Source organism: Hemicordylus capensis, chromosome 2 (genome assembly GCF_027244095.1).
Source record: "Hemicordylus capensis ecotype Gifberg chromosome 2, rHemCap1.1.pri, whole genome shotgun sequence".
NCBI lineage: Eukaryota > Metazoa > Chordata > Lepidosauria > Squamata > Cordylidae > Hemicordylus > Hemicordylus capensis.
In genome coordinates this window covers 408,489,823-408,634,001 of record NC_069658.1, presented here as the reverse complement: position 1 = coordinate 408,634,001, position 144,179 = coordinate 408,489,823, and the positions used below count along the sequence as shown (strand labels likewise).

General features: G+C 44.4%; 2 long non-coding RNA genes across 5 annotated transcripts; both read left to right on the top strand.

Moving 5' to 3' along the window:
* Nucleotides 1-16,639: 16,639 nt before the first annotated feature.
* Nucleotides 16,640-31,994, top strand: LOC128341770 (uncharacterized). Its single transcript, XR_008314560.1, has 2 exons — nucleotides 16,640-16,871; nucleotides 31,689-31,994. It is a non-coding gene; the product is annotated as an uncharacterized LOC128341770 (long non-coding RNA).
* Nucleotides 31,995-43,642: 11,648 nt separating this feature from the next.
* On the top strand, nucleotides 43,643-97,583 carry LOC128341769 (uncharacterized). 4 transcript variants are annotated; one of them, XR_008314556.1, is made up of 6 exons: nucleotides 43,643-43,893; nucleotides 44,687-44,938; nucleotides 51,034-51,086; nucleotides 80,742-80,835; nucleotides 91,632-91,791; nucleotides 94,802-95,812. It is a non-coding gene; the product is annotated as an uncharacterized LOC128341769 (long non-coding RNA). The 4 variants fall into 4 exon arrangements; XR_008314557.1 differs by lacking the exons at nucleotides 43,643-43,893; nucleotides 44,687-44,938; nucleotides 51,034-51,086 and adding exons at nucleotides 75,130-75,326; nucleotides 97,421-97,583 and having other exon boundaries at nucleotides 94,802-96,054; XR_008314558.1 differs by lacking the exons at nucleotides 43,643-43,893; nucleotides 44,687-44,938; nucleotides 51,034-51,086 and adding an exon at nucleotides 76,107-76,378.
* Nucleotides 97,584-144,179: the final 46,596 nt, after the last annotated feature.

Sequence of the window (144,179 nt, the reverse complement as noted above, 5' to 3'; positions counted from 1 at the left end):
AATATTAAATGAAACAATTAGGCATTGTGCTTTTCTGAATTATTTTATTTATTTGAAAATTATGTGCAAACTGTTATGTATGAACAAGTTTATAGGCCAATATCGTCATAGTATCTGTTGCTACTTTTCCTTTCCCTCATCCCAAAGTGTGTGGAGGAGGGCTGTTGGAGATCAGAATAAGGGAGGCTGGCTGGCCTTCCCTGGGCTACAGGTGTGCCTCTTCCACTATAGGTCCAGCATGCTGTTCACAGAGTACCTCTGCCTTCGTGCATATTTTGCAAGGAGCTGGGACCCATTATATGATACTGCAAGGCTGCATGCTCCTCAGGATGACCTTGGACTGGAGGATGCTGCTAACGCCTACAGTACACTTGACACTTCCCTCCTTGTGTGTACACATCCCTGTACTTTGGCCCCACACATGCACAATGGGGTGACTGGATGGTGATGAGGAAGAAGAAGAAGGAGAAGGAGAACTCTGAAATCTGTATTCTCCATTAGATCTCAATTCAAATTATGTAGCCCCTTCCCCTGCTCCTTATTATTTTGAGAATCACCATGCCTCATTTGGGATGTCAGGGGATGAGAGCTGGATTGCCTATTGTACTGGTATCCCTAGCCCACACTTCTCAGATTCAGCAGCAACCCTCTTACAAACTGAGAACTGATCCTATACTGTGATAGTACCAATATGTGAGCTTTGATTGGTGTTTGGGGCTGTTAGGCCAATCTAACTGGTAAAAATCCTTTTGAATTGTGAAGCAAACTTAACGTGTGAGAGAACTTTGTATCCAGAATTTAAGCTTTCAGGTTTGATATTCCCCCCTTTCAGATTTCCAGTGTATTTTTGTTTAGTTCCTGAAATGATTCATAACAACAATCCATTTTAGCTTGCAGAGACAGAGGAAGCATATGGAAACAAAGCACCAAAGCAACATGCTTGTGAGAGCAATTGCTCCCTTCTGTTCTTCTACCTTGTCACTTTTTCTTGCCATCCACAGGGGAATGAGCTCTGTGTTCCTTTGTTTGTTTACTGTGGGAAAGGCCTAGCCATGAATCAATGCAGTTTTTTGATCTCCTGGAAAGCACAGGATGCCTTTGTCTCTAAGTGCAATCAAGGGCTATATGTGTAATGCAGTCCTTTCTACCTGTGAAACACCATAATTACTGAAAGTTGTATCACATTCAAATGTTCCATTGTTTATGAATTCCCCCCAAAGGGAGGGGGGATAGAACTCTTTCTGCAGACATAATTTTGGACCACACCTCAGCTGAATTAACGAACAAAGCACACAGAAAGCACAAGAGGCCATACAGTGTGCCAGGTCCATATGGCAAGCTGTGGTTGTTTCCATGAAACTGAAATGTTGATCCATTGGTACTGTAGCAGAGTGGCTAAAAGGCTGATCTGTGAACAAGCAAGCCCCCGGTTTGAATATTTACTACTATCATGAACACTATAGACAGTTGTAGACGAGCCATGGCTCTCAGCCTCAGGGCCTCTGCAATATGGGGATAAATCCTGGCCTACTGACCTTACCAGGTTGCTACAAAGATGACTGAGATAATGGGTCCATTCACATGACTGGGCAAGCGGGGGAGCGGGTGGGTGGGGGAAAGGCTGCACAAAGTTTACCTTCCCTCTGGATGAGCCATGAAAGGTTGCTGGGTGTGTGAACCACACTCCCAGATGATCCACTGCTCCACCAGGCAGCACGGGGCTCTGGAGGCTGGGGTGATGTGTCCTGGCCTCCGGGTATCCCACAATGCACATCAAGCATGGTGCATTGAGGAATTCCCCCAGGAGATGGGCGCTCTAGGTGCCCAGCTCTGTGTCTTCTCAGGCTAAATGTAGCCCAAGGAGACACACGATCCTGGAGCCTGGGTTAACAGCATGCTGGGGCTGTTAATACCGACTAACAGCCAAGCTGAAAAGTCAGGCTAGGCAGCACTGCCTCACTGGGATCAGGCCCGATCCTGGAGTTTCTCATGCACAGCCTCACTGTATGTCAAACACTGTGGAGTACTTTGCAGATGGCAAGTATGATTATTAAGTATGTAATTCACTGAAACAGAACTTGGCAAGCACAACACAGTTTGCAAGACTGCTGTAAATACATATAAATGAGAATGCAGTTGCTGGATCATGGTCCAAACTTGTCTGCCAGTGAGACTACACAGCTTGCATCAGTTTTCATGTTGTTAAGTGACACAGTCCTAATAAGTAAGGCAACTAATCTGGTGATTAGAGTGGCTGCCTTCGGACTTAATGGTAAACCGCAGATCCAATACCATGGGTCTGCCTCCATTCCCCTAGTGCACTCCCAGACAATCATCCTTTGCAGTCTGGGAGACTGCAAAGGGGGAGTAACTGACTGTCTGGACTTCCTCCAACACAAGAAGGACAGCTGTGGCAGCCAATTGTGCTTCAGAGAGGGAAGAGCTTCCTCCCTTTAACTCTGGTTTGTGCAAGCAGCACAAACCAGACATCACACTGGAGGCACACTGGACCCCCAGTTTGGTGAGTGGAACTTAATTCCAACCACGAGTTCATTTCCAGGTTTGGGTGAGAATTGGAACTGTGGCTGGGTCTGGGAACTGTGGTTCCCATCATTTGGATGTCATGGGGGTGGTGGTGGCAGGTGAACCTGAGGTGAGTTTTCCTCAGGTTTCCCATGACGTCCAAAGGCAACCATTGTCATACCAGTGTTTGAGAAACCTGGGTTTGAATCCTTGTTTGGGTATGAAGCTCACTAACCTTGTGCAGCACCATCATATGTGATCTAGAGTCCTGCAAATGGCACAGGTTGTTCTGTATCACCCATGTTACACTGCAGGACATCAGACAATATATTAAAAATGCAAGAGCAAGCGAGTACAAAACACATTTGTTTAGCTGCTGAGGGCTAAGTTTACCTGTGCAAACTCCATTGACATGAATTGGAGTTGTGCAAAATAATAGCAGCTGCCCTGGCAGCAGATTTCCTTCTGCCCCCCACCCCCATTCTCCCAAGTTTAGGCTTTTATTTTATTTATTATTTATCATATTCATTGTATACAATTTTCATTGTATACAATTTATCATATTCAATTAAACTATCATACTCTGGACACATTATCCAAAAACCCAGCTCCCTTGAGAAGTCCCTAATGCTGTGAAAAGTTGAAGGCAAGAGAAGAAGAGGACGACCAGCAGCAAGGTGGATGGACTCGATTACGACAGCAATGAATGCACCACTGAGAGACCTTAAAGGCCAAGTTGAAGACAGATCATCCTGGAGAGAATCTATGTGGTCACTAAGAGTTGACACCAAATTGACGGCACTTAATCAATCAATCAATCAATCAATCTATAATTTATATACCACTTTTTATAACAAATTATCTCAAGGTAACAAGAACCAAAAACAAACCATAATGCATGAGATACCTGACATTTCGGTGCAGTTCTGCATCCAGCACTCCACAAGGAAAAGGTTTGCAGTGCCAAGTAGTACTACAGCATTATACTTGGCCACATGAAAGTGAGTGGCAGGAGGTTCAGGTGGACAGACAAAAGGAAGAACGTCTTCACACAACACATCTTTGACTTGTGGAACTCACTGCTATAAGGTGTGGTGAAAGCTCCAATGGTATTTAGAAGAAATCAAGTGAATTCGTGGAGGATAGATCTGACAACAGCTGTTAGGCATCACAGCTGGATGAATTGATATAGCTAAAAGTACAATGGAAATATCTCTGAAGACACTGGAGACAGAGGATAGTGCATCCTTATGAAGTTCTCACAAGCATCTGGTTGGCTCTTGTTTTTAAGTAGCAACAGTGTTTTTTGCATTGTTCAACCTGATCTTAGCCATATTGATTATGTGTGATGAACAAAGCATAAGTTTTAGATTGCTTCTTCCTGCTGTGAAATATTTCTCCATGGTATTTACTGCTATTTTATGCCTAAACAATATGGAATATTTAATGACTCATTCAGTCTTCTCCAGCGGAATAGATGGATGGATGGGTAGAGAATTGGAATGTTTTGTTTTTGTGAGAGAATGTACTTATTTAGAAGCAGATCATATTACAAATCTACCTATTTACAAACACATCCTACATAAATTGCTATGTATTTCTCAAAGCTCTTCATGAAACCTGGTGTATTCAAGTCAGCAGCTAACCGCTTTGTGGGAAAGCTCAAATTTGCAGTCAGAATATCTTTACAGAGCAGTGATCTATATATCTGTCTCTATCTTTATCTGTGGGCGAAGCATACTGCTTTACTTTTATAAAGAGCAGGTGCAAGCATCACTATTGCAACGAGAAAGTCCGCATGATTTGTGCAGTTTGTGATTAAGCTTTAATTCCAGTGAAATGGGTTATATAAGGCTGTGCAATATTTGCTAAGCTACCCAGACACTGACCTTCTCACATACTATTTTAGAAAGTCACGCTCCACTCTTCTCTCAGTTCCACTGTCATCAGCAAAAATCTTAATGCAACAAGCTTTGGTAACCACTGGCAAATCTGTTCTATTCTGATGCCTCAGCTGAGAACCACTGGGACCAGGAAAAAGTTTTATCCCCAGAACAGCATCTGGGATTTTTCAGCCATCCTTTGCCTAGATGGGAAGCCCACCCCCCTCGCCATTGGTGGACCCCCTCTCCCCCGCTCTTGGTGATTTTTTACATACTTGTGGCTCACTTACTGCCCACTGCCTTACTGTTCCAAGCACAGGGTGTATGCAAAGCTTTTATGACACTAAACAGCCCGTCTTCACTGCTTGTCCCATGCCTCCTGAGGAGTGAATCACCGCTGCTGTGCCACTACTTCCATTGGGAATATGTAAACCCTTTTTTCTTTGAGAAATTTCACTGGCCTTATAGAAACTTTCTGAGCTTCTCTTAAAATTCTTCATATACTTTGCCTGAGGAAAAACTCAAAATCTGCTTCAGATTTCTTTTTAGGTGATATCTTTTGATGACGCAGGGAGGTGAGGTCTCAGAGCTCCCTGAAAAATGTTGTTAGCCTCATGAAAAGGCTAACAACGTTTCCACTTCACTCAGAAATCCTCAGATTTTTTCACCTAAGAAGGTAATCCAAAATTTGCCAAAATTTGCATTAAATTGTTTTAGGAGAACATTTGTATCAAATGTATCAATGTATCAATTGATACAAAGTTTTGAAAATGGACATATAATTTAAGTAGCTGATTAACGAATTTATTTGAAGTGTTTATTTTATGGCAAAGACAAATATATAGTCAAGGACATGGCTTGCTACTGTCATGTCAGACCTCATCAGTGTATATGTGAAGCTGATAATTCTTGCCCCAGTGTGCATATTTTATACACTGGTGTATACAGAAGGATATTTGCCTTGAAATGCATCCTCCCTCCTTTTTTTTTCTTTTTGCCCATTCTCCCTGCATTAAAGAGAGAGAGATCCTTTTGGAGCTCATCACAATCCATTTTGGTTTTCACCATCCTGAATATTCTCGTGCCTTCTGCCAATTTCCCCAATTCATTGCTCAACCCTAACTGCAGATCATTTATGAATAAGTTTAAAAGCACTGGCTTACATTCTGCACAGTAAACCACTGATCCAAGGGAGAAGTACACTTGTTGCTTCTGTGGCACTTTAAACCCCACTGGCACTGCTTCTGAAGTTGGGGAGGCTCTGTGGCGGTGAAGGAATGCATCCTCACACTTCCAGCGGCATTCCCATTTGGAATGAACAGGAACAACAGCTATCAGATAATATCATGAAAAGAATATTTTCTTAAGAAATATTTAATTAAGTGGTAATGAAAATAATTACTGATTAATTTTTCAGTACTCAAAAACAATTATCATTATCAGTAGATCAGCTTTTCCATAGGAACATTCTGATTGTTGTATCTATTTCAAGGTAGCAATGTATCATTTTCTATAAACCATTAACATGGAAATTGACATGGAAAAAAGTAGAAGAGGGGTGAATTTAGGTGAGCACAGATTATCTGGATCCTTCTCAATCTGGCTTTTGCCCGGGATATGGGACTTAAACTGCCTTGGTCACTCTAATGGATGACCTACGCTGGGAACTAGACAGGGGATGTGCGTCCCTGTTGGTTCTGTGGGACCTCTCAGCAGCGTTCGATACCATTGACCATGGTATCCTTCTGGACCACCTCTTGAGTACGGGAATTGGAGGTACTGCGTTGGAACGGCTCCGGTCCTTTCTTGGGGGGAGGGTCTAGAAGATGGTGCTGGGGGACTATTGCTTGGCTCCGTGGCCATTGGCCTGTGGGGTCTTGCAGGGTTCAGTTTTGTTCCCCATGCTATTTAACATCTACACGAAACCAATGGGAGAGGTCATCCGGGGACTTGGACTGAGTTGTCAGCAATATGCAGATGACACTCAGCTCTATCTCTCCTTGTCACCTGATCCTAGGGAGGCAGTGGATGTTCTGAATTGGGGGCTAGAGGCCGTGATGGGTTGGATGTGGGCTAATAAACTGAGACTGAATTCAGGCAAGATGGAGGTAATGTTGGTCAGTAGGAGAGCCAATCGGGATGAGGAGATTTTACTGGTTCTGGATGGGGTTGCACTCCCCTTGAAGGAGCAAGTACACAGCTTGGGGGTATTACTGGACCTGGCTCTGATTTTGGAAGCTCTGGTGGAGGCGGTGGCCAGGGGTGCCTTTGCATGGCTTCAGCTAGTGTGCCAGCTAGTGCACGGCTTCAGCTAGTGCTGCCTTTCTTGAGAAGGCAGATCTGGCCACAGTTACCCATGCCTTAGTCACATCACGGCTGGATTACTGTAACGTGCTCTACGTGGGGCTGCCCTTGAAGAATATCCAGAAACTGCAGCTCGTGCAAAATGCAGCAGCTAGGATTTTATCTGGAGCTGTCCATTGGGATCACATCACGACCATTTTGAAAGAGCTGCACTGGCTACCAGTTTGTTTCCAGGTCCAATTCAAGGTGCTGGTTTTGACCTTTAAAGCCCTTAATGGTTTGAGCCTGGGATACCTGAGGGACCGCCTGCTCCCAAGGGTTGCTGCCTGCTTGATGAGGTCATCTGAGGAGGCTCTGCTCCGAGTGCCGACAATGAGGGAGGCTCATTTGCCATGCACGCGGGACAGGGTCTTCTCTGTTGCTGCTCCCAGACTCCGGAATGCTCTCCCAGTAGCTATTTGCTCCTCAGTCTCCATCACAGTTTTTAGAAAGCATGTTAAATCTTGGCTTTTTACCCAGGCTTTTATATGATTGTCTCTACTGCTGCTTCTTTGCATTTTGTACAGTTTTTATGCTTGTATTTTAAATCTATTTAGTCAGATTTATTTTATATTTTAGCTTAACATTTTAATTGTGTAATTTTTATAGTCTTGTTTTTAATTTTTGTGTAAACTGCCTTGGGATGGTTTTGATGAATGGCGGTATATAAATTTAACAATAAATAAAATAAATAAATACCCATTTATATGTATAGTTATTTTTGAGTACTCAAGAATTAATCATGTATTTACCTTAAGAATATATTTATATTTGTGACATGATATAATAGCTGTTGTTCCTGCTGACTTTCTTTTTATTGGTCATTGATATGAGCAATGACAAATCATATGAATACAGCAGAAGCTATTCACATGTGCAAAGAAGCTATTCACACATAGAAATACAAAGAAGCTATTCACATGTGCAAATAAAACCGGGCTAAGTAAGCCAAGCCGGTTTTGCATGCACACCGCTGGGATAGGGCCCAGTCCCAGTGGTGCTGCAGCAACAAACCAGCCTATGGAACCACCCTCCAAAAGGGCTCTCCTAACCCCATTTTACTGACCCTCTGCCAGCCGTGGCTGCTTGCAGTCAGGGCTGGCTGACTGAGGGGCTCCCAGTTAGCTCCAGGGAGGGGAGGAGGGATCCCTATAATGTGATGCATTATGGGAGCTCTGGGCGCAGAGCAATGCGGGATGATGTGTCCAGCACCCCAACCCTTGGAGCTACATCTGGGCAGGCGATCTGCCTGCCCAAAGGAAAGATCTGTGGAGCGGTAAGCTCTTTAAGGCTTCCTCCTCGCTAGCCCTCTTGCCCTTTCTCACTGCTCATGAGAAAGGGCTCAAACTGTACCTATGAAATTTAAAATGTGACTATAACGTTTTATATTTATATTTAGAATTAAACTTTAAGTTCTCTCATTCTGTGTGAGAATGAGAGAGCCCCATGGGAGACTTGCCTGATAACTTAGGTGCAGTATCCAGTTGTCATGGGTGACCCTGAAAGTGGCTAAGTGCAGGCTTGTCAAATTCCAATGCCAATGTTGCTTCCATCCAATGTTACGTTTATATTTTGGACTAACTCCTGCTTCAGCCCTGAATAATTTGTGCAGTCACTACAAGTTACATCTTCGCCTTTCAGCTTCTTGTGGCATTCATGAAAAAAGGCATTCCTTTTGCTTGTGTATTCATTGTTCTTGAACCTAACAGTGCCATATGCGAGGTGGGATTGAGCATGAGTCAAAAGGATATGGAATTAGAGGCAGCATGTGATGCAAAGCATGCTGCACATGCCTTGCAATGTAACAGGTTCGGGGGGAAATAACAGATGGAGGCCTCAAGAGTGGGTACTGACAGTGCCGAAATGTGATTAAGAAGCTATTTTTAGCTACTTGAATGAGTGTGCCTACAAAAAAAGAAAAGAAAGGAAGAAAGGTTCACATCCAAGTTTATGTCATGTCTTCATGGTTGGGTTTTCCTTCTTCCATTTGTACAGTAATGGTAATGCTGTTACAGCACATCTGCCTTGTAACATCAGCCTGGGTAGGGCTGCTCATGTGCAGTCCTGGGATCGAGGCCAATCCTGGCACTGCCTCCCCTGCAAGCCCCCCCCCTTTTACCTTTGTTAGGGTGCAAGTGTGGGACCATGTGTGTGTGGGCTGCATACAGCCCGAGGATACATAGAGTCAGGAGCATAGACTGACACGAGAATCCCCCATTGCACTGTGCTGCTCAATTGGTGCATTTTGTGATTCCTGGAGGCTGGGATTCACTTTCCTGACCTCCAGTGATCTGCACTGCCAAGAGCAGTGTGGATCATTTGGGTGCGTATTGGCGCACTGAAGAGGATGCAACTGATCATTGGAGGGAAGGTAGGTTCAACCCTGCCTTCCCTTCGCCCGCCTTCCCAGCCACAATAGAAGGTTGTGTGCATGGCCTTTTAAACTGCTGCACCACATGTCAACGCCCCAGTGTTTTAGTCCACAGGCATTATGGAGATCAGGTGTAATTACAGATGGATCTGATCAACAGCCAAAGCCTCTCCTCCTCCTTTCCATCATCCCCAGATCCCAACTATTCAAACAAACTGCAACAAGAACAATGGCTGACATCCAGCACAGCATTAGGAGGGCAGAGCAGGAGCTGCACCCTCGCACTAATGGCTGCTCTGAGCTCAGCTGAAGGCTTCTCAAATACAAGCATGTGCACACAGTGGGAGGTGGGGGAGTTCTTTTTGCTGATTCTCATCCTCCAGGAATGCTCTTTGGCTTCCAGGAATATGTCCCTGAGGGACATTACAGTTTTGGAGGTAAAGTGGACAGTTTTGGAGGTAAAGTGGGCAGGAAACCCTTCCCCCTGTGTGTGCGCACTCTGCTTCCTGACATGCTGTCAGAAGAGCTCAGAGCAGCCCTCACTACTGCACCTTCCTAATGCTGCACCAGTAATAATAATTTACAAGCTGACCTGGCGCAGAGCATCTGCACCCTTAGTTTTTCCTTGGCCCACCCGGCAGTGGCCGCTTTTCCTCGGCCCACCAGTGGCTGCTAACTTGGCAAAGAGGCATCTTTTAATGTGGTGATTCTCTTTATTTAGCAAGGGGAGAGTAACTAGCCCTATCCACCCCGAGCACAGTACCTCCAGTAACTGTTGCTGGTGCCTATCTTATGTTTCTTTTTAGATTGTGAGCCCTTTGGGGACAGGGAGCCATCTTATTTGTTTGTTGTTTCTCTATGTAAACCGCCCTGAGCCATTTTTGGAAGGGTGGTATAGAAATCGAATAAATAAATAAATAATAATAATAAATAATGCAAATCACTGCAAGGGAGACAAGAAGAGGATGAGGAGGGTTGCAGAGGCAGAGATAAACTGGGGAAGGAAATGCAAAAGGTGGGTTTTGAGGAGATTGCGTGGAAGTAACTTGTAACAAAATTCACCTTTTTAGAATTCTGTCCAGTTCTAGCCGCAAGAGAAGTGAGCAACCTGAATTGGAGTTCTGTCTTGACTGATAAATAAGTTTGCTTCTCTGTCTCTCAGCCTCAGTTCTCTGGAATTCTTTCTTCTGAACAGAGGTTATCGTTTTCAGAGGGTTATTCTGAATGCATGGGATAAGAATTCCAAGGCTCTTTACATGCTTTGGGAATCTTTAATCTAATGATAACTGAATTGTAATTCTCAAATGCCTCAGCATGTCTGGAGGAGTCCTTTTACATTATATTATCTTAAGATTACAACATCAAAATGTTGCCTGAATAATAACTCTCTCCAGCCTGAATTAGGTGACTGACTGGAGAAGGATGGCAAACAGTCGGGCAAAGTAAGAAAGGAGCCTAAGGCAAGTGCACATGAATGCGCCAGTTCCAGGTGTGATACTGGCTGTGATCTGTTTCTCCTATCCTTATACCGTATACTGTTAGTATTATCAACTAGGTGGTTCAACATATGGGGTCTGTAAAGAAGTTATGGTTTAAATTGTTGTTGTATTTTGTTGGGAAAGCAAGGACTTGGAAATTTAGGGCTGGGTCGACTGATGGGACAAAACCCACCAAGTTACTCCTTTAACTTGCTTTCAAGATGGTCAAAACTTAGGAATTTTTGTTGAGATCACAGTTAAGAAGGAAGGAAGTGCCCAGGAGCCTGGGCTGCTTAGGAAGGGTAAGATGGATGGGCTGTTCAGCAAGTTTGCATTCTCTCGTTAAAAAGGAAAGTCAAGACTTTTTCTCTCCAAAATGTTTCACCCTGCTCTACCAGGTGTTCTCTGCATGTGCATGTATGAGATGGAAAGGGCCACACCAGTGTTCAGAAGCCCAGCGGCTCAGGATTTAAGTGAAAATTACCTTCTCTTGAAACAGAATGTAGGTAAGGCAGACAACAATGATCTGAACAACAGCAATCTGTCAAGTGAGCTAGGGTTACCAGTTTTTGTCTCCCAAAGGATGCCCTCATAGGATTCCTCACTAATCATAGATATTCAGAACATCTGTTTTGCATGTGACATGCAGGAGTTTGGAACTTGCGGTGGAGAGCTCCAGAGCATCATTCTGGCAAAATAGGTCCAGACTCAAAGGGAAGAGTGCCCCCTGCTGAATTAGCCAGCATCCTGTTTTTGCTGTGGCTAGATCAGGCTGCCTTGGAAGTGAATGCAGTCCTGCTAAGTAACTTGAAAGGGAGATGCATTTGAAGGGGTTAAACAACGATGTAGAGATTAAGCACATTTCAAAAGGCTATTCAAAATAAGCTCCCTTCTCAGCAGATCAGCTTCCACTACCAGTTCCTGTGTTGCCAACTGTTCTAACCTTATTGAAGACGAAAGAAAGAAAGAAAGAAAGAAAGAAAGAAAGAAAGAAAGAAAGAAAGAAAGAAAGGAAGGAAGGAAGGAAGGAAGGAAGGAAGGAAAGGCAGGCAGGCAGGCAGGGAGGTCCAAATCAGTATATATTTAATCCTAAAACTCTCTGAAAATTTTTGAATTTCTTCATAATCAAAGGGATCTTAATGTAATGGCTCAAGTTTCTAGCCCTCTGTGGTTGTAAAGTTTGAAACATGTGCAACTTGCGTATGGGCTCATTTGCTCCCCTATTAAACAAGGCAGAGCAGAGTGAAGATGCAAGGCGCTGATAACCACAGGCACTATATTGGCAGGCACATGAATCTAACCAACCACAGCATTCAATGCAGGCAGGCATGCTGATACAAATACTGAGGATCAGAATGTATTCTGTGAGTAGTTTGCTGCTGATTCAGTCCCCACAATTCAGAACTGAGCATTAGTAGAGATGGGAGTTTCTCCACCTTTCTATTTGTGATTGGTTACCAGCTCATTTTGAAGCTCAGTCTAAAGTTCCATTTTATTTATTTATTATTTCTCTGTGTAAACCGCCCTGAGCCATTTTTGGAAGGGCAGTGTAGAACTCGAATAAATAATAAAAATAATAATGTATCAACTACTGTTTAAGACTGAGTTAGCATCAAATGTCTACTAGGTGCTGTGAACAGCATACTACGTGTGACATGGTCCCTGTAGAAAAGATTTGTAATTTATGTTAAATGGACAAGACAAGCAGAGGTGCAAGAAACCAGTTAGTCTGCATTAATAGTGGAATTGCCTCCTGGCGAGTTCCCACCTGGGCTGACACATTTTAATGCTTTGCCCTGTTTGCAAATTTCTGTCAGGAAACTAGCTACTGTTGGAGACAGACTGCTGGACTACATGGACCTTATCCAGCATGGCAAGTCTTATGGCTGGTCCAAAGAACAGTAAATGGTAGAGGTGTGGAAATCGATTCGAGTTACAATTGATTCAAGCTCAAATCGGGTCATTTCAAGTTATTTGAACTCAAATCAAACCACCCTTAAAATGAAGGGCATTTCATTTCGAATTGAATCAAATTCTAATTGAATCAATTTGAGTGATTCAAGCACCATTTTGAGTCCTGTTTTGTTTTATAACAAAATTATATATTTATATATTTAGCTGATTGTTTTTCTGGCACTGGCTTCTGATTGGCTTGAGATCTCCTTGCTTATGGATTGGCTTGTTATCATTCAAATCAACTGTTTTCATGGGCAATTGTGCCCCCATTAGATGGGAGGAGGGAGTAGAGCGGGTAAGACCAAAGAAGGGATGTTCAAAATATATCTAAGGGACTGCTTGGAGGCAGAGAGCCATTTTGTGCCTCAGGAGGTGAGGAGGAAAAGAATCAGACTGAGAGACTGCAGCAGCAGCATTGAGGATGGCCTGTGGCTTATCTGTTTTTTTCTTTCCTTACCAACCCAACTGCTTATTTTATTTCTTAAAAAAAAAAAAAAGTACCAGCAGCCCCAGTGGCTTTAACTGGTGCTGCTGTATTGTGGAGTCCACCCTCCTTCTGTTGATTTTTTGCAGTCAGTGCCTTTAACTGGGTGCTGCTTTGAATTTTTCTTCTTCTCCCCATACCAGTAGCAATAGCACTTAGCAATAGCACTTACATTTATATACTGCTCTATAGCCGGAGCTCTCTAAGCGGTTTACAATGATTTAGCATATTGCCCCCAACATTCTGGGTACTCAGTTGCAGCCTCAGTTGCTTTAACTAGGTGCAGCTTTGGACTTCAGTTGCTTTAACTAGGTGCAGCTTTGGACTTCTTCTTCTTGCTTGTAGTCAGCCCCCAGTAGCTTTAATAAGTGGAGTGCACTGCAGATTTTTTTCCTTCCACCTTTTTGGTGGATTCCACTTTATTTTTTATGTCTCTGTAGGCTGGTGTGTTGACTTCTGTTTTGTGTCCAGCTTGCCAGGCCCTCCCTTTCCCCCAGGTTTTTTGTTTTTGTTTTTTTTAGGTGGGTTGGTGCCTGACTGGTACCCACCTGCCCTTCCCCCAGATGTTGAGTCCCGGTGTCTGCTTGGCACAATAGTGTCCCTGAGAGCAACACCTGGCAGACTCCAGCCAAAGATGCCAGAAGGTTACACATACACCCCGCCCCCCTGCTTGGTCAGGTTATAGAACTTAGAGTTATTTAAATAGGGCTTAGTTTGGGAAAGGGAGGAATTGGGTATTAGGAGCGTAGGACAGCAGGGGTGGGTTTGGATTAAAGAGGCCACAGTAATCCCCTGCGCTTTCCCTTCCATTCACCTTACCCAATTGCTGCTCACTCCTCTCCATCCCAGCCCTCCAATAAAGCCTGCTTCTTTATTAGGGGGGATTTTATTTTTCTAGTTTCTGTGTGTATACTACAGTACTAAAGATAGTGCTATAGATAGATAGCATTGTGTGTGGTACATACAGCATAAATAGATCACACCTGACCACACCAACCAGGTGTGGATTAACATAGAGGCGGCTCCCTGGAGCATTTTTTAAAGGGCGGCAAAAGCCTTTTCACCTATGGGCAGCAAAAAGGTTAATCCACCCATGCACACAACCATTTTAAAAATACCCACCTTAAAGTTGGTTCTCTCCCCTCCCTATCAGAGTTGGAGCTTTAATTAAAAAAAAACACCCAAGATTTGTTAAAATTTTAAAACAAATTTTAATGGCTCCTATGGGGGTTTAGGGGAAAGGTTAAAAAAAAATTTGTCCATTTGCCCATTTCTTTTGTGGGTTGGGTGGTAGGTAACGCCCATCATGCCCTATTCCCAACCCACTTTGGTGTCCCTAGGAACTACCCATGGGGAACAATGGGATGCTTCAAGTTCCCCATTGTTCCCTTCAGCTGAATTTCTCAAATCACTTGAATCATTTTGAGTTGATTTGTCAAAAGAGTTGGCAAATGGCCGCTGTTTTAATGAATCAATTTGAGTACTAGCAATTCTATTCAAACTCAAATCTTTGGAATATGCTCCCTGCTGAAGTAAGAGCATCTCCTTCTCTGTTTGTTTTCAGAAAGACTCCCAAGACTCTCCTGTTCTTGCAAGCTTTTAATTAGAATGAATTTTAATAATTTTAATTTGTTTTAATAAGTTTTTATACTATTGTTTTAATTGCATTTCATGTATTGTAATTTGTGTTGATTTTTTAATATCTTAAATTTTGTACACTGCCTAGCAATGTACATATCAGGCAATATAAAAACGTGACAGACAAACAAACAAACAAATAGAGTTGAACAGCAATTTCCGATTCACGCACATCTCTAGTAAATGGAAGGAGAAAATAAAACAGTAGCATTCCTTGAACCTTGGCACAGTTACTAATGGATGACTTCCTTTAGGATTTTCAGAGTACAGAGCCCCAATATGTCTCTCAGGAGTTGCATTACAATAAGAGAAGCATGGCAAAGATGCAGGCTAACCCTGTAAACAGTAGATCATAAAAGAGTTTTGAAAAGAGCTTTTGCAAAGTCTTGTGCAAACTATCATGCAAATCCCCTGGATTCTGTGTGACTTTTCTCATGCAACACACTTCTACTAAGCTGGAAAAAACCTTACCTGTCTAGCAGAAAGTCTATGGGATTGAAGTCTATGGCCTGGTTCAGAAAATCATTCAAATTGAAGTTTAATGTGGCTTACCAATATTAGCATGACTGTGTGAAGTGAACCCATTCCAAAATGGGAATCTCATATTCACCTCAAGCCATAAACCACCTTGGCATGGGTTCACACAATCACATTAATGTTGGTAACCCATAATAAACGTAGAATGATTGGGTGAACCAGGCCTATGTGATTTTTACCTCTAGCTTCGATTCATGGTTCACTAAGGGCAGTTCAAAATTTGCATGTGTTTAATAGGATAGTCACTGGAAAATGAACAATAATCAGCCCCCCCACACACACACAACTGAAAAGAAAGAAGATAAGTATAACAGTTAGAGAGCAATAAATCATTCAATGACTCTTCAGCATTTTAATTTCAAGGCTAAATGGGAGGTGAAGAGTTCTCTTGGCATAATGCAAACATAATTCATTTTTCTCTTAGGCAACCAGTGATGTCATTTCTTGGTTGCTGTGATTACCAGCTATAAAATCTGTTGGGGCTTCATTAAAAATGGCAGCTTAATATTCTGTCAATCCTTTTAATTAGGAAACACAGTCAAAAGTGCATGTGTTCATTGTGGTTGCTAATGAAAGCAATAAATTCTGCATACAGATGAAGCAGTCTAAAATGCTGTATGAGAAGCAGATAATATTGATTTATTTTAAGTATGACAGGGTGTGTGGGGGGGAAGGAACATACTAAGAATAATAGTGTGAAGATCCTTCCAATGCTTAGCAGAACATCTCCCAAAGCATAGTATAGTATAGTATAGTATAGTATAGTATAGTATAGTATAGTATAGTATAGTAATAATAAAATATAAATATGAGCATTAATAACTGTTATTTTAATACTTTTATATTTAATATAATACTATTTATATTTATACATATAATAATATTATTTAATATAATAATAATATATTACTTTGTGAGGTTTGCCTTGAAAAGTGATATATAAATATCTTCAATGCATAGTTGCATCCAACGCTTAATTTCATGCCAGTGTGACATAACATATACTAACAGCCAAATAAAATAAATCCCCCTTATAATTAAATACACATCTGTTCATCTAAGCAAGAGGTTAGGGCTAGTTAACTCAGACAGACATCCCTTAACTCCCTCTGGGTACACACTGCTGTGAGTATACCCAGATCAACACTTGATCAACACCTACCAGCCTGAACCAAGTACTACACCCTGGGTGGGGTGGGGGCTGTTACAGTAGGAAGCTGTTATGATCAGCCAAAACTGGGCTAAGAAAGCCAAGCCTGCTCTTGGCTGAGCGTAAGAACCCCTGGGAACCATGCACACGGGCATAATTGGGGGGGGGCAGCCAGGGCATGTGCCCCAGGTGCCACTGAGGGGGGGCACCATGCCAGTGCCTGCCCCCACCCCACCCCATTTCCCACCTGCCCAGCACCAGGGTCCCTCAGGCACTTGCCGTCCTGCTTGCCTTGCCCTCCGGCCTAGGATCGGCCTGCAAACTGCAGAGCTCTTCTCTCCCTGCCTCTCAGCAGATCGGCGGGTGGGTGGGGCTTACAGAGAGGCCTCTGTGCAGGCCTCCCTGAAGCCTGAACTCGGCAGGCCCCAAGCAAGCAAGGAGGCAGGCAGGCAGAGTTCTCTGCAGCAGAAGACCTTCTGCCCAGACCATTCAGCACAGCTTTTGTCAGGTAGAATGGGAATTTCTTTTTGTGGTTACCCCCCACCATGTATAGGGATCTGCTTGCCATAGGGATTTGATATGGGGTGTGTGGGGGAGACTGAGAAGCTTCTGAATATTTGATTTAAAACAGATTGGAAAATTTGCTGGCTTTAAAAACAAAAACTGTCTAAAAAGGCCTATAAGTGGCTTGTTTCATGGCAGAAAATTACAAAAACTTCTGGAACAATATTGTATTTATTTATGTATTTATTTATTTATTCAGTCATTCATTTATAAATGCACTTATGTTCAAGTTGTTTTGCAACCCAGAAAGTCTGAGTGAGAACTGTGAAGCACGTGTTGTGCTTTTATTTTATTTTATTTTTCTTGGGTGTGAACCCCTCCCCAATAACTCACAGGGACTTCAGGGTACATCTGGCCAACATGTGAATGCAGCACCTCCATTCCAGAGGAGATGTGTGTTCAAGGGCTTTAAAAGCCTTGTGTGAAAAACCTCCTGGAATCAAACTTTACTGAATTTGTTTAGAATTCTGAGAAAACATACATAGGCGCACACTCCATGGTCGAAAGTCTCCTTTGCTAATCTGCAACGAGGGGGCCATTTTAATAATTAGTGTTTCTACTAGGCATTAAAAGTAGCACAAATATATAGTACTCAATGTATATCACTATATATTGTGAAGTGTGTGTGTATTCAGTGAAATGTATTTCCAGGCAGCATACTTTTTTTGAAATATCAGACTTAAATCCTTGGGGGCCTGGGGTGTGTGGAGGCCCTGGACTTTGAGGGGCTGGGGGCCCATTTTAAAATGTCATGTTGGCCCATTCCAACCTTGCTATGCCCCTGGCAGAATAGATACATATGTATTGATCACTACACATGGGTTTCTGCACAACACCTGCACAGAAGAAACTTCCATGCAGAAAATGTGTCTCTTGTAAATCGACCCTGAATTTTCCATCCATGACTGAGATATCTGAGAGTTAGAGTCAATAATAAAAGAACAGCACACTGCTTGTGACAGGAAGGGGCAAATTACAATGATTTCTTAGTCTGGCAGGGGCTGGTTTTAGCCCTGGCAGAACTTGGCTGTCTGCTCCTGTTACAAATGCCTCTGTCTAGTGTGGCAAACTAATGTATCCTCCTCCCTCCTGGTGTCAAAGTAAGCACTAGAATGGTGAATGCACATATACCCCATCATGAGCCAACAGTCATTACAAGACAAAGGCTGGCAGGAATAATTCACTGGTTTATAGACTCCCTCCGCCCTGCCACCTTCTTCTTCTTCCCCTATTTTGCTAGTGGCTATTTGGGCAGGTGATCCTCTAGGACAAAGTCATGTTTTTTAAAAAGCATGAGATGAGACAGAGAAAATGACACTTGGAATCCTCACGTAACTCCTGACTGTTGTTCTAAGTCTTTAACAGAGATGCTTCATGTTTTCAGGGTTTGATCAACAACCATGTCTAGATGGTACAGTGTTTCTTTTAACAGGGATTTCCAGATATTGTTGACTACAAGTCCCATCATCCCTGTTTGGATAGGGGCGCAATTTCAGTGCTTGCCCTAGGCGCTATTTTCCCTAGATACGCCTCTGGCCATGCAGCACTTGGCAGCAGTGTGGTGGCAAACCCACCAAAGAGGTCAGCCTCTTAAATGGGGTCAAGGAAGCAATCGCTCCCTTAGCCCTATTTTTTTTAATCATCTGCCAGCACTGGCTGCTTGCAGCTGGTCCTGGGAGACTGCAGGGCTCCCACCTGTCTCCAGGGATCCCACAATGCACCACACATTTACACAGTGCACTGTGGGGGTTCCAGAGACCCAGATGATGTGTCCTGGCCCCCAACCATCCATGCTGCCAGAGGAGGCAGCTGCACATCTGGGCACGCAACAACAATCATCTGCGGGGAGGTAAGCTTTTCAAATCATCCTCCCTGTGTGCCCTCTAGCTCTTTCTCACTGATAATGAGAAAGTGCTCTCGGACTCACCAAGATTCAGGATATGGAATCTGTATTCCAGGACTCAAATCAGGAAGATGTCAATCTGTTCTTCCTGAATAACTTCACTGAAAGGGGCAGGAGATGTATCATTTCAAAGCTGAGAGGGATGGTAAAGTAACAGCCTAGGTTTGGAATGTCTGTGATCTTTCATGTTTCCGTGAGCTTTCATGTGGTAGAAAACCACTAGGAACAATAGTAAGGAAAGGCTTTCTTAAGGCAAGGGTGAATTATCATCTGGCAGTAGACCAGTCTTCTCCCTCAGCCCTACTCCTATCTATATGCTAATATTCTGAGCTCACGCTGGTAATCTGGTCCATGCTGCACAATTAATTAAGACATTCCCACAATTTCTTGGGCAATTTGTTACTCATAATGCTACAAAATGTGCCTCAGCAAACATGCCAAGTGATTTCTTTCACCACTGATGAATAAGAAGAACCTCCATAAGTAAGGAAAGGGGGCAACATCCTGACTAATGCTGGACTTGTACAATGAACAAAATTGTGCTAGAAGATTGCATAACTGCCCTATACCACGGGGATGTTCAGAATTGCTCTGTTGTGCAAAATGAACAAATATTGTGCATAATGAACGCAATGAACAGAACACTACAAAGCATTTGAGGCATGCCACCCATCGTTAAATGCCTTGTAGTGAAAGCACAAGCATATTTGCTTTTGTGCAACACTAATCTGGAAAGCAAGCTTCAGACTTAGCACAACTTTCTAGTGCAACAGACTCACACTAGAGCAAGTATATGTACAAGCATAATGTTAGTCAATGAGGCGATTTTCACAATCATCAAAAAGTGGGCTAAGGGAGCCTAGCCCACTTTTTGGCGAGCGTGAGAAACACCGGGCTCACAGGTGAGCCTGGTGTCCTCAAAGCGGGTAATCTGCTTATGGAGCCCTCCCCTTAGATGAGGTTAGCGGAGCGAGCACTCTACTAACCCCGTCTATTTGATCGTGTGTTGCTGTGGCACAGCTCTGCACCATGACAACACATGAGGAGACCCCTGCCGGGAGGCTGAAATAAGCCTCCCGTCCCTGGGGTCTCTCCAGGATGCCCCACACGCTCATGTGGGGAATTCTGGAACTTCTGGGGGTCATGCGGCCCCCAATCCCCACAGCCCTCACCGGCTCTGTGACGGAGCTGGCAGTAGTGTGTGGACGGCCGATTCGGCCGCCTAGGGCTCCCTGCCTGATCGTCTCCGGGGAGAGCGGGCTAAGCCTGCTCTCCCCGCTAACCCGCTCTCAGCGAGTCTCACCGATCGTGAGCCTCACCTCATTATGTCAGTCACATTGGGTGCTAAATCTGAATTCTGGCATATTTTGTAAAGCTGCTGGTTGTATCTCAAAAAACACATGCAACCTTTGCTGTGAAAAGTTTTTGAAATTATGAGAACAGTTCTTACCTCCCATGTATCATGTGATATTAGTGTTTACAAAGTGTGGCGAACTGCTTGAAGAGAAGGTAAGATATGTAGTAAGATTGCCATAAACTGCACATGGTCATTATCATACAGAAAGCAAATCAGAGTTGAGCAGTGATTGTCTAGGTTAGTGGTAGGGAAGTCTAATTATTTCAGTGTATGTTTGAAGCCCTGAGGTTTTCATGAACAAAGATGCAAAAAAATGTGCATGTTTTTCAATCACATGGAGAATTTCAGGAATGGGAAGAAGCTATTTTTGAAAAGGCATAAATCTTTCTTGCCATTTCTCAGAATCTGATGAATTGAGGATTGAATATTATTGTTTTTATTATCAGCCTCTGGCATTAAGAAACAAGAATTTACCTGGTATTTATTCCCCATCAGCCTACTAGTATCCTTCAAAGTTATGTTTGAGGCCCAAGCATGGAAAGATGGAAAGGGGACCCTTTAACCTTGCCCAGAGGGCCATGTGGACCCAACCTGGTCTGTAAAGCCATTATTACAAGAACAAAATGGAGGCTAAATTGTTGATCATGCTTGAGGATGTTTATGCAAACCTATATGGATCAGTGTCCTGATAAGGCGGTACATATGAAAACAAAAGAAGCCCAGAACTTTGCTTCTGAACTGCAAGTGCTCATACATGGCCGGGGGGGGGGCAGTATTGACTAATCCCTGCTAGGGGTATGCACAGAACCAGCTGGTCCAGTTCGGTTCGAGTCTAGACCGGACCTGAACCGGACAAGGCCAGTTCAGTCTAGTACCCCTCAAGCCCACCCCTGGTTCAGTTTGGTCTGGGGGGGAGGTGTTCATGAACATTTTTTTAAAGTCAGCAAACCCCCTGAACAGGGGGTGTTCGGTCCGGGGTCAGACCGAACAGGGGAAGGTTTGGTTCTACCCCGAACAGTCAAACCTGTTTGCACATCCCTAATCCCCACTTCCTGCAGAAGCTGTGTGCCACCTGAAATTCTTGTTGAAATGTAGTTTCTATAGGGATCTCAGAGAAGAGTTAATTACCCCTGTATTAAGTCAGTTTGGGTCTGCTTCAGAGCAAGTGAAAGTATATTTTTTATTGTTGGATTTGAACGATTCTATTTCCTTGAGAGTTGCAAAGTTCTGCTTTATAGCAGGCAAACTATGGCAGAGGAGGGTCGAAAGGAGTGATGAAGGGTTTGAGTAGCAGAAATTTGGTGAAGGTTTACTATATTAGTCTTTGCTTTCTTTTTGTTTTATTGTATTATTATCTGCTTTTACTCCGTAACCTGATTGTAACCTGATTGTATTATTCTGTAGTTGTTTTATTTTATTTGGCTGTTGGCCATAATAAAGTGGATGATGATGGTGAAATTATTTCCCGGAGGACTGCACTATCCTCTGGGAAATAATTTTGAATGGTTCAAAGCAGTTCAGAAGCAGGGCTATAGCTGGAGCATGCATGCTGCTTTTGTTTGCACATGTGATGCTTCAGTCAGGATTTTGGCAATGAAGTGCCCAGATATCTTGCAAGATTTGTTAGAGCCAGTTAAGCAAACTGTTAGCCAACAACATTTTGAATAGGGAGCTGCAGGCCAAGGCCCTCTAGGAGAGCAAGACACTCTGGGACATGTAGTTTAAAAGACCAAGCTAAGTGTGCCAATCTGTGTAATATGCTCTCTCCAAAACTACATGTCTCTGAGTTCCTTAGTTCCTTCTAGAATTTCCTGCACTCAGACAAAAGAACAAACCAAAACAAAACCTGGCAGCAAGTAACAAAAGGGACCATGCTAACCAAGGAGATTGGTATGCTAGAAAAAGTGGGTTTCATTTCCATAGCCAGTAAAGTCGTTTTCATGACCAAATCAGCTGGGGCTGGGGAGGACTGGGGGCGGGGGGAGGCAGGAGCCTACCTGCCTTCGCCCTCATGATTCAAGCCTGAAGAGGGCTCACGTGCCCAGATGAGCAGCATGGTTGTGACTGATGCAGCAAGCAGGAGGTCCCCACCTCCTGCTTGCTGCATCAATCACCACCATGCTGCTCATCTGGGCATGTGAGCCCTCTTCAGGCTTGAATCATGAGTGTTCATCTGGGCATGACAGTTGAGCCACCACATATCCCACAATGCATCACACAAGCAACGTGGTGCATTGGGATATCTCCCTGCTGCTGGGCCACTCCTACCCCCAGCCTCTTTGGCCAAGATGGCTGCTGGTAGCCCACGAGGAGCTGCTGGCAGCCAAAACACCCACATGACCTGGCAGTGAGGTAGAAGGCGTGCACACATTCTCCTACCTCATTATTAGCCCAGGTTTAAACCAGGGCTACCTGGGGGCAGAGCATCAGGATTGGAAGTGATCCTGGCATTGCACACAATCAGCCCTACCTGGGGTAGTCCTGTTCTATCTGTGTCGGGCTGGTCATATGAATGACCTCAGTGTCTAAAGGGCATTATCACTTGTGTGTATACACACATGCCCTACTGCCAGATGCATCCAATAAGCTGAGATTTATGAGATGGGGCCTGGTGATGTCAAAAGACTTCCAAGTCGCTTAATGTCACAAGACTTGATGTCACAAGACTTCCAAGCTTGGAAAAACTTTGGGGATGCAAATCTGATACTAATGTAGAGTCTCCTGGTAAAGGGGCTGTGCCCAGCAGTGCCCCACAAATGGCCTGAGATTCACCTTCTCAAGTGCCACCTGGGGATGGGGGGAGGAAAAAGAAGTTGAAAAAACAGGATAATTTTTGGCAAACTGGCAACCATAATGCCATGCCTGACCATAAATACAAATCAGGCAACCAGTTTAAAAAAAGAAGCTAAAGAGCACCAATCAATCATCCATTTTTTTCTGTTCAAAAAGAACAGGGAGCCTGTTCACACAACCGAAAATTTGGTAGGACAAGTGTACTACCCAGGTTTGGGAGCAGTGCATGCTCCCAGCTTTTGGTTGTGTGAACAGTCTCATTATGTAACACTATTTTGTAACTCAGTCTGTGTTAAGTAAATTAATAGAGAGTCATCTGCCAAATGGGCAGGATGTACTAGTTGTGCTGTAGCAAACTGCTTAATTTGAAATAACATTTAATAAAACTAGCATGGCTATTTCCATAGTTTCCTAAATGAATGTTAAATGCAAAAAAATATACTTCATATTGCAATATCTTAAAGCTGAATGGCAGATGCATATTTTCCCCTCAGCCTATTTCTATAGTTTTTTGAACATAGAAAATGGTTTGTAGTATTTACTGTATGTTAGTAAATAAAATAAATATTGAAGCTCTACACACAATCAATGTGTAGAGCCTGCAGGGCTTCTGCGGGGAGAGCGGGTGCTCTCCCCCACAGATGAGCATCTAGCCATCGATGGGTGGCCAGATCAGCCGCCCACACAACTACAGGCTCCGTCATGGAGCCAGTAGGGGCGGTGAGGATTGGGTGCCGGCTGGCCCCCAGAAGTCCCAGAATGCCCCATGCAAGTGTGTGGGGCATTCTGGGAAGACCCCCAAGGCTGGGAGGTTTGTTGTAGCATCCCAGTGGGGGTCTTCTCGTGAGTCGCCATGGTTTGGAGCTGTGGTGTGGCAACTCATGATCACCAGAATAGGGTTAGTGGAGCGCTCGCTCCAATAACCTCGTCTTAAAGGGGGGGAACTTAAGTGGGTTAACCGGCAGGAGCCATGTGGCTCCCAGTGGTTCTCACGACCACTCAAAAGCAGTCTGGGCTCCCTTAGCCCACTTTCGCGCAGTCGTGTGAACAGCCTCATTATTATGGTGGTGGGGAGAGAGAGTTCATACATTACAATACTCCCATAGAAGGTGCCTTGGTGTTGGAGGTTGGGGACTTGTCTGGTGCCAAGTGCAGAACTTTTATTTTACCCAGAGAAGTAAATGACAGTTATTCATTTATTCTTTTAAACAAACATATATACCCCATCTTTCAGACCCATGGTGTCACAAGAGCTGGTCCTGTGGTAGCAAGCATGACTTGTCCCCCTAGCTAAGCAGGGTCCACCCTGAATGCATATGAATGGGAAACCACATGTGAGCACTGTAAGACATTCCCCTCAGGGGGTGGAGCCACTCAGGGAAGAGCAGAAGGTTTCATGTTCCCTCCCTGGCTTCTCCAAGACAGGGCTGAGAGAGACTTCTGCCTGTAACTTTGGAGAAGCCGCTGCCAGTCTGTGTAGACAATACTGAGCTAGATGGACCAATGGTCTGACTCAGTATATGGCAGCTTCCTATGTACAAAGAGGAAAGTAAAGCCGTGGACTCAAGGATAGTATTGGGATGAGGACTAATCCTGTTCCCTAAACATGATTATCCCAGTTTCCAAAGGGCAAATGTTGCCCTTCTCCTAACAATCTTTTCAACTCTAGTTTATTTGCATTGTGCCATAGACCTCAATGGAAGCCACTGATAAATAAGCCACTGATAAATAACCCCATATTTATTTTATTTACATTTACATTTCTAAACCACTTTTAGTCATAGATCAGGGATTCTCAACACTGAGTCCCCAGACGTTATTGGACTTCAACTCCCATAATTCCCAACCAACTGTGGCTGGGGATTATGGGAGTTGAAGTCCAATAACATCTGGGGACCCAAGGTTGAGAATCCCTGTCATAGATAGTGCTGCTGTATGGAAAAGAGGGCAGGTCTCTAGTACCTTTCAGAGATGCACAGAGGAGAGACTTTCAACAATTGCAGCTTGTCCTGCAGAGGGGAGAAAAGCTTCACCTCCTGAAATTCCCTCTTCTGTGCATCTATTAAAGGGTACAGGAGACCTGTCCTCTTTTCCATATGGCAGTCCTAGTTATAGACCCCAAGGTGGTTTACAATCTGTTAAAGAAAAACATAAAATCAACAACTCTAAAATAAGTTATAAACACACAAGTGTGATAGAAACAACAATATAAAGCAGCTAAAAGTCAGCAGTAAAGCCACAAAGGCCACAAATGGCTACAAAGCAGGTCCTCCTTTCATTTCCCAAACACCGGAATAAACAGGACATTCTTTCACCAGCCGCAGAAGGCTAGGAAAGGGGTGGGGAGCAAACTTTTCTGTGGAGGGAATTCACAGTTGGGCAGAATCACTTGGAAACAGGCAGTCCTTAAGATATTTAGGGCCCAGGCCATTTAGGTAATGATCAGCATCTTGAATTGGACCTGGAAAGAAAGTGCCAGTCAATGCTGCACTTTCAAAGCTGGAGTAATTATGGGCCATCTGCCTTCTAACATTGCATTTGCCTAAGTTGTGCAAATTGTGTTACACAAGAGAAATCCCCCTGGAAATAATGGCATATGCAAATCCAGTGTTACTAGGCTGATATACTGTTGTGCAGTATCTCAGCCACAATCACTTCGAGCAGCCCCAGATAGTTGGCTAGTCACTACATTCTGCATTAGCTGATGTTTCTGTATATTTTTTACAAGACAGCCCCAAATAAGGCATGTTGCAGCAATCCAGCTGTGCCATGACCAAGGCATGGGTTAGTCTTCAAGCTAGGCTCGACATCAAGCCAGCCTCTTTTGACCAATCAGACCCTTAGTTCAAAGAACTGGCTCGCGTGCCAGCTTGGGGGGGGGTATACTTGTAAAGGGAAACAGTAAATTGTGGGCAGGGGGAGGGAAAAGGTAATCTTTACCTTTAAAATTCAGGAGCCAGGAGAGTTGCAGGAGCCGGGGTTCAGGCCTCTGCTTCCACGTGGAGGCCATTTCCACGACTTCTGTGCATGCGCACAGGCCATTTGCATCACCACGCAATTTGCACACCCCTAGCATGGGTGATAATGGCTGACATGATGCACAGCATTATGGCTCTGTAATAATGCTTTACCAATGTGGCTGCTGCGGACTCAAAATGCAGCCTCGACACTGTCAAAAATGGACAGTTGTTCTAGTAGTTCTTCATTGACATGACAATTCTCTTCATTGTCGTGAATGGGGGAAACTGCGGAAACACTGCTAGTGCAACTGCCTGTTCTTAACAACATCAGGATGCCTTCCGAGTCTGCAGCAGCTCTGGAGGCCAGTGTTATAGAGCAATAATCTGCACATCATGTCAGGCAGTGGCCAGACCTCTCTCAAGGAAGGCTTATGAAGCCTTGGCTTGGGCAGCTGGTGAACAATCCAAGGCTGTGTAAAGGTGCTGCTGGTCACAGCTGCCACCTGACTATCCAGGACCAATGCTGGATGCAGGAGTACCCCAGAGTGCAACTTCGTCTAGAATGGGCTGAACAACTTCACCCAATTAGCTCTCTTACTGACGACCAACACCTCCAACTTATCTGGATTAAGTCTCAGTTTGTTCACCAACAGCCAGCCCACTACTGTCTCTGGCCCCTGGTTTAGCATATCCACCAACTCCTACTGATCAGATGAAATATTTGGAGCTGGGTGCTATCCACAGTCTTCACTATTATCTTTTCATTGTCAGGCAAAGTCTATTCTGTTCTCACAGGTATTTTATACCGCTAATTTAATTCTATTCCCTCCGTTTAAGTGTTTATTGGTGCTGGAATTTAGCACTTTGCTGTGTTTTTAGCAGCTGTGTTTTGTTTTGTTTCCTTTGCATTTTTCACACGTATTGTGTTTATTGACATTTTGCTAGCTGCCTTGATGCTAAGTGGGTAAGGTGGGATATCAGTCCCTAAAACATTCAGCCACTGATTCTGTAATACCGTATGTAAAGTAGCAGGGAGGCAGTTTATGCAACACTGATATTTACTGCTCAGAGCAGTAGTGCTGACACATCTGGACATACCTAAGAAGTACAGAAGCTGTTCACAGGAGCAGCCCTATCCAGGCTTGGGCAGCCCTACCTGAGTGTGGCTGCACATGTGAAGTGTCAGGATTAGGGATGTGCCCCAAACCATTCCGGAGGTGGCGGGGATGTTCTCTTAAGGGTGGAGGAGGGTGCACTTACCCCTCCCACCGCATTTTCCCCGCTGGTGCTCCATTGTATCAAAGCCCCTTGGGGTGGCAGCGTACCTCCCTGCCACCCTGTTGCCCTCCTTGGCCAGAAGTACCAGGCATGCATGCATGTGCCCATCTGCCCATCTGCCATGCATGCACGCACACGTGACAGGTGCATGTGTGCCCAGTACTTCCAGCCACTTCCAGCCAAGGAGGGCAACAGGGCGGCAGGGAAGTACGCTACCGCTCCAAGGGGCTTTGATACAACGGAGGGCCAGAGGGGGAAATGCAGAGGGAGGGGTAAGTGCCCCGCCCTTATGGGAACACCCCTGCCACCTCCAAAAGCTAAAACGGCCCCAGTGGTTGAAACGTTTCAACGGCTTCTATAATGGCTCTGAAAATGTTTTGGGCCCAACCTTCATCAGGATGAGGCTGATCCTGGTGCTGCCTCCCCAGGTAGCCAAGAAATTTAACCCCAAGGTTTTTCCCAGGTTAAAGGGCACAAGCACGCCCTTTTACCCAGGTCCCTGGTCATGTGAATATTTCATTCATTCATTCATTCATTCATTCATTTCTATACCACCCAAAACTTGCATCTCAGGGCGTTTTACAATAAAAATCATTTAAACACTAAAATCAATTAAACAGTTAAAATCATTTAAACAAACATTAAAATCAGAACTCAACATTAAAAGTATTAAAACTATAAATCTAATTAAAAGCCTGCGTGAATAAATTTGTCTTCAGTGCCTTTTAAAAAGTTGCCAGAGATGGGGAGGCTCTTATTTCAACAGGACACAGCTGCCACCTGACTATCCAGGACCAATGCTGGATGCAGGAGTACCTCCAGAGTGCATGTAAAGTATGTACACTAGATCCCCTAGATTAGATCAGCAACAGGGTTCCTTGCATGTGTGCCTCTCTGCCTTCTTTAATTGGAACCTGTCACAATGTTTCCAATAGCAATTCTAAGTGGAGGTGCTGCGTGCCAGGCACTCCACCATGGGGTGCATTGCAGGTTGCTCACCCAATCCAAAACTCAATCCTTTTGGGTGTTATTTCATTCATTCAATTTCTATACAGCCCTTCCAAAAATGGCTCTGGGAAATTTACACAGAGAAATAATAAGATGGATCCCTCTCCCCCAAAGGGCTCACAAACTAAAAAGAAACTTAAGATAGACACCAGCAACAGTCACTGGAGGTACTGTGCTGGGGGTGGATAGTGCCAGTTATTCTCCCCCTGCTAAATAAAAGAGAACCACCATGTTAAAAGGTGCCTCTTTGCCAAGTTAGCAGGGGTTAAGCACACTACAACCCAACCACCCTCTTCTTCAGAGCAAGTCAACACCTTTGGGCACTGGCACGTTGGCACAATGGCACATTGGTGAAGTCTCTTGAACCCAAAAGTCCTACAGTGTGTAACACAAGCACTGTGGAATACAGGTGAGACGTGTGTATAGATGGAAACCTCCTGCATTAAAATAAAGCCATGCGGAAGCCCTCATTCTTCTGATGGAAGGATAGGGGAACTGAGGGTGACTGAGATGTGAGCCGTGGTTGGGTGACAAAAATTGCAGCTTCACACATTCAGACGATCACTAACTCAAACTTCTGGCATGTTTACCTCTGGTTTGGTGTTATGTCTGAATGTGGCCTGATTCTGCTGCCTCCTCAAACAGATACACCTGAAGCTGGCTTGGATAGCACCTGTACTGTACCTGTCATCACAATGGTCAATTTGCAGCCTTTTAAAAATGAAAGTATGTACATTATTTCCAGAAAGTGCTGTAGGACTAAGTTATTATCTATAGCAGTAGTTCTGCAGCAATAGAAGCAACAGAGGAGGACTGGCAAATATCAAAAAATATCTGCAAAATGTCAGGAGGTCTGGGCAAAATCCAGAATTATGACCGTTGAGCTGCCTGCTGCACTGACAAAAAAAATAATGGATTAGACCCTCCCTGCCACCAGAGATGATTTCACCAGGGCCGCAGGTGGAGTAGATTATTCCTCATTGTTTCAGCTTGGGCAGCATTGAGAGGTTTGTCTGCTGGGCACCTGGAGCATGCTGAGCAGACCTAGTATAGCTTGTAGAAACTTGGGAGATCTGCCAGAATCCTCTAGGATCCCCACAGATTCTGACACTGCCTTCAGATTTCACGGAAGTATCAGCATCAGTGTCAGCCAAAATCCATCACTTAATCCCTTTTCAGATACTGGCTGACTTCCAGAGGAACAAACCAAGGATGCAGCAAAAGCAAAAGCTGCATCCTCACTGGCAGAGGTTGCTCTTAATGAAGCCAGAGACTTCCTGAGTAGCAGACCACATGGATGTGGGAAGTGAGGAGAGATTTTCATTGACCTCCTTTCCTGGCCTCCAGAAGTGCTCTGGAATTATGCCCCTCAGGGCTATGCAACCCTCAGGGGCATATTTATGGAAGGCACAGCGCACTCCTGGAGACTGGGAAGATCAGAAAATATTGTTCCCTGCTCCCCACACCCGTGCACATTCCACCACTCAGGAAGCCTCTGGCAATGAGGACACAGCCTGGTGCAGCATTTTCAGTATGTTGCTTGAGATGTCAACCATTATTCTGAAGAGAAAGGAACGTGTGAGGTGGAAGCTGTCATCATGCCAGCAGAATTCCCTGTGATGAGTCTATACATGTTCATTTCAGACAGTGAAATGAGCTCAAGAATGTTGGAGTCATCTATCTCCCACCAATGGGTGTTCATTGCTCCACAGCAGGGGTGTACGTTGCCTTGGGCAAGGGAAGACAAATGTCTCTAGGTCCACAGGGCCTGGAGAGCCCCCCAAGGCCCCGTAGCCAGTCCTCCTACCTTTCCTGCTGGCCCCCTCTCCTGCTAGCCCTCCTGCTCTGGCCAGGTGAGCTAAGCAGCCTGCAAGCTGCTGCAACCCCTTCAGTCTCCACCTCTCAGCTGTTCGGTAGGTGGGTGGGGCTTCCAGAGAGGCCTCCGTGCAGGCCTCCCTGAAGCCTGAATTTGAGTGTCAGCAGGCAGACAGCAAGGCAAGAAGGAAGGAGGGAGGGAGGCTGGGTGGCCAGCGCTGGCTGCCTTTGCCCACCACAGCTCTGCCCAGCCTTTGACTCCTCAGGCTTAGTAATGGAGGAAGGATGTAATTTCCTTTTTGTGATTATCCCCTCCCCCCTCCGTATATTTAGGTACTGCTTGCCATAGAGCTTTAATATAAGGTGGGAGGATGTAGGGCAGAGACTCTGGATATTTAATTCAGAGACTGAGGAATTTGCTGGTTTAAATTTTTTTTAAAATTTTTTTTAAAAAACTATTTTTAAAAGAGTAGTTCCACCCCGATATGGAAGGAATTGCCCTTTGCCTTCAGTAAAGAAACAACCCGATTTCAGCCCCAGCCTTTAGATCACCTGGAATGACTGGGCATAGGGCTTTGGTTTTGAGTAGAGAGATGTGGGAGAAATCGGTATATTTAAACTGAAGTGGATTGGACAAATGGTTGGTTTTTAATATTTTTTAAATTTAAAAAAAATCAAAAAAAGTCCTATAAGTGGCTTGTTTTGTGACAAAGAATTACCAAGTCCTTTAGGTTTCAGTGAAATGTACTTCCAGCTAAATGTGGTTAGATTTGCTGCCTGAGGCTGCAATTCTCTACACACTTACCTGGAAGCAAATTGTACTGAATTTGATAGGATTTATGAGAAAACATACATAAGATCGCATTGCATGGTTGAAAGTCTCCTTTGTTAATCAGCAGTGAGGGGCTCATTTTAAAATCTCGTCTCCAGGCCCACTCCAACCTTGCTATGCCCTGCTCCACAGAATGATGTCTGGAAAGGACACCTGTTCCATTTCTCACATAATTCAGGAGCAGTGTAACCCCTTAAATCTGCACCATCTTTTAATTACCATGAAATTACCTGTAGCAGTGATGAAGCTGCAGAAGTGGCAGCTCCTGAAACAAATCTGACAGAACGTCAGCATTTTGGTCAATTAGATATGCAGTCTGTTAAGAATTTCTATTTGGAGCCTAAGAAATATACTGAATTCATGTCTACTGAGCCCAGGCTTTAAGCTTTTTCATCCAGGCTATTCTTCAAATGCCTGTTTCATTTCTTTTCTTTCTCCTTTCAGTTTAGAGAAATGCCTTATTGTAGCCAAGATTTTTTTTTAAAAAGCTTTGAAAAAAATCATCAGCTGATACGGCCTCAAAATCCACCAGCATACAGGACCATGAAAGGGATGAAAATATAAGAGGCGGATACAGATTGCCCAGCGATTTGTGGATGGTTTAATGGGTGAACAGAGCCTGCTGAGCAATGGGTGGCCAGCAACCCCCGCACTCAAAGCTTGTTCCTGCCATTTATCTAGGTTGTTCATAACTAGGGATGCTGATAGGTCACATGTAATATAGAGTTCTTCTTATTAACTAGAGGTAGGAAATGCTGGGAGATTAACAGTGATAATGATGATTAATGAACTGACTCGTTTTTACTTCATTACAGATCCTATTATTGGCTCAGCTGGTAGTTAAGCAAACACTGTCAAGCAACAGCTCTTGCCACCCACCTGATTGCAGCATGAAAATTATTTGCTAAGGAATTATGCATCCACTGAGTGTGCTAAGCAGAAGGCAGATATGACACTGAGAAGGAGCCAATTCCTTTATAAATCTTCTCAGGAGGAAGATGAGGGACTTAAGCATGGTTACTGAATAGAATGGCTTGCTTCTTGCACCTGTGCAATTTAAGTGCTTCACTTCATTCTTGGAGCCTGGGCTGGAACTGCAGAATAAAATGGAAATAGATACACTTTGGAAATAAGTTTTTATCCTCACAACAACCCTGTGAAGTTGGTTAGGCTGAGAGATACATGACTGGCCCAGAGTCATCCTCTGAGTTTGCATGACTGATGCTCATATTTATTATGTATGTATGTATGTATGTATTTATTTATTTATCATATTTCTTTACTGCCTGATATATGCTTCTCTAGGCACTGCACAAAGTTCAAAAACACAGCAGATGTAAAACAATATAAATACAGTAAAAATTCACACACACACACAAACAATACCAGAAGAAAAAAATACATTAAATCGTTTTAAATTTTCAGTTATAAGTCTGAGAAAACAGGTACATCTTGAGGGTCTTCCTAAAAGCATTCATTGATGGAGATGCTCTTATCAGGGAGCATATTCCAGCGCCCCAGGGCAGCCACAGAGAAGGCCTGGTCCTGGGCTGGCATCAAACAAGCCGGCAGCAACCATAACTGGACTTATCCAGAGGATCTTAATAGGTGACAGGGTTCATGGCAAAAAAGGTGCTCCCTTAAGTACCCTGGGCCCAAGCCTTTGAGGGCTTTATAAGTAATAACCAGCACTTTGTATTTTGTTCAGAAACATATTGGCAGACAGTGCAATTCTTTCAAAATCGGTGTTATATGGTCTCTTCAGGTTGACCCAGAGACCAATCTGGCTGCTGCATTCTATATCAGTTGTAGTTTCTAGACTACATACAAAGGCAGCACCTCCTACATATGTTTCTAGACTACATACAAAGGCAGCATTACAGTAGTCAAACCTAGAGGTTACCAGCATATTCACCACTGTTTTAAGGTCATTTACCAGCAGAAATTGATGTAACTGACGTATCAGTCGAAGCTAATAAAAAGCGATCCTGGCCACTGCCTCAACCTGAGAAACCAGAGAGAGTTTTGGATCCAGGAACACTCCCAGGCTGTGTACCTGATTTTTCAGGTAGAGTGTAACCCCATCCAGAACAGGCAGATCTAAATCATCTCTTGGGTCCCAACTCCACAAAGTCAGTACTTCTGTCTTATTTGGATTCAACTTCAATTTGTTCTCCCTCATCCAGCCCATTACCACTTCCAGGCAGGCATTTAAGGAGATTATGCAATTTCCTGATGAAGCTGGTATGGAGAGATCTGGACCAAACCTCCTGATGATCTCTCCCAGCAGTTTCATGTAGATGTTAGTAAGCACTGGAGACATTATGGAGCATTGCAAACTCTACACTTTAGTTACCGCTTTGCAGAGCAACACTTTCTAAGTGACACCATCTGGAATCTACCAGAGAGCTAGGAATGTAACCACTGTAAAACCACCCTATCCAACCTCCCTCAAGTGACCTAGAAAGACACCATGGTCGATAGTACTGAAGGCCATTGAGAGATCCAAAAGGATCAACAAAGTCACGCTCCCTCTGTTGATAGCCAGTTGGAGATCATCCATCAGGCCTACCAAGGGAGTCTCAACTTCATAGCCCACTCAAAATCCAGCTTGAAATGGATCTAGATAATCTGTGTCATCCAAAACTGCCTGGAGCTGAGAGGCCACCACCTGCTCAATCACTTTGCCCAACCATGGAAGATTAGAAACAGGTCTATAATTAGCCAACTCTGAGGGAATTAGCCAATGCAGGTTTCTTCAGATAAGGTCTAATAATAGCTTCCTTAAGAGGAGGAGGCATCCTGCCCTCCCTCAGAGAAGCATTTATAATATTTACCAGACCCTCTCTGATAATAGGATTTCCTAGAGGAGATAAGCCAAGTTGGGCAAGGGTCAAGAGAACAGGTTGTAGGATCCACGTTCCGAAGCAGTTTGTCCACATCTTCAGAAGTCACAAACTGAATGTGATCCAATCTAATCCTATAAGAGGAGTTGCTGGACACCTCTACAATGGACTCTGCAATTACTGTGGAATCCAGTTTGGCCCAAATCTGAGATATTTTATCCACAAAAATGTCATTAAAGACATTACAGTGAGTGACTGATGGTTCCAAGTTCAAATCCATGGGAGAGAGATGCCCCCTCATAACCCTAGACAACTCAGCTGGACGTGAATTTGCGGAAGCAATGCTAGCAGAAAAGAACTGCTTCTTTGCTGTCCACACCACCAGAGCATAGATCTTTAAATGTCCTCTGTGTTGTGATCTGTCAGATTTGTGCAGTCTTCCTCCACTTGTGCTCTAGTCATCTACCTTGCTGCTTCAGCTCTCGTAGTTCTTCTGAATGCCATGGAGCTAACTTTGAAGCAGGTCGGAGAGGACGCTTAGGAGCTATTGTGTCTACCGCTCTAGTGAGTTCATTATTCCATATTTGCATCAGAGCATTGACAGAATCACTAGCAGAGCCAACTCCAAACCCTTCTTGGAATTCTATTGGGTCCAATAACCTTCTCTGGTGCACCAATCTAATGGATCTTTCGTCCCTGCAGAGGTGGGTTGTGGTTGCAAGTCCTATTTTGACCAGATAGTGATCCATGAATGACAATGGGGAGTTGACAGGAGCCCCCACCCATGGAACACCACCGTGATCAGAGCAAAAGACCAAATAGAGTGTGTGACCAACATCAAGTGTTGGTCCTGAAACAAATTGGGATAGGCCCATAATTGTCATGGCCTCTATGAACAACTGAGCTGCTCCTGACTGACAACCCAGTCCCGAAATGAACATTGAAGTCCCCCACCACCAGCAACCTGGGCCACTACAATGCAAGCGCCGCAACCAGGTCCATCGCCTCAGTTAGGGACTCCGTTGAGCAGTGGGGTGATCGGTACACCAACAGAAATCCTGATCTATCCTTGGTCTCTAGTCTTAGGTGCACACATTCAATATAGGCCAATTCCCTGACAGCGATCGTGGAAAGGGAGGTGTTATCCTTATACACCATAGCCACCCCACCTCCCTGCCCATATCCACAACAGAGTAACCCTCCAGGAGAAGCTGTGACCAAACTGGACAACTAGCCTCTCCCAACCAGATCTCCAGATTTGGTTTAATGCCACAATATCTCCTTGAACTTGTGCTGCTTGGACATCCCAGAGAGGGCTTGTCCTGATCTCAAATAATCCAATGCCCTTTCTGCTTTGGTTTTCTACTTCACGATGATAAGCATTTTAGTTTCATATGTAACTTTTAGAGGCTGACATGATGAGGAAAATTACTCAAAGTAGTCTCATTGAAATTAAAAAGGACAAATTAAGCATTGCCTAACTTTTTCTTTTAATTTCAATGGACTACCTTAGTAATTTTTCTTATCACACCAGCCTTTGAATATTAGTACGTGTGTGTGTGTGTGTGTGTGTGTGTGTGTGTGTGTGTGTGTGTAAAATATGAATTGTGTATATGTATCATTAGTCGATTGCATAAAGATGTTTAGTATTGGCTAGTCTGGCTCCTTGTACCATCTCATGCTACTTAATTGACACAAGCTGTATACGAAACAGGTTGTGGATTCTGGGACACATCCTCAGTTTATACAAAGAGCATCCTGGAAACAATGCAGTCACACACATTTCTTCTAGCACAGTGTGCTGTAATGGCATGGCATCACGCCATGCCATAGCGGATTGCTTGTATGATTATATTAATACCCTGAATGATCACTCTTCAACCATATGCTGTCGTAGTCTTTGCAATTATTTCAGCAAATATTTCAAATCAAAATGCATTGACTTCAGCACATTCAAATCAAAATGCATCTCATCTTTCCCACAGCACAGTCAGCTTACACTCAGAAATTGCTTTGGGTTTGGCCAGCCACCTCTAGGCTTGCCTTGTTTTGCAATTAGTGGAACTTTATTTGATTGCCTGACTTGAATTTGCCCAAGACATATGTTTGTATGAATCTGCCAAGAGGTGTAGCAGAACATGTTTCACTGGGGGAGCAGAGACAACTATTGGTGGAACAGGAGGCTTGGGGGATAGGTCACCATAAAGAAGGATTCTGGCAATAAATAAATAAATCATATGGTGTGGGCTGAATTATTATTTGAGGGCACTGTTCTATTTCCCCCCTTACTATATTTCAGAATCTATCCTCAATCATTTGCCATGAGGAGAAGCTGTCAGTATGCCTGTGATGGCCTGGCCTTCCAGGGTTTTAAAACTGTTTAAATGTTTTAATTGTTAATGGTTTTAAACTGTTTTGCATTGATTGTTTTTAAAATGACCAATGCACAGGTTTTGTTTTTGTTACTGTGCACCGCCCAAAGCCATTTGGATGGGGCGGTATATAAATGTAATATACCGATTACCTCGAACGAGTTCACACATCCCTAATGAGTAGCGCTACCAGGCCACCAGGAACGTGGCCTCCAGAAATCCCTCAATGCACTGCACAAGGAGTGCAGGGGATTTCCCCACTGCTGGGCACTCGGATCTGTGGCCCGAGCAGGTACACAACCGGGATCTGAGATAGAAGGGCATGCTTGTACCCATCTACCTTGGTAACAGCCCAGGGAAAAGCCTTGTGGAGCAGAGCCAGGATTGGACCCTGCAGTCTGGGATAGGGCTGCCTGTGTGAACAGCCTCACTGTATCCCTTAGTAAACAAAACCTGTGTAAGGACCTGCACTGTAAAGGTCAACATTGACCAAATCAATCATAAAAATAGACACAAGCAGCTGGAACATCCTCATATCTATTATATCTGTAGCAGTCCATGAAAAGTAGAGTCTACAGACTCTGGGTTAAAGGCTGGAAAGTCACCATGGTGGAGTGGTTAAAATATTGGACTTAGACCAGGAAGAGCAAGGTCTCTCCAAGACACCCTGGAAACCAATCTAGCCGCTGCATTTTGAACCAACTGAAGTTTTCAAACTACATATAAATGCAGCCACAAATAGAGTGCACTGCTGTAGTCAAGCCTAGAGGTTACCAGAGAGTGCACCATAGTTCTGAGATCACTTATCTTCAAAGAATGGACGCAGCTGTCATATCAACCGAAGTTGATAGAAAACACTCCTGGCCATAGCCTCCACCTGAGAAAAAAGAGTGGGGCATGGATCCAGAAGCATTCCCAAGCTACGTACCTATTCCTTTAGGGGGAATGAAACCCCTTTTAGAACAGGAAGATCTATAGCGTCCCTCGTAGTATGACCTCTTACCATGAGTACCTCCGTCTTGCTTCGATCCAGCTTCAATTTATTATCCCTTATCCAGTTATTATTGCCTGTAGGCAGGCATTTAGGGGAGTTATGCCATTTCCTGGTGATGATGGCATGGAGAAATAGATTTGGGTGTCATCAGCATATTGATAACACCTTTCTCCTGATGATCTCGCCCAGCGGTTTCATGTAGATGATAAAAAGCATTGAAGATAGGATGAGCCCTGAGGAACACAGTACATTAGCTCTCATTTCAGAGAGTGACTGTCTCCGAACGACACCATCTGGAATATACCGGAGATAGGAACAGAACTACTGCAAAGCAGTGCCACCTATTCCCAAATCCCCCAGACAATCCAGAAGGATACCATGGTCAATAGTATCAAAAGTCGCAGAAAGGTCCAAAAGAACCAACTGAGTTCACACTCTGTTGATTCCCTGGTAGAGAGCATCCATCATGCCAACCAAGGCTGTCTCCATCCCATAGACTGCTCTAAAGCCAGTTTGTAATTGATCTAGAGAATCAGTACCTCCCAAAAAGTGGATCAGCCACCACCTTCTCGATTATCTTGCCCACCCAAGGGAGGTTGGAGACTGGCTTATAATTATCAATTACTGAGGGCTCTAGAGCAGGTTTCTTAAGCAAAGGTTCACAATTGCTTCCTTCAAACATGGAGTAATCCTGTCCTCCCTCAGCAAGGCATTTATGATGTCAACCAGGCGATCTCTAACAGCCACCCTGCTAGATGTTATATGCCATGTTGGACATGGGGCCAAAGGACAAGTGGTAGGCCAAACATTTCCAAGGAGCTTGTCCACATCTTCAGGAGTCACAAATTGAAACTGGTCCACTTGAATTGAACTAGAGGAGTTACTGGACACCTCGACAATTGACCAGTAACTCCCCTAGTGGAGTCCAAGTTGTCTCGAATGCGAGAAATTTTATCTACATAAAGGTTGTTAAAAGCATCACAGTGGGAGAATAAGAAATCTGGATCTAAGTTCAGAGAGGAGGAAACCTGAGTCAATCCCCTCACAACTCTGAACAACTCAGCTGGATGTAAATTTACAGATGCAGTATGTGCAGAATGGAATTGTTTCTTTGCTGCATGCATTGCCACAGAATAAGCCTTCATATGGGCTTTGTGCTGTGTCTTATTAGATTCAAGTCAAGTCTTCCTCCACTTATGCTCTAGTCTTCTCCCTTGCCACTTCACCTCCTGTAGCTGTTGAGTATAGCATGGAGCCAGTTTTGAAGCAGAACAGAGAAGGGCTTAGGGGCGATAGTGTCTACTGCCCTGGTAAACTCCCTATTCCAAGTCTTCAACAGAATCACCGCAGAACCAACTCTAAAACCCTCCAGGGCCACTTGGAATCCTATAGGATCCAACAGCCTTCTTGGGCGGACAATCATAATATGCCCTGCACCCCTGAAGAGGTGGGTTGTGGCCACAAAACCAACCTTAACCAGATGGTAGTCCACCCATGACAATGGAGACACTCTAGGAGTCTCCACCAATGGAACACCCTCCTGATCTGAATAAAAGACCAAATTGATAGCGTTACCAGCAGTATTTGTTGGCCGCATGACCAATTGCGATAGGCCCATAGTTCTCATGGACGCTATTAACTCCTGAGCTGCACCAGACAAGCCAGCCCTGAAGCGAACGTTGAAATCACTGATGATCTCAGTTTTGTTTTGAACTGACTTGGCATTGCAAAAGAGCAAGGTCAGGTTCTGAGGGTGGATGGAACTACACACCGAGGCCTGAGAGCTGATAGGAGAGCCGGAAATGAAACAACTATTAAATTTCTGGTCTCCCTTCCCCTGTAATGGCGTGCTGACCTGCCAATGCCAAATCTCCTATTCCCCACCACTACTGTGATAGCCACTCCAGAATCCCCAGAAAGGCTCAATATTCCCACACCTGTACCAGAGCCCAGACACATAGCTGTAAGTAGCCAGGCAATAAGAGGAAGCCTAGCACTATAGGGAAGGAGTCCAAAACAGTAAATTGGCCTCAGCCCTCAGTCCCACCCCCAAAGGCTGCCACCAAAGGCTGGTTTCGGTGGCCGCCTGCAGGCAGCCTGCACCAGTGACTGCGCTCGCAGGTGCTGCCCACCTTAATATGGGCCAGGAGGTCAGAAGCTCACACCCCCACTAATCAGGCAGCCCGGCCCAGGTGAAATATATCAAAACACAATTAGCCTGAGCTCAGACTCAGATAACAAGCAGATTGAGAAAAGGAGGCTTCCAGGAAGCCTCAGCCTGTCCCCTGCCCAGAAGGGAAGTGGGGAGTAGAAGCAGATGAAACAAACACCTTACCCCACAGTGTGACTTCCAGTTACCTGTTAGGTTGCTCATAAATAGAAGGCAATAATCTCAGAATTCTTAAAAATTAAAAACAAGTATTTCTGTATTAAAGACACACATTTCAGACAGGATAAGTTTGAAATTGTCCAATTAGTATTTTCAGTTAAAATAATTGATTGATTAATTAAGTGCTGTCAAGTCGGTGTCGACTCTTAGCGACCACATAGATAGATTCTCTCCAGGATGATCTGTCTTCAACTCGGTCTTCAAGGTCTCTCAGTGGTGCATTAATTGCTGTCATAATCAAGTGAATCCATCCACCTTGCTGCTGGCCCTCTTCTTCTCTTTCCTTCAACTTCCCCCAGCATTATGGACTTTTCAAGGGAGCTGGGTCTTTGAATAATGTGTCCGAAGTATGATAGTTTGAGCCTGGTCATTTGTGCCTCAAGTGAAAATTCTGGATTGATTTGTTCTATGATTCATTTGTTTGTTTTCCTGGCTGTCCTTGGTATCCTCAAAAGCCTTCTCCAGCATCAAAGTTCAAAAGGATCAACGCTTTTTCTATCTTGCTTCTTCAAAGTCCAGCTTTCACATACATAGAGTGTCATGGGGAAAACCAAGTACGAACAGTTCTAATCGTTGTAGGTATAGACACGTCATGGCATCTAAATATCCTTTGAAGGCCTTCATTGCAACCCTACCAAGTGCTAGTCTGCGGCGTATTTCTTGACTGCTGGATCCTTTACTGTTGATGGTCAATCCTAAGGCAGAAGCTGTCTACTACTTCAATGTCTTCATTACCGTATTTTATGGACTATAAGACTCACTTTTTTCCTCGAAAAATATCCCCCAAAATTCAGGAGCGTCTTATATGTTTTAACAGTTTAATATGTTAAAACTCTGAAAAACTGGATTAAAATTAAGGTGCGTCTTATAGTCCGTAGCGTCTTATAGTCCGTAAAATACGGTATCTATTCTGAGGCTGGTTGCTGTACCCATTCTCATTAGTTTAATCTTCTTTACATTTTGTCGTAGTCCCATTTTTTCACTATGCTCCTTCACTTTCATTACTAGAGCTTGCAGATATCCGCATTCTCAGCTATCAGAGTGGTGTCATCAACATAGCGCAGGTTATTGATGTTTCTTCCTCCAACTTTAAAACCACACTCATCTTCTTCCAGTCCAACTTCTCTCATTATATGTTGAGCATATAAACTGAATAAATAAGGAGAAAGTATACAGCTTTGCCTTACTTTTTTGCCGATCTGGAACCAGTCTGTTTCACCATGTTCTGTCTGGACTGTGACTTCCTGTCCTGTGTATAGGTTTCTCATGAGAATTAGATGTTCTGGAATTCCCATTTTCCTAACGATATTCCATAACTTGATATGGTTGATGCAATCAAAGGCTTTTCTGTAGTCAATAAAGCACATATTGACTTCTTCCTGGTATTCTTTGGCTTTCACAATTATCCAGCTTGCATCAGCAATGATGTCTCTTGTTCCTCGGCCTTTTCTGAAACCAGCTTAAACATCTGGCATTTCCCTTTCCACATAGGGCTCTAATCTGCATTGGATGATCCTGAGCATTATTTTGCTAGCATGTGAAATTAAGGATATTGTGTGACGATTTGCACAATCTGTTCAATCTCCTTTCTTTGGTATGGGTATGTAGACTGACCTCTTTCAATCTGTTGGCCACTGTGTTGTTCTCCAAATTTGCTGGCATAGTTTGGTTAGAGCCTTGACTGATTCTTCTTCTATTGCCTGCCATATTTCTGTAGCTATTCCATCAATTCCTGTAGCCTTCCAACTTGGTAATGAATGTAGTGCTGATCTCTAACTTCATCTTCCCATACTAGAGTTCTTTGCAAGTAGGGAATATCTTCTAGAGTATCTTGGATGTTGATGTCCCCGCTGTACAGATTTTTTCAGTATACTCCTTCCATCTCTGTTTGATCTCTAAATCTGTTACTAACTGTCCTTTGGCATCCCTTAACAAACCAATTCTAGGTTTGAACCTCCCTCTGAGTTCAGAGATCTTTAGGAAAAAATCCCTTGTTTTTCCATGTCTATTTCCATCCTCAAGGTCTTTACAGATGTCTTTGTAGTATTGCTCCTTGTCTCTTCTAACAGCTTTCTGAAATTCTCTATTAAGTTCCTTCCTGAGGTCTTTATCTTTCTTCACTTTGGCTTCTCTCCTTTTCTGGGCAATTTCCACCATCTGTTCTGACACCCATTTTGCTTTCTTCTGTTTCTTGGTCTTTGGTAGTCTCTTTTCACATTAGTCCTTAACAACTTCTTTGATTTCATTCCACAGTTCCTCTGGTTCCCTATCAATGATGTTCAGAACTTCAAAACAGTCCCTGATGTTTTCCTTGAAAATGGTGGGTACATTCTCAAGATCATATTGTGGAGCTAGATAGCTTTTGCACTTTAGCTTGACTGGAACTTGCACATGAGCAGTTCGTGATCAACCACTGTTGGCTCCTGGCAATGTCTTTGCTCTTATAACTGAGCTCTTCCACCTCATTGCACCAATAATGTAATCAATTTGATTTCTGTGTACTCCAACTGGTGATGTCCATGTGTATAGGTGCTGCTTTGATTGTTTGAAGAATGTGTTAGTAATGAAGTTAGTAATGGCTTGGCAGAAACTAATAGGTCGTTCTCCTGCTTCGTTTCTGTTTCCTCGGCCATATAGGCCAACTGTGTTTTCCTCCTTACCTTTTCCAACTTCGGCATTCTAGTCTCCAGTCCCCAGCATCACATCTTGATTGCATGTTCTGTCAATTTCAGACTGAACTTGAGCATAAAACTCATCAACTTCCTCTTCTTCTGCATCAGTCGTTGGGGCATAGACTTGAAGAACTGTCATGTTAAAGGGTTGTCCACAAAACCTAATTGATATTAGTTGGTCACTGACTGCATTGTACCCAAGTACTGTCATTGCTATATCCTCCCTGACTATGAAAGCAACATTGCTTCTCCTTTGTTTTTCGTGTCCTGAGTAGTAAACGGTATGATTTTCTGACTGAAAGTCTCCCATTTCGGTCCATTTTAATTCACTGATGCCCAAGATGTCAATCTGTCGTCGATTCATTTCATCTTTCACTGTGTCAAGCTTTCGCATTTTCATGCTTCTTATGTTCCACGTTCCCATTGTAATACTTTCTTTGCAGCTTCAGATTTTCTTTTCCCGCACGGCAACATCAGTTGCTAGACATCCAAAAAGCTTTAGTCTAACTGCATCATAAACACCATCGGTACTCTAAGAGATTCTCAGCTCTTCCTCAGTAGCATGTTGAGTACCATCTGACCTGAGGGGCCCATCATCTGGCACTACATCGACAATCATTCCATTTTGTCTATCCATGTGGTTTTCTTGGTAAAATACAGGACTGTTTTACCATTGCCTTCTCCCGCACAGTATGAAATGATGCCGATGTCATTGTCACTGAAGTGATTGTCCGCCTCCAGCACCTTCCTATACCACTGCTGCCCAATATAGGTGCCTGTTTGCTTTAGCTGGGCAGCTGGGGTGGCCTTCGTGCTTTGGGTGACCCCACTGGGAGTATACCTCCCGGCGTACTTTGCTCATCCCTCCCAGGAACACCACCACCACCACGATGAGGCAGCATAGCAGGACTGGGGGGGGGGGGGTTCAGTTAAAATACCATGTTTTATTTAGAAGCTAAAAAACCTCTCCCTCCCTCCTTCCCAAGAAGTGAAAGTAAGAGAAAGATGAGGGCACTAGCAACAGGCTTTCCTTAAAATCCCAGAACAAGCGGAAGAAAGGAGGTGGCTGTTTGTTTGTTATGAAAAGAACTTCCCAGAGGAAGTGTCAGCCCACCATATTCCATCCTTTTTTCCACCCCATTTTCTAGATCTCTGAATGCTACTAAGATTTGGTAGAGAAAATTTCAAACAGAAAAAAGGAAAAGAGAAAAGCTCCCAGCAAATGCTGGAGAAATCCAATGCTTTTTGAGGACTTGGTTAGGCTCCTACCTTTTCTGAACTCCATTTTCTTGCAGACGGAGTGCCCCCATTTTGTAAAAACTACAACTACATTTCACAAACATGGAACACCAACACAGTGTGCTCTCTCTAATAAAAAATGGGGTTTCCTGCTTCCTTCCAGCCCCATTCAAAAACTGTGCCTGCCTCCAGATGCTTCTGATTAGTGGTCAGGTAAGTCAATCATAGCTGAGCATTTCCTTATTGGCTGAGGCTCCTGGAAGGCCTGGAAGTGGCTCCTGGAGGATTAGCCCACCTTGTGACAACAAACAAAAAGCTGATTATTGTCTAGGAGCCTTTTTAATATTAAAATTGGGGAGGGTTCTTAATTCTAATGTTGGCCATCAAAGGCACAAAGCCTGAAGCCCACTCTAGCCACACAAACTGCAGGTCTTGGAGCAGTGGAGTCCTGAGAGATAGAGAAGATGTATATGTTACTGAATTCAAACTGATGTGTGCAACTTATTAGGTGAGTAACATGGCAGCTGCAGAGGGAGGTCATTAGTGGGGCTGTGCCCATTTTGCCCCTATACAGGAGCCACCATTGCCCCCTGGGGAGATTCCATTTGCTGATTGTAGGCTCTTTCCCAATGTTTGGGTATGAGTTTGTACCACAGTTCCTGCTGAGGGGACTCTTGATAACTGCCCATTCAAATCCAGAGAGCCCACACTAATTCCATCAAGCCCCCCTGCTCCTTAAACTAGGGTGCATTGAATCTAGATCAGGGCTGCTCAATTTCGGCCCTCCTGCAGATGTTGGCCTACAATTCCCATAATCCCAGGCTATTGGCCACTGTGGCTGGGGATTATGGGAGTTGTAGTTCAAAAACAGCTGGGGGGCCTAAGTTGAGCAGGCCTGATCTAGATGAATCCTCCTGACTGAAAGTGGTACTTACCTGGCTTTGCCAGGTACCTCCTTCCCGGCTAGGTAACAGGTCCCAGAACCACCCACTACAGGTACTGTGCATGAGATCTGCCTTAGATGCTGGTAGCAGCTGTTTAGCTATGCTGCGAAATAAACTCTGCTGAACCATCTCTTCTCTCACCTATTGCTCCCGCCTTCCCATTTCTCAGTGAGTCTGAGGTGTTTCTCCCCAGAGTGTCTCCCCCTGCCCCAATCCCCTTCCCATCTGGAAGAGCCCCTTGCCATCCTGGGGTATCACTAATTGTGCATATGCATATCTGTGTAAGTTAGGATCTCTGGGAGAATAGCTGCTCTAAGAAGTGGCAGGAAAGAGTTAATTTATCTTTTCCCTGTCAAGGTTGTGTGATCGATGCAAAGAAGACATGATTGCACAGAGCAGAGCCCCAATCACATCATGGCCAGTAGTTGCTGGGTGACTGGCACGCTGATGCAATGCCCACAACCTGGCAACGTGAGCGGAATGAAGATTGCTGGAATGGAGCCTGTGGATGAGGAAGAGGGAGGGGTTATTCTGGCCAGTAGCCGGTAACGAAACTGGAGTTGCTCAGTCATCTGCAGTATAATTCTTGGGTTCAGAAATTAACCACAGGTTTGTTTAACTGAGCTTTGGTATTATGTCTGAATGGGGCCACAGTGTTCTTTCAGCCTTTGCAGGGATGGCTAACTAAGCAGATGGTGTTTGAATCAGAATTGTAATAAAGAATAAAGAGCTGGCAGGAAATGCACAGCACCCATGATGCACAACCCTCAGCTGTTTTGGTACCTTGCACTTGTATGGGTGCAGTATCCTACATGTGGCGTAACAAGTTAAAATGATATATAGGCACTGTATAATTTTCATTTGCAAATAACATATGTCATATTGCCTCACGTAAGAATGAGTAATGTTCTCCCTGGTTCTGAGTGACAGTCTGTGTATGAGAGAGAGAGAGAGAGAGAGAGAGAGAGAGAGAGAATATTTTAAAAGGTTCAGTTGATTTTGCTGTTCTGTTGTGAAAATGTTTTATTGATTAATGACCTACTCTTTTAAAATTGGGTTTCCTGGAAGTAGATGGTAAAGGGATTTCAATATTGTTGGCATGACAAATAATATTGTACTTATATTAACTACAGCACATATGGAGCAAAAGAAACACTGATGCAGTGGCTAACAGGATTTCCCAACTAAGTGCATCAGTGGAGAGTCAATTTTTGACAACCTTCCCTTCAGTGTTCTCTCTAATTTTTTTCATCTGTGTGCGGAATGAGTTTTGTTCTGGGCGGCAGTATCAAGGCAGTATATGTGCATGTGCATTCAGAGAGGGGCCTTCCTGATTCAGCCTGAGTAGGATCTAAAATTTACTGAGTGGACATCAAAAATTGTGTGAGTGCACACACACGGGCACGCCTTAGAGAGAACACTGCTCCCCTTCCCCAGGAAGCCCTCGGTGCTACCCCGAAATATGTCCCTGAGAGCTCAGATGTGATTTGCAGCATGTGCTCCACCCTAGATGAATTTGTCTAATGTTTTTGCAGATATTTGTAGCCATCTGTACTAGTGGCCATCATAACATTATGTCCATTAGGGAGATTGAGCCTATGTGGACATACTGTACTATCAGTCCATATATCGGCATTGTGACACTTGCTGTAATGTCGCTCTAATTGAAATTAATTGAATTTGTACCTCCCCACCCCCACCCCATCTTAACACTATTTGAACTGATGTTTTCAATGAGATTTCTATTATGGTTACAAGATCTCTTTTCAGGGTGTTGCTCATATTTTAAAACTATATCGTATGGAAAGAGACAGTGGGAGACAGATTATAGAAAAGAACTTTGCATACCATTGTGGCTGGTAAAGGAGATTAATAGACCTTTCAAAAGTCTCACCTCTGCAGTACTATTTTAATCTTCCTGGGGTTTATTTTAGTATCTGAGTGTGTGATATTTGAGGGGAGTTTGGGGAGCAGAAAAAGATGCTGTTGCTGTGGTGTCTAAAATCAGTGTGGTAATAATAGCTCCGTACTCAAAATATAAGTTGCATCTCTTATAAAAGCTCTTGAGCAAATGAAACAGATGTCAATGGAAAGCACACCCAGTCACTTCCTCCAGCAGGCCTGCAGCTGCTTCTGTGTCCCTGTCCCCCTCCTCCTCCTCCCCTCTGCTAATAAAATTTTTAGAGTTCACCTGTTGGACACACAAGCTTCAGGACACGCACGTTCCTTCTTTCCTGTCCCTCTTGCCTCCCTTCACTCTGTGCAGCCTGAGGTGTCCTAGTGAGACGTGCACAGAATCCAAGTTGTGGAAATACTTTTGACATTGTCTAAAAGGTGGAAAATTTCAGCAATCAGTAAACCAAGCTCCTTAAAGTGCCATGACGAGCTAGAGAGAAAACGTCTTTCATTTCATTCACTTAGTCATTGATTTTCTTTTTTATTTTGTAGTAATTTCAACTTGGAGCTCAGCCAGGGTTTAGGGGAAATACCAGGCATTTGGCATGGACAGAAATAGTGTGGCAGCTCAGGGCGCCACAGCAAAACAAATGAATCGGATCCAAACTGGAAAGGGCAAATATGTGGTGATAAAAGCAAGGATTAAGGGCCAGAAGACCTGCATTTGCTTTGGGCACTAACCAGACTTCTCCACCCAATTTAAGGCTCTGTCCCAGGAATCTTCCTCATACAATAAGACAGCCCGTTCCATTGGAAACAGCAGCTTCTGGTGATCTCTAGCAGTACCTATTACAATTGTCATGGAGCTAAAAATTAGGAACAGGCCTACATGGAACTTCCTTCAGAGACTGGATGTGCTTGTTCAGTGCACGTTATCCCCACAGTTCCTACAACCCCCATTTGATATTCTTGCTTGTCTGTATAGCAGAGAAGCTTGATCAAAGTTGATACAGAAAGTTTGTATACGGACACCCATGTGGTCAACGGTTTTAAGGATGCCTGCTTTTTACCTGTTTGTGCCTTTCTGCTGCATTTTATAGTTAAATGATAAACTGCAACTACTCCATGGTCCAATCAACAGAAAATTGAGCAACTACTTGCCAGTGGCTTACATGCCATGGAGCCAGCTGGGCACCCAAGAGCAATGTGAACTCGCTGGCTGCATGAGAACTCATCACTTCATCTGTGCTTCTAGCAATGGTGGAAGAGGGTCCATGTGAATGACGCTGGGGCTATTCACACACGTAGGCAAAACCTTTTGAGCCCTTTCTCTGATCGTGATTGTGGTTCATTGTGTGCCATCACTCCTCTGTCTGAACTCCCACTGGGATGTTGGGAGTTGGGTGCAGCAGCAATGACACACAGCATCATTTGTACAGAGTCCTTTTGACCTTTGCTAGAAGCACGGATGAGTCCCTTGCATCCCCTTGCATCCCCCTTTTGGGTGCCCAGCTGGCTACATGGCATGTAAGATCTAGGAATAGGATAGATAAATAAATAAATCCCTCTTGAGTGTGTGGCTGGCTACACAGTATTTAAGCAGGTAGTAATAGGGAAAGTGTTAGATATAAGACAACAGCAGCATACAACAGATTTCTTCAAATAGCTCAACTGTTTATTGCTTACAAAACACCAGCAGGGATGCCAGTGAACCTTTCCAAGCTTGGGATTGGACAAAATGTTGGATGTTCATAGAGGTCCAATGAAAGGGGACTTTAAATGCACTCGAATTATGCTAAGTGCACTCTAAAATGATACTTGGATAAATATCCAGGCTGAAGAAGAATTTTCAGCTTCTTTCTTCCCTATCATCAAAAGCCCTGCCCACTACCCTGGGCAATTTTTCCCATCCAAATAGCAGCATAAGAAGAGTGAGGTTTGTTCTTTCCTGAGGCTCTCCACACGAGCAGTGTATGAGGGTTTTGCGGGGAGAGCAGGCCAAGCCCACCCTCCCCACACACAAGCACTTGGCTAGCTCTGGGTGGCCAGATTGGCATGATTACCACATGATTACCGGCTCCGTCACGGAGCCAGAAGGGGAGGTGGAGATCGGGGACCACCCGGACCCTGGAAGTCCCAGCATGCCCCCTGCAAGTGTGCAGGGCATTCTGGGGAGACCCCCATGCTGGGAGGCTTGTTGCAGCCTCTTTGTCAGGGGTGTCTTCATGAGTCACCGCAGCATGGCGACTCAGGATTGAAAAAACAGGGTTAGTGGAGCACACGCTCCACTAACCTCGTTTAAGGGGCATTTAGGGAGGTTTGCTGCCAGGAGCCGCAAAGCTCCCGTTGCAGCACACGACCAGGAAAAAACGGGCTTGGTTCCCTTAGCCTGATTTCTCTTGGTTGTGGGAAAAGCCTCCCTGTCTTCCTCTCTGTCACCTTGGTATGCTGAATAGAAGTGTGCTGCAGCACAAAGCCTGAGGGGGCATCGGTGAGGTAGTTTCCCCAAAGTCTGAAATTGAAGTGCCACCACCAAAGGGGCCCTGTCTTGTAGTGATGTCTTTGTCATGTTATGATAGCCACTACTGCAAATGGCTGTAAAAAGACTACACATTCATGGAGGTTCGTTCTCGTTCTCTCCCTCCCTGCCTTCCTCTCTCTCTCAGGTTAGGGTATCCACAGTTCTAATCCAACTGTTTTGGGTAATCCTGGTCAAACTTTTGTGCCACATGTAACCCGGATAGATAACCAGGATCATATCCTAGTATGAATCCTGGTTAAATACAGTTTAACAATAGTGGTTTGACCAGGATTGCCCCAAAATACTAGGTTCTCACAATCAGCAACTCAGGGCTCAGCAATCTGATTAATTATTTTTCAGGAGTGCTGTGATTGTGTTAGAACATAGCCTAAATTAAACATGTTTAGATTCAGCTTAGGCATAACTAAAAACAGGAGAGATGGTGCAATTAAATCCCCCATTTTCTTTCTGGCTCATCTTCTCTAAGCTGCACAAATTGAAAATGTCAGCTAAGAGTGAAAGACCTTAACAGGTTGGGCCTAAAAAACAATCACCACTCTGATCTTTGCAGCACACTGGGCTATTGTTATGTCTTTGTCCCTCAGTCTAAATGCTATGTACTTTATATTTTTGAGCAAGGTTGTATCTCCAGCACTTTGAATAAATGAACATTTTGAGACAGGGGCGTAACAAGGCTGGAGTGGGCCCAGAGACAAAATTTTAAAATGGGCCCCTCGCTGATACACACACTTCACAATATATAGCCATGTGACTTGCCTCTGGGGGTCCCCTCGAGGCGTGGGGGCCCCCAGGCAGCCGCCTCCTCTTGCCTAATAGTAGTTACGCCCCTGTTTTGAGAAGCATAGACAGCTGCAAAGAGAAGTGGGTTGTTTTATTTGCTAACGCTCCACCCCACTCCGACCAGGATGGGAAATCCTGGCGCATCAGCACAGGGTTAGTCTGGATGTTGGCAATTTATTCTACAATGCATATAAAGCTAACTTCGGAACTTGTTTGTTTGCATTCCAGCCACAGTTAGTAATTTGGGGTTGTTGCAAAAGGACAGTCAGACCCTGTATTTTCCATTCATCCCTTGACGATTTCCAAAATTAGCTAGCCTATCCTATTTGGAAAGGATGCAGAAACTGACTTCTTTTTGCCAAACAATTATTATGTCAACTGTGGTTTATATGTTGACCCCACCCAATTTTGCTACTAGTTTTAATCAATAACAGCTGGACTGTCCGGCTCCCTTCGATGTCAAACTGAGTTTGGTTCAGTTCGATCGCAGACCGAACTGGTCCTGGTTCAGTATGCAATTGAGTTGCCAAACCAGCCCAGTTCGATGTGAAGTCGTTTGACACTGACCAGCTCATGCACAGTCCTAGACTGTACAGCTTTGGCCCTTGTGCATTTGTTGCACTACAGCTCAGTTGCCCCTGGCTATTGATCACTGTGGCTGGGGATGATGGAAGTTGTAGTAAAATGATAGCTGGAGGACCAAAGTTAAAACGTTTGTTCTGTATATGAAGCAAGAATATGCAAATAATTGATGACACAATTAATCCAACATTAAGAACAAAGTCCCACTTATCTTCATGGGAGAGTTTAACTCTTTCCAGTTGAAATTGGTGGTTCTTGAAAATACTTAACTTGGCTGGACTATACCCTCTATGTTTTAGCACTTCTGAGGCATATTTTCCCCAACAGAATGAATTAGCTGAAGTGGGCTAATACTTGCTGTGCCTATGAATGATATTCATATGAACATTAATCTGTACTAAACCAGCAGGTTCTGTCAAGTGCCCCTTAAGCCACCTGGTGCTCTCCAGTCACCTAGATGCATTTTAACCCCTTTTAAAAGCAATTTGTTATTTTCTTTTGAAAACACAGCAGGTGTTGCCCGTCAAGCCTTGGGCTGGCTTATATTTCTCTGGAAGCAAAACTCTTTGTTCATTGTGAGGTCATTTTCCCCCCTAACAATAAGGCCTCAGTTAGTAGGAAGAGCATTCAGCCACACAATGCCCATCCATGAATCATTTTCCAAGAAGCTTAGCCTGCTTGTTTGTGCATGTCCCTCCCCGTCTTCTCTCCCAAGGCTATCCCACAGCAATTCCATTCCCCACAAGCCCTGTTAGATCCTATTCTTTGCATGTCTCAGCAGGAAACTGCAACCCCTGTCTATGCCACTTTTATTTAGATCCTTCATTAACAATTAGCATCTTTCTGTTTTCAAAATAATGGTTGGCAAAATCTAAATGCCTTTTTCTCTTCCTGGCTGTTACAGGTTGTTGTTCCTGTTTTCCTCAAGATGCACTGCCATTTCCTGCTGTTGTGGAGGTAAAAAGCACCACCACATACTTTCCTAAGTATTGTGTAAAACTTTTCTGGCTATTATCCCACGTTCAGCCTGATTAGCAAAGATAAAATATCTGTGCAAGTGCACAATATAAAACATTTTGTTTTGTTAGAGTAATTTGCATTTAATCAGATGGATAATAAATGGCTGTGGTGAAAAGAGGATGACGGAGATGTGCTCTTTTAATGGTTATCATGGCCTCCTGCTAAAAGTGCCCACGTGGCGAGAACATATCTGATCTTTGTGAAATGATGTACACAAACAACCACAAAGTAAAAGGCAGGCTAAAACTGAAATGATGGAAACTTCACAGTGGGAGCACTGCACATGTTAATACAGGCCTGCAAAATCACATTCCACCAAGCTGAATGCAACAACTAACTATGCATTGTTGCCTGCAGGCATTTGACAGCAACCTAGGGTTAGGTCCAGATGGTGAAAAAAGTCAATATCCATCTACCCCCCCCCCAAAAAAAGGAAATAGAGGGCGCTTTGCACCCAAAAAAGTCTCCCAAAAGTCTCCACTTTGCATAAAATCTGTATGTTTATTGGTATCATATATGCATATTTCGATAAAAATTAGATATTTGAGTACAGCTCACCACTGTGAAGCTGCTGACCAGGTGAGCTGTATGTCTGCTCAGTCTGCTGTCTAGGTGCAGAGTTCCCAAGGCTCCTGCTTCTTAACCATCAATTCATCTCTTGGTTAGGTTTACCACACACAGGGGCTAGGAAAGCCTAGCCAGATTTTTGTGGGTCGTCGGAACCACCGGGCTCGCAGCCGAGCCCAGTGGTTCTGGAACGGCTAACCCGCTCCTGTAGCCCGCCCCTTAGTCCGGGTTTGCGGAGCGAGTGCTCCACAAACCCAGGCTATCTGCTCATGAGTACCCGTGGTGTGGCTCCGCAACGTGGCTACTTGCGAGTAGACTCCCCTGGCCGGGAGGCTTAAAAGCAGCCTCCAGACTTGGGGGTCTCCCCAGTATGCCCTGTGCAGATCTCACAGATCATGAGACCTGGTCCACACAGTCCTCTGTTCTCCACCTCCACGGGTCACCCAGCCTGCTCTCCCCAGCCAGGCCAACAACTTCACTTCTTGGCTTGAGGCAGGGCAGCCAACTAGCTACCAAGCCAGCCTCTTTGCATGCTGGCATAGTGGTGCATGCATGGTCCCCTGCTCACTTGCTGGTCTCTATGAGAAAAACAACAGCAACAATTTTTATACCACTTTTCAACAAAAGTTTCAAAAGCAGTTTACATAGAGAAATAGTTTTTAAAAAAAAACATAAATAAGATGGATCCCTGTCCTGAAAGGCCGCCCAAAAGAAACATAAGATAGACACCACAGCAGTCACTGGAGGTACTGTGCTGGGGGTGGATAGGGTCATCCCCCCCCCGCTAAATAAGAGAATCACCACAATGAAAGGTACCTCTTTGCCCAGTTAGCAAGGACTACAAACGTTTATATATGGCTTTTCAATAGCAGGTTTCATAGTGGTTTTCACAGACAAGTAAATAATAAGGTGCTCCCCTGACCTCAAAGGGCTCACAGTCCCCCAAATAGTCTCTATTCCTCCTAAACCAAAAGAAAAGAAAAGAAATTCGGTCCCCCAAATAGTCATATGTCCTCTCTAGTCATACGCAGTCATGGGCAGGTAGCAAAACCAAGAGGTTTTGAGCCTCTAGCAAGCCACGGCATGTGAACTGCATTTAGCTTGCTGGGTCATCAGCTGTGCATCCCTATTTTAAGTCATGAGGGCAGCTAGATGTTTGCAAAGCGTGTGGCCAATGACTACCCATAACTTTAGGCTTTTCAATAAAATAGGGAGGTAAGTCTCATAAGTGGTGGCTTTCCAGATTCTTATGGGCATCACTATTAAAAATAAGAAATGCACCTAGCAATCATGCTCTTTGAAGCAGAAGTCTTATTCCATAACTTAGCAGCCCAGTCCTATATGCTGCAGGACTAATAGGATACTATACCTTGAGGCTCTACACACAGGTGTGTAGAGCTTGGGAGGGTTCAGTGGGGGGAATGGGCTTAGCCTGCTCTCTCTGCAGACAATCAGTCCTGCAGCCCTGCGTGGCCAAATCGGCCACCCACACAACTACCGGCTCCTTTACAAAGCCGGTAGGGGCTGCAGGGATCGGGGGCCACCTGGCCCCTGGAAGTCCCAGGATGCTCCACAGGAGTGTGCAGGGCATTCTGGGGGGACCCCCAACACTGGGAGGTTGCTGGTAGCCTTCCGGTCGGGTATCTACTCGTGTGTCGCCACATGCCACGGAGGCACACGATAAAAAAACAAGGTTAATGGAGCACTTGCTCTGTTAACCTCATTTAAGAGGAGGGGGAATTGGGTGGGCTAGCCGCCTTGGAACCACCAGGCTCGTCCGCAAGCCTAGTGGTTCCGATGATAATTACAAAGCAGGGTAGGCTCCCTTAGCCTGCTCTCTAGTGGTCGTGGGAATAGGCTCCTTAGATTCTAAACACTAAGCATTTGTGGGAGACTTTAATTGTATTGTGGGTTGCACAGTAGCAAATTGAGCAAAGGATATTTATGGCTTATAGCTCTTTGGAAGTTGACTGTAAGTTGTGCCCAGCCTGTTAGTTTCTGCAGATTGGATGCTCGGTGGTAGGGCATCAGCTTTGTATGCAGGAGACTGCAGTTTCAACCCCTGGTATGTCCAGCTAGAAAAGGATCTTGTGCTTTCACCTCTGCCTGAAACCTTAGGGAGTGGCTGCTAGTCAAAGATGACAATACTGGCTGAGATGAGTGGATTCCAAAACATGTTGAAAGAGTGATCATTAAGTTGGCCGACTTTAGACAGTGAACTGAACGTTAGGCTCTTGCGGGGGGGGGGGGAGCTTTTTGTTCAGTAGCTGTACTGCTTAAGGCCAGCACACCTGATAATTTTCGTACATGGATGTGGGTGAAAAGTATACAACCATGTTCGTGTCATGTGTGAAAATCATGCAGTTGTTGATTATGTTATACAGACATGTTTAACAGGAGGGCAAAGCCCTTAACGTTGTCATTTATTTTCTACTGGGCCAGGATGTTTCAAGCTTCCCAACCCAAAGCTAGTTACACTTAGACGGCAATCCTATGTGATGGAATTTACTGTGTAACTAAGAATTGGCCGCCTTCAGATGTAACATAGAATCACAGTTACAATGGACCTGTGGTTCCACTCCCCCCTCCCTCCCGTTCAAATTTGGATGAAATGGAGAGCTCCCTTTCTGCAGTCTCACTGATTGCAGAGAGGAAGGGGAACTGGCTGTTCAGGCTTCCTTCTTTCATGAAGGACAGCCCACACAACCAATAGCAGCCAGAGTGAGGGAGGAACTTCCTCCCTCAACTCCGGTTGGGAAACAGGCAGACTGCATTGCCGGAGTTCGGACACAACACTTGCACTGTGGAGCCTGAGGTCCAAGTCACTACAAACTTAAGGTACAAATTTCTATCCAGGGAGGGATTTCTTGGGCCCATTTTTTGCCGAAAGTGCAGTTGCCCTCATTTGGATGTGCAGTTTCCAAAACCGGAGGTCCCTTCTCCTCTGGTTTTGTGTTACATGTGAATGCAGCCATTGTTTCTCTTCTTGTCCAAGGCATACATACATATATGTATGTATCTAGGTTGGGTCCTTGGGGTGGAGTCAGTCTTCAGTTCTGTTGATTGGTTGTTGTAACAGTTCATTTGGTTTGGGTCTCCCCCTCTTTCAGAAGTGACTGTTACCTTGTTAGATAGTGTTAAAAATAATAAATAATTAAGATATTTTTCTGCAACTACTGTTAAGCCTCTTGATTAATTCCTTATAAATCAAGTAATCACTCTCAACACTGCACATTTACTTGGGACTAAGCGCTGTTCAACACAGTGGGACTGAGATCTGAGTAAACATGCCTAGGATTGCATTGCACATCCCTTTATGGAACAAATGAGCTGTGACTAACTAAAATCCTATTAATATCAAGGGGCAACAGGATTGGCCTCAAGCGGTTTAGGATGGGCTAGGATGTCTTTTTCACCATGAAAGCCATAAAAAGGTTTACTGGGAGGAAATACCTTTATCCCAATCCACCCCAAACTGGAAAAGAGCAGACAAAAAAAAAATAAAAAAATCCCAACTTGATTTTCTAAAACTTTTAAATGTTAACTTGGCAGTTTTCACGTTTCATTTGTATAACCTGTGGAGAAGTCTGGACTGGATTTGATCAAAAGAACAACTGCTGGCTAGTACACTGTATCTTTTAAAAATGAAATTCATCAATGATAAATCACTATTAAGATGTCAGCCTGTTCTTTTTCCATTTCCATATAATGTAACCCTAGGGTGAATGAAAATGTCAAACAATTTCGTTAGCAGACTTTTACTTATTCCATTTTAAAATAATGATTAAAAAGAGAATGTATGACTGGACATAAATTGATAAAGATTTCGGCTGACATGTTGAGCGCTGCTGATCTACCTGTTGCTGGCTTGCAGTGGATCCACTCATGTGACTGTGGGTTTCCAGCGCTTGCTACTGTACAGGTGGTTTTGCACTTTTGCATAAGAGTGTGAATATTTCAGGTATCATGCATGCACTCTGAAAACACTAATTAGATCAGAAACATGTAGTTGACAGTCAAGTGACATGTTCCTAATGTAACTAGGACTCTCAGAGTGCAGGGGTATTACTTGAAATATTTGCACTATTGTGCAAAAATGCAAGACTGCCGGGCTTCAGTAAGTCCACAGCAGTGCGAGTGGTTTCACTGCAAGATTGGCATTGCCCCCACATTACATTGCTCAACATATCAGCACTCATATTTTAGACACATTTATATAATTCATTGTTCTTAATATAGGAAAATGAGCCATGGCATAGGGAAAACCCCTGTCCAGCCTGCCACCAGTGGCCCCTTGCTGCCCAAACCACGCCTCCTGCATGGCTGACATCAGACGCTGTGTCTGATGTCAGACGCACAGGGGCATGGATGTGTCTGCAAACGGGGTTGCGCAGCCCTGTTTGCAAACCAACCATGCCCCCTGCACGTCTGATGTCAGACAGACACGAGTGTAGCTGGGGCGCTAGGCATGTGCCCTGAGTGCAGCAGCCCGGGTTCTTTAACCCCTCCACCACTCAATGGTGGCTCCGCCCCTGATAATGAGATGTCTTGTACTCAAACATATTCCTTTTCTTGTTATACTGATATTACGTAGCAGCATCAATTAAAAACCTAAAGTGTGTGTATATATAAGCAAATTATATGCTTTCTCTCTCTGTACACACACACACATACACACTTTGTTTTTGCTAGAATCAGAGTGTAGAACAGTGTACAGAAACATGTTGAAAATGTTACTGCAGACTGTTAAACATTTTGAGCTTGATTGTATTGGATGCGAAATGTTTCTTTGGGATAAAATCTCTATGCTGGTTTCACAAGTCTCACTCTCTACATCAGACAGCAATTCACTATGCAAAATGTGGATGCTTCCGTTTGGATGGAGATAACAGTGCTAAAAATTCACCAGGTTCAAATTGGGAGTCAGAGGGGCTATTCCCACGATCTGCAAAAATCGGACTAGGATCACCTAGCCCGATTTTTGCAGATCGTCAGAACCACCGGGCTCGGCTATGAGGCCAGTGGTTCTGGAGGGGGTAACCCGCTCAAGAACCCCTGCCCCAAAACCAGGTTTGCGGAGTGAGTGCTCCTCAAACCTGGTTTTTTGAATCGTGAGTAGCCGCGGCGTGGCTTTGCGCCGCACCGACTCACGAGTAGATCCCCGGAGGGGAGGTGAAAAGCCGCCTCCCAGCTCCAGGGATCTCCCCAGTATGCCCTGCCCGCTCGCGTAGGGCATACTGGGGCTTCCGGGGGCTGCATGGTCCCCGAGCTCCCCAGCCCCCGCTAGCTCCATCTTGGAGCCAGCAATCATGTGGGTGGCCGATCCAGCTGCCCAGGGCTCCCTCCCCGCTCGTGAGCGAGGAGAGTGGGGTTCCCACTCACAGCCCCAAACCGGGTCTCACGGATCGTGAGACCCGGCTCAGAGTGTTTTCAGAATTATATATTCTGTCACACAGAGAGGCGGTTCACACGACCCATGTGAAGCGCCGGATGAGGTTTGGCGGGGAGAGCGGACTTAGCCCACTCTCCCCACAGACCATCAGACTCCTAGCCTTGGGCAGCCAGATCGGCCACCGCCATGATTCTCTTACAATAATTTGTGTATCAGCTACAACATTTTTGGATTAATAGGGTTGTGTGTGAAGTTTCTGGGCCTATTCAGCTTTAGCACACTTCTGTCCAAGCAAAGTGTCATCTAGTTGGGGCTGAAATGGAGCCGAAGTATTCAGCTCCCACGGCGCGGTGGCACACGAGCAGAAAAACAAGGTTAACTGAGTGCTCACTCCATTAACCTCATTGAAGGAGATGGGGAATTAGGTGAGCTAGCTGCTTTGGAACAACCGAGCTTGCCCACTGTTCTGACAATCTTCAGGAAGCAGGCTTGGCTCCCTTAGCCCACTTTCTGGTGATCGTCAGAATAACTTCTGAGTGTCCCAATTCACTGAAAATCAAGGTAGGGGATAGATAGATAGATAGATAGATAGATAGATAGAGAGATAGATAGATAGATAGATAGATAGATAGATATCTTTATTTTGGTCATTGACCAGCTATCAAGGTAGGGGATGCTTCAGGATGGATGATTCTCTTACAATAATTAGCAGATCAGCTACAACATTTTTGGATTGATAGGGCTGTGTGTGAAGCTTCTGGGCCTATTCAGCTTTACCCCACTTCTGTCCGAACAAAGTGTCATCTAGTTGGGGCTGAAATGGGGACAAAGTATTCAGCCCTCTCAAAGTCTCTACTTACAGGACCAGGTAGGGGTTAGGAGACAGGATGCTGCCCTGCATCTTTGGCCTCCGAGGCAAGGGAGAAGGCGGCATATTCCACTGTTTGTATTTTAAAATAGCCTGCCCTGCCCTCCACAAATTTCCTCAGAGCCCTGGAAATAGTGCAGGTGCTCCTGGGTATTATAGTCCTATCTGAAACTGAGGCCATTTTTTGTGTTATTTAATACACAATCTAGGAAGGTTTAGGTGAAAGTGATTAAAGCCATTTTGCTTTGTAATTATACCATTACGATGTATATTTAGGAAGAAATATTTTTCCCCATGATGCAGAGTTTTCAGCTATATGGTCTCTACCATGCCTCACACATGATTATTTAATCTCTTTCTGCCTCACACATGATTATTTAATCTCTTGTCCATGTGATACAGCTAATTACTGCATGTTTCATAGTACTTGAGGCCATTCCAATATTTAATTCCAGGAAGGGAAGATATGGTGGTTGCATAAGCATACATTACATATATCAAGCAACTTGAAAGGTATGGTAACCTCAAGGTCAAAGAGCCACAAACTCGTGCCAAATGTGTGTGGCTTAAAAGACATGTTGCCTAAACTAACTTATAATGAATTGCAAATTTTTAATATGGAGAATCTAAATACTTTTTTGGGAGGCCAAGCTGGTATATCATATTTATCCAAATCTAAGATGAGGTTGCCCCCAGATCTTTTCTATTAAATATGGGAGGGATGGTCATCATAGATTCAGATTCAAGTCATGTCACTGCTGATTAGGATGAGATAGTATTGGATCTGTGTATATATTACTATTATATCATTTATGTATTATTCTGTATGCTTTAAATTTTGGTCTATGACCGTAAATAAACATGACATGACATGATTCAGATTCCTTTTTTCTTTTGGAATAAACTGTATTTAGTCGCTATCTTTTAAAGCATCATCTTACATACAGAGTCGCTTTCTATTTGGGTAAATATAGTATTCAATGTGTTCCTTTCATGGCTTTTAATGAACTTCACAACCACAAGAACCCATTCTCTGCAGCAGAACAGTATTAACACCAGTTTATGTATTGCAGCATGGCAGGCACCCACCCATCCAAGCACCTCATGGATGTGCTGGGGTAACAACAAATGGGTTTATGGTCAGGGTACACTGAGGTAGTTAACTGGCTTCACTCACATGGAGGTGCCAGTTGTGGTACCTGCACATGGGGACCATATGTGTGGCCATTGTGGGAAAGGGCTGCCACACTCACGAACATCACAGTAGCAGCTCTACTTTTAGTCCTCTTGTAGAACTATTCATTCTCACAAATAGAGGGAAGCCCAGCTGGACTCTTGCATAATTTTTGGGTCGTATTTAACATATTTATTAACCACCCAAAACGTATGTCTCTTGGCAGTTTACAATAAAACAGCACAAATGAAAAGATAATTAAAAAGTTAAAACATTAAAATAATTTAATATTTAAAACAATGTTTTAATCTGTAACCTGTAAATCTAATTAAAATCTAATTAAAACCTCCTTAAAAGCCTAGATGAACAAATTATTATTATTATTATTATTATTATTATTATTATTATTATTATTATTATTTACATTTATACACCACCCCATCCAAATGACTCTGGGCGGTGCACAGTAATAAACACAAGACCCGCAAATCAGTCATTTTTTTAAAAACACACACCAATCAATACAAAACAATTTTTCAACAGTTTAAAACCATCAACAATCAAAACATTTTAAACAGTTTTAAAAGCCTGGAAGGCCAGGCCAAATATATACTTTTAAAGGGCTCTCCTGAAGGGCAGTAATGATGTCAAATCACGGATTTCAGCCGGAGTACATTCCACAGCCCAGGAGCAGCTACAGAGAAGGCCTGCCTCTGAGTCGCCACCAGACAAACCAGTGGTAACTGGAGACGGACCTCCTCAGATGACCTTAACGTGAAGTGGGGATCATGCAGAAGAAGGCGCTCTCTAAGATAACACGGACCTCAGCCATTCAAGGCTTTAAAGGTAAAAACCAGCACTTTGTATTTTGCCTGTAAACATATTGTCAGCCAGTGCAACTGTTTTAAAACAGGCATGATATGGTCTCTCCAGGTCACCCCAGAGACCAGTCTGGCTGCCGCATTTTGAGCTAACTGAAGTTTCCGAACTACATACAAAGGCATAGTGCATTGCAGTAGTCAAGCCTGGAGGTTACCAGCTGCTGCACTACTGTTTTGAGATAGTTCTCTTCAAGGAATGGATGCAGCTGTCAAATCAGTCAAAGTTGATGGAAAGCACTCTTGCCCATAGCCTCCACCTGAAATACCAGCGTGATGCCTGGATCCAAAAGTACTCCCAAGCTTCATACCTGTTCCTTCTGGGGGAGTGTAACCCTGTTGGGAACAAGAAACTCATCCCTCAAATTCTGAACCCCTACAATGACCACTTCCATCTTGCTTGGATTCAGTTTTGATTTGTTATCCCTCATCCAGCCCATTACCGCCTGTAAGCAGGCGTTTAGGGAACGAATCCTGATGGTGATGATGACAAGGAGAAATAGATGTGGGCATCATCAGCATACTGATAACACCCAGCACCAAATCTCCTGATGACCTCACCCAGCAGTTTCATGTAGATATTAAAAACCATTGGTGACAGAATAGAGCCCTGAGGGACTCCGCATAACAGCACCTGTTTTGAGGAGCAGCTGTCACCATGTGGAACCTATCCAAAAGATAGGAGCCGAACCACTGTAAAATAGTGCCCCCTATTCCCAACTCCCCCAGGCAATCCAGAAGGAAACCATGGTAAATGGAATCGACCACCACCGAAAGATCCAGAAGAACCAACAGAGTCACACTCCCTCTGTCAATTCCCTGGTAAAGATCATCCATCAGTCTGACCAAAGCTGTCTCAACCCCATGGCCAGTGGTAAAGCCAGTTTTTTAAAATATTTATTTATTTATTTATTCATTCATTCATTCATTCATTCATTCATTCATTTATTCATTCATTCATTCATTTATAATAATATTTTTATTTAATAAGAAAAGAAAAGGAAATAACATGATTACATTATCATCGCTTGAACTTCCAACAGTTACATATAACAATCTGGGATTCTGCTTCCATCCTTTGCCAACCTTTCTCCTCACATCAGATATTACAGAAAGATACAGTATAAGTAATGTGTTAATCAACCCTCAGTATTAAAACAAAAACAACAACAAATCTTGGGTGTGGATATTGACTCTGTGCTAAATTGTAATTTATGAAAGGTTCCCAAGTTGATGCAAATATTTCATCTCAAGTATTCCGTAAATAAGTAGTAATTTTAGCCATCAAGGCATATTCCCATAGCTTTAGTAGACATTTGTCCAAGGTAGAGTTTGCCTGTGATCTCCAACTGGCAGCATAGAGAATCCTGGCAGCAGTAATCATATATAAGGACAACTTAATGTGTTTAGTAGGTATATAAAGTTTAGTCATATTTAACAAAAAGAAGCTCAGGTGAATAGGGAAAGTTTGTTTTTAAAATTTGTTGCATCCAAAATTGTGCTCTGCCACAAGTGCATCACATATGATAGAATGTCCCCACATGATTCTTATATTTCCAACAGTCTCCAGAATAATTACTGTCCATCTTTCTAATCATCATGGGAGTAATGTACCAACGAAAATACATTTTATACCAATTTTCTCTTAAGGTACTATTTGCTGTAAATTTAATATTCACATTCCATTGATGTTCCCATTGTTGGATATCAATTGTCCTGTTTACATTTTGCAGCCACTTAATCATGTAGTCTTTTATCTGTTCTGTTTCTGAATCATATTTCAACAGCAACTTATATATCAATCCCAGTAAATGATCAGCATTTTCGGCTATTAGTACATCAAATTCTGTTAAATCTCTAAGTTTACCACCTTGTCTTTGTATTTCTTTCTGCACTATAGAACAAATTTGTAAATATTGACAACATTAAGGTTCCTTGGACCATTCCAAAGTGATGGTTTGAATAGATTTAAGTTTTGTTTTTCCAGTAGTTAGGCTTTGCATTTTATATGCCTTCTCTCTCCAAGGATCAAACTTATTAGCTTTTTCTTCTTTATGGAAAAAAATATTTAAAATAGATGCCAAAGGTGATAGATCTGGGCTGATCCTTTTCTTATACTTGTCCCAAACACTTAGCAGACTGTTTCTGCTTGTGGGGGTTTTTATGTCCTGGTCATTTCTTTTTATGTCAGTCCATGAAAACTAATGTAACCCCTCTGAAAGATCTGATCCCTCCATATCCATAATTGGACCATATGGTTCTCTGATTTAATCTGAAATCCATGTCAAACAACTGGTATGGAAGTATAATTTCAAGCTAGGGACAGCCAATCCTCCTTGTTCTTTTGCATCTTGCATAATCCTAAATTTGATTCTTGGTTTCTTATAAGCCCAAATAAAGGAGTTTACAGGTGAAACTCGGAAAATTAGAATATCGTGCAAAAGTCCATTAATTTCAGTAATGCAAATTAAAAGGTGAAACTGATATATGAGACAGATGCATTACATGCAAAGCGAGATAAGTCAAGCCTTAATTTGTTATAATTGTGATGATCATGGCGTACAGCTCATGAAAACCCCAAATCCACAATCTCAGAAAATTAGAATATTACATGGAACCAAGAAGACAAGGATTGAAGAATAGAACAATATCGTACCTCTGAAACGTATAAGCATGCATATGTATTCAGTACTTGGTTTGGGCCCCTTTTGCAGCAATTACTGTCTCAATGCGGCGTGGCATGGATGCTATCAGCCTGTGGCACTGATGAGGTATTATGGAAGACCAGGATGCTTCATTAGCGGCCTTCAGCAATTCTGCATTGTTTGGTCTCATGTCTCTCATCCTTCTCTTGGCAATGCCCCATAGATTCTCTATGGGGTCAGGTCAGGCGAGTTTGCTGGCCAATCAAGCACAGTACACTGTATACTTTTCAGAGGTCTGATATTGTTCTATTCTTCAATCCTTGTCTTCTTGGTTCCATGTAATATTCTAATTTTCTGAGATTGTGGATTTGGGGTTTTCATGAGCTGTACGCCATGATCATCACAATTATAACAAATTAAGGCTTGACTTATCTCGCTTTGCATGTAATGCGTCTGTCTCATATATCAGTTTCACCTTTTAATTTGCATTACTGAAATTAATGGACTTTTGCACGATATTCTAATTTTCCGAGTTTCACCTGTATATGCCTCTGCCACATATTCAATGTCTTATCTTCACTCTTAACCGGAATAATTTGAAATAAGAAATTCATTCTTGGTAAAATATTCATTTTAACTGATACTATCTTCCCCAGCCAAGAAAAATTTAGTTTTTTTCCACCTATTTAGGTCTGCTAAAATAAGATTCCACACTGATAAGATAAAATAAGATTCCACACATTGACCCCTGCTAACTGGGCAAAGAGGCACCTTTTACCGTGGTGATTCTCTTTATTTAGCAGGGGGAGAGTAACTGGCCCTATCCACCCCCAGCACAGTACTTCCAGTGACTGTTGCTGGTGTGTGTCTTATATTTCTTTTTAGAATGTGAGTCCTTTGGGGACAGGGAGCCATCTTATTTGTTTTATTTCTCTTTGTAAACTGCCCTGAGCCATTTTTGGAAGGGCAGTATAGAAATCGAATTAATAATAATAATAATAATAATAATAATAATAATAATAAGTAATTGTTCTTTAATAGGTTTTATTATTCCTTGTTAAATTAATCCCCAAATATTTAATCAGTTTTGCTGTTGTTTGAAATCCAGTCTTATCTTTCAAATACAATAATTCTGTAACTGGCAAATTCCATGTAATGATCTGTGTTTTGTTTTTATTAATCTTATATCCCGAGATACTGCTGTACTGGATCCTGCTGTATGGTTTATATGCTCCATTATTGTTTCTAGAGAGTCCTTTGGTTGAGTAATTGTAAGAACCATATCATCAGCATACAATTTTATTTTATGCTCTTGACTCACCATCTTAATTCCATAAATTCTTTGCTCCTGCTGAATCTTCTTTGCCAGGGGTTCGAGAGCCAAAACAAACAGCAATGGGGGGAGAGGGCACCCTTGTCTGGTACCCTTGTTAATGACACATTTTTTTGAATAGGATCCCATTCACTATTATCTTTGCCGATTGCTCCTGATAAATACTTTGAATCCATGAAAGGAAATTTGACCCACAGTTCATTCTTTCCAAAACCTTAAACAGAAAGGACCAATCCAAATTATCAAAAGCTTTCTCTGCATCCAGGAAAATCATCGCTGCTTTCCTCTTCTTCTTTGAAATATTGTCTATTGCATTCATTACAAATCTCAAATGGTCTTTCATATGTCTCTTCAATATAAATCCTGTTTGATCTGGGTGTATTATATCAATCAGAAAGCCCTTGTAAAGCCAGTTTTAAATGGGTGTGGATAATCAGTTTCCTCCAAAACGACCTGGAGGTGGTTGACCACCACTCTCTCAATCAACTTGCTCAACAATGGTAGATTGGAGACTGGCCTGTAGCTATCCATTGCTAAGGGATCCAGGGAAGGCTTCATAAGAAGTAGTCTAATCATTGCCTCCTTCGAACAAGGAGGCATCCTACCCTCCCTCAGCAATGCATTTATGATATTAACATGGCCACCTCCAACAATCTCCTTGCTATACAGAAGCAGCCAAGTCAGGCAAGGACCCAGAGAACAATTAGTAGGCTGCACTGCCCCAAGCAGACTGTCCACAACCTAAGGAATCAGACTGAAACTGATCCAATCTAATACTGCAAGAGGGTTTGCTGGACACCTTCTCTATAGACTTTGCAGAAATAGTGGAGCGCAATTAGCCCTGAATACAGGACATTTTATCAACAAAGAACCCATTAAAAGCGTTACAGTAGAACAAAGTCTCCAGGATGTCAAATGTGTCTTAACTTAAAAGCTACATTAAAATTTGATAACTTTCTGATAACTTAAAAGTTATCAGAAATGGGGAGGCTCTGTTTCAACAGGGAGGTCATCCCAAAGCCTCGGGGCAGCAATGGAGAATGCCCATCCCCGAGTATCTGCAAGTGGAGCAGGAGTGGAAACTGCAGATGTACCTCGTCAGATGCTCTCATAACAAAAAAGACATTATTTTAAATATCCTGGACCTAAACCTAAACCCAACCATCCATCCTCTCCAGATATTTTCCAGAGAGAAAATTCAGAAAAATACAATTGCTGAGTGAAATTGTTTACAGTGTATTTTATACATTTTCCATAAGGCATCTACTTTGTAGTTTTCATGAGGCAGTTAAATTTTAACTGTTCAGCTGCATTGAGATTGGAACTCATATTAACATGCATAGAATATCTTAAGTCTGTGAGTCATATGCACTCAACATGTACAACATTCAATGTAGATACACACAACACAGATATACGAAGGCTACAAAATGCATACGGAATATTGTCCTGACCAATTGTCCTCCATTCATCTTAATTATCTTTATTAAGATAATTCAGGGCTTAGCACCTGCTTCCCTTCAGGGCACCCCTTCAGGGCTTAGCATCTGCTTACCTTCAGGACCGCTTCTCCCAGCCAGTCCTGTCCCGTCCTGCAAGATCTTCTCAGGTTGCCCTTCTTTCAGTCCCTGGTCTCAGAGAGGTCCATAGTACTAGGGCCCGTGGAAGGGCTTTCTCTGTTGTTGCCCCTTCACTTTGGTATTCTCTCTCCCCCCGCCCCCAGTTTCAGCCTGCCTCCTCTCTTTCAGCCTTTAAAACCTTGTTGAAGACATTTCTTTCCCTCCAGGCGTTCATCTATATCTATATCTAGATCTAGATCTAGATCTGTATATATCTTGGATGCTGTTCTTGTTTGCACACCACCCTGAGTCTATGGATTGGGTGGTATATTAAATCTTTTAATTAATAAATTACAGTCCTAGGCTGGCATAAAACCATACAAAAGGGTATATGACATAATAACATAAAACAATGGTAATGTATAAAACTGTAGCTAATAAAACATTGTAGAGTTATGAATCTACAACTGCAGGGTATAAGACCTAAACAATGAAGCCATAAACCTTTTGGCATCATTAAAATCTAATCTAACCAGGTACAAAACTATATAATTATTAATAAACGCTGATTATAAGAAACTGTATTAAAATGGTACTAAATTAAGGTTATATGATTTGTAATAAAAGCTGATTATAAATTACTGTGTTAAAATGTTAAAAGCACGAAGCATGAGATTATACTTTTATACTCTACTATGAGTATAAACTACAAGAGCTAAAAAGGCCCCTGAAAACGGAATAGTCAGGAAATTCATGCAGTGCTGTAGCGGGGCTGCATATCTGTGAGCTGCTATCCCTCTGGGCAGGGCCTGGTGGCTGTCAGGGCCCGGTGAATCCTGCATGCTGCCTCACAGAACTTGGCAGCATTATACGTGATGGCAGGTTCTGTACCTGAGAGCAGCAACAAAGTGTAAAAATGGCTCGCACGGTCAGGGTCCTTAAGAAGTAGTGGCAAGATGAGATTGGCTTGACAATCTTTATAGAAGGGGCAGTCGAGGAGGATGTGCACCATGGTTTCGACCTGCCCAGTGTCACAAGGGCATATTCTCTCCACAATTGGGGTCTTTCTAGACCTTCCTTCTAATAGAGCAGAGAGGAGGGTATGACATCGAGCGAGGGTGAAGGCCCTCCTGTGATCTGGGACTTCCGACTGAGTCAGGTAGGCAGCAGGGGAATTGTCACCCATTGGTAAAGATACTTTGAGCCCTTTCTCACGATCCATGAGAAAGGGCTTGAAGGGGCAGGGGAGGAAGCTTCAAAAAGCTTTCCTCCCCCACAAATGATCTCTGTCGCTTTGCTGGGCAGGCAGAGCCCTCAGCCAGACTATTGCTCGCTGCTGCCAGCAGCAGGGAGTTTGCGGGGCTGGGAAGCCTCCAGAACTCCCATAATGCAATGCACAATTGCACGATACATTATGGGGATCCCACCGGCACCGGCCAAGATCCCCACAGTGGCTCAGCCAGGGCTGGCAGATGATTTTAAAAATGGGGCTAAGGGAGTGCTTGCTCCTGTTACCTCATTTTAAAGATGGGCTCCGGAGGTGGGTTTGCCACCAGGAGCACGTGACTCCCGGCGGTTCTGACCATCAGCCGAGACCAGGCTTGGTTTTCTTAGCCCGGTTTTGGCTGATTGTCATAATCATCTTGTGGTGAACTAAATCTAATGTAAGCATCCTTGGCTCATTCAAATCTATTGTTTTCTTCTGTACAACGAAAAAGTGGATTTTTCTAGGGTGAAGATAGATTTGCATGCTGTTGAGCCCTAGAGTTGCAGGTCATTCAAAGGCCTTCAAGTCCAATGCGCTTCCTATCACTAAGACAGAAATCGCAATCAGAGATGGAGTCCACTTGCTCCCTAAAGCCTTGTCACTCAGCTGTATAGCCTAGAAATGCTCTTGAATTTTCAGCTGTGCTTATCTGGGGTTTAGAAGCCATGGCCTGGGATGTCTTCCACTGACTCCACCAGAGATGAAGGCTTTGCTCCTTTCTTTCAGTTGTGCATATGACCTCCATTTCCCTTGAGACTTCTCTATGGTAAAGCCCTCTGCTCCCACTGCCCTTCCACATTTTCAGCTGGTGCAAACACAGTGGCTTGCCTCTTTAAAAAGCTGCAGAAAGAATAAATTACACCTGTGCTCTGACATCTTCAGTGGCTCCTTATCATCTCCCTGGAACAATTCGAGGTGCAAGGTAAGATCTATAGATCCTTAAATAGCCTGGGTAAAAACTCATTCCTATCCTAATGCCTTCCTCTAGCTTGTGGGTCAAGGTGAGAGGCTTTAAAATGTAGCTTTGCAGAGACAGCCAATAGGCACACGACCTTCATCAGGGTAGGAGGATCTATCAGCCAAGGTAGGAGAGCAAGGCGTGATCCTAATCCATGTGTATGTGCCATGTGCATTCAGAAAGCAGAGTAGGAGGAGGGGAGAGTGATTGCATGGAAGGTGGGAATTGGGTAGAATGGGTTTTTTTTTGCCACCTCTGGTAAAATGCTGACTACAGACAGTGGGTAGGGCACATCTATTCAACCCAACTCCCACCTTGATCAGTCTCCCCATCTCCAACCTTGCTTTCTGAGTTCTCACGACTATGGATTGGGAGTTTGTCTGCCTCTCCTACCCTAGTAGCTTCTCCTACCTAGATGAGTATTGTGAGAACAAGCCCTATATATTTCAATGACCTCAATGCTGAGCCTGTTAGTATTTGAAAGAGTGAAGTTATGGTACTGTATGGCTATGGCTGAAGCAATGCTCACCCAAACATTGGCCAAAGACATAATATTCCCCTAGTGCAACTGTGCAGGAATATATCAGATTCTTGAACTGCTCAGATGTGCAAAAGCACATATATTGAACTGCTCAGATGTGCAAAAGCACATAGGGGCACAGTGTAGCAAGAATAAGTCTCCTTCTCTCCTCCTGAATTAGCCCTATACATCTCTGAATAATATAGGATTGTGGAAAAGATCATCTAAACAAGATGTTTGCGAGTTTGATAGGAAATTAGCTCCCACAAGATACAGCTTTAACGGCTAAAATCAGGAAATGCTTATCTTTTCCTCAGGCAGTTCTTTCTCTCACACACATGCAAGATTTGAGTGTCAAGTTCATATTTGTTTAATGGCTTCCACAAAATATGGCTAAGAAAGAATTCCCATAAATTCCTCCATATTGAAAGGTGAGTCAAAGGGGGGTGGGGAATATACAGGACATTGGGGCAGCCCAAACAGTTCATCAACAGCCTTATAAACACATGACAGACTTGGAGACAACTTCAAAGTGGCTGAGGCGAGTGCCAGAGTATTCAGCCAAGAAGACAGCTGCTGCTTTTGGAAAAATATCTTCTGCATCTTGGCATCTGGGCTGGCTGAAAACGCATCAGGGATACAGAGGAAGGCTAAGTTTATAGGCTGCAACAAGAAGATGAGGGGATGATAAAAATGGGTTGGCCTAACCAGGCTTACTCAGCACTTAGATAGGAACCACTCAACCTGCCCCATTTTGGCCACCATGCAAGGAACTCAGTTTTACACTTTCACTCTTAGTCTATAAAGCACGGAGATATATTTTTGTTGTTCACTAAAGCAAAAACTGATATGATAGCATGGGGCTAGGATGATGCCTTTTGTTAACTCTGTTCCAGGCAACTAGGCCAGCATCCTTGGCCTGCTGAAGTCTCCTTTTTGATATAATGTGGGGCCACTCTGTTAGCCAAGACTGTTAATTATAGAGGCCAGGTTCGTAACAAATTTTGAAAGTATGTGAGATTTCTTCAGGTTTGGCAACTGAGTTTTCTCAGCATTTGAAGAAAAACGAAGAAAAGTTTCAACATAAGTAGCAGGAAAAGAGATAGAAATAATGTCTCACAAAAAGTGAGAATTTGAAATAAACATAAAAGATTAAAGAAACGGTGAGGACACAAGGCACTGCAGGCTACTAATAAATATCCTGGAAGTGTGTTTGCCGGCTGGCTTTCCTAGTAGGTGTTAGGACACTTTCATGCAAGACATTTTCCACACAGAAACTCCTTCTGTCTAGGAAACTGCATGAATCCCATGTGCAGTTTGTTATGCAAGATGTGAAGGCATGCATCTTTTTTGTCTCCACCAAATACAGCTTCCAAACATGTGCACATGACAGAATAAGCACATAACAATGCACTTTCCCCATATGCTTAAATAGAAAAAAATGTCATGTATGAACATGAGTGAAATAATTAATACATTTCACTGGCACTTGTTTGTTTGTTTATCTATCATATGTTTATACTGCCTGATATATGCATCTCTACAAAATTTAAAACACAACAAATATAAAACAGATTAAAAACAGTAAAAATTTTCACAAAACAAAAACAATCTCATAAGACAAAAACAAATTTAACAGTTTAAAATTAATTTCAGTTAAAAGCCTGAGAAAACAGCCTTGAGGGTCTTTCCAAAAGCAAACAGAGAAAGATATGCTCTTATTTCAAGAGGGAGCATACTGAAAAGCCCTGTGGCAGCCACAGTTTTGTGGCATTGCCTAACCTGTCATTTTAATTTTTATGGGACTACCTTAAGGAATTTTCCTCATCATGTTGACCATTATGTTTAGCACAGTTTGACTATTATTTCATGCAGCAAAACATATCAAGTATGAAAGGAAGATATACATCACAAAAGTTCCAGTGGAACATGCTGTCGAGCTATGGCAAATGAGAGTTTTGTGGCATATGTTCACAAGCATTTAGGAACATGCACCTACCCACTTGAAATGTTTGCTGGGAAATGCTGGTGTAACAGTGGCAACATGTAGCATACAAATGTTGGGATTTAATCTGGGACGCTCTTAACACATTCCTTAGAATCAGTTTGTTTTATAGCTGCTTCCCTCATACACACAAGGAAATCTTCAGTAGATTTAAATAAAGATTTATTCAGCAACAACACCATTTTCTCCTTTCCCTTTCCCTCCCATTTACTCTTGACTCCTCTCCACACTCTCTACAGAACTCGCCACTCCGTGGGACAAATGTCCAAACAAACTACAAAAGATAGTAATCTTTTAGAACAGAATACAACACATAGAAGCTATTTGCATGTGTGTGCAAAACCGGGCTAAGGATGACCAGCCCAGTTTTGCATGCACATGTGTACCACTGGGATCGGGCCTGATCCCGGTGATGCCACAGCAGCAAACCCACTACGGAGCCACCCTCCAAAATGAGGTTAGGAGAGTGAGTGCTCTCCTAATCCTGTTCTATTGATCGTCTGCCAGCCATGGCTAGCAGACTGAGACAATTTCAGGGAGGGAATGGGGGGGTCCCCATAATGCACTTTGCACTCACGCAGAGCATTATGTGAGATCTGGGCAGGGTGGGGGGCAACGTGTGGCAATGCATCCCACCACCCCAGCCTGCTGAGCTTCTGGCAGGAGCTGGTAGTCTTCTGGCAGGACCTGGTAGTGGGAGTTCTGCCTGCTGAAGGGAAGCTCGACACTCCTTTCTGGGGAGGTAAGCTCTTTAGGGCTTCCTCCCCGCTAACCCTCTTTCCCTTTCTCACTGCTTGTGAGAAAGGGCTCACTCTCCCCATTATATTAAAAAAGACTTGGAACTGATTTAAAATTTAGTGACAAAGTCTTGAAGTCTTTTAGGTAGTCTCCTGTCATACACACTTCTCCTAAGTCTTGGGTTCTCTAGCACAGGAGCTGTTTGTTCTTCTGCTACTGAGGATTGTCCATCATCAGCCTCATCTGTGAGGTCAAAACAGGAGGCAAGATCTAATTCCTCTTCAGTTCCTCTCTTGAGATCAGACTCCCTTCCCTCTTGTCTCATAATACGCATGTTAGAAAGTCTTGAACTGTTCCATTTCTTTCCATCACCCAATAGGACAGAATTTCTTCACATTTCAATTATTTGTTTTGGTCCAGAATATTGGGAACATCCCTTTCTCACTTTATAAGGTAGCCAAACTCAAAAAAAGTCCCCCACCTGAAATGTTCACAGTTTCACACCCCGTTTCTGATCTACATATAATTTATATTTTTGTTGCTTCTCCCTTACCCAATCACAAAACCTCTGCATCCTCAGGATGAAATGGCATTGAAACCCCTATCAGTTGTTGCCATTGGGTAGGTTTGGTGGTATCTTTGTGTCCTCTCAGTAGTTTAAAAGGTGATTTTCCTGTAATAGAATGAGGAGTGGTTCAATTAGCAAATAGTTTTAAAGATTGCTTCTTCCCAGGATTGTTTTTACGTAGTAGCCAGTTGTAAACTTTCTTTCACTAATCTGTTTATTCTTTCCACTAAGCCATTCCCCCAAAAATGGTGCAAAGAAAGAGTCTTGTGTTTTATCCCATAGTTATGCAAATATTGCTCCACTTCAAAAGAGGTAAGCTGTGTCCCATTGTCAGTCACTAGTTCTTTAGGAAGACCTTGAGGCACTTCACAGGATCAAGGTGCCTCAAGGTGGTGTGTGGGGAGAGGGGGCTTAGCCCGCTCTCCCCACACACAAGCAGAGCATTTGCCCTGGGCAGCCGGATCGGCTGCCCACATAACTACTGGCTCCGTCACGGAGCTGGTTGGCGTTGTGGGGATCAGGGGTCACCTGGCCCCTGGAAGTCATAGGATTCCCCACGCAAGTGTGCGGGGCATTCTGGGGAGACCCCTGAGGCCGGGAGGCTTGTAGGAGCCTCCTGGTCGGGGTGTCCTTGCGAGTCGCCATGGTGCGAAGTCACACCACAGTGCCTCACGATCAGGAAAACCATGTTAACAGAGCTCTCGCTCCATTAAATTGGTTTAAGGGGAGTGGGAATTAGTTGGGCTTTCTGCCATAGAACCACCGGGCTCACCCGCGAGCCCAGTGGTTCTGATGCTCAGTAGAACGGTCTCCCTTAGCCCGGTTTCTAGTGATCATCAGAATAGCTTCTTTCCCTCACAAAAACTGCAGCCAAGAACTAGATCACCTAGTTCATAGTAATGTTGACAGCAAATGAAACTTCTGGCCACCTGAAATAGTAATCTATCATCACTATAACAAATCTTTGTTTTATTTTTACATTTATTTATTTATTACATTTATATCCCACTCTTCTTCCAAGGAGCCCAGAGTCATGTACATGGTTATGTTTATCCTCATAACAATCATGTGAGGTAGGTTAGGCTGAGAGATACATGACTGGCCCAGAGTCATCCAGTGAGTTTCATGGCTGAATGGGGATTTCAACTTAGGACTCCCTAGTCTTAGTCCAACACTGTAACCACTACATCACACTGGTTTTGCAGTTTGTTTATCAAATGGCCCCAGTATATCCAGAGCAAGATTCTCCCAGGTACTATTGGGGTACTCTACTGTAGTTCAGGTGATGTTAAAAGTATTCTGCAATTTGTCAGATACAGCACAAGCCATACAGTGCCGGATTACATTTTCAATATGTTTGTCCATACCTGGCCACCAAAAACCTTCTCTGATTCGCCTTTTAGTAAAGCTCATGCAGAGGTGACCTTTGTGGTCAATTTTGATCACTTCTGCTTGTTAGGAGGTAGGCACAACCAAATGATTAGTCCTCAGCACCAGCTCATTGAGAAGAGACAGCTCACTCGCATTCATATATGATTGAATATGCTCAGGTACCTTGTTTTTGCATAGCTATCCATTAGTTACATAGGGTTTAAATTCAGTAAGCACTTGATCAGCACTGAGGGCCGCTTTCCATTCAGAATTACTACTCCTTCATCCTCATCTTCTGGAATCTGCTCCTAGCCTGGAAGTAGAAGTTGAGATAAACAATATGCAGTTGTATTCCAAAGACCTAGAAGATATTCCACCTGAAAATCAAAATCCATAAGTCTGGTGATACATTTGGTTATTCTTGTGGTCTCTCGACTCAATCCCTGAGTAGTAAGTAAAACAGGTAGGGGTTTATGGTCTGACAGTAAAGTGAATTTTCTGCCCACAAGTAAGTTCTGAAGTGCCTCACCACCCAGAAACATGATAGATATTCTTTTTCAATGACAGAATACATATTCTCTGAAGCAGTAAGCACTCTGGAAGAAAGGCAACTCTTACTTCCCTGTCCCCTTTTTGCTGGGTCAAGACAGCACCCAAACCATATTCAGAAGCATTAGTGGTTACAATAGTGTGCCAACTGCTGTAAAAAGAAGTGAGAGCAGGGCTTTTTGCACTGGCCAATTTGATTGTCTCAAAACTAGCCTTGAAGGATGCACCTCAGTTAAATGCGACATTCTTTTTAAAAAGAAGACACAATGGAGCAATTTGCAAGGGAAATTGTCTAACAAATTTAGAGTAATACTCGCAGAGTCCTGAAAATGAGCAAAGTGCATCCTTTTTGTGTGGCTCTGGTGCTTCCTTAATAGCTGAACAGCTTACAAGCAATGCGGGTAAACAGAGGCTGGACTCATTGTCCTGGGCTCCAAGAATACCACAGTGCACTGTACACCGAGCATAGTACCCTGGGGGATTCCCCCAGGGGACAAGCACTCTAGGTGCCTCTCCAAGCAGCTCGCACTGACACACAATCCTGGGAGCCAGGTTAAGGACAGCCAAGCTTTGGTGCTGGGTTTAGCACTGCAACAATGCTGGGATCCCGGTTCTCATGAGCGGCCAAGCTCGGGCTTGGCTGCTTAAGCCTGGGCTTGGCTCCTCATGAGAAGAGCCTCTATGTGTTGTAGAGGTATTGCATTTGCCTTCATCTGAATTTTATGTTTGAAATGTATGGCAGTGCCAGGAGTATCAGCAAAAACATCTGAGAAATCAGCAAGATGATGGATGCTCTATCATCTGTAATATGGGTTCCATGCTATTTGGGTCTAGCACTATCTGTAAATCTTTCTGATGTTTCCAGCCCAATATTGAACTCCTTTTTGTGACACGTACAATTTCCCTTCTGCAATACATCCTTTGTATTCCAGGACAGCAGTGAAGTATCTATTTATGGCAATACAGAAACCTCCATATCCCCGTGGGTTGGTGTCGGACCCCTGCTACCTTTGCAAAGAGGCACCTTTTAATGTGGTGATTCCCTTTATTTAGCAGGGGGAGAGTAATTGGCCCTATCCACCCCCAGCACAGTAACTCCAGTGACTGTTGCTGGTGTCTTTCTCATGTTTCTTTTTCGATTGTGAGCCCTTTGGGGACAAGGATCCATCTTATTTATTTATCATTTCTCTCCGTAAACCACCCTGAGCCATATTTGGAAAGGCGGTATAGAAATCAAATGAATGAATGAATGAATGAATGAAGGCTGCAAGTGAAGATATGATGTAGTAAGAAGTTTCTTAAGTAGATGGGAAATGATACTATACAGAGAACCAGAATCAGCCAGCATCCACACTTCATGTCTGTCAAGTTTAATTTGACAGCAGGCTCTTCTTCACGCTTCATGTCACGCTTAAAACGCTGTCAGGAAGTGGTTCATCTGCTTCATCCTTATGAAATAGTTAATCAGTAATGGAGTGGACAGCTGACTTGCAAGCCTTAGCAAAGTGTCCCCTGTTTTTGCACCTGTTACAAGTTACCTTCCGTGCAGGACAGTGAGCAAAATTGGCTTTGTGGGCAGAGTTTCCACGTCAGTAGCATTTGTAACCCCTCCTTTCTTGTGCTGCCACTTCCTATGGCAGTGTCATATGAGAAGACTGGGTTTGGAAGGATTTAGACTGAACAGCCCAGATTTCAGGAGGTGGGTTTTGGGGTACCAAAGAGAGTGATTTGGCACAGTGAAGAGCATTTTCCACTTTCCTGGCCATCTCTAGAACTTTATCCAAGGTAGGTTTCTGTTCCAAGAGCAGTTTTTCACACAGTTTGGAGCAGTTAGTTTTCATAAGAATCTCATGCCTGATCATTTTATCAGTAAAGTTGGCAAACTCATAGGTTACATTGAAGGCACACAATACTGTGATATACTGTTCAATAGATTCACCAGGCAGTTGGGATCTAGAATAGAACTTGTAACATTCAGCAATCACATTCAAAATAGGGTTGAAATGATCATCTAAATCTTTCAGAACATCTTATAAGAATTAGCATCCCCTTCCAAGTTGGCAGGAAAGGCAAATGATTCGTTATTCTTTGGCCTTCAGGGCCCAGGCAGTGAAGCAATATAGCCTCCTGCTTTGCTGAAGGAAAACCTGGGGTCTGTATGGTGAGAAGGTAATTGCCGAAATGGGACCTACTTGGTTTTCAGGGAACAGCGAGTTCTTCTGGGGTGGACAAGAAAAAAGGTGGTGGTGGGATCTGAACCATGCTGCAGTGGGCATCCAGTGAACAACAGAGTCCGGCATTGATAAGGACAAAGTACCTTCAGGAGTTGTGTAGGTCTGGAAGCTGGAGAAACAATAAGCAGCAGCTATTGTAGAAAGCTGTTCAGGAATGTAGGCCCAGTAATGCAAGGCAATGAGGTTGCAGGAACATTCACAAACTTTGCAGGCTCACACACTTAGGTGGTTCAAAATCTCATTGCGAAACGTTTTGCAGCTGCTTCCTCCATACAAATGAGGGAATCTTAAGTAGATTTAACTAAAGGTTTATTCAGCAACAACTCCACTTTCTCCTTCTCCATTCCCTCCCTTTTTCTCTTGACTCCTCCCCCATACTCTTCACAGGAAGGAACCCCCTTGGGACAAATGTCCAGACAAACAAACTGCAAAAGATTACTGAACAGAATACAGCACAGTTCAATGACTACATACCAGACATGTTACAAACTCTCCCTATCTAGGCCCTGCTAGGCCTTGAATAAGGCCTAAGTCTTAGGAGTTTTGAAGTCTGAATCGCTAGGCACAATCTTCCTCATCCCCTCCGACCCTCTTGGAGTTGTGGTATTTATATTTCTCCTCTTGCACATTTCCATTGGTATTAATATATGGCAGAGGAATGCGAGTACTTGGAAAATATGCTTGCAGTCACAGGCTGATTCTTACAAGATGGAGGAGTTGTAGGAAAAAGGATTATGTGAGTTAAAAGTGTACAGGCTCAACACTCATTAAGGGGTACAACTGTTCCTAGCAAAAAATACTTTTTGCAGCTGCACATTGGGAAATGGTTCACATTTTTTGTAGCTGTCAAATATTCTTGGGCCACTATCACTCCCCACCTGGATCCTTCTCGGGTGGATGGCTTGTAATTTTAACTATAGCTCCCTTCCGCTTTTCTTGCGGAGAAGGGATTTTATATTTTTAAGACTTCCATTTTATTTTTAATTCCTGGGCAAATGCTAAAACTGAAAGTAACAAAAGGCTAGTTCTAAGCAGAAGCAGATGTAAAATCAGTAACTCTCCCTGGCTCCTAAATTAACCTTCGGAATCAGAACCTGGAGCAGCAATATATTACTCTGAAGCTGGAGACAAATAATAGCTGTAGGCAATCATGAACCTATTAGCAGAAATGCGTGCTTGCTATAAAGGGCCAAGGGAGTGGTCTGCCTGCAGACACCAAATTCTATAGCAGTTGTGAAGACTAAGATGGGATGTACACCAATAGATCCTGGTATCCCATGTAAGCGACTCAGCTTTCCAACAGAAGAGCGGGATAGAAGCACATAAAACAATAACATTTCACTTTAGCACTGCCCCCCAGAATTCAGTCTTGAGCTGGTGAACAATATCTTAAGGCTATTCACACATGTGAATACCCTAACCCTGCCTAACTGTGTGTGTGTGTGTGTGTGTATATATATATATATATATATATAAGCTTAATAATTTTATTGTCTTTTATTGTATGTTTTAATTTTTGTAAACCACCTTGGGGTTGTCTTTTAACGGAAGGCGGTATATAAATGCAACGATAAATAAATAAATAAATAATAACCCAGACTAGGGCAGCACAGCCTGGGTTAGGCTGCACATGTGAAACACCAGGATCCATGAAGATCCCGGTGCTGCCAGCCAACCTAAGGTTGGCAACATTGTGTTGGCCAAAATTGGGAAACTGAGGGGGCCCATGGTGGGGGGGGGGGATGGGGGGCGGAGGCTGGGCCACCTGGGGCAGGACTTGCATTCAGTGCCCCCTCAGGTGGCAGCTGCTGGGCACACTTACCTGGTGGTGGTCACCACCACCAGGTCCAAGTGGTGGCTGGTGATTGGCTGCTCCTGTTGCTGCACTGCGGCGGCGGAGCAGGGATGGTGGCAAGAGCACCAACAGTGATGTTTAGCACTAGGTAGGGACTTAGGCAGGGACACACAACACCGCAGGCTGCTGCTCTGGGTGGGCCCGTTCACTGCGCCGAAGGCAAGGCAATGCAGGCGGGGCTTGGGAGAAGGCGGGGAAGAGCCCCTACCCGACCTGCGTTCCTCCCCAAAATAAGGTGATCTAAGCCGATTTCAGGCGTGCGCAGAAAGGCCCAAAATAGGGCGATCGCTGTCATTTGGGAGGTAGGCGGCTTGGGATAGGAGCTGTCGCCGCCCTCTCCACTGCATTGGCTGTCGCTGCCTCGCCACCTGCCTGCTCTTTCCACCGCCCATATTGCCCCTTTGCATCCTGCACGGCATGCACCCACTGCCATGCCGTCCTAAATAACAGTCAAGACCAAAAAACCCCACAAATGTAAATATATTTATTTCTTTTTTAAAATGCCGCTGAGGGGATATTTGCCACCATAGGCAGCTGCCTATGATCTGGCAGACACTGCAGTAGCCCCAAGAGGGCTCCATCACACCTGCAGCCAGGGGGTTGGGGTGGGACATGGAGGGAGCAGCCAGTTGAATTACCTAGCTAGGCCCCAGGCAGAAGAGTTCCCACCACCGCCCACACAGTAGAATGGATGCAGCAAAAGAGGGTTGCAAGCAATATTCTGCCATGACAACAGCCGCAATGTGGGCCAGAGGACCTTGATGTATGGCAAAGATCTGAATAAAGGACAAATGGGTGAAGCAATGACGCAAAGCGAAGGTGCTGATAGAACAGTGGTGTCACAAAAACAGAAGTGCTGAGAACACTTACCAAACTTGTTTTCTTCTGTGTCACTCTATAAAAGAGATATTACCAACCGCAACCATTTCGATGCTGAACTCTCCTCCTGGAGGTCTGATCCCAATAGTCCTCAAAGACAAAAGACCGTTTTCAAAATAAACTGTATTTTCCCCCAAAAGGCAGACAAGGAATTTAACAACAAATTCACCCCTGGGCCAAAGATATTTTTCAACTGGATATTCAATTTTGATAAAAAGTTTGGTGCATTCCTAGACATTAAGCAACACAGCTGACATACTGCACAAGGAGACACAGGTGGCTTGAGCACCACCCATGTCCCTGCACATGTGTAAGCTCTGCTGGTGGGGCTGCCTACTCTTCTGTAAGTGCTCCATGCATGCACTTGTGTGGCATGATGCCCATTGGAAATAATGGGTGCTACATCATGCAACTACATGAGCAGAGGGCTTACAATGGAGTGCTGCTGCCCTGCAGCACAGACAAATTTGCAGTGCTTACACATGTAGTGCTCAAGCTGCTTGCATTCCCTTGAGCAGTATGTCAGCCCATACTCTCTTACTTGGAGCTGGCAAAAAAGGGGGGGGGAGCAAAAGACACACAGAACAGCTCATGTGAAAAACAGAGGCTCTACACACGATTGGTGTGTAGAGCCTGCAGGGTTTGTGCTGAGACAGCAGGCTTGACGCGCTCTCCCCGCACAGAATCAAATGTCGAGCCCTGGGTGACCGGACTGGCCACCCACACAACTACAGGCTCCATCACAGAGCCAGTAGGGGCACTGGGATTGGGGGCCACTGGGCCCCCGGAAGTCCCAGGATGCCGCATGTGAGCATGCAGGGCATTCTGTGGAGACCCCTGAGGCCGGGAGGCTTGTTGAACCTCCAAGCTCATCCACCGTTGAACCACCAAGCTTACCCACGAGTCTGGTGGTTCTCAGGATGGGGGAAAACCGGGCTGGGCTTCTTTAGCCTGGTTTCTCTCCATCATGAAAATCAACCACACAGTTTTGTTTTTTTTTAATTAAAGATTGTTATTTATAATAGAAACAGAAAAACGCAAAAGAAAGACATTCTCCATTCTTGAGCTTCCTACAGTTACATATGGCATGTTTCATATAACAATCCAAAATTCACCTTCCCCCCTCCCTCTCAACAAATATCACCAAAAGCAAAAATAGAAATATGAGTAATACAATCAGTGATTGCCAATCTGCTAGTACACTGCCTTCAACCCACATTTTTTTTAAAAAAAATAAATAAATCTTGGATGTGGATGTAAACCTTGTGCTATGTTAAAATTTAGAAAAGGTTTCCAAATTGCCACAAATGTTTCATCTGAGTTATTCCACAAATAAGCGGTGATCTTAGCCATAGAAACATACTCCCATATCCTTAATAGCTATTCATCCACGGTCAGGATTATCTGTGACCACCAACTTGCAGCGTATAGGATCCTAGCAGCTGTAATCATATATAAAGATAGTTCGGAATATTTGGTGGGAATAGAAGGTTTGGTCACGTTTAGCAGAAAAAGTTCTGGTGAATAAGCAAAGTTTATATTTAAAATTTGTTGCATCCTAGTATTGATTTCCTCCCCCAAATTGCTGTGCTTTACTGCAAGTCCACCACATATGATAAAATGTCCCAAGGTGATTTTTACATTTTCAGCAATCTCCCAGGTAATTGTTATTCATCTTTCTAATAGCTACAGGGGTTATATACCAGTAAAAATACATTTTATACCAGTTTTCTCTTAGGGTACTATTTGCAGTCAATTTTATGTTGACCTTCCATTGATGCTCTCATTGTTGAAGGTCAATTGTTTTATTTAAGTTTTGCATCCATTTGATCATACAGTCTTTAATCTGTTCTGTTTCTGAGTTGTATTTCAGCAACAATTTATATATCAATCCCAGTAAATGGTGATCGTTTTTAGTTACTTGCCTCATAGTTTAATAAGCATGGAGAACAAAATATTTGGCCACATTTATATACTTTTACAATTATTAATACCTCATGCCACAGGACAGAATTAAGTTGCAGAATTACAATCATTTCTAATGTTCGGATTAACTACACTTTGCATTTTCTGGATCCTTAGTATTTTTTCTGAAGATTACACTTGCTTTAATAGCATTCATAAAGAATTGGTGCTGTTGAATACCAATGGAGACAGAGAAGATTAATTTTTTCTAGGAGTGAAAGCTTTAAATGACTGGTGCATAATGTGCAACTTTTTCTCTTCTCTCAGGAGCAGACTGGAAAAAATTTGCTTGAATTATCATAATCTTTAGAAAGCAAGAGAAATGATTTGGAGCCATTTACAGCATGACATATGAGCAAAGGTGAATTTGAATATCAACTAAAAGGTGCTTGGGGCATATTGAATCTCATAGCTAAGGGAATGTGTCTTTTTGTGGATAAGAGAAAATAACCTAGGAATCCCATTTAGTCCAAATAGCCAAGAAAGACAGTGGCTGAATTCAGATGTGACACGAAACTGGAGTTAAACATGGCAGAGGTTGAAACTCCAGTACATCTGAATTTGTGAAACTGTGGTTTCGCGACAAAAGTGACCTGCAGTTTCCCTCACCAAACTCCAAATTGAACCTTCAGTTTGCACAAATGTTGTGCCGAGTCCACTGGTTTTGCTGCCCAAGTATTACATCTGATCTTGGACTCCACCCTAACCACAGTTTTGTGCCAGTTTTCAAACCACAGTCATAGAAGCAGCAGCGCAGACAGGCACGAAGTGTTTTGCTCCCCAATAAGGAAACAGCAATGATGTATGTTCACAGGCATAAACACTCCAGGTGACAACATAAGCAGGCCTGGGTGGGGGGCAGGCCCCTTACAGCACTGAGAGAGGAAGATATGTCTGTGGGTTTTTTCTTCTTCTCCTGGGACTGGGTTTAAAAGCCACCTTCAAGCAGGGATCCTTGAGCAGCCAAGTACTAATTTTTTCACAAAAAGGTTGGGGAAGGGGGCCCCAGCCCCTTCCCATTGGGGGTTTCGCAGTCCCTAGGCTTATTTATGAGCAGAACTGGTCACCAGGGTCAGCAGTGCTCCAGTCAAAGGAGAGAGATGACAGCTGTGAAGAAGGAATATGCCCACCCTGGGTGGACCACGCTCACTCAAGAGAGTGCCAGGCCATGGGGACACTCCCTAACAACTCATGAGGAGCATCAAAGGGGAGGGGAGAGAATTGCTGAGCAGAATTGCTAATAATGCATGATGACAAAACAACCCCTTCCCCCACAGACAGCTCTTGCACAAGAGTGTCAGGGCATTGGGGCACTATATTGAGCTAGGTTGCTCTATGGAGGAAAGCCATGGGGATGGGTACCCTGGTGACTGCTCTCCCTGTCTTGGTGTCTGCCACCAGGTAGATGTCAAAGCTTGCCCCCTGCCAGCCTGTCCGCCCATGTGGGCATGTGTATCTTTGCTTGTGTCCTGAAATGGCAACCAACCCTCCTGGGGTCCCTGGAAATTGGGGCTCCCCTCTCCTGTGGTTCCCCACCCCAGCAGATCTGCATACAGCACAATGCCAGGCCAAACTCGAAGATTTTGAATGGGTTTCAAGATCTGTCCACACACCCAAAAGGAACATAGGAAGCTGCCATATATTGAGTCAGACCATTGGTCTATCAAGCTCAGTATTTACACAGACTGGCAGCGTTTTCTCCAAGATTGCAGGCAAGAATTTCTCTTAGCCGTATCTTGGAGATGCCAGGGAGGGAACTTGGAACCTAGATGCTCTTCCCAGAGCAGCTCCACCCCTTAAGAGGAATATCTTACAGTGCTCACACATGTTCCCCCAATCTGCACACGAGGCCATGCTCTGACATGAAGCACCAGAATCTCCTTTGGGTATGTGCAAGGCTTCACAGGGAAGGGGGGGAGGTTTTGCAGAGGTTCTGTTCTATTGGGGTTTTTTTTTTACCATTGAGAGCTAGGGGCCCCTCATAAGCAGGGGTCCCTTTGTTGGGTTAGCTCAACTCATAAGCATGCAATCTGAAGGGAGGTCTAGGGCTCACACCCCTTGCTCCTGTCCAGGAGACTGGCCCTCTCATGAGAGGGCAAGCCCACCAGCAGGGAGCAGGAGTTTGTTTTGCTCTGCATTCACTGCTTTGACTGGGTGATCCCTCACAACACCATCCTAGGCCACGGTGGGACAGATCCCCCCAGGATCCTTTGCCCTCCCTCATATACATATCCCCTCCTAGGAAGTCTCCATATTAACCCCCCCAACATGGAAATAGTGTCCCAACCCCCAACCCCAAATCATGCTTCTGAGGGTCTGTTTGGGTGCAGGGCTCTTTGCGGGGGCTGGTGGTGCCATCACTGTCAGAAGAAGCTTTGGCATGGCATGGCATTTACAGGGATTTAAATGCCCTTTTCATGCTGAGGGTGGGCAGAGCAGTCCTGAAATGCACACTCATGTTTGACATGCCCCCTTCGAGTGTGTGGCCAATTGCGGGCGCTCCACTGGTGTGCTGAAGCTTTGCTCACAGTCTGGTCATGGAGCTTGCTGGGATTGGCCGCAGTGGCTGAGCAGCAGGGAGGGGCTCCCCTCTCCTGGAACTGGTGCTTGGCAGGCCATGGTTGGATTAACATCTGTGGTGCAATTTATAGTTTAAAACTGAAACCTCTGGTTTCATGTCTGAATTCGGCCAGTGTGTTAAAATTAGTAAATACCTGCTTTGTGTCACAACCTAGGCATGAAAAGAAGAAATGTTTTTATATGTTTATCTATGTTTCACGAGAATCATCTTTTCCAGGCCAAAAACAAAGATAGCTTTTGGTCAAAGAGTTCAGAATGCCCTCCAGTGTATTTGTAAAATTAAAAGGAAACCTCCAGTCTAATACAGTAACTGACACACACTAGGGATGTATGCTGCCACACATACACATTTCAGAGCAACAATAGAATATTGTGATCATCTGACTGCCTACACGTTCACCCCTTCCTTTATTACCCTGGTCGTCTGCCATTTCCTGAAACCCACACGACATGAGGGACTTGCTCCTTTCACAGTCAGTACTATGTTCATAAGGGTGGCGAGGCAGGATAGGAAGAAAAGTACTTCTTTTTTTAAAGTACACACACAAAAAAGGTTCAACATTCAAAGCTGAATTTTGAATTTCAGAATTCAAAACCTGGGTAGTCTGTTCAAGCCTGTTTAGGGCTGCTTGTGTGCATGTCCTCTTGGATTTGGTAGATATAAAAACATAAGAACAGCCCTGCCGGATCAGGCCCAAGGCCCGTCTAGTCCAGCATCCTGTTTCACACAGTGGCCCACCGGATGCCCGCTGGAAGACACAGGTAGGAGTTGAGGGCATGCCCTCTCTCCTGCTGTTTCTCCCCTGCAACTGGTACTCAGAGGCATCCTGCCTTTGAGGCTGGAGGTGGCCTATAGCCCTCCAACTAGTAGCCCATGATAGACCCTCCAACTAGTAGCCAATGATATGCAAACATTTGTGTCACAATCAGTTGCTGAAAAACATTTTGTTGAGTTCTCTAATACCTTTTTCTTTTTTTAAAGCTGCCTCCTCATAACCCATTTCCCTGAGTTCTAGCAATACTTCAGGGAGCTGAAAACTTAGGCTTGGGTCTTTATATTCATATTGCAAGACTGAAACTCAGACAGTTTCCTGAGTATTATAACAGCTATTATATTTAGATTCGTCACCAGACAGAACTCTGTGCCCCTTCTTCTTTCCCTCTTTTGATTTTCCTACAGTATTCTTCAGTTTTCCTCCAAAATTCATATTTTTCCTCGTAATCCCTGTCCAAAAGGAGCTCCTTGTCTCCATGCAGTGGAAATTTTCAGAAAGATCAGTTCATTTGGAAATATATTATATGCAGTTCCAAGTTGTTTTCTGATAATTCTGAGGGATGATTTCGGTGAATAACAGCCATTTTTATTGCAGAGTTTCAGACAGGAGATATTTTATTTGGAAAATCCCTATTTCCCCCCTCCCTTGGTTACAAGGTGTTTAAATCACTATCTGAAGGAAGTAGGAAACAGCTGTGGCTAAAATGTGCTTTTTAAAATGTGTCTTCTACACCTCCCCTCTCTTTGCATGCAAAACTGCCAAAATGAAAGCATTAGCAAATATTTGAGGTTACAGAATGTCAGCTGCAGCTCACATATTTTTGGTTGTGATCCGAGAGAACACTGCTTTTCTTTCGCATTGTTCCCACCCAGGGCTAGACAGTTGTAGGTCAGAACATGCTATTTCTAACCTGACCTGGGTCAAGAGACGGACAGCAAGAAGTGCCAAGCCAGGGAGGGGAAGAATACAGCCTGCCTGTAACTTGCCTACCCTGGTTTCATCGGAGTGCCATCCAAATGTTAATTTCCATTAGGAAGCCCAACCCACATAATGACCTGAGTTAGATGGTTATTGGCATTGATATTAATAGTATCAGTCTTTAGGCTGATCAGAAAGGTATGAAAAGACTTGGTAGCAGTGGATCAGCAGAAGGCCAGGATGTGGGTTGCTTGGTTTCCTGCCAGTTAAGTTTGCCAACTGGCCTCCAAATAACTGGGAAATATTTTATACTGACCTTGGCTGTCTATTTTATTAATGGGATGCTTGCAAATGAGAAAAGTAGGCAATACCAACCTGTAGAGAGGCCTGGGATTATCTTGCAATAGCCAAGCTAGATAGTGGGAAGAGAGATAACTTAAATACGAGCTAGAATTCCACATATTTGGGTCCATGAAGGCAGCTGAGATGCTATTCTGTCTTATTCAGTACATTACAGAAATGCATTTTATTAACCCTCTGAGACCTCATTGATATGACAGACTCATTCAGCATGAGAAAAACACTCCTTCATCCATGACTACTCTCCTGACATATTGGGCAGCCTACCTCGACAACAGCCAGCATGCGATGGGAATGTCAATCTTTTAGGGAGAATGATAACTATCTGGAGAATTTTATTCCCACAGTATGCTAAAACCTGGGTTTTGGCTCTTTGTGATCCATCCCATCCCTTAGTTGAGCTGCTGTGACTGTATCATAGCTATTAGCTAACCTGCTGTGATGACAGACATAAAATAGGCAGCACCAGAGGAAAGCTGAGGGAAGGCAGGCATCCCCCAAACAAGAAGCTTGCCACCACTGCTGTTCCCCCATTGTTGGATCTTTGTGGCAACTTGAAGGAAAGGTCCTTTGTACATAATCAGAGTGTGCTTCTAAATATGTAAAATAGAGAGGAGAGCTGGTCTTGTGGTAGCAAGCGTGACTTGTCCCCTTAGCTAAGCACAGGCCACCCTGGTTGCATTTGTATGAGGGACTAGTGTGAGCACTGTAAGATCTTCCCCTCAGGGGATGGAGCCCCTCTGGGAAGAGCAGAAGCTTTCAAGTTCCCTCCCTGGCAGCATCTCCAAGATAGGGCTGGGAGAGATTCCTGCCTGCAAACTTGGAGAAGCCACTGCCAGTCTGTGTAGACAATAGTGAGCTAGATGACTCAATGGTCTGACTCAGTATATGGCAGCTTCCTATGTTCCTATATCAATATGTGTGTAAAGAGCAGCTCCCCGTGGACTCACTTCTGTTTATATTTTGGATGGGGGCATTAATGTGAAATACATTGTTGTTTTTCTTTCAGAACACTACTATGCGTCGGTGACAGAGTGGACTCCCCTAGAAATGCACTTTGCCCCTTCCATGGCTCCCCTTATATATACCGTGTGTGTGTGTGTGTGTGTGTGTGTGTGTGTGTGTGTGTGTGTGTGTGTGTGATATAGATATAGATATAGATATAGATATCCATCCCACAGCAGAGTGTTATGGCGGTTGGTTTCTATTTTACAGATCCTCTAATAGATCTTTTGCAGAGCAATGATAACAGGAACAGGGCTACCAGTGTGCAAAGGTGTCCAATGAACACCAGCTGCCATGCCCCCAGGGGCCCATTGGGCCCTGGCATTTCCCCCTCAACCTGCCACACTCCTGCCACTTGGTGCCATGGCCTGCCTCTTGCTCTGACATTCATCGCCTCCATTGTTGGCCTCCTTTGCTGTCACAGTGCCACTCCTCACCCCCACTGTTTCTCACCTCTACTACGACAACGACGAATATTTATATACTGTGCTTCAACCAAAGTTTTCAAAGCGGTTTACATAGAAAAATAAATAATACATAAATAAGATGACCCCCTGTCCCCAAAGGGCTCACAATTTTAAAAAAAAGGTTGACACCAGCAACAGCCACTGGAGGGATGTTGTGCCGGGGTACTGCCACTCAGTATCTGGCTCCCACAGTGCTGGCGGTTCCATGGGGGTTCCTCACTCAAGCAAAGAGAGAGGCAATGGAACACCTTAGTACTGCATAAGCCGGAGACAAAACGGAAGCTGTGCATGCGCCCCGATGACCAGTCAGGGTGCATGTACTGTATGCTTTCCATTCTGTATCATGCAGTGCTGTTCCATTGGCTCTCTCTCCTCACTTGAGTGAGGAACCCCCATGGAACCCCCAGCACTGTGCAAGCCAGAAACGGAGCAGTGGGAGTGAGGAGTGGCAAAGGAGGCAAGTGGTCCAGGTGAGGAGTAGCTGGGAGGAGGAGGAGAGGCAGGGAAGGAGGCAGATGTTGGAAGTGAAGAGAGGTGGGGGAGAAGGGGGAGAAGAAGGGCGGTGGTGGCAGTATGTAACACTTTTTAAAAATGAAGTAAAAAAATTAAAGTAAAAATTAAAGCAGGGGAACGTTCATTTGTTGGACACAGTCTCCCTCTGACTTTGCTACACCACTGAATGATAGCCATGGCAGTTCCCCCACTCACTACAATTTGCACTAACAAGGGACTTCACACTGGCTCTTAGAACAACCACAGGCCAATACTTGTGCAGGAGCAGCTGCCTGTCAGTATAGCTACTGCCTATTACAGCTATGCAAACATTGCCCATGTATGAGGTAGCACATGAGTTAAGAGCCATTTAAGTGTTAAGTGGGCTGAGTTAAGAGCCAACATATGTACGTGCTTTCCAGCAGGTTCCATGAGGCCACTATTTCTAAATCAGCTCTGACCATTTAAAGTATCATAGGATGCTTTGTCTTTGACCTTCATTAAATGACCTTGAGCATGCCAAATATTCCCTTTCCTCTTGGTTAGCTTTCTCTTATGTGCATTATTTTTATGTATCCTAACCAATCTTTTATCTATGGCTAGGTTTTTAGAAGGGGCAAGGGAACGTTTTCTTCTTGTTTTGGAGCTGTGATCTCCAAGTGTGCTGGGGAAGCTTCCTTATAGTGTAGGCTGGAGTTTTCCCTCTCTGGAAAGCTAGAGTGGGGTATCTTTTTATGTCTCCAGCAGGATTGTTCAAATAAGTGGAATAATTTCTACCCTTACCCCAATTGTTCCAAATGTGAAGTCAGGGGCGTAACTATAATAGGGCAAGGGGAGACAGTTGTCTGGGGGCCCACTGCCTTGGGGGGCCCCCAGAGGCAAGTCACATGACTGACTCCCCCAGCCACGCACCTGCCCAGGCTTCCTTCAGTTGTATTCATCCTCCAAAATTGATGGGAGTGTTAAGACCTGGAGCTACCAGAACAGCATGCCTTTCTCTAGTACCATTAAATCACTTGCATCATCCACAATTTACAAAACCTTTTAAAAAATAATTTAAGATTTCTTTACTTCATTAGCTGAGCTTCAGTGAGGGGGGCCCCATTTTAAAATCTTGTCTCTGGGCCCACTCCAACCTTGCTATGCCCCTGTGTGAAGTGTTCAAACAGCGAGAGGGATGGGAAAATCCCTTCCTTCCCAAGCCAAAGAAAGAAAATATTAATTAGAATGAATTAATCACCATGACTGGTGGCAGAACTATCCTCTCCTTTTTAACCTTTAGATATTAGGACAATTTCACACATTACACAGAGGCAAATCTGCACATACACACAACAAGTAACTGCAGCCAATGACATCTCCGTGGTGATTACATACACTTATATGATATGTGTTTTCGAATAAATGTTTGTCACATTCATAGTGTAATGTGTGAAGTGACTGTGAACTAATATTGCCTGCCATCTTGGGAAGGTGCCAGCACAAAGCAATACAAGATACAAGGCCCTGGTTCCTTTCTTGGCGTTTGCTTCAAGCCCAGTCCTTATTATGCATGGAAAGAGAGTTCCTTTAGTACATGGCAGAAGAGTAATGTTTCTGTTCCCATGGGCAACATATTTTAAAATATCTGTAGTTTACCCAGTAGGACAGAGCAAATGGATAAATAGGAATATAGGCACATAGGCAATTGCCATATACCAAGCCAGACCATTGGTCCATCTAGCTCAGTATTGTCTACACAGACTGGCAGCAGCTTCTCCAAGGCTGCAGGTAGGAGTTTCTCTGATACCAAGGGAAGTTCATTAGCTAATCTTATCTAAAGAGCAGTTCTAAATGTGTCAGGTGATAAAAGACTCCGCCAGCTGAAGCTAGCTCTTGCTCAAAGATTCTTGTCTAGCTGAACCATGGAAAGAATGAATATGTATATGCCATATTTATTTCTCATATCAGCCACTTGCTACTTGCACGAGACATGCTAAACAGCAGGACATCTTGAGAAGAGATTGATTCTGGTGAAAAAATCACGGCAAACACAGGGTAGATTAATGACATAAAAAGCAATTGTCAGTTATATGCCTTGCTATTTTCTATTGAATCCTATTTTAAAAAGGAATTGGTTGGAATATAATTGCAGCCATCAAAATACAAAGTAAAACAGCCTGGGAAATTTCAGGTTACAGTGTCTTGCTTATTATGAATAAACTAAGCCCCAAGGAGAGTTAGACACATGCTTTGATCTCTCCTATTTAAATACAGGTGAAACTTGGAAAATTAGAATATCGTGCAAAAGTCCATTAATTTCAGTAATGCAAATTAAAAGGTGAAACTGATATATGAGACAGATGCATTACATGCAAAGCGAGATAAGTCAAGCCTTAATTTGTTATAATTGTGATGATCATGGCTCATGAAAACCCCAAATCCACAAACTCAGAAAATTAGAATATTACATGGAACCAAGAAGACAAGGATTGAAGAATAGAACAATATCGGACCTCTGAAAAGTATAAGCATGCATATGTATTCAGTACTTGGTTTGGGCCGCTTTTGCAGCAATTACTGCCTCAATGCGGCGTGGCATCGATGCTATCAGCCTGTGGCACTGATGCGGTATTATGGAAGACCAGGATGCTTCATTAGCGGCCTTCAGCTCTTCTGCATTGTTTGGTCTCATGTCTCTCATCCTTCTCTTGGCAATGCCCCATAGATTCTCTATGGGGTCAGGTCAGGCGAGTTTGCTGGCCAATCAAGCACAGTACACTGTATACTTTTCAGAGGTCCGATATTGTTCTATTCTTCAATCCTTGTCTTCTTGGTTCCATGTAATATTCTAATTTTCTGAGATTGTGGATTTGGGGTTTTCATGAGCTGTACGCCATGATCATCACAATTATAACAAATTAAGGCTTGACTTATCTCGCTTTGCATGTAATGCGTCTGTCTCATATATCAGTTTCACCTTTTAATTTGCATTACTGAAATTAATGGACTTTTGCACGATATTCTAATTTTCCGAGTTTCACCCGTAAGTGCAATGGAAATATGCTTAAGTTTGGCTGGATTATGTCCTTAATGTATTCAATACCAAAAATTCAAAATATTATATCATTCTTTTCCCCAGCAATATCACAAAATGGCTAATATGTCAACAAAATGCTTTGGTACTAAAAAAGCCAAAAAGCAAGGGGATCTCCTGAGTGTGGGATTTCCAGAGTCTCAAAAGAGAGGAGAGCAGGTACACTGAGGAATTCCCCCAGGAGACGGGCATTCTAGGCACCCACTTCTGTGTCTCCTTGGGCTGAATGCAGCTCAAGGTAGGAGACACATGATCCTGGAGCCTGAGCTAACTGCACACTGGCTCCGTTAACCCAGGCTACAAGTTGGGCTGAAAAGCCAGGCTAGGCGGTGCTGCCCCACAAGGATTGGGTCTAATCCTGGCAGTTCTCATGCACAGCCTAACCCAGGGTGAGGCTGCACATGAGAACAGTCACCATAACTCTGTTACAAGTCACATTGAGTTTGTTACAAGGAGTCTGTTACAACAGAACAGAGTCTGTTCAGCACATGAGAACAGTCAGAACAGTCTCTCTTGAAGTCCATTAGTGTCGTTAAGCCTTGAATGTTTGGAGGGTGTGCACACCACAACTTAGAAGTGGTTGCAAAGACGGCCCAATCCCAAGTTTCTATCAGACAAACTGGTGGTAGCAGGAGATGGACCTCTCCTGTTGATTTTAATGCATAGTGGGGATCATTCAGAAGGAGGTGTTCTCTTAGGTAACCCAGCCCTAAGCTGCTGAGGGCTTTAAGGATATTTACCAGCAAATACAGGAGCACTGACTGCAATCTCCATCTTTCCCAAGCTCAAAGCACAAGCTCCTGTCTAGGTGACTGTCTTGCTTGTTCAAAATGGAGGCTGACTTTAAAGGCACAAGTTTTGGTCTGTGTAGCAGTATAGCTTAAGACGGAGGCCACATCCCAAGGTGCTGGGGCTGGGGTTCATTTGGCCTGGCAACAGTTCACTGGAGATATACAAGGGGTGTGTGTGTGTGTGTGTGTGTGTGTGTGTGTGTGTGTGTCTGACTGGCATTCCATTCATTTTCATTGCATAAGTTTCATCATTCATTTCAGAGGAATCCTCTTTTTGTTTCTCTGTTGATTTTTGTAACAAAGGGTGCTTACCTAGAGCTTTTCCAAATGGTGACTGGACAGATTCATTAAGGCTGGGGGGTGAGGTGAGTTAGTACAAGGGAATCATTTACAGCGAAAGAAGGTGACGCTCATGTAGGCAATGGCATTATTCAGCTTTGCTCATGATGATTCACCATTATTGCATTTATATGCCTCCTAAAAAGGTAGCACTTTGATGCCATGCTCAAAAAGGCTTAACTTTAGACACTCCCTGCTGCAGGAAAGCCACCTGTCTGGGAAAGCTCCTGGTGGCAAAGCAGAGCAGTAGGCCTTTTTTCCTTTTCCCTTTAAACTGATTTTAAAGATTAAAAGAACCAGCAGTGCTTTTCTGACAACTTCCTCCTGGTGACTGCAATTTTTTCACCTCACAGTGCCTGGATGTTGCATCAACCGGGGGCATTATGGGGAAAAAGATGGTGGCTGGCCAGAGGAAACCACCAGGAGGAGCTCTGATGTTCCTTTTACACTTTAAAAACCGTTTAAAGCAGGCGGAAGGTGGGGAGGACTGCTGCTCCTTCAGGCAACGAAAAGGTAACTCTATCCTACTCCAGCCAGTTTGTTTCACAGTGAATGGGGCTCAAAAGGGTCAAATATGCCATTCGGCTCATTTAGACCCCATAGACTTTATTTTTGTGGATGAAAATGGGAGCAAATGGGCTTGATTCAGTTCAGGTTTCTAGTTGTTTCAACGTACTCCCGTCATGTTCATGCAGTGTTCTGACTTTGGGTATCATGTTGCATGCTTGCTAATCGTCATCAGGACCCTGTGGGAGTTTGTTGGGATATTATTTTCTGGTGGTGGACTTAAAACAATTCATCTGAACTTATGGGTCACTATTGTTTGAGACATATCTTTAATCTAGAAGGGCCATTTCTCTGAGCCAAAGTGGCTGATCTTATGTTTGTCATTGTAAGTCTATTTGGTATGGACCAAGTACTAAAAATGTCCCACCAGTTCAAGGTTCTTTGGAATGGATGAAGTTCAGATTAATAGAATACTTTGAAGATTATGCTCAAAGTCTCTCGCATACGGAAAAATCTTTGTGTCTCTATTGGATACCTATCTTATCCGTACAGCACTGGAACATTATGTGTTCTGGGCTGCACACATACAAAGCAGCTGTGCATTCTTACACATATGTTGCATATGGCCTTTTTTAAAAGCCAGCAGTGAGGACTCTTTTATTTTTAGTCAGACATAATAACTCTTAATTTGTTACACAGGGGGAAAAGAGAGAAACTAATAATAGCTTTCAATAAAGTTTGAGAATAATTACTTAACTAATGTGACTGGAAAATGCAAACATTTTCCTAACAGGAAAAAAGAAAGTTAATATGTAAAGCTTCCTGAATTTACTTAGACCAAAAAAACCAATGTTTCTCCTTTTCGTCCCTGTTGAGATAAGAAATACAGTGTATCATTCCTTAACAGGGTGTATAGATGTAGAATCATATTGTCAAGGCCAACTGTCAACATTGTTAATAATGGATAGTGATGCAAAATCATCTTGTCTAGCATGGCCCCCCACCCCACCCAATCCCAACAAAGTGCCCAGTTAGCTTTTTTGGCTGGGCATGATTTGGGAAGCAGGGGACCAGCAGACATACTGAGGTCAAGCACATAACATTTAGGTGGGGCAGGGAGGGCGGGGGGAGAATAGCACCTACCTTCTGCAAGATAATCTGGTGTCGTCTTGAGGCTGTGCGGCTTGCATGCCCACAGGACCGGCACTGCCATGAGCTGTGCGGCATTCTGGAGGCCGGAAAAATGCAGCCTGGCCTCCAGAAATCTCACAATGCACTACATGAAGAGCATGGTGCATTGGGAGATTCCCCCCTGAGCCAAGCACTCTATGTGCCTGGCTCTGTGTCTGCTGAGGCTGCAGGCAGCCCTAGCAGACAACATGACTGGGGACTGAGGTAAGAGGGTGGAGTACCTTAGTAAAAGCCTGGGGGGAAACGCTAGGCTATCTGGCAGGTCAGCGCCAGGATCGGCCTTGATCCTGGTGCTACACATGAGCAGTCCTACCCAGGTAGGGCTGCACAAGCCTGGAAAGGGCTGCTCAGGTGAAAAGCCTTATTGTCTGTGCCCATTGGTCCCAGCTCCTTCCCCCTGCCCGCCTGCATGGTGCCTGCCTCTGGGAAGGTTAATTAGGCAATGGATGTCCTCCTTCTTCAGCCGCACTGTCAGAGCAGTAATGCTGAAAGAGGAGACATCTGCGGCACGCCACTACTGAGTACGCCTTTACACTGTGCTCTGCGATGGCAGGCTTACAGGAAATGAGCAGCAGCAGCATTCGGTGCTCTATTTTCAGCGCATGGGGCCATATTCAGGTTTGCATAGCATTCACCCTGATGTTGCATCAGGTAGCCAGGGCATCTGGGAAACCTAGAATGATCCTACACCCTGAAGGTGAAGGACATCCACTCCTAATGCCTCCCACAAGAGGGCTGGAAAGAGTGGCTGACATCCTGACTAATGCTGCACTTACACAGGAACATAGGAAGCTGCCATATACTGAATCAGACCATAGGACCATCTAGCTCAGTATTGTCTACACAGACTGGCAGCGGCTTCTCCAAGGTTGCAGGCAGGAGTCTTTCTCAGCCCCATCTTGGAGATGCCAGGGAGGGAACTTGGAACCTAGATGCTCTTCGAAGAGCAGCTCCATCCCCTCAGGGGAATATCTTGCAGTGCTCACACATCAAGTCTCCCGTTCATATGCAACCAGGGCAGACCCTGCTTAGCTATGGGGACAAGTCATGCTTGCTACCACAAGACCAGCTCTCCTCTCCAGACCAGCTCTTCTCTTCTCACTTGCACAAGGTGGTTTGGCTAGTGCGAAGCTGTTGTGTTAGCTAGTTGTGCTAAATCTGGAGCTTGTGTTCCAGACTAATGTTGCACTAGTGCAAGCATGTCTGTCCTTGTGCAACCTGTGCCATGTCTCATATGCTTTGCAGGGAACTTTTGCACAAGAGCACAGTAGTACAAGAGCACCAATCCGAAAAATTCCCTGTGATTTAGCGCACCTATGAAATCTTCTTGCACTGGCACAACTTTGTTCATTGCACAAGCACCGCATTAGTCTGGACATTGGCCAGCTATATCTTCATGTTCTCTTTGATGTGGACAATGACTTGGCTTTGAAAGACCAAGACCCAATCAAATTTTCATGATACAACCAAGACCTTTATAACAGAATAAATAAATACAGAGATTGGTTTGCAGATATGGTCAGCAGGTGAAAGCAGCTTGCAGATACGGCCCCCTGCTAACTGAGCCAAGAGGCACCTTTTAAAAGTGGTGATTCTCTATACTGAGCAGGGGAAAGCACCTGGCCTTGTCCATCCCCAGCACAGCATCCCTCCAGTGGCTGTTGCTGGTGTCTGAATTCTGTTTTTTCTTTTTCTTTTCTAAGACTTTGAGCCCTTTGGGGAAAGGGAGCCATTTTATTTATTTGTTTATATAAACGTAAAATGCTTTGGGAACTCTTGTTGAAAAGCAGTATATAAATAATCGTCATATTTGTATTTGTCGCAGACTAAAGAAGACTGAAGTGTAACACAGCAAAAGTTAACAAGCAAGAAAACATTTCTTCTCATTGTCCGTTTCTTCAAGCATTCAGACCTGCTTTTAGAAGGACTCTTGGCTTTCATTCCAATTTCCCTTGTTCCAATTGGTCAGATCTCTGGGGGATTCCAAGTCTGAGCAGACAACTAGCAAACACCCTGGCAGAGCAACCCAGAATAGTAAGGCTCACTCTTCTCAGATGACCACACATGTGTGCTTTTAGCTCTTTCCAACTTGGAGCACGGAGCTATTTTAAGAGTTTCCTCTTTTCATACATACATAGTTGCCATGGTTGCAAAACTAATGCACATGGAAAGAAAGGTCCTTCACACTGTTGACTCAGCACCAAGGCACGTTGCTGAATCTCCCTGTTTCTAAACTCACGTTAATGAAAGGGATAGTAAATCAGCCTCTCATCTGCTGTTGCTCTGTTGACTAATGGAGGAACTACTCCGAGAAGTTTAGAGGAACTAAGCTTCCACCTGAGAAGCTAGAACAGTGTTTACCCATTACCATGCCATCCAAGATAACTTCTTCCTGCTTTGGCTTGCTCTGCCAATTAGATATAAACATTTCATATATGCTGTTTTCAAGGAACCAGAAAATACACAGATCAAATACTAATACTAATTCACTGAACTCTCAACAAAAAGACCTTTTATTGGGGAGGGGGCCATAAAAGCTGTAACATAAAAACATAAGACATTTTGGTAACATACCATCCTCAGTTAAATAATGCATTGATTCTATGCCTGATGCATGTCATTTCATTGTCTACAAAAGCCTTTGCCACAATAAACTAACTAGTCTCTTAAGAGACCACAGACCAGCAAGAGATCAGAGATGAGTACCCACTCATTATTCTCAAGGGGTGGTGAGGCAGGTTCAACACATGCTTTTGCCATAATGAAATGTATGCTTCCCACTGATGAGGTGCATGTGTACATCCCTGAATAATCTAAACTGACTCTGAACTACCCATGCCTACTCCTGTGTTTATGTTATCTGCTCAGCTGTTTTAAAAATTACTAATCAATGGATCTAATCAGTTTTACAGGAGGAAACTAAAATGTCTCCTGTTCTGAGATTCATAATTGGCTGCTTTTGCACATCACAAAAAACCAGAGTTGAAGGGACCTTCGGTTGAAAATTTTATCATCTGAATGTGTGCAACCACAGTTTGGATGGAAAATGGACCTGTGGTTTCTCTCCCCAGGCTCCAGGTTTGTACCTTCGGTTTGTAGTAAGCTTCCTCTGCACCTCTGCTTTTGTGCTGCCTTTAACTCTGGTTTTGTGGTGCCTACGTTACGTTTGAACGTGCCCCCACAGTTTCACTCTTAGGCAACCAGAGTTGAGGGAGGAAGCTCCTCCCTCTCTCCGGCTGCAAATGGCTGCCAGGGCTGTCCTTCAGTCAAGAAGGAAGCCCGCACAGCCAGTCACCCCTCCTCTCTGCAGTCTTGCTGACTGCAGAGAGGGTGCTCTGAATTCCGACGGGAGAGCAGGGGAAGGGGGAAGTAGAGCCATAGGTCCATTGAACCTGCAGTTCTGTGTGCAAATGAGGCCATTGTTCACAAAGAGAGACAGGAGCCCTGATCCTGGGAACATAAATGGGGCTGAATTATGAGGCTGGGGTGATGGGAGCTTGCCCTTTGCAGGGTGAATCAGTAGTTCTAAGCCCTTACCAAAGGGGGCCACTTTTGAATCATTCTTAAAATGCCTGGAGGGTGAAAAGTGAAGTGTTAGTGGCCCTGGTGGTGAATTTCAGTAGAGAATTATTATTGATTTTTTTGAGCTGTTTTAACTATAATGGGGAATGGGTAAAGGTGCAAGGCTAGGAGACTGATAAACAAACAAACAAACAAACAAATTCTGTATGGCACTGGCATCTCCACACCACTGCCTTACATTATGATCAGCATTGACCTTCCATTCATCCAAATGCTCAGAAGGATTGGATTGGAAGTGATCAGAGCATTGGATTGGATGTGAGATGTCTTGGGCCAAATTCCACAGTCACCCACATTTTACCATCTCTACTGTAACTGATTCCAAGGCCATCATGCTTTCAGCAAACTAGGGTCAATTTTGTTTTAATTAAACTTCAAACATCTCAATGTGGTGATCAAGTGATCAGATCTGTTGTCTTAATTCAGCCTTAAGCTCTGTGCTCAAAGCTGGTCCCAAATCTGGAGATATCTCAACTTCCAAGTAATACAAATCAAATACTGAAGCAAAATATTTGTCTGAAAGCAAATGGGTTTATAAAATCAAACATATATAGCTTCGGAAGCCAGCCAACCAAGCCCATATATCCCGCCACTGATGCTTTTAAATTTAGAAAAGGCTAGGAGCACAACTTGGTTTCCATCCCCCAATAGATTCCTTGTAATCCTAGCCATCATGCTGGAGTGTTTGAGTAAGGATTGCTGTGCAATATGTGGGTTATTTGTTAAACAAACAGTACTGATTACTTTTGAAGTTAAAGCCTTCTTATTCATCCAAAATTATATCCAACAAGAACTGGAGAATAACTTGCTAATGATCAGCCAAGAACTAGTCAAAAGCATTCTCTCTCTCTCCCTTTCTCAGCAGTAGCAGACTCTTTAAAAAAAGAGATGAAGGTTTTTACTGAATCTTTTTCCCCTAATAATGAGATGCTGATGTTTGTTTTGGATTTCTCCACCATTTGAAATGAGAAGGATGCCAGAGAAAATGTTTTATTAAATAAAAAGGGTATGTCATTTTGTAAGTATTTATGAAAGTTGACCCTGAATCGCATTTGCTCCTGACACACAATAGGAATCTAATTTATGGCATCAGCCCTTTCAGAACACCCCCAAGAGCATTTCATACAATGGTGGCCAACTTGGAGGTGGGGCAAGGTTGCCAAAAGGCAGACTGCTGAAACGAAAAGCGTGCCATGAGAATAAATATGCTGTTTCCAGTGCCTTCGTGGGGTTTTGTCTCTACTCTGCCGGGCTGAGGAGTAAAAAGCAGTGTAGCGTGGGAGGGAGTGTAGCATGGCAGTAGTGCAGGTCTAGCTCAGTTGGAAGAACATAAGTATCTTCATCTCACATTGTGGGTCTGTGCCCCATGTTGGGAGATGGCATTTGTAATGGGGTCGTAGCCCAGTGGTAGAGCATCAGTCGACAATCCCAAGTTCAAACCCTGGCATCTCTAGGTAGGGCTGGGAAAGACTCGTGCCTGAAATGGTGGAGAGTTGCTGCCAGTCAGTGCAGAAAATATTGAGCTAGATGGACCGATGGTCTGACTCAGTATAAGGCAGCTTCCTATGTTCCTATATCTGATTTTACCCCATAACCAGGCCCATAAGCCATCCTCATAAGCTCCCACATTTCACAGACAAAAATAGGGACATCCTTGTGCCTGAGTCAATACGGCCATGACGGATTCCAGCAACTCAACAGTGTGATAAGGTGGACAACGGCAGGACCAATACTGGTTCAAATGTACCACAAGCAGATAGCAAGAGGTAAAGATGCATGCAAGCAGATGGCTACAGTTGACAAAAACAGTGAGACTAGTAGCCACAATGACAAGGCAAGTCAAATAGATGTCGATGTCGATATACACAATGGAGTCATGCACACAACCAAAACAGGTGGCAGTGGGGAAGGCGGGTGGGCATGCATGCTCCTGCTTGCCTCCCTGCACATGATCAAAGCTGCTTAGACAGTTCTGCTGTGCGCCAGCCCGGAGCTCATGAGTGGCACCATGGAGAGAGGCAGCCAGAGGAGGAAATCCTTTGGCATCCCTCAATGCACTGCTCCAGGCGTGTGGTGCATTGAGGGATCCATCCTCAGCATCCAGCCCAAGCATACATACGACCCTCGCACCGGGGGTCATGCCCTTAACCCTGGTTAAAGGCTGGGACAAAAATTAGGGTTAGGCAAGGCGGATGTGCCAGGATTGGGGATGATCCCAGCACTCCACATGAGCAGGCCAACGTATGCTGGACTGCCCTAGTGTGGGTTAGGCTGTTTGTGAGAATAGCTTCCCAATATGGCAGGTGTATCATCTAGAAGACTTTGGTCCCATTGTACAAATGAAGAATACTGAAGTAGACTATAAAGTGACTAGCTCAGTGCATAAATCCATGCCACAGAATTCTTAAACAGGAATACAAGTCACGTCATAATAATGCACACTTCTGAATGTATGCAGAGTATGCTCACTGAATGTATGCAGAGTATGCTCCCTCACCACTGAGCAACTACGGTTTCTCCCTTGCCACAGAATGAAGAAGCAGGGCTTACAGAGTGATGGCATATCTTCATACCCTCCAACTTTATGGCCTTGGATCTTTCCATTACAAACTTCTTGTTTCAGTCCAGAAGATTACCGGTTGTGAACTGAACTGAAAAAAATATTGAGTATGGACAGATGTTAGAACAGAGGAGAGAATAGACAATGTTAAAGCACACCAACACCTATCACATGCAGGACTGGAATTGTGACTTCTGCTTTCTTAATCCTGATTTTGTAGTATGGGTGTGCACGGAACCATCTGGCCCGCTTCGGTTTGAGGCCGGAGTGGCCTCGAACAGAACCGGGCCAGTTCGGTCCAGCCCCCATCGAACCCCCCCGGTCCACAACCTTTTTTAAAAAAAATTAAATCAAAATTAACTACCTGTAGCACATAGCCTCACAGAGGGCATTTGTGCATGCATGGCGGCAGCCAAAATGGCCGCCACTCGCTTTTAGGGAGGCCCGTAAGGGCCAAAAAGACTATGTTTACCCGGCCACAGCAGTGATGAGGGAGGCCAGCAGGGGGAGAGGGAACCCTCGCAGACCACCCCACAGCTACAGCAAGCCCCTCGAAGAGGCTACAGGTTGTTACTTTTGATTTAAATTTTTTAAAAAAAAAAGTTCACCCACCTGCCGAATGGTTCGGTTCAGGTCTGGACAGAACCGGGGTGGGTGGGTTCGGTTCAAACATGAACCGTCGGACCGAACCGTCGGACCGCGTACCAGTTCTGCACATCCCTATTTTGTAGTACAGTGGGTAGCACTGTAGTCAGGGATGTGGAGAAACCAACCGATAAAATTCTCAGGTGTTTCTCCTTGTGGGGAGCCCTGAAATGTCTCTTTGGAGGAATCCTGAAATCCTCTTTGAATTTGGAAAAATGTCAGCTCCTATTACCAGAGCAGGACTGAGAAAATCACAGAAGGGAAGCCTTTTAACCATACCTGGCTTTGGTTTGGAATAAGAAAGAAGAATGGATTATGTACTTCCAGCTAGGCAGTCAAAGCATTGATGCTTGGTGATTGGCGAGTCCCGTCTGCAGTTCCTAGAGGAGCTGCCTAGGAATGAAACCATGACTAGTACAGATCTGTGCAGAAGGCCTATTACTTGTACTGGGGCAAGTAATAGCATGGTAGTGACCATCTTTGTATGTCTAGGATATGTTGTCCCAACTTCAAGCCAGAAAACATTATCTCTAGAAATCAAGTGCATTTGAAGGTAAATGCTCTGGCTCATGTGGAAAATCTCTCCCACTATACTATTCTAAGCTTTCCTTCTGCAAGCAGCTCATGTTATTTATTTGGTATTTACTGGCATGTATAGTAATTGTCGAAAATGTCAGTGAATTGGCAAATGGTAAATATCATTGACACACGGGATGGAGAAATAATGTTTCCGTGGCCTCAAATTTTCCACCACGCAAACGAGAGTCTGTTGTGATTCCCTAACCATTTTGAGTGGGATAACAACAAAGTCCATGGAAGAAACAAAGCATTTTGTCAAATTACTTTGTGGTATGTGCACAACAAACTAATTGGAAGCATATTATTGGGATTCTGGGTTATGGTCTCTGTTTATGCCCTATCTGAATATCATGGGGGAAGCCTTATTCATTTCAGTGGCCTTTACAACCCTGCTTCTTATGATCAAGTTATACCTTATTCTTATTCTGCGTTGTAAGACTGTGTGCCAGTGTTTATTCCCATGAGAAGAAGGATGGAGAAAGGGTCTCTGGTGAGATCCAGACATCTCCCATTTAGATATTGGATTCTCTGTTTCACTATATCCAATCCCACTATAAAGGCCAGCAGGGGACTTTTGCCAACATTGGTCCTCTGTGGTATTGCATAAACAGCTGAGACCAGCAAGAATTGTGCAGTCAGCTTCCTGCAGTGAACACAGGGATGTCCTCAGAGAAAATGTACTTCCTTTCCCCAGGATGCTTCTTATGGTCCTGGGTGTGCACTAAACCGGCAATGTAGGGTAGTGGGAAGCTGTTCTCTGGGCAGCTTCCCAGAGGTCATTATTCCTCTGACAGAAGAGATAATTAGCTCCAGGGGTCCAGGAACTATCTGCCATGCATCTATCTTCCTCTGTGGTGCCTTCCTTCCTTCCTTCCTACCCACTCCATTTGCTGTCTCTTTATTGGAGGAGTGTGCTCTGCCTTTTCATTTCTCTTCCCTGAGCAGTACTGTACTGGAAGGGCAGGGTCTAAATATTTTAAATACATACATAAATTTTAATAAATCATTATTTAGTCTGGTGTATTACAAAATGCCCTAAAGCTTACTAAGCAGTTAATAAATCACAGCTTTGGGGACAGCTTAACTACTGTATTTTAATAGACTGAGGAAAGTCAGAGGATAGCTATGGCACCAATGGAGAAAATATTAGAAAGAGCCTAAGATGACGGTTCGATGGAATAGACTGGAAAAGGAGAAAGAGAGATCAAGAGAGCGCAAACTTTTAAAACTGTATTTAAAAAGAGAGAGGTATTTCAGGCATTCTCAAATTATCAGATAAGAAAGGTAAACATGGGGGAGGTTTGAAACTGAAATATAAAACACGGTAACTTACTTTTATTACTCAGGCGGTTTAATTTTTTCTTGTTTTGTTTTGGTATTTCCTGCATCTGTACAAAAACATCACACTGACCTGTGCTATGTATGCTCAAATGTCAAGTGCTCGGAGAATGCCCTGCCCACTATGTTCTGGAGTGCAAGACAGCATGTCCCCAGGAGGAGATTTTCCTACCCATTTTTAAAGAAAAAATTAAACTGATTCCCCAGCTCCACTCACATTGGCACTGGCCAGAGGAACTAGTCCACCCAGTTCAGTGAGTGTCAGCTGGAGCACACAGGAAGATCTCATTACGTACGTTCTCTCCCCAATCTTCATCCCTCCCAATTATGTTAAATTCTGCTTAAGGGGAACATGCCAGCTTGTCTAAAGTGGCCAGCTCCCAGGTGGTAGATTGGCAAGAGGTGGGGGCTGCTACCATCTGCCTCCATCCACCACCACTCCTGCCCCACCTACTCCCATCCTCCCTCAATTTAAAAGGGAAGAGGGGGACAGAAACGATGGAGAATAGATACATGGTGGGCAAGGGCATCTCTGGTGACACACTAGCCCACCACCTGCCCCTTCTGCCTTGTTCCTCTATTCCTTTTTAAGTCTAGGGAACATAGGAGGAGGAGCAACTGTGGAGATTGCTCCTCTCACCTTGGGAGTGCTACTAAGTCAAAGGAGGTGGCACAGGACGGTGCTGTGCACCACCAGGTAAGGATGCTCTGTCTCAAATATGGGTGGATCACGCGCCAGGCCTGGAGGTGAAATCAGTCCCTAACTATTAACCATAGAACAGCACCACTGCCACAATATCCTGTCCCCAGATATTGCAGTAGTGTTATCTCAGAGATGATAACTTTACTGCTGGGAAGTTTGGGAGATAATGAGGCTATGCTCTAGGGATGTGCACAGATTGGTTTTTTTAAAATTTGATTTGTAGCCACATTGAATCACCCGCAATTTGTTTTGGGTCAAAATCTGCCCCTCCGAATCACCCCAGATTTGATTTGGATCCAATCAATCTGAATCTGAATCCAAATCGATTCAGGGCAAAAAGGGGTCCTGGGGGCAAAAGAGTGGGGTGGGTGGTAGTGGCCAGTGGGTGGAAGCTACCACCCAAATTTCAAAGAAATTGGGCAAAGGGGTGATTTTTAACAAATTTTGGAGGTTTGTGCATCTTTAAGCTTTCCCCCATAGGGAGTAATGGGGACTTCAGCAGCCCCATAACTCCACGTGTGGGGCACCAAGGTGGCCTAGAGTGAGTTGTGGTGGGTGGTAGTGCCCAATGGGTGGAAGAAGCTAGTTTCCTTCTGCCCATTGGGCACTACCACCCACAACAACCTGCTCTGGGCCATCCTGGTGCCACCCATGCAGAGTTGTGGCTATTGAAATCCCCATTACTCCCTATGGGGAGAAGCTTAAAGATGCACAAACTTCAAAAATTTGTTAAAAATCACCCCTTTGCCCAATTTCTTTGAAATTGAGGTGGTGGCTTCCTTCCACCCATTGGGCACTACCACCCACCACAACTCGCACTGGGCCACCCTGGTGCCCCCACACAGAGTTATGGGGCTGCTGAAATCCCCATTATTCCCTATGGGAAAAACTTAAAGATGCAAAAACTTAAAATATTAAACTCACCCCTTTGCCCAATTTCTTTGAAATTTGGATGGTAGCTTCCAACCATTGGGCACTACCACCCAACCCACTGTGGCCACAACATGGAGGTCTGAAACTCCAATTGTTTTCAGGTCCGAATCTAGGCGATTTGTTTTGTACCCAAATCTGGGCAATTGAGCACAGGGGCGATTTGTTCTGTCTACAAATCACCCGAATCAGCTAGATTTGGGTACAAATCATTTTGTACCCAAATCGATTCACACATTCCTGCTATTCACACAATACGAGCCGCCTGGGTTAGTTGTGTTGTCTGGAGCACCGAGAGCCCGCTGTTCCTGGCTGCTCCAGAAGAGGGTAGCCCTGGTTTTCTACTTTGTATTTCACCCGATATTTTACCACATCTTAGCATAGCAAAAATATCGTCTTCTCATCTTCTTAACCCATTCTATGACTCATATAGATATGTGCAGATGGAAGTATAATCCTATATTAACAGGTTCTTCAGAACTGCAGAGATAAGCATAACTAGATCCAATGGCTGCAATTTGAAGATAAACAAATGCAGTCCTGAAATAAGATGCAACTTCCTAATAAGGAGAGTAACTGAACCCTGCAACAGACTTCCTGTCACTTTGAACTTTTACAAGAGGATTGGATATCATACATACATATGGGTGTGGGTGTGGGGAAGACTCCATGTTATTGCATCCAATATTATATTGTATGACCAAACTATACCAAGTTATAACATGAAGCAATGAAATGAGACAAAAGATCTTCTTAGGTAACTACACACAGTGAGTCAAAGAGATATATTAGAAAGGTGGACAGAATGTACAGCAAAGGTTGTTTTCAAGCAGTTGAAACAACTGAAAGGCTGTATTCTGAAACTTGAGCTCCTTTCCCTTTGTTCTGAGTGAACAAGTGCACACTTTTCAGGAGAGGATCACTGACATGCTGATTTAGGCTTGCTCAAACACATCACAAAGATGACAAGTTACATAAGCTGACTTGCTCAATGATTACTTTCCATTAGTGCCAAGTGAAAACACATAAATCTGCAAAGTGTCTCCAATGTCGTATATACTTGTTGCACGAACAGTGCAATGGAAACTGTTTGTAGTCTTTGCCAAAAGAGTACAGTCCTCTAACTTGATTTTGCAATGATCCAGTCCTGTCCCATCACTCAACAATCTGATGGGAAGTTCTGGTGATAGTTTTGAACCAAGTATGATTTATCTTCTGTTAGAATCCCTCATGGGCCATCCCTGTAACAACATCTATAACTGTTTTGATAGGTTACAAGCACATATGTGGTTTTGATTATTGTCTGGATGGGATGCTTTCGAGTGCATGCACAAGCTTAAATGTCTGTGAAGTGATTTGTCCTAAGCCCGACAAAGGCTGACTATCCTAGTGCAGACATATTGGACATATATTGCCAGTTCAGCCCTCTGGGCTGGACTCTCTTCCCCTTAAATCCCAGATAGGGGTGTGTGAGCTGGCTCATTTTGACAGGTTCAGACTTGAACTGGGCCTGGCTCAAACCGAGCCAGTTTGGAACTCTACTGGTAAAGGGGAATCTGGTGAGGATTCCCCACTACCAGTAAAGGGGGCTGTCTTAAGGGTAGAGGGGACAGGACGGAAGGGAATAGCTACTTACAAATGCTGCTGATGGCAGCTGCAGAGGCTGTGGGGTGGGCGGCAGTGGCTCACCCACCGACCGCTGGCCTCCCCCAGAGTAGGCAGGGCTTGTGACAGCCCTGTTGGGACCATTCGAGGCCCAGTTTGGGCCTCTGTGCATGCATGGAGGCAATTTCAGTGATGATGAAAAAGTCACTATAAGAGAGTCAATTACCATCATCATCTCTTGTCTTCTTTAAAGGAAGACATCTGTGGGTTCTGCTACTCAGGATGGGAACCTGTTGCTATTTCACTCACTCCCCTTTTGTTTGCTCTTAAAAAAAACACCACACACAATTCATCAAGTTTGAATATTATGTACATTTTGTACACATTTGATAAGATTGATAAGGCTGGTGGAGAATGGAAAGTAGACATTCCCATTTGTGGAATGCCCTCTCAAGGTTCATTTTTCTGACACCTCTTCTGTTGCCTTTATATTGCTGGGTCACAACTAAATTTTTTTTTTTTTAGCCAAGTGTTTTAATTCAGTATTTTAACTTTGTATATTGTGTTCCATTGCTGCTGCTTTGAATGTTTTGTTCACTTATACCAAATTTCATCCAACTTCTTATCTGCTGTTTTCATTTTTATCTGCCTGTTTTGTATTTTGTATCTTAGGTTATTATTAGATTTTCTGTAAGCCACTTCAGACAAAACTTTTGGAGAGGTGGGGTACACTTCTCTTAGGTAAATGAATCAAATTAGAGAATGCATAACTATAAATCACACAGAATGGATCAATCAGGTACATATTATTAACCCAGCAATATAATGCTATGTATGTATTGATTGGTGACTGAATGACTGTATAGTGGGAGTACTTCCAATGCTAGTGACTGCGTACAAGATTTGCCCTTACTGAAGGAAGAGTCATCCATTCACCCTCCAAAACTGCTTCTCCTTTCAGTTCTGGGGTGAAACAAACCAGTTCTGTTGGGAAAGGAAGAATATATTTCCCCTTAAGAGCTCTCCTTCTATCAGTCCAAGACTCTGTTCACCTTAGAAGGGTTACATATCTGCCTCCATCATTGAGACTGTCCAAAACCTGCTATAATTGTCTTGAAGATTCCATTGTGCAATTTATGCATCATATCACTGAAATTTTAAAAGCATGGTCACATGTTGCCTATGCAACTGTGGATCTCTCCTTATTCCTATCACCTGGCCTGCCTTATTCTGTTTTTCTTGGCTGCGTGGCTTATTCTGGCAAAGGAAAAACTCTTAAAGTAAAATATAATGAGGCTAATAAAGTCTTTCTTTCCATTGCCGAATGATGCATCTCTATGAACTCGTTTATCATCATGGCACTTAACATTTCTATAAATCAAAAACCCTTGTGCCCAATATCTGTCAATGGAAAATGGTTTGCTGGCATGGGAGACACAAAAAGGTTCAATATGGTGCTGCTGGGTTTTGTTTTACCAACAGTTAGCTTTGCACAATAGCTCCCTAAGCCTTGTAAAGTACTGTTGCAACTGTCAATATGCCAGGTTCTAAAATAGCGGGGGCTCTTCTTTTGGATAGTGCTGACTAACATTACCATTTGGTGTACTGGAAAAACCTGAAATAGTTCCATCCTTAATGCAATATGATTCCAAGAGAACAGAAAAATTATCCTTCCCAGAGTTTTCTTGCTAGGGAAGATGTTAGAAAATAATTGAAGGGTTAGGTGTGAAATGGTACATTTGTAGTGAACCGTGTCATGCTTGATTGTCTGGTTTATTAGAATCAGATCTTTTGAAGTGCTGAACAATTATATTTATAGCCAACAGTAAAGCGATGCAGAATTAAGCTAGAACAGAACGTAATACTTCAGGATCTATTACTTATTCTTGCAGCGAACCTCCTAATTCAAGAAGCCCACATTGCTCTAAGCATAGCTTAAAGCATAAAGCAAACAGTTCTCCCTCCATAGAATTCTGGAAGTATAAATTCTGTCAGTTTCTGTGGGATCTAAAACAGACTTAACAGCACCAGCATGAAAGCAGAAATCCTGAAAGAAGTCATGACAGGTAAAGGTAAAGTAAAGTGTGCCATCAAACCGATTTCGACTCCTGGTGACCACAGAGCCATGAGGTTTTCTTTTGATGGAATACAGGAGGGGTTTACCATTGCCTCCTCCCTCACAGTATGAGATGATGCCTTTCAGCATCTTCCTATATCGCTGCTACCTAATATAGTACCAGCAGGGGTTCAAACTGGCAACTTTCTACTTGTTAGTCAAGCGTTTCCCCACTGCGACAGGTACATTGGTTTAAAACTAGTTTATAATAAATGGTTTGACAACTGTGGACAGTGGAACCATGGATAATGGGGCCTTGTGGCAATGGGAAGTGGGGGTAGGTTCCTCCAGCCTGGAGAAAAGGGCATAAAATGGCAAAAGGTTGTAGGGGGGGAAGCGAAATAAAGTGCTCTACCATGCTCCGCATGTTTCCAACTGTCCAGGAATCACACACACCCCAGTCTCAAATGGTTTTAAAAATATGATCCACAAAATGGCTCTATTTAACAAAATTGCCTGGAAATGATCTTGGAGGTAATTTTTGGCCACCCCAAAATTGCAGATATATAAAAATTAACCCTCTTTAATTCCCATTACCCCATGTATGCTGAGGTCAGGTATCAATTGCCTGACCATGGATATGCAGAACCATGGATGTCGGGTCTGCGAATAACAAGGTGTGCCTGTATATGGTTGAAGAACTCAAAGCAAAATACCCTGAAAAATCAATGAGTACCGCCCCCATCCTTTGCCAATTCCACAGTGCAGATTACACACAATCCACAGAATTGCATGATGGATATTGCGGGAGGGGGCGCATGTCTTCCCTACCAACTATTCATTTTTCTGACTGATCAGTAGATTTCAGTAGTATTTTATTACTACTTCTAATTATCGTGATGAATAATCTACTTTTTTAAAGGCTTCCTTCACACACCCAGACTGTCATCTAGACTAACCCTGAGCCGATGTGCCAGAGTTTTCTGTCGTGCAAGAGAGGGGCATGGTTTTTGGCAGTCCCTCTTCCCTTTGCAATCACCTGTGCCTTTACAAAACTATGAGATCTGGGGGACCCTTAGGGGCATAGGCACAGGTGGCTGCAAGGGCAGGGGGGAATTAACCAAAAGTTATGAGCCCCCCCCATGTGACAGAAAACTCTATCATGCTGGCAAGGGTGACTCTGGAGGGGGAGCACCATCTCAAACAAGTAGTTTGCCCCCCCCCCCACCATTTTTGTTTCAAGAATGTAACATGGGATACAGCTCGCCCATGCAGAAATGCACTTTGCCCCCTCAGTTTCCCATTATTATTATTATTTTCTGGTGCCAGCATTGCACATTGGCAAAGGGTTAGTCTGGATGTTGGCCAATATTCTTGTTTAGAGATAGGCAAAATCAAAATCTGGTGGGAAAATCTACCAACACAGATGGACATATGAAACGCCAACATACTGAGTTAAGACCATTGATCCATCTAGTTTGTAGACTGACTGGAAATGGTCCTCCAGCATTTCAGAGTTAGGGGTCTTTTCCTACCTTACTTGGAGAGAACAAGATTGAACTTGAGGCTTTCAGTATGCAAAGCATGTGCCCTTCAATTTGTCCCTTCTAAATGCCTGCTAACTAGACAAAGAGGCACCTTCTTAATGTGGTGATTCTCTTTACTGAGCAGGGGGAGAGTAACTGGCCCTATCCACCTCCAGCCAGCATCCCTCCAATGACTTGTTGCTGGTGTCTATCTTATGTTTCCTTTTGGATTGTGAACCCTTTGGGGACAGGGATCCATCTTATGTATGTATTTATTATTTCTCTGTGTAAACCGCTTTGGAAACTTTTGTTGAAAAGCAGTATATAAATTGTTGTTGTTGCTCATTGAGCTACAGCAACTCCTCTCCTGTGGCCCCTTCCCCTCCTATGAAATCTCTGTACATCGTGATTCAGTTGCTTGATATCCACGAAATTTCTCCCTCATCTCTGAATTCTGCATTGACGTGAAAGCAGCCCTATGGTTATGGCAGCAAGAGCCAGGCCTTGAGACAAATACAGGAAAACACGGGCATGAGTTGATGATGTCATCACCCTTTGTTTGTGTACCAATTTCAGTTACATTTTCAAATAAGTGTACTAGAAGCTCTGTTCAGTCATTCATTCTGGGTAGAATGAATGTGTGCAAGGGTGGGTGGGAGGAAAGTGGCATTGTGTAGGCAGCCTACACATTGACCTGTGTGCATTCATTTAGAATGTCTGCAGAGCACGGCTATATGCACCAAGGCTCCCTATAGGCATTGCAATGATTGTATGTAGGTTGGGAGAGCAGCCTGCTGCCTCTGCCACATATATTTTTGTCTGTTGAATAAACAACTGAGTAGACCTTATGATTGCATCCTTGCATGTATTAATTCACACATATAAGTCCATTACAAATAAGGACTCTGGGCATTTAATCAGACTGCCCTTATGTGCAGTTCAAAAGCAAAGCAGTATCAAATTATGCATTTCCCAGCAAAGAAGTAATAGCAGCAGGCTGCATTTGACCTAATTTATTTATGTGTAGTGAATATTATTTTTAATGGACAAAGAAAAATATGAGTTGTTTGCACTAATTAAAGGCAGAAGGCAAAAAAAGAATTTTTTACATTGTTGCCACTATAGCAACAGTGGGAAAAAAAGTTCTATCTAGCCACATGTGGTCTTCAACATGAAATGATTCCAGTGACTACATAAAAAGCAGAATGTTTGAAAACAAAAAAATTACGTTCACTCATAAAAATGAGTGGGCAACTTGTTAGCTTTCTATAATTGAGCATGAAACCAAGAGTGACACAATTCAAATGATCCCAGTAATGAAGACTAGATTATAGGTTATTCTTTCAAAAAGTTATTATCCTCACATTAGGAGTGATGTGGATTCATAGATGAATTAAAAACAAAACAAAACCCTCAGTCATTTCCATCTTTCTTCCAAACTAGAGCAGATTGCATCACACTAATATGTGAGGGGAAAAGAATAGCCCTGCTCTGTTTGATATTGGTTCAGCCAGAATTAGAGCCCATGGGGTATATCCAAAGATAGCAAATCCTGATGAGGCACCATGGAAATTAATGGGAATTAGGTTTGTCACAACTAACTTGTTTCACAGAATAAATGAATACAACCCCATATCTTAGACACAATCTCATGATGGCATCCCTAAAATCAGGAAGTCTGAGGAGGAAAGGCTAAAGTGTTTTGGAACTACTGGCAATAGGTTCAAAGCTGACAAAAGAAGGACTGTTTCATAGAATGCCTAGTTAATTTATGGAATTCGTTGCCATGAGTTGTAGTGATGGTCACAAGCTCTGATGAGTTTCAAACAGTTCATGGTCTACTGGCCATGATACTAAAAGGTTCAGACGCAGTATACCTCAAAATACCAGGTGCTGGGGACCTGCATACAATGAGGGAGGGCCATTTCCGTTATGCCCTTCTTAAAGGCTCTCCAACAGCATCTGACTGGTCACTGTTGGAAAGAGGATGTTGCACTAGATAAGGTCTGGACATCAAGTCCAGGGGCTGGGGCTGGCCCACGGGTCTTTTTTCCTGGCCCTCAGGTCAGACAACAGCAAGAATCATGAATAGCCCTTGACCTGTCCTGCTGATGAGCAGCTATAGCTTAATGCAGTTGGTGGCTTGAGACCAGATGCCTCATGTTTCTGGGACAGAGCCCACACATAGCATCTCTACTCCCACTCACTTTGGAGTTGGGGGATTCCAACCTGGGGCTGGCATGCACTCCAGGTGCCCCAGTGCTTGAAAAGCGACAGGGCTTATTTTATGAACACTATTATTGGTTCCTTGATGCAGAGAAGAAATCCGCAGTTGCTTTCACTAATATTTTTAATAATTACTTTTAATATAAATTAATGCCCTGAAAATTTATTTACATTTACATTTATTTATTAACCTTTCCCCCACATACCAAGTCATGAGTGGTTCTAGCTAGGCATGTGCCCGAAATGTTTCGGAGGCCATTGTAAAGGCCTCCGAAATGTTTCGGGTTTGGGGCCTTTTCGGCATTTCGGCGCCGGCGGGGGTAGCACTTTAAGGGTGGGGGAGGGTGTACTCACCCCTCCCGCCGCATTTCCCCCGCCGGCGCGCTGTCGGTTTTAAGCCCCTCGGGGCAGCAGCGTTCCTCCCTGCTGCCCAGTTTCTGCCATCGGCCGGAAGTGGCTGGAAGTCGCGAGTGCGCGTGCGCCCGTCGTGCACATGTGCGTGTACGGCAGAGGGGCGCGCACACACACACAACGGGCACACGTGCACTCGCAACTTCCGGCCACTTCCGGCCGATGGCAGAAACTGGGCAACAGGGAGGAATGCTGCCGCCCCGAGGGGCTTAAAACTGACAGCGCGCCAGCAGGGGAAATGCAGCGGGAGGGGTGAGTACACCCTCCCCCACCCTTAAAGCGCTACCCCCGCCGGTGCCAAGGATCTTCGTGCACATCCCTAGTTCTAGCCCACTGGGGCACTTAAGTTGTACACCCCTGAACTAAATGGACTCTTGGTCTGAGTTAGCAGGACTCTTCATAATAGTCCTGGACATGAGTTCTGTCCCACTTTGATTCACACATTTGGCCAGAAATTTCTTCAGTGGCCATCCCCTCTTTGCTTCCTCTTGATCCCCTGTTTCTCATGTCTTTCTGCTTTCAATTCACATTTTCTTTCCCCCCTCAGTGTTACCTTGCTTTGGGTTTGCTGTGCTGTGGTTAGTGGACTTAGAATGTGTGAATGAGGCTGACTTATCTGCTACCCGCTGATATGACTGCAATAACCATGATGCAGATTTTCAAAAGTATGCAAAAAAACTTCCAATCTCCCTCCAACACTGATATACCCGGTTGAAAGAATGGATGCAGGATAGGTGTGCTACCATTATCACAAGAGAAGTGAATCAATCTAGCAAGGAACAGCAAGGGAGAGCATGTTGCCTTGCTCAAGAAATGGATGTTCAATTACTGCCATATTCACTGTCATACTAAACACAACACATGGAAATGCTTGTACTGAATCAAATCATTGGCCTATTTAGGTCAATATTGTCTACACTGATGGCACCAGCTCTTTAGGGAATCAGGCAAAGTATTTTCCAGGCCCATCTAGAGATGCCTAGGATTGAACTCGGCTGGGACTTTCTGCATGCTAAGCATGAGGTTTTCCACTAAACGACGACGTTCCCCAAATGGTAGCAGGGCACATTGCCATTTTTGATATTATTTTATCCTTATTGGTGTGATGGACATTTCACAGGGGTATCTTCTGTCTGAAGTCTATCAATGACAGAAATTTAAACCTGAAAACAGTTTTAGCTTTGGTTAAATGGATACTGTAATACTTGCATGGAAATAATGTATTCTCTGCCCCAGTGCACTTATTTTCCAGTAAACATATTTTCCATTCTGCTGCAGCGTTAGCACCACAGCTGTGCTTGCTTCTTGGCAGTGTATTTTTTGTTAACTTATCTCCTGCCTGGCAGTTATTTTTCCACCACTGATTAGTTTCCTTTTTGCTTATTCCCTGGACAGAACAGGTGACCTTCCTTTCACCTGTGGATTTTGTCATGCTGCATAAATTGGACAGGGAATCAGGTTCAATCTATGTGGATCTAAGTGATCATAAATTCAGTTGCATATGATACATGAGTACCGATAGTTTAAGTATTTCTTCTTTTTTTTAAAAAAACAACCTATGAAATGTAAATATCAAACAAAAAAGACACACACATTCATTTCTTATGAATATAAAACGTGTCAAATGAAATATTGTTTGAGTGAAATAAATACAGAGAAAGGAATGAAGGAACAGCTTATTTCACTATTTCCATGGGCTGACATCTCATGCAGAGTAATGTATGTGGTTAGGAACATCGGAACACAGGAAGCTGCCTTATACCGAGTCAAACCACTGCACCATCTAACAGCATTGTTTACACTGACTGGCAGCAGCTCTCCAAGGTTTCAGGCAGGTCTTTCCCAGCCCTACCTAGAGATGCCAGGAATTGAACCTGGGATCTTTTGAATGTAAAGCAGATGCTCCAGAATGAGCTGTGGCCTTATCACCAAGGGGGAATATCTTACAGCAGACAGTGCTGAGGTGTAATCACCCCATCCAAATGCAAACTGCAAGACCAGCTTCTCTCCCCAATCTCCCATGCTGTTGTGTGGGCATCTAAAGCAACACAAGTGGTGCTGCTCAAGAACACTCTTGGGCTGTTATCTCAGTTGCACAGTCACAGTTGCACTGTGCAAAATGGCCATTATTTTGAATGAGAAAAACTCCTGCGTTACTCTGCGGGTGTCAGCCCTTATCTGTTAACTTGTGATAGTTTAAATGTTTGCAATGAAATCATAAGGGCATACAACTGGCATTGTGAACTCAGATAAATATATTGATTTAAAAACTTTTACAGAAAACCAGCATAATATAGTACATAGGAAGATGGAATTTGGGGAGGCAATGGATTGGACCCAAAGAGTGAGAGAAGGAAATAGCTGTGTTCTGGCCAGTGCCAGCAAGTGCTTCTGCAAGTCCTTGTGAAATAAAGGAATATAATAGGTAAGTGCTAGCATGCAGTGCTATAGCATGCAGTACTATAATAGGTAAGTTCAAAAGCAGTTTCGTGATTCTTGCACAAGAGGTTACACAAGTTTGTGCAAACTCTTGCACAAGCAAAAAAAATATTTTTGAGCAGTTTCATTTTTCTCATGCAACATTCTAGTGCTGTAGTTCTAAAACAGCCTTTCTGTAAGTGGACGACACTAGGGATATCCAAAATTTTGATTTGAATTTGAATTGATTTGACTCAAATCTGGGTGATTTGAGTGTTTCAAATTCAAATCAAATCACCCCTTAAAAGGGCAATTTGATTTGAATTTGAATTTGAATCTATTTTTTTGAAATTTGATTTGAATTCTATTCAAAAGCCATTTGGAACTTTTAAAAAACCATTCACCCCCCCCCCCAAGTGGTTTAAAAGGGCTCCAAAACAGGGTCAAATCGATTTGATTCAAATTCAAATTGAATTTTGGACCAGATTCAAATTTGATTTGAATTCAAAATGAATTTTAAGAATTTAATTCAAAACAAATTGAAAAATTTGTTTCATGCACATCTCTAGAAGACACCTTTTATATAGGGAAGACCACCTTTGAATCTAACCCTACATTCTATTCTTCTTGGTCATACACTATAGATCATTGTTTTATGATGGGTAAATGAATCAGCAATACTTATTTAGTCAGTGATTGATATCTTCTGCAGCATAATGCAGGTAGTACAGACCCACCCATGCCACTGCAGGACAGACCCTCCCCATGTCACCCATGCCACTGCCACAACCAGGCATGCAGGGATAATGGAGTGAAGAAGACAAATGCCCTTGGGCTGCTGGGGTCCAGGGGGCTGCCAAGGCACCCCTTCACCACCAAGGTCCCCCTTCACCATTTCATTGCCCTTGCTCCAGTACCCCTTCCCCCCAGCTGCTGAGGCCAGGCATTCTACCCTACGCTGGCCACACCCCTTCTCCCTGTATCAACACACCAATGCAAATGATTCACAATGAAAATATTGAGCTACCTGGGATCGTGCAAGGGTAATCTATACCCAAACTGCCCTCTTGCACAGTAGCATCTCTCTGTGTGTTAGAGCTCTGCTGCGACATGGGCAGGTCTGCACTGCCCACAGTACACTGCAAGGATGTAACAGCCATGAAGGCTGGTCACATGACCAACATGAGGTGGGTAGGCGGGGAGGCAGGATTCTCCCTACCTTCTCCCCACATGATCGTTGTGGCTCCATACGCCGCTACTAACACGCCCACACGATTGGCACTGCAGCAAGCGGCGTGCCAATCCAGAGGCTGGGGGAAGGACATCCAGCCTCCAGATATCCCACAATGCACTGTGCAAGCAGTGTGGTGCATTATGGGAATTCCTGAGGCTGGGTTGCTCTTTCCCCCATCTTCTAGAGTTATAATGGCTGCCAGAAGTCTGAACAGAGCTGCCAGCAGCCTTTGTGCCCACATGATTGGTCAGTGGGGTAGGATAGTGCTTAAAGTGAGGTAAGAGGACAAGCATGCACCTTCTATATCACTTGCCAGTCATCTGGAGATACGTGCTTCCAGCAGCTGCTCCAAGTCTGCCGGCAGCCATCTTAGTCATAGAGCTGGGGGGGGGAGCAAGGCAGTGCAGGGCTTTTCCAGTGCATTGTGGGATACCTGGTGGCCCTGGCTTGCTTCTCCATTTCCTGATTGCTCTTGGGCTCACCAGCATGCTGCTTGTGTGGGTACATGGGCAACAGAGCCCTGATGGATAGATGGCTATCGGGGGGAAGGCAAGTAGGAAGGACCGAAGTAGTCTTCCCCCCAGCCCACCCCCTTGTCATGTGAAAGACCTCTATCTGGGAGACTTGTGCTGGGCAGGACAGCTCTGTCCTATCCAGCAGCTGTACCCAGCTGTTGAATGAGGTAGGAGGATAAGCCCTCCTACTAAGCATGAGCCTCACATGTGATCACTTCCTTCCCCTCCTATCTTGTTTTTCCATTTCAGATTATCAAAAATCGAGAGTGTGCCCAGCTCCTGAAACTATCCCACCCAGTTACTGATTGTGTGAACGGCCTCAGTATTTCCTAATACTGGTCTCATACCCACAAACCTGTTTTTAACACTCCATTTTATTTATTTACTCCATGACCCTAGTTAGGCTGCACTATTATGATTTCTCCCCCCACCCCCAAGTCCTGCTATGCTGCATCATTGTGGCAGCGGTGTGTGTGTGTGTGTGTGTGTGTGTGTGTGTGTTCCTGGGTGGGATGAGTGAAGTATGCCAGGAGTTATACTCCCAGTAGGGTCACCCAAAGCACGACGGTAATCCCAGCTGCACAGCTAAAGCAAGCAGGCACCTATATTGGCTGGCAGCGATATAGGAAGGATGGTCACTTCAGTGACAATGACAAAGGCATCATGTCATACTGTGTGGGTGAAGGCAATGGTAAAACACTCCTGTATTTTACCAAGAAAACTACATGGATTGACAAGACAGAATGATTGTTGATGTAGTGCTGGATGATGGGCCCCTCAGGTTGGATGGTACTCAACATGCTACTGAGGAAGAGCTGAGAATTTCTCAGTGTACTGATAGCGTTTATGACGCAGTTAGACAAAAGCCTTTTGGACGTCTAGTGGCTGATGTTGCAATGCAGAAAAAGATAATCTGAAGCTGCAAAGACAGAATTACAATGGGAACGTGGAACATAAGAAGCATGAATATGGGAAAGCTTGACACAGTGAAAGATGAAATAAATCGACTACAGATTGATATCTTGGGCATCAGCAAATTAAAATGGACTGGAATTGGACACTTTCAGTAAGAAAATCATACCATTTACTACACAGGACACGGAAAACAAAGAAGGAACAGTGTTGCTTTCATAGTCAGGAAGGATATAGCAATGACAGTACTTGGGTATAATGTTGTCAGTGACCAACTAATATCATGGACAACCCTTTAACATGACAGTTTTTCAAGTCTATGCCCCAATGATTGATGCAGAAGAAGAGGAAGTTGATTAGTTTTATGCTAAAGCTATTTGTTTATTTAGTATTTAATATTATTTAATTTGATTGATTGATTGATTGATTGATTGATTGATTGCATTTTTATACTGCCCCAACCCAAGGTCTCAGGAGTCCAAGTTGAGTCTGAAATTGACAGAACGTGAAAGCAAGATATGCTGGTGGTGGCTGGAGACCGGAATGCCAAAGCTGGAAATGTAAGGAGGAAAACACGGTTGGACTGAATGGCCTAAGAAACAGAAATGAAGCAAGAGAACAACTTATTAGTTTCTTCCAAGCCAATGATCTCTTCATTGCTAACACATTCTTCAAACAACCAAAGTGGCACCTATACACATGGACATCACCAGATGGAGTACACAGAAATCAAATTGATTACATTATTGGTGCAAGGAGGTACAAGAGCTCAGTTATAACAGCAAAGATGTAGCTGGGGGCCGATTGTGGAACAGATCATGAACTGCTCGTGAGCAAGTTCCAAGTCAAGTTAAAGTGGAAAAATAAAACTATCCAGTTTCCACGATACGATCTTGAGAATGTACCCACCATTTTCAAGGAGAACATCAGGAACTGCTTTGAAGTTCTGAACCTCATTGATAGGGAATGAAATATGTGGAATGAAATCAAAGAAGTTGTTAAGGACGAATGTGAAAAGAGACTGCCAAAGACCAAGAAACAAAAGAAAGCAAAATGAATGTCAGAAGAGATGGTGGAAATTGCCAAGAAGAGGTCCCAAGGACACTGACTTGCTCTATCAATGGATGTAGGACTGAGCAAGTCAGTTGTTATAGGTATTTGGACATAGTTTTTCAATATTCTGGCAGCTGTAAAGCCCACTCTGAATATGTGCAACATAATGCACGTAAGTCTACTTCAGCCATTTTGGTTTTCTTCTACTCAAGAGGGGCCTGTTTCATTCCTGCTGCAATAGCGGATGCCACTGGCTTGTTTGGTGGCGACCCAGGACTGGGCTTTCTCTGTGGCTGCCCCAGGGCTTTGGAATATGCTACCTACTGAAATAAGAGCATCTCCTTCTCTTTTTGTTTTCAGGAAGAACCCCAAGACTCTCCTGTTTTTGCAGGCTTTTAATTATAATTAATACTTTGGAATGTGCTCCGTAGTGAAATAATAGCCTCCCCATCTCTGACCATTTAAAAAAAAGTCTTTAAAGACACATCTGTTCACCCAGGCTTTTAAACTGATAATGTTTTGATTGTTTTAATGTTGTTTTTAGAATATTGTTTTAAAATTGTAAATTGTGTTTTTAATTTCTTGCTTTTAAATTTTTTGTTTTTGCTTTTAATTAATGTTTTACTTTTTAATCTTTGTAAACCTCCCAGAGACGTAAGTTTTGGGTGGTATAAAAACATGTTAAATAAATAAATAAATAAATAAATAAATAAATAAAATAATTTTAAAAACTTGTTTTAATATCTTTTTAATACTATTTGTTCATGTATTTTAATTTGTAAGTTTTAAATATTTTAAATTTTGTACACTGCCTAGAGATGTACATATCAGGCAGTATAGAAATATGATAAATACATAAAATAAGATAAAATAAAATAGAATAAAATAGAATAGAATAAAATAAATAAGGCTGTTCGAATCTAAAGCCCTGGCTCAACTGTTATACGGTGCCCAATTTGGCCCATATCCCAGCTTTGCAGCATTAGAAGCAGTTCAATCCAAATGTCTCAAGAAGTTATTTCAAACAGCTCATGGTGTCCCCAGTGCTGTTTTTGCCCAGAGGCCAGTCCTCCCAAGCTAGAATCCAAGATCTGGCTTTCTGTTTTAAAGTTCTGGCTTAAGCTAAATTTCCATCCTCTGGGGCTGACTCCGCTGATGCTTGCGGATGAATTTCTTTCTAAATGGGAACACTTATTTGAGCAGAAACTGCTCAAATGGCCTACCACCACAAATACTAACAATGGCAGCTATGACCGGACCAAGCTGGTGGTTATCCAAAGAATCTTAGATGCAGAACGGCAGACAGACCAAAGTTTCATTCCAAGGGGAGTAGTGTTGCGAAATCAAATTCTGAATACACGCCCTGCCAGATATCTTAACCAGATTACCGTGACCGAGTATCACATGTCATTTACCCAAGCATGTTTGGAGAGCACTTTTGTCCCTGTGATTCAGGAGCTATAGATCAACAGTGCATGTTCTATTATATTGTAATTTTTATAGGGACATCTGTAATATGCACATTACTCCATACTTATTACATTCTCCAGGCTGCTCCAATGATTTCTACATATTTTATCTTCTATCAGATTGTGATGATAAGATTTCTTATGTTATATATTGATTCGGTTTTTTTCTTTTTTCCTGCTTCCCCTTAAATGATGTTCATGTTTCCCCCGATATGTTTAAATGGATTTAGGAACTTTTAGGAATTGTATATATTTTTATTTTTATTTTTACTTTTGCTTTTCTGTTTTTGCTGGTCAGTGACCGAAATAAAAATTACTACTACTGCCAAGAAGAGGAGAAAAGCCAAAGTCAAGAAAGACCTCATGAAGAAACTTAATAGGGAATTTCAGAAAGTTGGTAGAAGAGACAGGGAGCAGTATTATAAGATCTGTAAAGACCTTGTGGATGGAAATAGACACAGAAAAACAAGGAAAGTTCTCCAAAAGTTCTCTGTACTCAGAAGGAGGTTCCAACCTAGAATTGGTATGTTAAGGGATGCCGAAGGGCAGATACTAACTGATACAGTATACTCCTGTATACTGAAAATCTGTACAGCAGGGATGTCAACATCCAAGATACTCTAGAAGATATTCCCTACTTGCAAAAACCTCTAGTACAGGAAGATGAAGTTAGATCAGCATTCCAGTCATTACCAAGTGGAAGACTGCAGAAATTGATGGAATAGCTACAGAAACATGGCAGGCAACAGACAGAGGCGTAACTATAGGGGGGGCAGGGGGGGCACTGCCCCGGGCGCCATCTTTTCTGGTCATGTGGGGGGTGCCGCCATGACTAATTTTTTAAAAAATTTTTGTTAATACAAATGTTTCCTGCTCAGTGCAGCAGTGCTGCAGCAGTCAAGGGAGCGCGTCGGTGCCCCCTTCCCCACGAGCGGTCCCTTCCGCGCCGCTTGCGCCCCCCCCCCGCATTGCTTTGCTGGTGCCTGGCGGCCAGTCAGTGGCCTGGCTTGGCAGCGGCGGCGGGCGCTTGTGAGGAAAAACCTAAGTATAATGTAGCATGGGGGGGGGGCGCCATTTCAGTGCTTGCCCCGGGCGCCGATTTCCCTAGTTACGCCTCTGGCAACAGAAGAAGAATTGGCTCTAACCAAACTATGCCAGCAAATTTTGAGAACAACACAGTGGCCAATGGATTGGAAGAGGTCAGTCTACATATCTATATCAAAGAAAGGAGACTGAACAGATGGGGCAAACCACTGCACAATGTCCTTAATTTCACATGCTAGCAAAATAATGCTCAGGATCATCCAATGCAGATTAGAGTGAAATGCTGGATGTTCAAGCTGGTTTCAGAAAAGGCTGAGGAACAAGAGACATTATTGCTGTTACATGCTGGATAATTGAGAAAGCCAAAGAATACCAGGAAGAAGTCAATATGTGCTTTATTGACTACAGAAAAGCTTTTAATTGTGTCACTATGTCAAATTGTGGAATATCCTTAGATGTTCTCAGCATCCCAGAACATCTCATTGTTATGAGAAACCCATACACAGGACAGCAAGCCACAGTCTAGATGGAACATGGTGAAACAGACTGGTTCCAGATCGGCAAAGGAGTAAGAAAAGGCTGTATACTCTCTCCTTATTTATTCAATTTATATGCTGAACATATACTGAGAGTAGCTGGATTGGAAAAAGATGAGTGTGGTTTTAAAGATGGAGGAAGAAACATCAATAACCTGCACTACGCTGATTACATCACTCTGATAGCTGAGAATGTGGATGATCTGAAAGCCTTAGTAATGAAAATTAAGGAGCCCAGGAAAAAAATGGGACTATGACTAAATGTAAGAAGACTAAACTAATGACAACAGGTACAGCAGCCAGCCTCAAAATTAATAATGAAGACATTGAAGTGGTGGATAGCTTCTGCCTTTTAGGACTGACCATCAACAGTAAAGGATCCAGCAGTCAAGAAATATGGCGCAGACTAGGGGTGTGCATTTCATGTGTTGCTGTTTTTTAAATTTCATTTTCAGCCGAATCCAAAGCCCCCGCAATTCGATGAGGGTTCAAAATCAGCCCTCCCGAAATGCCTCATTTTCAGTTTTGGAGTTGACTTGCTCTTAATCCGAAATCGAATTGCAAGCTATATCATTCTCCCCACTGCTTTTCCCCCTCCCTTCCACCCCAGTCCGTTCCCCATTGTTCCATTCTCCTTCCCCAGTCAATTCCCCGGTGATTCCCCCTCCCTTCTGCCCTAGTCCATTCCCCATCGTTCCAGAGGCACCTGTCCTCCTCCTGCCACCGACTGTGCTTTCTCTCCCTGCTGGGCTCCCTCCTTCCCTGCCATTTTTGCCCGAGCGCCCGCCTCCTCTGCCAGGGCCCACCACCTCCTCCTCACCCAGCCATCTGCCTCCTCCACTGCCTCCCTACCACGGCCATGCCTGCCGCTGCCTCGCCGCCCAAAGTAAGGAGCTCTCAGCAAGCTCCTTGCCACTCTGGAAAGTCCCTGCCACTCCGCCACACATCCGGCCCTGCTTTCGTCTGCCAATCTGCAGGCCTGAAGGGCAGGAAATTCAAACAGATGTCAAGACTCAAAATGCAGACTGAGGAGAAAGACTTCGCTTGAACGCAAAATGGAGGTACAAATCGTTTTCTCAAAAACAAAACTTTCAGTTCCGAAGCAGGGTCATTTTGGTTCGGGTACAAAAAAAAATTGTTATTACAGTTTTAATTTTTGGAAGGTGTACAAAACGTCTGAAATAGCCATTTTCGGACACAAAACGTTTTGTTGCCAAATCAAAATGCACAAGCCTAATGCAGACTAGCACTTGGCAGGGTTGCAGTGAAGGCCTTGGAAAGGATATTTAGATGCTGTGCTGTGTCTACACCTTCAAAGATTAGAATCGTTTGGACAATGGTTTTTCCTGTGACACTCTATGGATGAAAAAGCTGGACTTTGAAGAAGCAAGGTATAACATATTGATACTTTTATCATGGACAGCCAGGAAAATAAACAAATGGATCATAGAATTAGGGATGTGCGTTTCGTTTCAGATACAAAACGTTTTGTGAACAAAACAGGCCATTTCGGCTGTTTTGTAGCCAAAACAAAACACCCAATGCTCAAAACAGAAAATTTTGTAGCCAAAACAAAACGTCCCTGTTTCGGATAAAAAAATGTTTTGTTTCGGCTGTTTTGGAACTCCATTTTGCAATCTCAGAAAGTCTTTCTCCTTCAGTCTCCATTTTTAGTTTTGACATCTGTTTGAATTTCCAGCCTTCCAGACCGCAGATTGGCCAGTGAAAGCATGGGCTGATCTGCTGGCAATTGCCTCCTTATTCCTTTTAAGCAAATTTAAGGGTAAATTTTACCCTCATTGGCCAGTGGGGCAGTGTGCATTTCATTGTTGTTGTTTCACACTGTTGTGTGTAGATCAATTGCATTTTGGGCGGGGGGGTGGGATGTGGATGTGTATGACCTTTGGAAATCTGCCTGATTTTTTCCAAAGTTCTGCTGTTGTTGATGTGTGATGTTGATGTTATTTGGGATGGATTGGGGGCAGAAAGGGGGCTTTAGGGGCAGAAGAGTGGTTCAGGTGGTAGTGCCCCAATGGGTGCCTGCTGCCACCCAGATTCCAAAGGAATTGGGGAAAGGGCTGATTTTTAAAGAATTTCTGAAGTTGAAATGTCTTTGGGGCAGATTTGGGGCAGAAAGGGGGCCTGAGGGGCAAAACAGTGGGTTGGGTGGCAGTGCCCCAAGGGGTGCCTGCCATAACCCAGATTCCAAAGGAATAGGGCAAAGGGCTGATTTCTTAGGAATTGTTGGAAGTTTACGCTTCTTTAAGGTCTCCACCCCCAGGAATAATGGAGGTTTCAGCAGACCCAAAACTCCACCTGGGGGGCATTGGGGTGGCCGGGAGTGAGTGGTGGTGTAGTGCACATAGGGTGCCAACTGCCCCCATGGGTTGCTAACCCATGGGGTGCTGGGTTCTGTTGTTTCTGAGGTGTTCTGAGTGTAGATTCTCTGGTAGCATATGAGATTTTCAACGACCAACCATGAATCCACTCTCATAAGCTACCAGAGAATCTGAATCTACACTCAAAACATCTCAGAAACAACAGAACCCAGTACCCCATGGGTTAGCAACCCATGGGGGTGGTTGGCACCCTATGTGCTCTACACCACCACTCGCTCTGGGCCACCCTGGTGCCCCCCAAGTGCAGTTATGGGGCAGGAATGATGGAGGTCCATCATTCCCTATGGGGAAGAACTTTACAGACACGCAAACTACATTACATCTTTAAAAATCAGCCCTCTGCCCAATTCCTTTGAAATAATTCTGGCAGCTTCCTTGCCCCCACTGGGCACTACCACCCACCCTACTCTGCTCTGGGCCACCCCTTCCCCCCCAACATGAAGCTATACTTTTGCTAAAACCTCAATTCTTCCCTAAGAGAAAAATCCTATACTTCAAAAATTCACCAAAACCCAGCCCTTTGCCCAATTCCTCTGAAATTTGGGTGGTATTTTCCACCCATTGGGCACTACCACCCCCACCCACTAGTTTTTCCCTGGGGTCATTTTTTAAAATCCAAAATGTTTGGGATTCAGATTGTGCAATTTTGAACAAAGAACAAAATTGGGGTGTTTCGGATTGGCTGGTTTTGAACAAAGAACAAAACAGGGGTATTTCGGATTTGGGCCAAAAACAAAACGGGGGTGGGGGGGACGCACAACCCTACATAGAATAAATCAATCCAGAATTTTCACTCGAGGCACAAATGACCAGGCTCAAACTATCATATTTTGGACACATTATGTGAAAACCCAGCTCTCGTGAGAAGTCCATAATGCTGGGAAATGTTGAAGGAAAGAGAAGAAGAGGACGACCAGCAGCAAGGTGGATGAATTCAATTACAACAGCAATGAATGCACCACTGAGAGACCTTAAAGGCCAAGCTGAAGACAGATCATCCTGGAGAGAATCTGTCTATGTGGTTGCTAAGAGTTGACACCGATTTGATGGCACTTAATTAATCAAATCTATCTATCTATCTATCTATCTATCTATCTATCTATCTATCTATCTAGAGAAGACAGATCATCCTGGAGAGAATCTATCTATGTGTTCGCTAAGAGTCGACACTGACTTGATGACACTTATTTTTATTTATTTATTTATGTGATTGCTATAATTCAGAAAATGGAATTATAGCAATCAAATAAAAAATGGCTCAGGGCAGTTTACACGGAGAAATAATAAATAAATAAAATGGCTCCCTGTACCCAAAGGGCTCACAATCTAAAAAGCAACATCAGATAGTTACCAGCAACAGTCACTGGAGGTACTGGGCCGGGGGTGGATAGGACCAGTTACTCTCCCCCTGCTAAATAAAAGACAATCACCACGTTAAAAGGTGCCTCTTTGCCAAGTTAGCAGGGGCTAATCAATCAATTATGATTTCTTTAATCATAATTAATCAGTCGATTATTATTTCTTTAGAACACCATTTAACCTGGAAAAAAATCTTTTAGCTGACTGAGTACAGTTCTGTATCTAGCTATAGTTGTTCACATTTTATGTTGAATGCAGGCACATAAGTCCACTACCTGTTTGTACCATGCATTCCAGAGAATCTATACCCAGGTTCACCTTTAAAATGAATGCAGGTACAGCCATTCACACAAAAACATGTACAGTACATGTGTACAGACATATGAATATAGGCACATCATAATGTCTGAATAGGGCTTTTATTGGTAGCAGATTTCAACCCAGATTGCACAATAGATGCTAGTTAAGTATGATATTGGGTCTTGCAAGTTTGTTTTTCATTTTTGCTTTTAGTACCAGGGAGATCAATCCAGAGGGGTGACAGTGTTGGAGGGGAGCTCTAACCCTTTGCCCCACCATGGTTTAATCTGGATTACCTCGGCCATGATTGTTATTGGCCCCAGTCAGGAACCTCCCAGGCTGCTATCTAGGTTAAAACAAAATGAAAGAAAAGAAAAAGCAGAGATATACTATGTGCACAACTCTTGTAAAGTTTAGCTGTAGGTTAAGATGAAAGAAGGTCACTGGCCATCCAATGAATTCAGGGCCAAGGAGCACTTCCCAAGCCCTAGTCAAACCCTCTACTATACAATACTAGCTAGCTCTACAATATGGTATGCATCTGCTACCAGTTGTTCCATATGTCAGTTGGACAGCATATGTCAAGGCTTCATGTTTAAATAGATCTGGCTTCTTCTTCTTCTTCTCTCTCTCTCTCTCTTTTGGCAGAGTAGAACTTTCCATTTGCCTGTGTTAAACAGATGCATACTCTGCTGTAAACCTGAAAAAAATGTATATTGAACTAAGATCCTGTGCATACATTTCCTTGTGTTTAGGCAGCTTATAATCTTTCCCAGCTGTAATAGTTTAGGGTAATTAGTCGTTGATAGATTCTAACACTTCTGGGTCTTAGAAAGGCTGTAGCACCAGCATGAATCAGCTGCTTTAAAGTAGAAAACCTATAGAGGTTATGGGTTAGAGAAGAGACCTTTAGAGTTGTGAAAATCTGTGGCTGATACTGTTGGATGCCTGGCATGTCTTGAAAGCAACAGTTTGGTTGAAAACTACCCAACTAAACATTTTCCATACAGGAAAAGGCAATTTGTGTTGACAGCATCTCTCCTAATGCTTAAATCTTAGTCCTAAATCTTAGGCTGCCATGTGACTAGAGTGATAACAGGGGTGGAATATACTATTCCCACCACTGTACATTTCCTCTGAAAAATCTGGCATTTGCCAGTGTCATAGGTTAGTATGGAGGCACTCTTAGCCTAACTCAGTACTGTGATGTGCACTGCAGATATCCCTTGATATGCAGATATCCCTTGAGAATGTTTGTCTTATAGAAACTTTTTTTTAAACTTCCCTTAGAAATTCTCAGGGAATTTGCTTTTCGTGTTTTTTTGTAATTTCAATTTAAAAAAAAAAAAAATCTGCATCAAGACAAACATTAGTTTTGTTATCTGCTCCTGTCTACAATCATGTAAAGCTGTGATCTCTAATACACCACCAATGAATATAACATTGTTGAAAGCTGTCATCAAAAATTTTAATTGCCATGATGTTCTTTTCAGTCAAAAACAAGAACAGCGCTATTCTGGTATTATTTCTCTCAGAATGTGGTAGATATTTTCAAAACTTGTAAATACCTTCCCTTCTGCTGGTTGCTTCTTCTATGAGTGCCATAGCTAGTATTGTGATTTGGCTGCCACAAAGGGTCAAAACTCAGAGCATGGAGGGGGAGCATCTAAATTCCATATATTGTTTGAAATAAACAGATAATTTGTCCCAAGACCCCAAGGAGACGCGGAGACATGTGATGGTGTAACGGTCAATATTTATTTTGATCTGATTACAACCATGCAGGCTGGGATTGGCAAGCCACCCCCCATGCAGTGTGGTAGCTAACGGGTTGGCCACACTGTGGCCGCCCCCTCCTAAAGACCGTGGCGATAGCACCCTGGCTCCAGGCGAGTCCTCCGCCAATAGCGGAGATGGCCTTCTTAGCCAACCTAAAATCAGGCATTTAACTAACAGCGCATCATCCCCCCGACGCTGCAGAGCCATATGGTGAGGATGCCGCCTGTAGCGAGGCATGGGCCACATCCCTGATCTGTCAAGCCTCAAGGGATCGGCCCGCCCTCACAGATTTATGTTACCTCAGGTGCCACACCCATTTAGATAACATTTCTTGCTGCACTGTACCTGCCACCGCGGCCGTTAGCCCAGCAATGCCCCGCACCCCACAAACCCAAAATCACTACTGCCAACCCCAGCCTCAGGTCATCTATGAAAAAACGCATGCCCACAGTCGATAGGTGAACCCCATCACCTCGGTAGAGTCCGGGCTGCGAGAACACGATGTCATCGTGCAGGAGGCACCCACCTCCCTTGGAGGCCAGAAAGCGTGTGACAGCCGCGTTCACCCACCGCCTAGCCCTGTCTACTTTATTCTGCCTGATGGCCCCCTGCCAGACCCTACGCTGCGTGATGTCGGACCAAAGAATGACCAACCCAGGGCACCAAGACAGGACCACACCAAGGTCCTGTTCGATCTGTCGTGCCAGCGAAATCCCCGACTGGCTAGTCAGGTCGTTCCCCCTGAAATGCAAGAGCAGGACATCCAGCGCTGGATTCCCGTCCAGGTACTCCCGAAGCATCGGCAGCAGCTGTGCTCTTCGCATGCCCCTTCGCCCCAGCCACTCCGTGTCGGCCCAGCGCCCCAGGCCCAGCTGAGTTCCCGGCTTCGTGCCCTGCGTCCACTTGTGGGCCCAGAAAATGAATGAGTGACCCAGGACCAGGATCCTGGTCTGCCTCGCCGGAGTCCTCACCCCTGCGCAAGAAAGAAAAGGCATGTGAGACAGGCGGGTGAGGAGTGGGGGGGCGGGGGGGAGCACCAGGCTCTCAGCGCACGTATCTGCGGTAGACCGCAGACCGCCAGTGGCCCAGGCCTCGGATAGCTGCACCCGAGTAGCTGAGGCCGGCGGCTGCCAAGGCCGCCCCAATACAGAAGGAGTGCCCCGACAGGTGGTGAGTGGCCACTCCAGCTGCGGTGAAGGCCTTCTGCATAACCGCCCAAAATTGGTATTGGGTCAGGTGGTGGCCGCTGGCATGCACAAACAGGCACCCATTGGCCTCACCCCTAATTGCCCTGTAGGCCGCCAAGCCCCGCACTGGGCACATGGGGGATCGTCAGCCCTGTGCAGCGTAACCAGGTGCCCCTGGCCCCGTTGATCAGTTTTCGAAAAGCGCAACCTCAGCGTCACTGAGGCCGCTTCCAAAGCTAGGTCACGCAGCTGCACAACGCCGCCCGTAGCGCCATGGGCCCCCCTGGGGAACAGCTCCCCGAGCCTAAAGGCCCCATAGAAGGCCATGAGTGTTGCGGCCTGGAAGAGCATCGCCTCATAGGGGGACGCACACATATCACCCAGGACCCGCACGAGGAGGACTGAGCTGGTGCAGGCGCGCTGGTGGCCGCCTGCCTTCTGGCCCCGCCCCCCGGGGGTAAGCAGAGCCGATCGGGCCAGCTCCCAGCCCCGCGTGCTCCTTGCAGAAGGGGCTGGGACAAACCAGCCGCGCCGCTGGAAGGCGGCGAGCGGCTCCATTCTTACCTGCAGGCTCCATATAAATCGATACAGGAGCCAGCTAGAAATTAAGTTGGCAACAATGGCGGAGCCAGGGAATGGAGGCATGGGTTCTGCTCCATCCCCAGCGGCCTTGCCGTGTGCATGCCACACACATCAGTGATGCCCCTTATGCATGACATCAGGCGCACATGGGAGTGGCCGGGTCTTTGAATGGCCCATGCGAGCCCTCTGAAGTGCATTCCCAGCCCGCGTTTGCTAGTTGGGTGCATTTATTTCCCTTTCTTTCCCTCACTGGAAGGCATAGGACCTACAGAGACTGCGCCACGCCCATGTGTGCATGACATCAGGTGCAAAAGGGGCATGGCTCCAGAGGGCCCACCCAAGCCCCTCTAGAGCTCATTCATTTAGGAACATAGGAAGCTGCCTATAACATAGCTCAGCATTGTCTTCACAGACGTCACAGGCAGCGACTTCTCCAAGGTTGCAGGCCAGAATCTCTCCCAGCCCTATCTTGGAGATGCCAGGGAGGGAACTTGGAACCTTCTGCTCTTTCCAGAGCGGCTCCATCCCCTAAAGGGAATAATTTACAGTGTTCACCCTTCTAGTCTCCCATTCATCTGCAACCAGGGCAGACCCTGCTTAGCTAAGGGGACAAGTCATGCTTGCTACCACAAGACCAGCTCTCCTCTCAAGATGCAGTGCTGCATCTCTTTGCAAACAACAGGACTTGCCAAATGCCATGGCAATCAGTGAAATGAGAGATAAACTAGGTCTTCAGTCCCTGCATAACAGAACTTGGTATGTTCAAGCTACCTGTGCTACACAAGGAACTGGTCTGTATGAGGGACCTGACTGGTTGTCAAACGAGCTTTCAATTTGCTGGCTGGGTGCATTTATTTCCCTTCCTCTCCCTCCAGCAAGGGAGAGAAAGGGAAATAAATGCATCCAGCTAGCTAATGCAGGCTGGGAATGAACCCTGGGTGGCTCTCACAGCCCTTTTGTGGCTTGCGCCCAGGTTCTTTGGACATGCCTGCTAGGTGACTCTGCCCCTAGTTGGCAACATAGTAGTAGTCCAAATGAATTCAGCTTTGCAGCTCATACACTATCATGATAGAAAGTTGTTTGGCACAAGATTTAGTACAGCCACTGAGGTAGTTCTCATGAGCAGCTCAATCCAGGTAGGGCTGTGCTGGCCCAGGTATATTTGATCATAAGAAGTGCTGGGATTAGACTCGATCCAGGCACTCCTGAACCAGGTAGCCTGGGTTTTTTATGCTGGCTAAAAGTGCCTGCATACAAAAAGAAAAAGAAAAGGAAAAGTACTCCCCAGTTGTGTGGATAACTGGGCTGCTGACAGCCATTTTAACCACAGAGGCTGAGGTAAGGAGTGACCTGGCCTCAGGGATTTCTACAATGCCCTGCACAAGCAGCACAGTGCATTGTGAGATTCCTAGAGGCTGGGCGTCCTTCCCCTGGCCTCCTGATTGCTGCAGCAGTGATTGTGTGGGAGCATGGCATGGTGATTGCGGTAAGCAGGGGAACAGCGGCAGTCGTGTGGGGGAAGGTAGGACCAATCCTGCCTCCCCACCAGCCCTCCCTGGCCCTGGAACAAATGGCCATGAGAATGACCACACTATGTGAGATTTTGGTGAAATCCAGACTCTCACTAGAAAAGTCGCTGTCAGGAATGATGGCCCAGGAATTCACCTGTTTTGCAACGTTAGGAATTGATATGTGATTTTTTAAAAAGCAGTATGACCAGATCATTTCTGAATGGTGCTCCCCATTCGTAGAATGTCCCTTTTTCCATCAAGTGTTCCAAGATTTCTTTCCAAATATATCATGCGGAGCTTTGAATGGGAGCCAGGCAGCACTGTCTTTGGGCAGCCAGCCTATGCAACTCTTCTCTCTGCATTATTCCTTCACCAAAAATCATATTGCAGCTGATGGCTTCTCTATGGAAAGAAATCTGGATAAGAACCCCCTGGGCTTATTAAATCCTTCAGTTCCCACACTCCAGGCTGCATGCCCAATGTTCTAAATATGGTATTGACTATCTAGCCAGGTGCTGAAACCACTTTCTTCCTTTAAAAAAAAATTGCTCACCTGCCGTGTGTGTGTGTGTGTGTGTTTGAGAGAGAGGGGGCAGGCTGCCAATCTTCCTGCATAGCATGACAGTATAATCCCACAGAAAATGCTTCCATTATTCTCCAGACACATTTTCTCCATTTTTCTTCCAGATATTTCTTTGCCCTGTTCATAAATATTTCCATAAAGCTTTGGGGCATCAGGGTTGGCATCAGAATTGCCAATGCAAAAGTGGGCATTGGCAATAGGTACAAGACCATTAAGTGCACACATGCCCAGTGCCCACAGTGACAGCACAATTTCTTGGCTGAAGGAGTCAGGCTGTTGCTGCCTCCTCTGCAAATGCAAGATTTTTTTCCAGGCTCTGAGGAAAGTTCCCATTCATGGTTGAAGTGGGGAGAGGCAATGACAGTGCAATTTCCTCAATGCAGCAAGCTGGTCCGTCGTCACCTTTCCCATCTTTCTATGGGCTTCTTGTGATAACATAGGACCCTGAAAAAACCCCATGTTTTGATGCAGAAGGCACCTGCAAGGCCCCCTGCCCAAACTGGGACTTACCTGTGCAGCAGGGTGCAGCAACTTCATATTTTAAACAACAATGCCACCTTGGTAAGCTCCACTAGGACATAGAGTCCTGCCAAAGGCACTTTGGGACTGGGGCTGTGAGGAACTTGGAGATTCCTCTGTTGGGGCACACTGAAAAGTACCTGCTACTATGTCAAAGCAACTGTCACAGAACTGTACAGTCCCCTGAAACTTTGATGGGCCCAAAAGGACTGTAGGATGCCATGTTAGGTGACCAACCCAAGTTGATTGAAAGAATCTTGATGACATTAAGGAAGCAAGGTGTTATCCTAAAAACATTCTTCTTTGCCTTTAATTAGTTTATCTAAATGCACACTATGGACCATCTGAGTAACTACAAACTTCATCAGATCCTTTGTACAGATGTGGAAGCAAACTATGTTGCTGTGATTTTATTTTAGCTAGTCAAATATAGTCCTCAACTTTATGGCCCCGATGAAATTTCACAGGGGTTAAGCATAGATTCAGAACATGGTACTACACAATCAAGGCAATTTCCAATAGAGTCTGTACCTATCTCTCTGAAAATAGTGGCACTCTGTCAAAACTGTTTGGCTGTCATTTTAATTAACTGTTCTCAGCATTCCTTTATACTTTGATATCACCTTGTTTTGTGATTGCACCCCTAAATAACCAAGCCTATATCCCATTAGGGAAGTGCACAGATCAATTTTTAAAATTTGATTTGTGCCCAAAACAAATCACCCCTGATTTGTTTTGTGTCCACATCTACCCCTTCCCAAATCACCCCAGATTCTATTTGTATTAGCTTTGGATTCAGATCGATTAGGGCTACTTAACAAGGTCCTAGGGGCACCAAATTTGGGTGGTAGGTAGGTCCCCATGGGTGACACCTACCACCCAAATTTCAAGGCAGTGGAACACTTGGTTAATCTTTAATGAGTTATTTTAGTTTTTACTGATTTTGAACATTTCCAACATAGGAAATAATGGGGATTTGACATCACCATATCCAAACGCTAACACGGATCTCCAGATTTAATTTAATTTAATTTAATTTTTTTTAAAAAAAAGCTAAGCTCTAGCCCTTGTAGAAGTGGAGTTATGGAGCAAAATGTGCGGTCATTATTTTTTTCAAGTGGTTAGATTCTTTGCTGTATAATAACTTTTCCTCATAATGAATCCCTATGAGGATTCATTGCACACATTCATTTCTTCTGTTCATTTTGACTGTCACTGGACAGTGCCAACTGTCAATTGTCATTTGCCAACTACACACACCCCACCTGCAAGGAAGTGAGGTACTCATCTTAATTTCAAGGACTATTGGAATGTTTAGATTCTTTGGTGTCTAATAACTTTTCCTCATTCTTTCCCATTTCTTCTGTTCATTTTGACTGTCACTGGACAGTGCCAACTGTCAACTGCCATGTGTCAACTACACCCCCTCCCCCACCACACACACACACACATGGAGGTACTCAATTTTTTAGGTATTATTGACGTGTTTAGATTCTTTTGTGTCTACATTACACACCTTCATTTCTTCTGTTCATTTTGAACCCACTGCTTTGCAGGTGGGGGTGGGGTGTTAGTGGTGCCCCATGTTCTAACTAACCCCCAACCCACAAGCTGCTGGGTAAATTTACTGGGTAAATTTTAGGAATTTTTGAGGTGTTTAGACTCTTTGGTGTGTAATGAAGCTGAGGCACTCTTGGTCATTTGGTCATAATGAGCTGAGGCACTCTTGGTCATTTCCCTGGGATTACCCTGAATTTAGTGAGGTTGTGAACATGACTTCATTTCCTGGGGACAGAGAGGGCTGGGGCAGGGGGAGGCAGGATCTCTCCTGCCTTCCCCCACACAACCACCACTACTGCCCCACTTGCAGTGCCATGTTCCCAGACAAATGCCACTGCAGCGAGTGATGCAGAAAAAGAATGGCTTGGGGAACGATGCCTGGCCTCCAGAAAGCCCACAATGCACCACACTGCTTGGTTGTTCTAGAGGCTGAGGCGCTCCTTCCCACAGCTTCTATGGCTGGTGGTGTAGGATGGTGGTGTACATGCCCTCTTATCTCACTTTTAGCCCAGGTAAAAATTCCAGGCTACCTGGTGGGACAGTGCTGGGATCAGGCCTGATCCTGGCTCTGCACATGAGCAGCCCTGTCCAAGTAGGGCCGCACAAGCCCAGGTAGGGCTGATCGTGTGAACAGCCTTAGTGATTATCTGCAGAGAGCTGCTGCTGAGTGCAGGAAGGGTTCTCCAATGTTCAGTGCCTTCTCTCTATGAATGCATGGCCACCTGGGGGAGTGTGGCCATTAAATATATTGGCACAGGGGTATGGTGAGCTGGTACACTCCCGTTTATTTATTATATTTTTGTACTGCCCAGTCCAATAGCCTTAGGTGATTTACAACCAATAAGAGCAAAGAGAAAATTAAACAATCAACTAACAATTAACAGAAGTTAAAACAATTTAAAACAGTTTTAAAACTACTAAATACCGATCTAAAACAAATGAGTCCTTATGGCTCTCTTGGAGGACATTAATGAGGTTAAACCTCACATTTCTTCAGGGAGCACATGCCACAGTTCAGGAACGGCTGCGGAGCAGAGCTGACTCAGAGTTGCCACCAGATAGAGCAGTAGCATCTAAAGGTGGACTTCTCCTGATTACCTTAATGATCAGGTGATTACCTTAATAATGGTGAGGTGTGTGTAGAAGAAGGTGCTCTATTAGGTAACCTGGTCCTTAGCTGTTTAGTGCTGAGGACATTTGCCTTCTCCATGCATTCCTCCATGGTACAGCTCTAATTCTAACCTTGCTAATGTTCATGGTTGAAATGAAAACAAATGTCAAATCCATATTAATATAGACTTCTCCCCAAAACAGTAGATTCCTCTTTATTTTTAATGTTGTGCTATGTGAAAATGAGCCTGTCAGCTCTGTTCTGTATAATCTATAGACATTAATACTGTTCTAAGCGGCAGGGATTGGAAATCATTTTCCTTGAGGGGTTTGTGTGAGTTGTATAAATGAAACACCACTGTAACTAGGTAAATTCATAGTAGCTTGGTAAGGGTTACAGAAAGATTAGAACAACATGGGGAAATGTAGTGTTGCAAACCAAATTGTCTATGAATCAGCAGGGGAGGGAGATGGTGGGAGTAGTGTGATTATTCAGGTGCAGTGACTTAGTCTCCTTAGTACTCCATCACCTGTTAGGGATGTGCACAAAATTAGAAAACCCGATTTGGCTGGAATTGAACCGGATTAGAACTGAACCGGGTCTGTTCCAGTCCTGTGCACACTTGAGCTGGTCCCAGTTTGGTTTGAACCAAGCCAGTTTGACTGGGCTTGGAGCTCTAGTGGAAAAGGGGAATCCAGTAAGGGATTTCCCTTTATCAGTAAAGGGGAAGGGGGGACCGGGGGCTTCCCTAAAACTAGTTGGGGCAAGAGGAGAGTAAAATTTTACCTTAAAAGTGCTGCCACCAGAGGCTGCAGTGGCCATGCAGTGGGGGGGGGGGGGCGCAGGATTGGGAGGCAGCAGAGGTTCCCCACTACCCCTGCTAGAGCAGGCAGTGTTGGTTCGTGCCCATTTGGGGCATAGTTTCAGTCTCTGTACAAGCATGGAGATCACTAATATGGTGACCTCCACACCTTCATGGAGGCCTGAACCGGGCCAGAACTAGGCCTGAACTGGTCCTGCCGGCTATAGTGGAGGTGGGTGGCTGCCTCCACCCCTCTCCCCGATGGTCACTGCAGCAGCTGCAGCCAGTGGCACTTTTAAGGTAAAAATATACTTCCCTACTGCCCTAACTAGTTTTAGAGAAGACCCCTGGCCCCCCTTTTACTGGTAAAGAGGAGAGCTGGTCTTGTGGTAGCAAGCATGACTTGTCCCCATAGCTAAGCAGGGTCTGCCCTGGTTGCATATGAATGGGAGACTTGATGTGTGAGCACTGCAAGATATTCCCCTCAGGGGATGAACCCGGTCTGGGAAGAGTAGAAGGTTTCAAGTTCCCTCCCTGGCTTCTCGAAGATAGGGCTGAGAGAGATTCCTGCCTGCAACCTTGGAGAAGCCGCTGCCAGTCTGTGAAGACAATACTGAGCTAGATAGACCAATGGTCTGACTCAGTATATGGCAGTTTCCTATGATCCTATGTTCCTTACCAGATTCCAATTTACCAATGAGTTCCGAGCTGGCTCCAACTGAACTGGTTCAGGTTCAGCTTATATTCAGCTGAACCAGGCCTAGTTCAGTTCGATCCAAACCCTTTGAGTCGAGCTGCTCGAACTCGAAGCTGGCTTGAGTTGAGCCAGCTTGCACACCGCTCCGCCCCCTCTCATCCCTTAAGACTAGAAGAAAACCAGTGCAGGCCTGTGTTAGGAGCCCTGCTGAGGAGTTGCATATACCAGTGTAAATAAATCAGTTAAGCAAGTTACCAAAGACCCTGAATCTGGCAGTTAAAGTTCAGTAGAGAACACAGTGGGAAAGCTCTTACCGCTCTAGATTATCCAAGTGACCTGGAATGGCAAAGATCCTCATTCCCTTTATTCACATTGGAAGCCAAATCAGAAGTGAGTGGAAGCCAGCACAAGGGGAAGGCAATTACTGCCTGTCAGCCTCCAGTTTCCTGCTACTTCTGAGAGCCGGAGCACTGGAGGAGGGGGACAACTCTGAGAGCTGGGCCTCTCCCTGTCACGGTGACCATTTTGGAGGCCACTGCACATGTGCATTGGGCCCCTGCGTGGCTGGGTCCCAGGCCATGTAGGTAGCCAGGCCATGCAGAGGCCCATTGTACATGAGCGGCAACCTCCAAAATGGCCACCGAGAGGGGGAAAGGGCTGGAAAGGGCCAAGGAATGCCCAAACTATGTGATTTTTGGCATGAGGAAGGCTGGTGGAGGGAGGGAGGACCTCCATGGATCCCACCCGGAAGCCCCCCAGAGGGGTTAAGTACTTAATTTGTTTTTTAAAAAATTATATTTGTGAACCCCTAGTACCAAACTGGGGGGAGGGGGTTGATGGGGAGCAAAATCAGGATGGCCTGGTCCAGTTTGGACTCGAACCAAATAAGGCCAGCCGGTTTTGTGCACACCCCTGGTTGGAGGAGGAAAGGCTGGATCAGGAGAGAGAGCATGGTGGAAGTGGATCCTGAAGAAACAGACCCATTTTTCCCGTTGTGTTTTGCATCTGTTCTGCTGATTAGCTGACAAGATCATTTAGTATTTTCTTAATGTATGAGAGAAAAGCTGCAGCAATAGGAGTGGAATTCACTCACTAAGTGTGGGAGCTGAATGTTGTGCTAACAAACTTATAAAGGAAACATCAAAGACGCCCAGGGCCCATTCTGCAGAGCAGTCCTATAAGGCATGTGAGCCAGAAAAAGTGGTTGCCACCAGATATATACAGCAAGGCCCAGGGCCTGACTGTAGGCTTCCCCTTCAGATCAGATGGCAGTCCCTCACACCTGGAGCAAAAGAAGGCAGCTTCATGTGCAAATGTGTACCCATGTGGGTGTGTGGTAGGGAGAGGCTTCAGCTTCAACTCCCTGCCTGGCCCCATATGACCCTTAAAATCTGTCCCTCAGCCTCTACTTCAAAGAGAATTGACAGGAGCAGATCCTACCACCATCATGTTGAGTTGCACTAGCAGACCAAAGGTCTGTCTCATCCAGTCTCCTGTTTTGAACAATGGCCTTCCAGATCCTTCCAAGAAACCTACAAATGGCCTGAACACAACAGCTCTTCCTTCTCATTTGTTCCCTAGCAACTGATCTTCAGAGGTGTACACCCCCGATGTTATGCAGGCAATATGCTACCACTACCAATATTGTTATACCGCTCTCCAACCAAAGTTCTGAAAGTAGTTTACATAGAAAAATAAATAATACATAACTAAGGTGGTCCCTTGTCCCCAAAGGGCTCACAATCAAAAAATATACAGAAGGCAGATACCAGCAACAGCCACTGGAGGGATGCTGTGCTGGGGTTGGATAGGGCCAGTTGCTCTCCCCCTGCTAAATATCAGAGAATCTCCACTTTAAAAGGTGACTCTTTGCTCAGTTATCAGGGGTCCGTTAGCAGGGTTCAGAAGCACATTTCTTCTGAACATAGCTAGTAGAACTATCCTGTCTAATTTCCCTTTGAAGAGAGCAAAGCAGCCTCTAAATCAACATGACCATGATGAGGACATACCTGATTCTTCAGACTCACCTCTGCCCCATGCTTGCACTCCATGCCCAAACTACCCTCCCCCTTTTTCTGCAACAGTTGCATCAGCAGAATTTCCTTCCACTGCAGAACCCATAGTACAAAGACCACAGAGTTAGATGCAATTTTTAAAAAGTCAATATGGTGTTTATTTCATTTACCATATTTCTATACCGCCTGATATGTACATCAGGTGTTGACAAGCATACTTGACCATTTAAACAAAATAATCCTTATTTTTAAGCACCTACATTAGAGGACTAAAGGTAAAGTTGTGCCGTTAAGTTGGTGTCGAATCCTAGTGACTACAGAGCCATGTGGTTTTCTTTGGTAGAATGCAGGAGGGCTTTACCATCTCCATCTCCTGCACAGTATGAGATGATGCCTTTCAGAATTTTCCTATATTGCTGCTGCCCGATATAGGATTTTTCCCATAGTCTGGGAAACATACCAGCAGGGATTCGAACCAGCAACCTCTTGCTCCCTAGGCAAGTTGCTTCCCTGCTGTGACTAGCTCCTTCTTTATTTTAAGTCTGGTCCACACTGGCAACTCAGCATAGAGGATCAGCATCTACATGGCTGACTGCATCCATCTGCCAATCACTTCCCCCAGCAGGAGGGCTCTCTTTAAAAAAATAATGATAGAGTTAATTATAGAGTTCCTTCTAGCACCCGAGGCTGTAATCCTGTTTAGCAATAGCACTTACATTTATATACCGCTCTATAGCCGGAGCTCTCTAAGCGGTTTACAATGATTTTAGCATATTGCCCCCAACATTTCTGGGTACTCATTTTACCGACCTCGGAAGAATGGAAGGCTGAGTCAACCCTGAGCCCCTGGTCAGGATCAAACTTGTAACCTTCTGGTTATAAGGCGGCAGTTTTACCACTACACCACCAGGGGCTCTGTTTAGTAGCTGCAGAAAAAATATAGATACTTTTACAGAAGCTGTCTTCACATTTAACACTAAATCAGAGGCGATCTAATGGCAGCTGACTTGACAATGTCCTGAAGTCCTGATGCCCTGCCCACAGTCTGGCAATGCGAGCAGCTCACAGCCTGCTGGAATTTGGCCTTGGTGGACTGTGAAGTGGGAGGGACTTCTCTGCACAGGAACTAGAGGTTGCTGGACTGCAGTTGGACAATTGTCTGTGGTGCAATTCCTGGCTTTGGGCACTCACCTCGGGTTCATCAACCTTCACTTTCACACTATGGGGCTATTCTCATGACCAACAACAAGCGGGCTAGTAGAGGCTAGCCCGATTTTTGTTGGTCGTCAGAACCATTGGGGTCAGCTGTGAGCTACGAGCCCGGTGGTTCTGGAGCGGCTAACCCACTCGAGAACCCCTGGCAAAAAGGAGGTTTGCGGAGCAAGCGCTCCTGCAAACCTGCTTTTTGTGATCGTGAGTAGCCGTGGCACGCCTTCACGGCACGCCTACTCATGAGTAGACCCCCCGGCCAGGAGGCTTAAAAGCAGCCTCCCCGCTCAGGGGTCTCCCCAGTATGCCCTGTGCACTTGCACAGGGCATACTGGGGCTTGCGGGGGCCGCACGGCCCCCATTCCCCCCTGCCATCTCCGTCTCCGAGCTGGCCATCATGTGGGCTGCCGATCCGGCCGCCCAGGGCTCCCTGCCTGCTTGTGAGCGGGGAGAGCGGGCTTAGCCTGCTCTTCCCGCTCAGTGACCTAAACCGGGTCTCACTGATCGTGAGACCCAGTCCTATGTCTGAAAGAGCCCTGCTACTAGGGTTTGTTATTTATTGAGTGCCAAAATATCTTAGGTGCTGTACAAGAACTAGCGATGTGCATCGAACCAATTCAGGTAGTTCAGATCTAATTTGAACCAAATTTGAACCGAACTACCGGTCTGCAAGCTGGTTTGATTGAACCAGCTGGTGGTCCAGTCTGTTTGGTTGAACCGGGTTTAACCGGTTCAACCCAGTTGGACCTGGTTCAAGGGCTATGCTTGTAAAGCGTAATCCAGTAAGGATTAGGAATGTGCAAACCATCTTGCTTTAAGCCAGGCTCAATGTGGAGCTGGCCTGGTTCAGGTGGTCTGAGCTTGAACCAGTCCACTCCCTGGTTCAAAGAACCAGCTCATGGGCCAGCTCGGGGGGTATACTTGTAAAGGGGAATCCCACTAGGATGCCACAAGTAAAGCAGGATTCCAACTAGGATTCCCATTCACAAGTAAAGGATTCCCCTTCATTCCCTAAAGTGGGGGGAGGGGAGGGGAATCCTTTGCCTTTAAATTGAAGGCAGTCACAGAGATATTAGAGGTGGGGGCAGGCAGGGGCATAACTATAATAGGGCAAGGGCAGACAGTTGTCTGGGGGCCCACTGCTTTGGGAGGGGGCCCAGAGGCAAGTCCATGACTGACTCCCTCAGCCGCGCACCCACCCGGGCTTCCTTCAGTTGTATTCATCCTCCGAAATTGATGTGAGTGTGAAGACCTGGAGCTACCAGAACAGTATGTCTTTCTCTAGTACCATTAAATGACTTGTATCGTCCACAATTTACAAAACCTTTAAAAAAATAATTTAGGATGATGTTTTATTGTGGCACATAGGTTATATATATAAATTTTACTATGCTTTTTGTTACCACTATTTAGCCTCATTTAAGATTTCTTTGCTTCATGAGCTGAGCTTCAGTGAGGGGGCCCCATTTTAAAACCTTGCCTCTGGGCCCACTCCAACCTTGCTATGCCCCTGGAAGCAGGGACTCCTCCAAGCCCTCTACTGCCTCCCCAAAGAACAGTCCAGGCCTCTGCACACATGCAGAGTTCCAAACCAGGCCACAGCTGGTCCAGACTCCAATGTCTCCACCGCTGCCTCCACCACCCCCACCATCCCTGGGGCCTTCATTTTTAATTTCATTTCCCCTTTTGCTTGCCCCTCCCCTTTAGGCTAGAGTATTCCATTTTAATTCTGAAGGGGAATCCCAGCCGGATTCTCATTTACAAGTATACCCCCACACATACCTGAGCCAGTTCAATGGCCAGTTTGGACAAGCCCAAACCTGGACCGGGCCAGGCTGGCTATAAATCTGGTTCATTCATCTCTAGATGAATCAGCAAAACTGTTCTGTGCACATCCCTATTGAGGATTCCCCTTTATAAGCAAAAGGTGGGGGAATCCTTTAAAAGTATTCTAATGGCAGCTGGTGGGGGGCAGCGAGAGCACACCTTACTAGTTTCAGCAGCAGCAGCAGCGGTCAGAGGCACTCTTACCCCCAGAACTTGGGGTGCTGGCCCATGGCTTCTGGAGGTCCGGAGGGGGACCCTCCTGCATCACTCCGAGTCACTCTGACACTGCCCCTGCACCCGCCCCAATCCAGTGCGCCTTAAAAAAAAAAAACCGCCACTGCATGGCAGCACCTTCTGGAGGGTGGGGGTGAGGAGGCAGAGCCTTAAAAGTTACCCTTTACTGAGATCCTTACCTGGGGGGAGGGTGGGATGGGGTGTGGTGGTGGAAGTTGCAGGGAGGGTGGGGAGGGTGGAGGAGGGGAGAGTTCCTCCTGTTACCATCTGGGATGGGAGGTGGCAACCTTCTTTCAGCTCCGCTTCCTCCTCCCAAGTGACTGGATGGGCATCTCTGTGTCCTCCAAATTGAGGAAGGTCAGAAACAGCCTGTTCAACAGGGAGGTGAGAGGCCATCCAGTCACTTGGGAGGAGGTAGCGGAGCTGGGAGGAGGTGGCCACCTCCCAACCCAGAAGGTAATAGGGGGAACTTTCCGCTCCTCAACCTCCCACTCGCCCTGCAACCGCAACCGCCGCAACCCATCCCACCCTCCCCCCATCAAAAGATCTCGGTAAAGGGGAACTATCCCCTCCAGTTCGAGTTTGAACTGGTTCTGCAGAGCCTTAAAAGGTATTCTCAAGATGACCAACTAAGAGACCATTCAGGTAATTTTTTGTCAACGTCCGTCAGGATTCAATGCCTGCATGTAAGAAGCAAAGAGCTGATGCTCCCTCATATGCACATCCCAATTTATTTTTAAAGTAATCATGTCAGCAGCCTGAGTAGGGTTGCTGTCTTTTTATGGACAGAGGCACTGTGGATTTATGATGTCAGGCTGAAATGCAGTTGTTAAATGACACTAGCTGGCATCCTGACTAATTTTCCCACAGGAAGTTCTGTTGAAATTTAGTAGTCCTTTAGAGTAACTTAGTCCGGAGTGACTTAGTCTGGATGTCAGCCACTGCTTCTTTCCATTAAAAAGTTGGCAATGCTAGGAGAGAATTGCTGTACCTTTAAGAAGGTAAAATTCCAACACGTGGCTTGTTCATAACAGAAGGATTGTAATGGGGGAAACTGCACACTAAAACTCTGCTTCCTTTGCAGCTCTATACAATCCGGGCCTAGCAACCCTGATTTCTTTTAACCACACAACCCAAAATGTGGTTTTTTAAAAGGAAATAATAACTTTGAAAGTGACTACATGTGGATGTGCAAAGAAGACTACAAAAGGAATTCTGCTGTGAAGTCCATTTTCTTGGCTCAGGCTGAAGGATTTCCATGGAAAACCTCTTTTCATTTCAGATTTTGCCTTCTCTCATTTGTGCTACCTCATTTCCATTCTAAACCTTGAATATCAATTAGGGGTCTGGGATGTTTTCAGGCATGCCAACTGCATCATGAGTATTTAATTTAAAGGCTATATAGCCCGGTTCACATGTACAGTTGAACTGCGGTTAAAGCTACCAGAGTTTGTAACTGTAGTATGCCCAAATGCACAAAACCACAGTTAAGCTTTGAAAGTAAACTCCAGTTTGCCCCCAAAAACTCCAATTGGGACCTGAGGTTTTCTCCAAGGTTTGCCACTGATAACCACAGGTTTTTTGTTTGTTTGTTTGTTTGTTTGTTTAATTAAACTTCTATACCTCCCAAACTTTTGTCTCTGGGGGGTTAACATTAAAACACATATACAAGTTAAAACAATGCAACAATTTAAAAACAGCCATAAAATTAAAAACAGACAATTTTTAAAAGTTGAGAAAGCTTGGGTGAAAAGGTGAGTTTTCAAGTGTGGTTTTTTTTAAATTGCCAGAGATGGGGAGGATCTTATCTCAGCAGGGAGCTCATTCCACAATCTCGGGGCAGCGACCGAGAAGGCCCGTCTCTGTGTAGCCACCAGACGGGTTGGTGGTAACTGGAGACAGACCTCCTCAGATGACCTCAATGGGTAGTGTGGGTCATAGCGAAGAAGGCGCTCTCTTAAATACCCAGGACCTAAGCCGTTTAGGGCTTTATAAGTTACAACTAGCACTTTGTATTTTCCCCAGAAACCTATTGGCAGCCAGTGAAGCTCCATCAGCAGAGGAGTAATGTGGTCGCTCTGAGATGACCCAGAGACCAGCCTGGCTGCCACATTCTGAACCAACTAGAGTTTCTGGACTACATACAAAGGTAGCCCCACGTAGAGCGCATTACAGAAGTAAAGTCCGGAGGTTACCAACAAATGTACCAATGTTTTGAGGTCATTGATCTCGAGAAATGGACAAAGCTGGCATATCAGCCGAAGCTGATAGAAAGCACCCCTGGCCACAGCCTCAACCTGAGAAATCAAGGAGAGGTGTGGATCCAGAAGTACTCCCAGACTGCAGACTGTTCCTTTTTGGGAAGTGTGACCCCATCTAGAACAGGTAGATCAAGATCGTCTCTGGAGTTCTGACCCCGCACAATAAGTACCTCTGCCTTATCTGGATTCAGCTTCAGTTTATTCTCCCTCATCTAGCCCATTACTGCTTCCAGGCAGGCATTTAGGGAGGATATGCCAGCTCCTGAAGAAGTTGACATGGAGAAGCAGATCTGGGTGTCATCAGCGTACTGGTAACACCCACCTCCAAATTCCCTGATGATCTCTCCCAGCGGTTTCATGTAGATGCTAAAAAGCACTGGAGAAAGTACGGAGCCTTGAGGCACACCATACTTAAGCTCAGATCTCAAAGAGCAACAGTCTCCAGCTGACACCATCTGGAATCTGTCCGAGAGGTAGGAGCGGAACCACTGTAAAACAGTGCCTCCCCACCAATCCCCTCAGACGTTCCAGAAGGATACTATGGTTGATAGAATCAAAAGCTGCCGAGAGATCCAAAAGGTCCAACAGAGTCACACTTCCTCTGTCAATTCCCAATTGGAGATCATCCATCAGGCCGACCAAGGCAGTCTCCACCCCGTAGCCTGCCCCAAAACCAGTTTGAAATGGGTCTAGATAATCAGTTTCCTCCAAGACCGCCTGGAGCTGAGAGGCCAACACCCTCTCAATTACCTTGCCCAGCCATGGGAGGTTGGAAACAGGCCTATCTTTGCTCAACTCTGAGGGATCTAATGCAGGCTTCTTTAGAAGAGGTCTAATGATTGCCTCCTTAAGACAAGGAGGCATCCTGCCCTCCCTCAGAGAAGCATTTATGATTTCCACCAGACTATTTATAACAGTCTCCCTGTTTTGCCGCTGAAGCATTACACCCGAAGGCAAACTTGTCCCTAACCGCAGTTAAGCGCCCATTTCCAAACTCCAATCATAAAAATGGTGGTGCAGACCCACCTGTGGCTGCCCCACACTTTGGGCACTTTTCGCTGGCAAACACTCAGAAAACCAGCCCTGCCCCTCCTGTCAGCCACAGAGCTATGGAGTTGCCAGGTTACAGGGACACCAACACACCCCATTACAGAGCAGCCATCCTGCCAAGCCACTCAGCTGCTCAGGGTGAGCAGTCATGTGTGTCCTCAAGCACAAACACCCCAAGTGGGAGAACAAGCAGGGGGGCAAGAGGGGGAAGTCGAGAGGCAGACCCAAGCAGGGAAGCTGGAGCAGCCAAGTTCTATTTTTCACCAAATAAGGGTGGGGGGAAGGGGAGCCTATCCCCTTCCCTTGAGAGGAATGTTTTCTCCCTAAGTCTTATTCATGAGAAGAACCATCTGTTGGACAATAATTGAAAATTTACACAATGGTACTCATGTTGTACAATGTGGTGCTCTTGTTGCATGCTACAACATTAGCCCACAACCCCACGGACTGCTTTCTTCCCCTTTTGGGGGTAGATACCCACAGAGGCTAGCTTATCAGCAGGGCAGGTCACTGAGGACAGTCTTGGGTCAGCTGAGATCCTTTTCCAAGAAAACCGCTGGCCAATCCAGGGAGCAGTGGCCAGGCCTGACAGGCCACAGGGGCACCTCAAGATAGCTCACAACAGGGACCACCAGAGTGGAACGGAAAGAAGTAATGTGCCTGGGGAAAGCATAGCTGATTCAAGAGGGCAATACATCCCCTTCTCCACCTAACACCTCCCTTACAAGATAATCAGGCCATGGGTACTCTGGACAGAGCGAGGAAGGTTTCTGGCTTGCAGCTTCAGAGATTGATATCCCAGGGAACAAATTCCTAGTCTTGAGGACCACAGGCAAGCTGACGTGATGCCTGCACATCCATGTGCACTGGTGTACC